The sequence below is a fragment of the Toxorhynchites rutilus genome, chromosome 3, assembly GCF_029784135.1.
Source record: "Toxorhynchites rutilus septentrionalis strain SRP chromosome 3, ASM2978413v1, whole genome shotgun sequence".
Lineage (NCBI taxonomy): Eukaryota > Metazoa > Arthropoda > Insecta > Diptera > Culicidae > Toxorhynchites > Toxorhynchites rutilus.
This window is the reverse complement of record NC_073746.1, coordinates 24380542-24495547: the sequence shown is the minus strand read 5'-3', so window position 1 is coordinate 24495547 and position 115006 is coordinate 24380542. Positions and strand designations below refer to the sequence as shown.

Sequence of the window (115006 nt, the reverse complement as noted above, 5' to 3'; positions counted from 1 at the left end):
TTTTCATTCGATAGAGAATACCTCTGTAGTAAATAGTTCTACTGAAACTCTCTATGAATCAAATGGACGCAGAATAATCATGTTGATTGGATTGCTTTTAAGCATATATTCTCAAAATCTAGAGAAACTTTGAAAACATACTATAAACGCTTTATCTTTTCTTGCAAAGTATTTTATCTACAACACATATACACATCACACACTAGAAATGTGTAGCTTGAAAATGCTGTATTTTTTATCTTAATGTCATAATGTTTATATCGAAGATACAGGCGTTCCGAAATCTCTGAAAAATTACGACCTTTTACTCCTCATCCTTTGTCAAGTGAGGATCTATAGATATCAGTACATGCTTCCTACTTTATTTTTTATTTTTTTGAAATTCTTTTTAAATAATAGAAAAAGAGTCAATGTATATAAAATCGTTCTGTTCGTTTTTGTGCGCTTCAAAAACTCGAGCTCTGATGGAGCTCATATTATAACACAACATACGAGCCACTTCAAAAATTGTTGTTGCTACTGCCAACGCCTCAAGAAGCTTCAAGATTTCCAGATGAAATGAGCACACTTCTGAAATAAATCTGTGAAAGTAAATTAACTTTCTAGTATTGAATATGTATTCTATGTGACAGCAACACAATTCTTTGCATGTGTTCAAAAATCGTGAGCTTAAATTGTGTCTGATAGTGATTTAAAATCTATTTAATTTTATTCGATTGGCTTTGCTCATAATCAGTCCTTGGAATTTTGTAATTTATATTCGGATGCGGATTGTTCAACTGGATATTGCGCGTTTCCGTGTTGACAAACCAGATAGCCTTTATATCTTCGAAGATAATAGTAAAACAAAGTATTACAAGTATTTAAATTAGAGGCGAATGAACTGCAAAGTTTAAAGCCTTTTAAAAACAAAGAACAAAGAACATACAAGTATTTCAAAGTTAAACTCATATGGAATATTTGCTTTGTTTTACTACTCATTTTTCTGTCATAAAACACCAATGAGCCACGGCAAACGTGACAGGGTTCAGCAAGTAAAATTTGAAACAACTTAAATAGAATTAAAATTTAATTCATGTGCAATTAAGTTATTTCCCAAATTATTCTAATAAAATCAAGAGAAATGTCCACGTGGACAACAGGGGGAGGGGTATGAAAATGTCCACGCTTGTCCACGGAGGGGGAGGGGGGAGTTTAAAATCGTGCTTTTTCTGTCCACGTGGTATGTGGACAGCCCCAAAGAAGCGCGGTTTGGACATTCCCTTCTCTTCTGTCAGAGAAGGACCTTCTTCGAGAACTTGATGTCCCCTGCCATTCGTTGAATTCTAGCATCAAGTACATCTCGTCTTCCATTATGAGCACGAAAAGAAGTTTTTCACTTCTTTCGCCGGAAAGAAGTTTTTCACCAGCACCTGAAGCTACTTCTTCTGGGTGATTTCCTGCTGCTCAGATACGGCCGGTCTCGTCTGACCGGCCGTATCTGACGGCTTCCGCATAAAAATGTCCATTTTGGCCAGATACTCATTCACCGTTTGGCAGGTTGCTTCGATCTCCTAGCTTAAGAAGCGACACGGAGAGGATGTTGTAAATACCAGATCGGCTATATCTGGCGGACACAAAGTGCCTCAGGATGTCCAACTCCTTTGCTGTGGGGTGGAGCTGGTAGTATGAAAAAATCATCAAGTTGCTTGACAGTGCTGCTGCTACGAATCAACAGCCTTGAATCATTTCTGTTGTAGTCTTAATAAACGTAATATTTAAGAAAAATTTGTTGCAATAAATAATTTTTTGTAGTTTTTTTTTATCGCCATCCGAAAATAGTCCATTTTTTAATGCATACGTTAACACTAAAATCGATGAAAAATGGATTGAAATTTTAGAGCATACCATTCGGTAATTTGAAGAAAATTGTTGAATTTGAATCGTGCTTGCCAGGCATAAATGCTCTGACTGAGAGAGTGATTTTCAGCCGTAAACAAAATCTAAACCACCGAAAAATCACAACTGAGTGACGATACTCAGAAAAAAATAATACAGATCAGGTTTAATTGCAAGGAAACATGTTAAGAGAAGTTTTCACAGAAAAATCGAGAGCTGCTCAACATATCCTCGAAGGCAGTTCTAAAACGTCCGCATTCATTTCTTTTCAGTGGACAGAAAAAGCACGATTTCATACACCCCCTTCCCCTCCGTGGACAAGCGTGGACATTTCTTATCCCCCTCCCCTTTTGTCCACGTGGACAATTCTATTTTCAAGAAAATAATTGAATTGCGTTTGAATATCATTTCATTTCTATTTTCTGTTTTATGTTTTTTTTGAAAAACAAAAACAAAATTAAGGATTGTTTCCGAACCATGACTGAATAGTTGACCTAGGATTACTATAAGATATTAGGCTGTCAAAAAAGTCCTGCGGTATTTTTTTTGAATTTTCATTTGTTCATAAAATTAGTTACACTCATCTGTTTTAAGTCAAATATGCGCCGTTTTGTTCGATGACTTGTTCCCAATGAGATGCCAACTTCATAATACCCCTGTTATAGAAGCTCGCTTCCTTATTGGCAAAAAACTCGGATAGCCAATTTTCACAGGCCTCATTTGTGGCTAACTTCTAACTTCTGTCCTAGCTCGTTCGCCATGGACAAAAACAGGTGGTAGTCACTTGGTGCAAGGTCCGGACTATACGGCGGATGCAAAAGAACCTCCCATCCGAGCTCCCGGAGCTTCTGGCGCGTCACCAAAGAAGTGTGTGGCCTGGCGTTGTCCTGATGGAAGACAATGCGGCCTCTGTTTATCAAAGATGGCCTCTTCTTCATGAGTGCTACCATCAAGCGGTCCAGTTGTTGGCAGTACAGGTCCGAATTGAGCGTTTGGCCATAGGGAAGCAGCTCATAATAGATTATACCTTGACAATCCCACCAAACACACAGCAGAACCTTCCTGGCCGTTAATGAGGGCTTGGCCACCGTCTGAGCCGCTTCAGCGGGCTTCGACCATGACCGTTTGCGCTTCACGTTGTCGTAAGTGACCCACTTTTCATCGCCAGTCACCATCCGCTTCAGAAACGGGTCGATTTTGTTGCGATTCAGCAGCGATTCACATGCGTCGATACGGTCAATGATGTTTTTTGCGTCAACGTGTGTGGCACCCATACATCGAGCTTCTTTGTGAATACAAGCTTCTTCAAATGGTTAATAACGGTTTGATGGCTTATCCCCAGCTCTTGGCCGATGCTACGGCTGCTACTATGCTGGTCTTTCTCTGCTAATTCAGCGATTTTGTCGCAATTTTCGACGATAGGCCTTCCGGAGCGTGGCCCATCTTCGACGATCTCTACACCAGAACGAAAACGTTGAAACCATCGTTGTGCGGTGGAAATGGAAACTGTATCGGGTCCATAAACTGCACAAATTCTATTGGCAGCTTGAGATGCATTTTTGCCTTTGTCATAGTAGTACTGTAAAATATGTCGGATTTTCTCTTTATTTTGCTCCATATTTGCGACACTATAACTCACGAACGACTTAACCAAACAAAACACTGTCAAGGACTATATTATAGCGCGCAAAAATACCTTTCCAACAAGCTATAGTATGACTCGATACAATGAATACAACTAGAACTACGCGCTTACAACGCGCAGGACTTTTTTGACAGCCTAATATAATTATATGGTTTGAATACAATTCCAACCGTTTGCATAGTAGAAAAAAATGTTTTACGATTAAGAAAAATGGGGCAACGGAGTAATGAAAAACTGGGTCATTATTGTATATTGGTGAACAAAACCTCTTGAAGATACGTCGTTCATACTTAGATATGTCAGACTAGCGTAGACAATAAATGAAGTAAGGATTGAAAAAGCCGTGGAATCAATGGATCACAATTTGTTGGATAACATAGAAGTGGTCAGTATTACAATAATTCAAGTATACTAAAAGATATAATCAATTAGAAGAGTTTTTTTTTGGTAATATTATGGATTTTTAGTTATACGAGGTATAAAAAACACTGATTTGCATCTTGAAAACATGGAACTTACATATCGTTTTAGACGTACGAATCATTTGAGTCACTCTTCTTGTCTACAGATTTTTATCCTCACAATCATCTTCGCTACAAATCGAACAGCTCACTCTGATGCATTGATTTTGCTGAATAAGTTCAACCGTCTCTTGAATATGTTCTTAACGAATAAATTCAATCCTGCTATGATTCCCTTCGCTAACATCTCGACCGTTTTGGAATCGTTTGCCGAATAACAGTTCTCGTCGGGATGTTCATACAAATCAGCATATTTGATGTAATGTAAGAGCTTAGCTTATCGTTATCGGGGTTCTTTTACTTTCGATTTTTCTGCTACCTTTACCGAGCCCACCGAAATTAGTTGACTGGTATCATGATCCACACTGAAATGTAATAATTATTATGAAATATAATTAAAAATATAAAAATTAAAATTCTTTTTGTATTCGGGAACCTTCATACAACTTGGCGTAGTTTAACCTATGCTCATAATCATAAAAGCTAGATCGTTTCCTCTCCACACCAAATCCGAACTGCTCTCGATATCGTAAATTCGCTAACGTCTCAAACATTTTTAATGTTTTTATTTGTATTTATTCCACTTGTCAACCTTCTTCCCGATGATGGAATTGATAGAAAAATGTATGGTAAAACGTAGGGTTATTCGATAACTGCTCGGTTAGCCAGCTTCGATTTTGAATCCTTTGCATCCCTTCAACAATCGAATCGTGGCTTCGAAGCACAGAATTATCACTCACTGTGCTGTCGCACGGAGTCATTGTATATCTTCACACGTCCTGTAGCAGGTAATCCAGAGTGTAGCACATCGTTTTCCATCGATTCGAATGGATATGAGCGGACTACTTGAAATCGGCTAATTTTACATTGCAATTGTCCGTCAGCAGAATATTCACCGGCTTCAGATCGCGATTAATAACGTTGTTTGCACGGAAATGCTCCAGAGGATCCGTATTTTTTATCGTGTACTTAGCCGCGTATGATTGTAGAGTAAGCTATCGTAGAACCAGGTATAGAAATGTTTTTTTTTCCAAAATATATATTTTTATCAAGGCTCCTATGGCGTTAGCCTGACGGGGCCGGAGTTCAACATTTTAACAGTTTTTCTTATTATCTATGTTAGTAATATGTAACCGATTACTCGCGGTCGGCTCGAGGTTAGTATTACAAGTGTTCTCGTAATTGGGATGTTGCTGTCTCCAATGCTCTGTACGTGTGCCCGACACGGGATACTTCATATTTGGATGCAGCTGACCATTAATCAGCAACGCCCCCCTAGTATGTACCCCATATCTAGCGTGGTGCGTCTTCTCGACTCGAGGAATCCAGGATAGAATGGCCACTAACCGGCGCAATCATCAGCTCATGTAGAGTTGTCATGAGCACAACCTTTGGCCCGTGTATCTGTAAAGAGTGTGTGTATGTATTGCCGCGACTAAGTAAAAGTTTATCGATCGGATAGGAGGGATATAAAACGGGGACACAACGAAGGAAACATCATTAAACGTTGACATCGGCGTTTCTGAGGAACAGGTATAGATGAAGCAGAAGATCAGGATCACGGCTACCTAAGATATCCCGGACGGGGATATCCGATTGTCTGCCTTTTGCTCTCAGTGCTCTAGAGAGCTGAGAGCGAGCAGCATGGAACCGGATACACGACCAGACAATATGCTCGATGTCGTGGTAGCCATCGCCACAATCACAAAGATTGTTTGCTGCGAGCCCAATGCGATAGAGATGCTCGTTTAGGTTGTAGTGATTGGACATAAGCCGAGATATCATGCGCATGAAATCACGACCTACATTCAATCCCTTAAACCAAGCTTTCGTCGAAACCTTAGGGATAATCGTGTGTAACCAACGACCGAACTCATCTCCACTCCACATGCGCTGCCAACTAACGAGTGTGTCCTGACGAGGAATGTGAAAATATTCATTATAGGCAATTTGCCTTTCAAAAAGTGTGCCTTCTGAAGCGCCCACCTTAGCTAGCGAGTCCGCTTTCTCATTCCCCGGAATCGAGCAATGAGAGGGAACCCATGCTAAGGTAATCTTGAATAATTTTTCGACCAAAACACTCAATAGATGTCTTATTCTTGTTAGGAAATAAGATGAGCGTTTATCAACTTTCATTGAGCGGATTGCCTCTATTGAGCTGAGACTGTCTGAAAAAATAAAATAATGGTCGATGGGCAGTGTTTCAATGATCCCTAGAGCATAGTATATCGCACCCATTTCTGCGACATACACGGAACAAGGATCTTTGAGTTTGAAAGAGGCACTGGAATTTTCATTGAAGATGCCGAAGCCAGTGGACCCGTTTATGTATGAACCGTCAGTAAAGAACATTTTATCAGATCCAACTTTCCCATATTTTTCCGAAAATATCGACGGAATAACATTGGAGCGTAGGTGATCTGGTATTCCATGGATTTTTTGTCGCATGGACAGATCAAAAATGACAGAGGAATTGCAAAAGTATGGGAAGCAAACTTGGTTGGCGATGCCTGGTGAAGGGTGCACGTCGTGGGTAAGGTACTCATGGTATAAAGACATAAAACTTGACTGAGGAGTCAGTTGTAGTAGATTTTCGAAGTTATCAATCACCAATGGATTCATGATCTTGCAACGGATGAGAAATCTGTAGGATAATTCTGTGAACCGAAGAGTAAGCGGGGGTACTCCTGCCAAAACTTCGAGACTCATCGTATGTGTCGAATGCAAACACCCCATGGCTATACGCAAGCAACGATATTGTATTCTCTCCAGCTTGAGAATATGAATCCTGGCAGCTGATCGGAAGCAAAAACTGCCATATTCTAACACTGATAATATCGTTGTTTTGTACAACTGAATGAGGTCTCCTGGATGGGCACCCCACCATGTTCCGGTAATTGTTTGGAGAAAATTGATTCTTTGCTGGCATTTCTGTTTCAAATACGCAATGTGTCTCCCCCAGGTACACTTAGAATCAAAATATACACCCAGGTATTTGAAAAACATGAGTGTTGGATTGTTTTGCCGGATAGGTGAAGCTGGAATTGGGCGGGTTCGTGCTTCCTAGAAAAAACGACCATTTCAGTTTTCTCCGTAGAGAATTCGATACCCAGCTTGAGGGCCCACGTGAACAGATTGTTCATGGTATCTTGCAACGACTTTTGCAGAGCGACGGGATTAGTACCCGTGATGGAAATAACTCCATCGTCTGCAAGTTGTCTCAGCGTGCAGTCTCTAGTGAGACAATCATCCATATCATTGACGTAAAAACTGTACAAGAGGGGGCTTAGGCAGGAGCCTTGCGGTAGGCCCATAAAACTGTAACGAGAAGATTTTGAGTTGACATGAGAGAAATTCATGTGCTTTTCTGACAGTAAATTGTACAGGAAATTATTCAGAATTGGTGAAAGTCCACGATTATGAAGCTTCTCTGAGAGAATTTCCATGGAAACTGAATCAAATGCCCCTTTGATATCGAGGAAAATGGAAGCCATTTGTTCTTTGCGAGCAAATGCGATTTGGATTTCAGAAGATAGCAACGCGAGACAATCATTCGTCCCTTTACCTCGGCGGAAGCCAAACTGCGTATTTGACAGCAAATTGTTCGTTTCGACCCACTTGTCCAAACGAAGTAGAATCATTTTCTCTAACAATTTGCGAATACAGGATAACATTGCAATCGGCCTATACGAGTTGTGATCGCAAGCCGGCTTGTTGGGTTTCCGTATGGCTATCACTCTCACTTGTCTCCAGTCATGCGGGACAATATTCAGCTCCAGAAACTTGTTAAACAAGTTCAGCAAACGCTGTTTTGCCAAGTCGGGAAGATTCTTCAACAAGTTGAATTTAATCTTGTCCGACCCCGGAGCTGAATTGTTACATGAGAGGAGGGAAATTGAGAATTCTACCATCGAAAAATTCTCATAATCGCATTGGAGCGGAATATCGCGTACGACGCTCTGTGCAGGAACAGAATCGGGACAAACCTTCCTTGCAAATTTGAAAATCCAACGGTCAGAGTATTCCTCACTTTCATTGGTATGGTTCCAGCCACGCATTCTCCTAGCCGTATTCCAAAGAGTACTCATAGCGGTCTCCCTTGACAAACCATTGACGAATTTCCGCCAATATCCACGCTTTTTTGCTTTAATCAGACCTTTTAGTTTGGCTTCTAGAGCTTGGTACTTTCGAAACCATTCCACTAATCCAGTTTTCCTGAATTTTTTGAAAGCGGTTGATTTTTCAAGGTAGACCTTTGAACACTCCCTGTCCCACCAAAGTGATGGAGGACGACGTCGGAAAGTGGTAGCCGGTACACGTTTCTTTTGAGCTTGAAGTGCGCTATCGTAAATCAAACTTGATATAAAGTTATACTCTTCAAGGGGAGGAAGTTCATGCATCGAAATGATTGCTTCAGATATTAATTCCGCAAATTTTCTCCAGTCAATATTCTTCGTGAGATCATACGCAACATCGACTGACTCACTAGATTTTGATTCATTGGCGATCGATAAAATTATTGGTAGGTGATCACTACCGTGGGGATCTTGGATTACCTTCCATGTGCAATCCAGGGATAATGAAGAAGAGCAGAGAGATATGTCTAGCATGCTTGCCCGTGCAGGAGGGTTGGCTATCCTAGTTGCTTCCCCAGTATTTAAAACTGTCATGTTGAAGTTGTCGCACAGATCATAAATCAACGTGGCTCGGTTGTCATCGTAGAGTAACCCCCATGCTGTTCCATGGGAGTTGAAGTCACCTAAGATTAACCGCGGCTCCGGCAATGCCTCGATAATATCAAAGAACTGATGGCGACCTACCGTAGTCCTGGGAGGAATATATATCGAAGCAATGCAGAGTTCTTTGCCATTGATTTGTATCTGGCAAGCGACAACTTCAATGCCTGTAATCGATGGGATAGTGACTCTATAGAAGGAGTGACGTTTTTTGATCCCTAATAGTACGCCACCAAACGAGTCGTTACGATCGAGGCGAATAATGTTGAAATCGTGAAAATTCAGCTCGTCGGCTGAACAGAGCCATGTTTCACAGAGATAAAATACATCACAGTTAGAACTGTGAACTAAAAATTTAAATTGGTCTAGTTTAGGGATGATGCTTCTGCAATTCCATTGTATGACAGTGATCAAATCCTTGACCTCTTGCGCTGAATTAGGCATCGAGGGAAATGAACGCTGCTAAAAAGCCACATTTTTCTTTCAAAAATGTTTTCACAACCGGAAGCAAACATAATACTATGCTTTTAAGAAGATCATTTATATTTAAAGCATTTAAAATGTTGTCCACCAGGTCAGAAAGCGCAAGCAAGCCAGATTGTGGCTGTTGCTTCGACCGCGAAAATGGAACAGACGTGTTCGTTGTTGTTCCGGGAAGTGCTGAGGACCCCTGGTTGGTAGCATGACCACGTAAACCGGGAGGTACTTGCTTCGGCCTATTCTCAGCACGTTCAGTTCGAGGCTTCATTCCAACTTGGGAAGTTTCGGTATTCTTTCTGGAGAGTGATGGAAAAGAAGTAATTTTTCTTTTCCTGATGGCACCCTGCGATGTACCGGAACATCCGGCATTGGGAGCGTCAGCAACAGGCTCGTCGTTCTGCAGAATGGAGTAGGGATTGTCCTGTGTCGTTGGCACGGAACTCTTAAGCATTTCTGCAAAAGTCCGCTTGGAACGTTCCTTTAAGGAACGCTTGAGTTTTTCCCCTCGTTGTATGTACACCGGGCATTGAATAAAATCATGAGGAGTCCCGCCGCAATGAAGACACTTGTGCTCTTTGGCGCAAGGATTGTCATCATGGCTCCACAATCTGCGCAACGTTTTTTATTGCAACAATAGGCGGCCGTGTGACCGAGTTGCATACATTTGTTGCATTTCATTACCCGGGGTACAATCAACCGAACAGGTAAACGAAGTGCCCCTATTGCAACGTAATTTGGAAGGGCGGAACCCTCAAAAGTCACACGAAAAGAGTTTGTCCGATTGAGAATTCTTTTGTCATTTTTATATGACACAGATTTCAGTCGATCGCATGCAAGAATCCTCACAGTTTTTAGTGTGGAGTTCTTGAAGCGACCGACACCATCGATTATCTCTTTTCGGGTCAAACCCTTTTCGGTTATTACGCCGTCTATTTCGACGTTGCAACAGGGTACGTATACACGATACTCAATCGCAAAGAGGTCGCAGCGCGTTATTTTGTTCGCTTGGGTCCTGCTTGAGACGACAACTCGTAGTTTGTCTGGCCCCATCCGTGTAATCTTGGTAACGTCAGAAAATTTTTTAGTTAGTTCCTTCGAGATGCGAATGACATTGAGAGGTTTGGATTTTCGTCTAAAGTACACAATGAATGGGCCTTTGGAGCCTTCAGGGTATTCTTTAGGACGAAAATCCTGTTTCTCGTCGATTTCCTCATCTTCGGAACTATCAACTTCGTAAACAGAATTTTCTACCTCAATTTCTGCTTCATCCTCCTGCTCTTCAGGAGGAGGTTCGGTATTAGAAATATTCAATTGTGTCAACGGGGGGTCCTTTCCGCCCTCAGCCATATCAGAAAAATCGGCCAACTGTTCGATATGAACAGAATATAATGATTATCAAAATGAATAAGTAAAAAAATATATTATAAGGTTATGCTGGGGATAATATTTATATCAATTTATTTTATTTATATAAATTATAAAATGAAAAAAAGTTCCAATAAATTTCAACGGTAATGAAACCAAGGAAAAATAGACACCCCTAATTCCAACGTTTGCCGATTTGGTTAACACACAGATGAACAATGGTGTAAATCGAGCACAGATGGTAGAAGGAATGATAGGAGGACAAAAGAAAAATAAACTTATACTTGCCGTTGCTGTGTGGCGTGTGTGATGAATCTGTCTGAATTGTATCCTCAGCGTCTCGGTCGCGCACCACTTTGAGCTTCGCTCTACTCGCAAGCGCAACCGATGAAAAAAAATCACAGTCTAATTCAATGTGGAAAAAAACACCTTTGTTGGATCGTTTCGAAAACTTGTCCGATCTACTTGCGAGTTGTCGAACGAATCATTAGACAAATGTTATCATTTTTAATTGAAAATGTTATTGTTATTAGCTACTCACTTCAACCAGGATTGCATTTTCTTTTCTCGCAAAATCTGCTCCTCTAACCCGTCCTTTCCCACTGCCGTATTGCACATTATCTTTATAGCGACTATGAACTTATTGGTGCTTATTCCGCACCAAATAAACTCAACAAAACGGAATACAAATTCACGAGATCAAACTAGCTTCCACCGTCTGTAATAGAGATGGGCAAACCGTTCACGAACGGTACGAAAGAACTAGTTCGCTGAAAAGAGTGAACGAGCGGTCGTTCTTTTTCAAAGAACGGTAGTTCTCCCCACGAACTGATTGCGAGCGAACGGTTTGTGAACGAACGAAACACACGCAATCCGTAAGAACGGTTTGCGTGTGAACTGTTTGAGAGTGAACTGTTGAAGAGTGCACTGTTTGTGAACGAACTGTTTGCGAGTGAACTGTATGGCAAAGAACTGATTGAGAGTGAACTGTTTGGGAACGAACTGTTTGAGAACGAAGTGTTTGCGGCCGAACTGTTTGCAAACAAACTAGTGCAGCTGAACTGATTTGCGATGGACGGAGTGGATAAATATAACGAGAACGCTTGCAAGGAAAATAAAACGATTTGTCATTTATGAGCAAAATGCATGTAACTCATGGTTTATTTTGTTAATGTATACTCAATTTTGGGTGAAAAATTAAATTAGATTTTCGTAGTTTTAAAAGCAAAACTATATATTTTCAATTTCATGTATTTTTTCATTTCCGCCTAACAATCATATACTTTATATGGGGGAAGCTGGGGCGATTCATGGATTAGGAGAACATAAAATATTAAAGTGAGGGCATGTTGAGAAAAAAGTTTTTTCGTTGCTTTCAATTCATTGTTTGGCCTCCCAGCAAACATTAAATCGTATAATTTTGCACGTGCCAAGTCTTACAAGAAATCCGAATAAATCATAATCGCATATAATATCAATCAAAGTATGTATCGTGTATATTTGAAATCGCATAAAATGTAAAAACTCGATTTTATAAACCATTATCAAATTAAGTCGCAATTCGGTATAATAAACATCAGTTTTATGATGTACATTGTCGTAAAATATATTTAATCCGCATCATATGCGTATATTACGCTGATGCAGTTTGTGTGTCGTATAAGCGTATAATTTAAATCGATTCAGTACTGTAGTAAATCGTGTTGCATGCTGAAGAAAATCATGAAACAGTAAATCATATTAGATCCTAATAAAGAACACATTACATCATATTGAAATGTCAATGATGCAATCGAAAGTTTTAACCGTTGTTGAATTAAATTTCAGATAGCCGCGCGAGATAGCTGGTGGATGATAATCCAGACGACCGGAGTTCGAACCCACATCGGAGCAGTTTCCACCAAACATCAATCTGTGGCATTTTAAACATTCATATTCCACTTCCAACACAAGTCAATCAAACAATTATTATTTCTACGAACATAAATACTCATATATAAAAATGGCGATTCGTGAGGTTGTAATAAACATTTCACGAAAATATTTTGCGCCATTTGTTTTTTTCTATGTCTGTAATAAATCGTATATAAGTATGGCAAAAGTTGTATTTGGTGCTTTGACAATTCATGAATATATTCATATTAGATCGCAATTCAATTCCAACATAATCGCTATTATAGCCGGTCAAAGTTGCATGTTCATCCAAACAAATTCGGTAAGCATTTGCCATGTATGTATATGGCCTCCACTTTTCCGCACCAAATAAACTCAACAAAACGGAATACAAATTCACGAGATCAAACTAGCTTCCACCGTCTGTTAACTTCTGCGACACTACTCCGACCCGATATGAAGCGTGTCTGGATCACATATCTACTAACAACACAGCAATCCACACAACAGTACAACATCTGCAGTACAGTTTATTCGACCATGATGCTATCTTCGTTGAAGCCGACTACAAGATAACTAGCCTGCCACAAATGCGAGAAGTTTACCCAAAAATTAACATTAACAGTTTCCGTGAGATCCTGCTACAGCACCCTATAGTGACGAGCCGTAGTGTCGGTGTGGAAACTAACTACACTTCGTTCATCTCAAGATTTCAACAAGCACAGGGAAATTCATCGAAACGCATACTAGTGTCAACAGTAACTCGCAGACATTCGAAACCGTGGATGGATTACGAAGTAGTGGTGTGTATACGGGCCAAAAATTACTGGTATGCAAAACATCGCAAAAATAGATCCGATAACTTCGTCCGAAACGTATATTATGACTGGTGTAGAAAAGTGACATACATGAAGCGAAGCAAAATGAAACAATACTATGCTAATAAGTTTGAACGAGCTAAGGGAAGTGTATCGAAAACTTGGGACACTATAAAGCAAGTTATAGGTACGATCAAAAACTGTGATGCAATTACCGGAAAGTGTGATACCTTAGAAGATAGACTATGTGTGCTTGAAAATGCGAACAACTACTTCGCCAGGGCTGGCGCGCAACTAGCGAAGAAGATACCATATGTGGATCTGGGACCATTCTGCGAACAAACCAATATTTCGCTCAACTTCACCACTGTTGGGCTATCAAATGTAAAAGAGTTTATTAATGCACTCCCAGCAACAGCATCAGCTGGCTATGATGGAATCCAGTCAACAATTCTCAAGGAACTCTGTGAAGAACTGTCGCCGAACATATGTGACATAGTTAACTCCTCAATCCTACAAGCTCGAATACCAGCTGAACTGAAAGTAGCGAAAGTGGTTGCAATTCCGAAATCGTCAACCCCTAGTAATATCTCAGAATTCAGGCCAATCTCAATTCCTTGTGTAGTCGACAAAATTCTTCAAAAAGCTATTAACAAACAGCTCATGGAACACCTTGAGAATCACAGTCTTCTCTCATCTCGGCAATACGGATTTCGGCCGAGTTCTAATACACAATCTGCTTTATTCGATGTCGTTTCAACAATCCAATCGCTATGTGATCGGAAGGAAAAGGTTGCGGCGGTGTTTCTTGATCTAAGCAAGGCTTTTGATACCTGTAATCGAAAAATTCTTCTCCGTCGTTTGAATGAGCTTGGAGTGAAAGGAAAGAGTTGTAAGTGGTTCAGAGATTTTCTCGACAATCGTAAACAATATCTTTACGATAAAGGTATCAGTAGTTCGCAGCATCCTATTGACTTTGGAGTTGTTCAAGGTAGCACATTAGGACCAACGTTGTTCAACTGTTACATCAACAACCTAAAAGACCTACCTCTTCATGGAATCTTGTTTATGTATGCTGACGACATCGTGCTAATTTACACCGGAGCAAACTGTAATGAACTCCAGCAGCTGATTAACCAGGACCAGATAGCGCTTCATAGGTGGATGAACCAGCATAAACTTACAGTAAATATTTCGAAAACGAAATACATGTTGTTCAACGTTCCTGAAACAAACAACATCGAGATTCGCTACGGAGGTAACATCATCGAAAGGGTTAATGCATTCAAATATCTAGGTGTATTACTTGATGAAAAAATCAAATGGAATGAACACATTAGTAAGCTGAGCTCTAAACTTGCTCAAGTTGCTGGTATCTTCAGGAGAATTGCGGATCTCGTACCTCTAGAAACGAAACGGTACCTGTACTTCACTTTATTCCATTGCCACCTCACGTACGGCATACTAGTATGGGGAACTGCCAGTATTACAGCACTGAAATCCTTGCAAACGATTCAGAATAAGGCGATCAAGAATTTGTTTGGTTATCATCGAAGGACTTCAACTGCGTTCATCCACTCGAAACATGATATACTGACCGTTAAAAATGTGTATATTCATGCAGCTTGTATGCATATCCATCGTATCCTACATGGCACTGTTCATACAAATATAACTCTCAGTCGGCTATCCGAACAACATCAATATAACACCAGAGGAAGAGATCGTTTGCTATCCCTCAGACGATATACGACGACATTTGGACAGAACTCTGCGGTCAATAGGGCAACTGCTCTGTACAACAATCTCCAGCAAGAACTAAAAGTGCTTCAAGAAAATAATTTCAAATCCAAATTGAAAGCTTTGTTTCTTATTGAACAGTCCTCTGCATAAGTTTGTAAGTTTGAAATGTCTTTTAATTTTTGTTATTAGTTTGTCAATCAAATTCAAATAGTAAGATACTTGTACTCCCGTAATAATACGCCTACATGTTGGCATATATATATTCAGACAGTCTCTAAGAGCCATGCGCTCAAAGACAAACAAGGTGATTTAAATAAATAAATAAATATGCCAGTTAGGCGCATTATATGCCAACCAAATTTTAGGGCATATGATGTTATATATACGCTTGTTATGCGATTTAATGTTTGCTGGGCTATTGCGTGTACGTGTTATCGTGATTGTTTGTATGATTGATTGTTAGTTAAAATCGCTGCTGATTTTTTTGCCTGAATGAAAATTATAAAATATGATCTTACATGGAACCTGTGTGTTGTCCAAAAAGAGAATATGAAAAATTGCACATATGTTGCGCGCATCAAATTATTACATAAACTTTTGTCGATCGATAAACATATTTTCACATGCAGTTTGCGACTTTTAAAGAAGCAACTTATCTTTCCCCACTAAATTTCAAAAATAAAAATCCCATACGTACACTATCCAATTCAACGATATCAATTAATAGCTGTCTATTGATGTTGGGTTCTTGCTAACATTCTATGTTGTTCTTAATAACGCTGAACGAAAGAGCGAAAGAACGGTTCAAAAGAACTGATTCACTTAGATGAACGGTTAGTGAGTGAACCGTTCATCAAAGTGAACTGTTTTGCCCATCTCCAGTCTGTAATGCAAATGGCCGTATCGTATGGCAATTTGGTTATAAAAAACGTATTGTGTTTTGTTTGTAAACAGAACACAGTAGATTTTCAAGATGGCTGCAGAGTGGTTTTAGCAGATTGGCCGACCTAGTAGTAATACTTATATACATCTTGGGTAGGGGTAGATTTCGGCAGTTCTGTAGCACTTTATGGCGTTCGGTCGACATTGAACCGACAACCGCTTGAAAATAATTTAGAGCGGGTATTTATACCGTTTCCCTCGCGCACTTATTGACGATATGTTCACACCTTTAGTATATATATACACACACCTTGATATATACTATTGTATTTATCGTGGACTCATGCTCAGCCTCGAGAAATGTCAAAAAATGTCAAAAACTTGCACCTTCTTGTCTCAGCAGCGCTGGGAGCAAACAGTTCATCCATCACGGGAGCGACTCACGAAGAAAATTCGTTCTCGCGTGTGCAGTGCGTGTGTGCGGACTTGGTCGAATTTTCTTGTAAAAGAAAATTCAATTACCCTCGTTTTTGTTTTCATTTAATCCTCTGCTCGTTGGTATCTTTTCCGTTCGCAAGCGTCGTAAATAAAGTTTTGTCCGGTCAAGATGATGTCCTTACCGGGAAGTATTGCCTTCGACGAGTATGGCAGACCGTTCATTATTCTGCGTGACCAGGAGAACCAAAGCCGACTCACCGGGAACGATGCTATCAAGGTGAGTTTAATGTGCTCTCGACGTGGACCAAAATATTGCTAGCTAGCAGATTGGTTACATTTTTGAGACGCCGAAATTGTGTTACTTCGTGTGGGAGGCATCGAAATATGATCAATGGGGCGAGAAGCTTCCAGATGTTTTGCATGAAAAAGTTCACCATGTTTCGGAAATGTGTTGTTCAAGAATACGAAATGATAATATTTATCGGGTTCCCGAGTTGTAGAGGGAAAATATCCACGAATTTTCGAATATTTTCACACAAAAATCGATTTTTTATTCGCAGCCGGATGATTCAGCATTAACATAACCTCACTTCAGAGGGTACTGTTAGTTATCGAGATATAAACTTTATTTTCTAATGTTTTCATTTGTCTGTTTTCCCCAGAGTCACATTATGGCCGCAAAGCAAATTGCTACGACCATTCGAACATCGCTCGGGCCCAAGGGATTGGACAAGATGATGGTCAGTGGCGATGGTGAGGTAACGGTGACCAATGATGGAGCCACGATTCTGAAGCTGATGGATGTTGATCACGAGATTGGCAAACTGATGGTCCAGCTGAGCCAATCGCAGGACGATGAAATCGGAGATGGAACGACGGGAGTTGTGGTGCTGGCCGGTGCTTTGCTGGAACAGGCCGAAACTCTGCTGGATCGTGGAATCCATCCGATTCGTATTGCCGATGGGTTCGAGCTTGCGGCACAATGTGCTATCAAACACCTGGATACGATTGCCGAACCATTCCCCATTTCTCGGGACAATAAGGAACCCCTGATTCGGGTGGCGATGACTACCCTGGGTAGCAAAATCGTGAACAAGTGCCACCGGCAGATGGCGGAAATTGCCGTGGATGCTGTTATGACTGTGGCCGATTTGGAGAAGAAGGATGTCAACTTCGAGTTGATTAAGCTGGAATGCAAGGTGAGTTAGCAAATATGCAAGATTCGAACAAATTGTTGTATTTTTAAAAATAATTGAAGGTTGGTGGTCGCATGGAAGACACTTGCCTGGTGAAGGGTGTGGTTGTGGACAAAACCATGTCGCACACGCAGATGCCAAAAACACTGCGTGACGTGAAGCTGGCTATTCTCACCTGCCCATTCGAGCCACCGAAGCCAAAGACCAAGCATAAGCTGGATGTCACTTCGGCTGAGGATTATCGCAAGCTGCGTGAATACGAACAGGAAAAGTTTTTGGAAATTGTGAAGCAAGTCAAGGATGCAGGCGCAACCCTGGCCATCTGCCAATGGGGCTTCGATGACGAGGCTAACCATCTATTGCTGCAGCAGGAACTGCCAGCGGTACGTTGGGTCGGAGGACCGGAAATCGAGCTGATTGCGATTGCAACTGGCGGAAGAATTGTTCCACGATTTGAAGAGCTTACCTCAGATAAGCTCGGTTACGCTGGTTTGGTGCGAGAATTGAGTACGTATTTCTAGAATTATATTTCCCATCCAGCTCTTTTTACAATTTCCGTTCAACTCAACAGGCTTTGGAACCACAAAGGACAAAATGTTGGTGATTGAGGAATGCAAAAACACCCGCGCCGTCACCATTCTGATCCGCGGTGGCAACCAGATGATCACGGCGGAAGCCAAGCGTTCGATACACGATGCGCTGTGCGTGGTACGCTCACTCATCCAGGATTCCCGCATTGTGTACGGTGGAGGTGCCGCTGAAATCAGCTGCTCCCTGGCTGTGGCACGCGAAGCCGACCAGCTTTCAACTCTGGAACAGTACGCCTTCCGCTCGTTCAGTGTTGCTTTGGAATCGGTCCCGTTGGCCTTGGCTGAGAACAGCGGCCTCCTGCCGATTGAAACGCTGTCCGAGCTGAAGTCCCGCCAGGTTGCTGAGAACGCTTCCACACTGGGTGTGGATTGCATGCTCAGTGGAAACTCGGACATGAAGGATCATCACGTGATCGAATCACTGCACTCGAAGAAACAGCAAATTATTCTGGCCACTCAGCTGGTGAAAATGATCCTCAAGATCGACGATGTTAGATCTCCGGCCGATAAGTAATATGTAATCTTTAGCGTGTACTTTTAATGGCTTCATTTTGCTTTTCGTTCGTTCTTGCATAAATTGTATCGCCGTTCCATTTTTGCGAACGGAACATTTCAATTCAATTAATTGTGTTAATCTTCTCTTTCATGCACTCATGTCTCCGCTAACAATAATAACGAAGGAATAGTATGTAAAAGGCATTTCTCCCGTTTGGTTCCATTTTTACACTCCGGTGTATAGATCTTCAGACGGAGGATGGAGTAATCAGTAATAAAACTCACAATAATACACTACATTTAAATATGATGATGTTATTTAAGAAAGAAAGTTCCAGGGATATATGTATATCGTATTATTCTGCGCCGCGAGTAACTTAGTGACCGTAGTAAAGTTCGCTAGAGCTAAGATGGCAAACCCGTTGCGGAGGAAAGCGTCCTTGACTTACTACCCTACTGTACCCGATATCAACAAACTATTATGGAAACCCCAGTAAGAAAAATGCGGACTGATTTAACGGCAACGACTTTTAGCATGAAACAATGGACACGAATTGTAAGAATGAATGTTTTGATCCTGGCGGAGCAGCGTAAGTTGCTCCAATTATCTAGCGAGACGAGGCGCACGAAGCTCTAGATCCTGGGATTCAGTGAAGTCCGTTGGCCGAATTTTGAAGAACACCGGGACCGGTACTACTGTACTCTGTACATTTTATCAACAATCACATCAATGTAAAAAAGCTACCCGGTATTGACCACATCAACGGACAGATGATCAGGGAATCACCTGAGCTAGGAATGAAACATCTCATGAGAATTTTCATCGCGATAACCCATACAGGATATTTCCACGAGTATGAAAAATTTCTACCATCATTATAATTCCTAATCCAGGGAAAGATGCACAGAAAGTGGAATCTTATAGACCTTTCAGCATCCTTCCAATCTTCTCAAAGTGTTTAAAAAAATCATTCTATTAAAATCGACGCCCGAGATTGAAAGATTGATCAATTCGAGTTCCGAGCGAAACATGGCACCATTGAACAAGTGAACCGATTGATAGAAGAAACTCATAAAGTATACGAAGACCGCAGATATTTTGCTCAGTGCTTTTTCATGATGTAGGTCAAGCATTCGATAAAGTCTGGCACGAAGAACTGCTCTATAAAATTAAATATATGCTACCATAAGTACGGTAAACATTCGCTAACTGGGCGAAAAGGGAAGACCGATTATCGACATTCGTGTTTTAACTGGTCCGGCATGTAAAACATCAAATAAAATCGAGGGAAACTTCAATGCGTTGCGCGTTGCTCATGAAATTGGATAAACAAAAGGAGTCCAATGAAAGTTTCGCATTGAGTGCGACAATTGGTATGAAATATAATTTGAGGAAATTATATTTCTGTAATTTAATCAATGTTTTTGTCATGCGAAAATAATGTCAATTTTCATAACATTTCAAATTACATTCGAATGCCCCTCACAGAAAATTTTCCATTTGAATCTAGGTAGTGCGCACCAAGGCGCCTAGAAGTATATCCAAAAGACGGGTCTATGGTACTAGGTGAGGCCGTTTCGTCACTAAGTGGGTTAGGGGAGCGGTATATGAAAACAGCACGGAAGAAAGTAGAAGGGGAATTATTTCCTTGTAGCGTGAAAGAGACAGACTGATCACCAGCGAGCTTCGGCAATAGCGTATTGTGTTTTGTTTACAAGCAAAACACAGTAGACTTCCAAGATGGCTGAAGAGTGGTTTTAGCAAGTTGGCCCACCTTAGTATATACTTCTAGGCGCCTTGGTATATCCTAAGGTGGGCCAACTTGCTAAAACCACTCTTCAGCCATCTTGGAAGTCTACTGTGTTTTGTTTGTTAACAAAACACAATACGCTAGTGCCGAAGCTCGCTCGTGATCAGTCCGTCTCTTTCACGCTTCAAGCAAATAATTCCCCTTCTACTTTCCTTCGTACTGTTTTCATATACCGCTCCCCTAACCAACTTAGTGACGAAACGGCCTCACCTTAGGATATACTCCTAGGCGCCTTGGTGCGGACCAAGGCGTTGTACTATACCGCGGTTACCGTGGACCGCAATGTCAAAATTGCTGTTCGGCCATTGCTCGCGAAAAAACAAATTTGTTTACAAAACAAATCGTATCTTTTGGTGACAAATGCATTCGTTGGCACAATAGCTGCTCGCGCTTTACTATCTAATCATAACAGTGCAGAAGGATGTTATTAGTATATCTTTTCGCTTCTAGCTGCGCAATCAATGCCTTCCTTTCCAAGCTAAATGTACTGCTGTTTGGCTCCCATCGGCGGGGAAAAGAGTACTATCAGCTTACGGCGATGATGACAAGAAATAACGCTAATCGTGGCTCCACTGATTTCGCTCAGGGAGGAGGAGGAAGCTGTGCATATACCGGGAAAGAGATTACCAGATCCAGAAGATCCGGAAAGGGCAGTTACAAGTAATTGGCTAGAGGAGGTTGTGCACTATTTTCCACGAATATATATTTGCTTATTTTTTCATTCAGTTATTTTCCTCAGCGAGTTGCTATGAAACCACAAACCCAAACAAAAAGTAAATAATTCTGAAATTTACGTCTCGCTACTCGTCTCACGTCGTGTCCTGAAAGTGTCGAGAATGAAACACCTATCGTTCAGCATCTTGGTGCGGACCAAGGCTTGTTTAAATCTGTATCCAAGTGTATATCCATTTATACAAGCACCTTGGTGCGGACAGCTTAAGGTGAAGGTGGAAGTAGTATAGGTAAACCCGAGATGGAAAATGAAAGGTGGAAAGATTTTTCAAATCTGTGACGTCACAGATTTTGTTTATGTATGTTACTTTTCTTATAATAGTCCACTACATAGGAAAAGTGTTGTTATTAAGAGTAAAATTAAGCAAATGAAATGAACGAACTAGTTTTTTTTTCCTAAATCAATGCTAGCGTTCAAAATCATAAGGGGCCAACATTTTACATAATCTGGAATTTCAGTATTTCTGAAATGTTCTAAACTTAATTTCTATTCAATTTTACTTCTCGTTACGTCGACCAAAAACGTAAACGAACAAAGTCAGAGTCACACAATCTTTTGTTCCTTTGACGGATAAACATTTAACAGTACATGGAAAAAAGGTTGCAAGTTTTTTTCATGTAAAATGAACTTGAAAAATAAATTTAATTGACTCCGTATGACTTATATTGAGACGAAAAGTTTTCCGCTTGCGTCTTAGTTTTAGACGACTGCAATTTTCAGCACCCTAATTGTGAAAAAAGTAATTACAATTGCTGACAAAAGTCAAACTTCCATGAAGTTGCCCTAGAATCCAAACATAGTAGACATGAGAATACTATTTCTGAAATCAAAGAAAAAATTTAACATTTTAGTTCGTGATATGTTCTGTTTTTTTTTTCATAATGCGAAAAATATGATTTGGAAATCTGTAGTTAGCTTCTGTATATCCTCTTTCAACGTTATTTGTTGACTTTGTTCATTTTTGTACCATTTGAGTAACTGACTTGTATGCCTGGTATGTGAACTCCCTATCTTCCTGGCTACTAACACAATCAAAGTTCAACACAACCAAAACCCGTGAATCTTCCCACCTTCTATTCTTCATCTCGAGGTAAATCCATGTGTAAAAATGGGGTAATAGTGTTTGTGAAAGAAGAGCAAAGCACATTTAAATAGATCAATTCACCTATCAGACTGTGTGGCGCTTCATTGACACGAGTCTTTGAATACATTTGAAAAAAATAACAATTCAATACTGTAGTTAAATGTATGAACGATATGTTCCTGATTATACTGATTATACTGAATACTGATTATACGCGAGCGTAATATGAGCAAATTTATAACACATGCGAATTGGGGCTCTTTTGATATTAACAAGTTCTTCCGCAAAGTAACTCGATGCTGCTAATTCATTAATATTTTCCTTTGTTGATCGTATTGTTTTCACATATTCACGTTGGAGAGCCTTAAACTTTCTCTTCGTTGGCCGAGACATTTCGATTCAATGTAATACTTTTCCGTTTACTGTTTTCGAAAGCATAGGCAGCCGTGGCTGTATTCCGAGCGCTGCAATACAATTATCTTACCCAATGTTAAAGTTGCTGTTGCTTTCGCAACGAAATGAAACGACTTCCGGAAATTTAACGCGTATATTTGAGAATCGCTCGGGGAACGGTTAAAATTCTCCTAAAATTTACAAATTTCTGTTTTTTTATTCTAAATTATCCATTGAACATTGACTTACGTTTAGTGGGTTTCATGTACTCGCTACCTGGATCTGAATTTTATAAAAACCCTTTTTTCTCGGAATCTGCTTTAGGTTTAGAATTCGATTTAAGCTATACTACAAATTGCGCTAAATAAATGAAAATACCTGCTTTCGATTCGATATTCGATGGATAGTAATTTCACTATATAATATTTTTTTTCTTCAAACTTCCAACTATTGTTATATTCACTTAAGACTTCAAAAGGCTACCTTTTTTCTCAAATTTCACGTTATATTGTGAAGTTGGTTGCGATGCGTACCATCGTACATCGTAGTCGATTTCACAACACAACGCGCTGCTGCCTCAATGTTGTTAATAAGTAGGTGCGGCGGTCGACGTATGTTGTACGCAACAGTTGCTAAAACTTACATTATAGACCCATTAAAAATAATGATTGTATTGATATCAACACAATCAGCCCTATTTTGTATTCCGACGGATTTCCATTTCGTTCGAAAGTGATATTTCGTTCGAGTTATAATTTTGCATTCCTTATTTCGAACGTTTTGCCAATTTAATGTTGGAAGAGGGGCAGAACGAACGAAATGCAAAAACAACTCAAACGGAATACAGAATGGAATTTTAGCAAGTCGTTGGAAATATTTCGAATCGATCGAAATACAGAATAGGGGTGAATTTTATTCTATTGATTTTCATGACATGAAACGCTATGACTCGGGAATAACATTTTATTGAGTGGTCTTGATAGCTGTTTCGATGATGTTGTCTGGCATCAGTGTGGAAAACATAAGGATGCTTTCACCAATACAAATAAAACCATTACCGAAGATTGAAAAATGAAAATTTAACTTTCAGAGCACTTGCTCGAGTTTTCCGACGTTTTTCACTATACAGTGCAACAGCAGATGAAAATTAAATATCTTGCGAGTAATCGATTAGAGTTTGGTTGATATTACTTGATGGGAAGTGTGCGAAAATGATAATTTCCTTCACACTGTTTCGCAAAATTATTGAGTTACGGGCGAGGGGTGAGGGAGGGAGATGAAATAAATGAGCGCCATTGTGGCAGCCATTTGTGGCTAGCTTCCACCTTCACCTTAAATATAATTGTAAGTCGGCGATTATACACTGACCCAATAAATTGGTATATATGACAATTTTTTTGGTAAATATTACGTACTTATTACTGATGTGTTCGTAATTATTGTATATATACTTTGACTGGTATAATGTGTAAATTGTAATTAGCGTGTATACTCCGTTTAACGGTCACCAACACAGTTATGGTGAAATGCCATAGACGCAGACGAAGGTCTGAACGAAGCGATAATAAAATGAGAAGTCTTTCGTATTCGAGTGCTCAGATCAAACAGTCGAATTTCTATTGCAACCCCGAAAACAGAATTCAACATTTACAAGGGTACGTTTATGACAAGGTAACCTGGACTCGAAGTGTGTAGGTCACGATTCACTTATACACTCTCAACTATGACATCTTAGCTTTGACGAAAAGCAGCGATCGCAAAGCAATTCATAAAAAGTGTTTTTGTGTTGCATATATTACGTGTTTCGCTATTTCTTTTTTTTTAAATACGTCATACATACGTGAGATAGAAAAGTTAGTGAACCATTAACGTGAAAGGATTTTCGGAATTAGTACCCTGAATGTGTTGTTTCTGTGCAGCTTTTTGAAACTGGTCTTTATACGGCGGCTCGACTGCGAAGGAATATATTTATGTAATATTTCCATTTTCAGACAACCCTGTGGCTCTATGAGTGGCACTCGGCTCGAGTCCAACTCGAATTATGAAAACATACCCCACAAATTATCATTTCATCGATTCACGATGTATATGACCATTCGGACCCCGAGGCCGAGTGGTTAGCGTCTCACATTATCATGCCGGGTGTTCGGGTTCGATTCCCGTTCTGGTCGGGGGATTTTTCGTCAAAGAAATTTTCTTCGACTTGCACTGTGGTCACGCGTATTCAAGAGCTTGCCTCTCGGAATACATTCAAGGCGTGTTATTTGGCTTAAGAAATCCCAACTAAGTATTAATATATGACGCTAGTTAATGCATACGTTGAGACGGCAAAAGTTCCGCAGGGAACGGTAACGTCATTCAAGAAGAAGAAGAAGAAGATGACCATTCGGAAGAAATGGCTTCGATTCTTCGGACAGGACCTAAACAGCAGTACTAAAAACATGTACATTTGCTCGCTTCACTTCAGTTCAGATTGTTTCTTGCATATCGATGGCTTGAAAGCACAATATCGTCGAAAACTGATACCAACAGGTAAATTTAAACAAATCAGATTTTACAATTAACACACAAAACAGTTTATTTTTAGCTGTTCCTACTTCCAGAAAGGCCAACGATTCGCATGCCTCGGGAAATCAAAACCGAACGGCTCGCTGAAAGGTCTCGATTGACATCAAGCAAGAGTTGAATCCTTGAAAAACATCTGTAACATCCGCGGAATCGGCCCAGCTTTCTAATGGGACTAAACAAGACTATCCCGAGAGGGATATTCCGTCAAAGGAAATCGGGAGCAGCATCATCAACATCACTAACGAAAAACCTAGCGATTCGGCCGGCTCTGATGACCTAATTCAAGCACTGCGGCAGGAGATATCGAAGAGCTACAGAGAGCTTCAGGAAGCTAAAATCCGAATTACCGAACCACAATTTACCCTATGTTTTGATTAGGTTTTGAAGCTAAATAGACTATTTTTACGCTGCAATGAATAAATATATACATTAAGCTAAAATACAATAGATATAAACTTATTTAGACAAATTATTATATCGCTCCATGATACTTGCAAAGCTGACACATCACAGACTCACTACTATTGATGCACTAGTCAGTCCACACTACCTTTCCATATATGTACCCTGCAGTAAAATATACCAATCGTTGGGACATTGCCGTGTATTGCATCTGACATTTATTTTACTTAAAATTTGTACTTTCTACTAATGTTTGACTTACCAAAGATTTGGTAGCCTATTTTAGTAATCTGTCTTCTGGGTGTACAAAAAATAGAGTAGTGCACCGGATTCCTATCCCTCAACACTGACATCGTCACAAGTGCCACCTGGCGGGTAAACCGTTCACCGCTGGGTGACAAACCAACAATCATTCGCTGTCATTCATCGTCATCGTCGCGGACACTTTTTTCCTCGCATTCAGAGGAAATTTTTCGCATCGACGGCAAGAGAAGAATCAACCTCTATTCCGTGTGTGTCAGTTCGCATTTGGAAGCAAATTTCGCGACGTTTTGTTCCGTTTCTCCCTTCGCCATTTACTGCAAGCTGGTTCCGGTGGGCGTGAAGTATTCTTTTCCGGTTTCAGTGTCCCATCTTCGGCGCGTGACGTGGCGGAATCTGTAGGAAACGAACTTGGAGATTTCGGAACATATTTGGACCCGAGAGGTTACTCCGCTGCTTGAGAGGTGTTGAAGTGTGTGCGAGCGAGCGAGACGGCGAAGAAGGTTCTTTTTGTGAGGAGGTGGCAAAGTGACACAGCCAGCACCAGTTCACTATCCGTTGCGAGCAAGCAAGAGTGTGGAAAACGAAAACGAAGGCTGTTGGTATCAAGGAAAAACATCAGCGGTATAGTGGCTCCGGTTGGTTTATTGTGTCAGGATAAGAAAAGTGGATCGAAACACTTCTGTTGCATTGTAGCTGGGAACATACGCGTTGTTTTTCCACGAAAGGTGAGACTCGATTTGAGCTTGTATGAAGCTAATGATTGTGAAGTGTAGAAAAGCTTTGAAGGCGAAGCAAAGTTAATAGAAGAAACGGAAGTGAAACCAGTTGTGCTCGGAAGGAAATAGGCCAAGCGTCGGGAAAATGGTCTGAACGTGAAGGCAGTAAGGGGAATGTGCATTGCATGAAAGAAAAATCGAAAGGATAACTTATTACTCTTACTCGTTTGAGTTTCTGCAGTCGTTTATTTCCCATCACTAATTAGAATTGATTGTATATAAAGGAGAATCACATCACATTGGAAAGTGACGTCAATTGGAAGGCGCATTCTCCACAAATAAAAACAAACCCGACGAAACGATTCCCTTTCTAAGCATCAATTAGCTGTCCAATTTTGGGGCGTGTAAAAGAGCGGAGCCTCAATACAGGTTTTTTGGCAGCCAAAGTGAAAGTAAACAGTGGTCTTCGAATCCAGACCGGATTTCATCCATTTCTTCACTACATATTTTTTCACATTGGGCTCGGATAGCTTTACCAACAGTTGCTCAACAGGAACGATAGTCATCTTAGCTTTGTAGGTCAAACAGAAGAGAATTGAATACTAGAGAATCTAATCGTTATTATTTGCAAATTTTATTCCGATTAGCCAATGCCAATTTATTAAAATTTATGTTTCCTTTTATTTGGCAAGCTTTTTTTTTATAAGTAGAGAAACACTAGATTCGGAATATTGGACAGAAAAAGTACAATTCTAGAGACCCCCCCCCCTCCCCCTTCGTGGACAAGTGTGGACATTTCTTATACCCCTTCCCTGTTCGTCCACGTGGACATTCCTATTTTTTTGGAAATATCTTCGAACAAGATGAGATTCTAGATTCGAACATCATCGTGAAATAATCAAGGGGCGAGATTGTGTTACTTGTTATGTTTCAGGGGTATAGCTTGCGATACGTTAAGGAGGAGGGATGTCCAAAATCCATATTTTCTGGCGTTATGCAATTTGTTAACATAATATCGATCTATCCACTATTCTTTTCTTTCTTCAATATTACCCGGTAAATTGTCTGTATCTTTTTTTTTCCAATTCGTTTATCGCATAAGCTTTGCGGAGCCGCTAACTCAAGTTTTGTTTATACAAAAATTTCATCTTAAATCTATGTTTAGTAGGTTTCGACCGATTACTCGCGGTTTACTCGAGGTTAGAGGGGCAACAATTTTTGTGGGACGGGTCAGGTTAGGGATATGGATATGAGGTATCATTGTCTCAACCGAGGGTTGCCGCACGCACTGTAGCATTGTGCATAATGACCAGGGGTAGCATCTGGTGTTCGACTAGCTGTCGAGGGTGGACGACAGTGAGATGAGGGGACAAGACAAACAAACTAATAACGAAAAAGAAAAAAAAAACACAAAAGCATTAAATTCTTATACTAGACCGTTTCACAAACATATAGATCAACTGCATATAGCAGATGTCGCGAGTTCCCAACACGTCTCTAACAGGAACATAGGGTTGTCTTCCTTGGACCTCAAGGGCATTCAAAAGGTACTCTCTGGCTGCGTAATTATCCGTACATTGCCAAACTGCGTGATCGATGTCATCGTAACCGTTTCCACACCGACAGACGTTGCTTTGAACAAGATTTATTCTGTGGAGATGCACATCTAGCGAGTAGTGGTTGGACATAAGTCTACTCATTACACGAATGAAGTCACGACTTACGTCCAAACCTTTGAACCACGCTCTCGAAGAAACCTTTGGAATAATTGAATATAACCACCGCCCAAGACTTCCAGTGTCCCAATCGGTTTGCCAACTCAAGAGGGAACTCTGACGCAGTAATTGGAAAAATTCATCGTATGAAATCTGTCTATCAAACAATTCGCCTTCCTGGGCACCCACCTTTGCGAGAGTGTCCGCCTTCTCATTGCCAGGAATTGAGCAATGAGAGGGGACCCATACAAAGGTTATCTTATAAGATCTTTCGATCAGTGCACTCATCTGCAGCCTCACTTTTGTGAGGAAATAAGATGGGTGCCTACTAGTTCTCATCGACTGGAGAGCCTCAAGCGAACTGAGACTATCCGAGAAAATGAAGTAATGGTCTGCAGGCTTGTTGGAGATCATCCCCAATGCGAAGTCGATTGCTGCCAGCTCAGCAACATAAACGGAACAAGGTTCCTGCAGTTTACGGAAGGCGCTCGAATTTTCATTGAAAACACCGAAGCCAGTGGATCCATTGAGGCGAGATCCATCAGTGAAGTATCTTTTCATGCAATTGACTTTTGAGTACTTTCGGTTAAAAATACGGGGAACGTAAGTTGATCGAAGCTGATCTGAGATTCCAAGTATTGCTTGTTTCATCGACAGATCGTATTCAATTGAGGAGCTGCTGATGGTGAAGTGAGCACGGTCTGGAGTAAACGATGGAAGACAAATATCTGACGAAATATAGTGGTGGTAAATTCTCATAAACCGAGATTGTATATTTAGATGAAGAATTTTTTCAAAATTTTCAATCAAAAGTGTGTTCGTGACTCCACATTTCACCAGTATTCTGAGAGAAAGTTCCCAGAATCGGTTCTGTAAAGGAGTTACTCCTGCCAGAAGGAAGGAAGGTATTGAATTAGAGAGACTTTAAACTCTGAGAGTTCATTCGTCTCTTCCTGCCAGAACCCGAGTCTCGAGGTGCGTTGAGTGCATACAGCCAAGAGCTATACGCAGACAATGATATTGAATTCGTTCCAGTTTTAGAAGGTGACTTTTAGCTGCTGAGAGAAAGCAGAAAGAGCCATACTCCAGAATGGATAGAATAGTTGTTTTATAAAGTGTTATGAGATCTCCCGGATTAGCTCCCCACCACGTGCCGCAAATCGAGCGGAGGAAGTTGACCCTCTTTTGACATTTTTGCTTCAAATACGTAATGTGGGTATTCCAAGTGCATTTTGAAACAAACCAGACACCAAGGTACTTGAAAGTCAATGATTGGGTAATGCTTCTGCCCAAAAGCTTAAGTTGCAATTGGGCTGGGAACCGCTTTCGAGTAAACACTACCAGTTCGGTTTTCTGCGGCGAGAATTCGATCCCTAAGTTCCTTGCCCAAGAAGACAAGTTATCTAAGGAATTTTGCAATGGTCTTTGCAAATTTTCGGCATGGAGACCTCTGACGGAAACCACACCATCTCATCTGCAAGCTGTCTAAGCGTGCATTGTTCTGCCAAACAACTGTCAATATCTTTCACATAAAAATTATAAAGAAGGGGGCTCAGACATGAGCCTTGGGGTAGACCCATATAACTATTTCTGGAAGTTGTCAGTTGTCCAAGGGTGAAGTTCATTCGCTTTTCTGACAACAAATTGTACAAAAAGTTATTCAAAATTCCAGGAAGTCCACATCTGTCCAGATTGTCTGACAGAATTTCTATGGTAACCGAATCAAAAGCTCCCTTAATATCCAAGAATACTGAAGCCAATTGCTCCTTGTGCGCAAAGGTCAGTATAATATCTGTAGAAAGCAACGCTTGTCTACGTTTGTTCCTTTGCTCTTGCGAAACCCAAATTGTGTACCTGATAGCAAATTATTTGTTTCGATCCATTGATCGAGTCTTCGAAGGATCATTTTCTCCAACAATTTTCTAATGCACGAGAGCATAGCAATCGGACGGTATGAGTTATGGTCAGACGCTGGTTTGCCAGGCTTTTGAATTGCTATTACTTTGACCTGTCTCCATTCGGGTGGCACAATGTTGTTTTCTAGTAGGGTATTGAATAAGTCTAGCAAGCGTCTTTTCGCGATATCGGGAAGATTTTTTAGAAGAACGAATTTAATCATATCGCTTCCGGGTGAAGAGTTGTTCGATGAAAGAAGAGCCATAGAAAATTCCAGCATTGAGAATGGTCCGTCCAGAGGTCCACTGCTCGGAGACGTTTCTCGAAGAATATGTTGGGCTGGAACTGAGTCTGGACAGACCTTTTTCGCGAAATCGAATATCCATCGGTTGGAGTATTCTTCACTCTCGTTGGTAGATGAGCGGTTACGCATGTTGCGAACTACCCTCCACAAGGTACGTATTGAAGTTTCACGAGAAAGACCTTCAATGAAATTGCGCCAGTTATCGCGTTTTTTTGCTTTAATTAATTGTTTCAGCTGTATTTCAAGCTTGGAATATTCCTCGAAGTGTGTGGATGTTCCATGTCTACGGAAAGCTTTGAAAGCATAAGCTTTTTTCAAATACAATTTTGTGCTTTCATCGTCCCAGCCAGGAGTGGCTGATTTTCTTTTGAACGGAGCACTTGGAACTTTTCTTTTTTGTGCTTCCAGTGAGCTTTTATAGATCAAATCGACAAAGAATCGATATTCTTCCAATGGTGGAAGTATATCTATTGATTCGACACCGATTGTTACCGCCGTTGCAAATTTTTGCCAGTCGATGTTCCTTGTTAGATCAAATGGAACTCGAGATGGTTCAGTGGATTGTGGGCTACACTTGATTGATATACTGATTGGCAAGTGATCGCTACCATGGGGATCATTGATGACCTTCCACTGACAATCTAATGATAACGAGCTTGAGCAAAAAGAAAGGTCGAGACGACTTTCTCGAGCCGGGGGTTTTGGAATTCGTGTCGCTTCACCAGTGTTCAAGATAGTCAAGTTGAAATCGTCACATAAATCGTAAAAAATAGCCGCTCTGGCGTCATCATAAGGATCACCCCACCCAGTACCATGAGAGTTCATATCACCCAGAATTAGAACTGGGGATGAGAGAATCGAGACTAGATTCCAAAGATGACTACGGCTAATGTTAGTATTTGGAGGAACGTATACTGAAGCTATGCAAAGTTCTTTATTCTTTGCAGTTATTTGACACGCGACAATTTCGACGTCTGATAGAGCTGGGAGAGGAATTTTATAGAAAGAGTAGCACTTTTTGATCCCCAAAAGTACTCCTCCATAAGAATCATTTCTATCCAGGCGAATAATGTTAAAATCGTGGAAGTTGAGTTCAGTGTCAGAAGAAAGCCATGTTTCAGAGAGGGCAAATATATCACAATCATAATTTTGAAGTAAAAATTTGAACGAATCTAGTTTTGGCACTAGACTACGGCAGTTCCATTGTAGCACATTGATCATATCTTCTACTACGCTAGGGGAATTATCCATCGAATGATATGATTGATGCACGGAGGGGCCATGAAGCAGTCAATTGCTTAAGATAAGACTTTAAAGATGGAAGCAAGGCAGAAATAAAGCTTCTGAGAGGTCTTGAATTTTTGACGTGTTTAGTATGAAGTCCACAATGTCCGAAAAAGCTATCAATCCTCGATTAGACGCGAATTTTTTACGAGAAGTTCGAGGAGCAGCGTTTTTATTTCTCTCTTCTCTGGGTAATGACGTAAAATCTTTGCTGCAACCAGGAACTGGCTGAGAAGGAGCCTTCGGATTCGTTTTTTTATTACTATTACCCTTGGAATTGGACAATCTTCCGAGGGTCACTTTAGGTTTCTTACGGTGCACCGTTGGTGAAGAGAGCTTTCTTTTTGATGATTCATCCTTTATTGAAGATTCTGGTGCAGCCGTAGTATGACCCTCATCAGAATCAGAGTCCGATTATTGAGATGACAAAACCGAAAATTGGTTTTCATCTTGAGCGGCTGATGCGGTCTTTAGCATTTCAGCATAAGTCCGCTTGGAGCGTCCAGCGATAGAACGCTTCATTTTATCGGAGTGCTGTTTGTACCTCGGGCACTCCTGTAGAGGGTGAGGATTCTCGCCACAGTGGATACATTTTTCCACTGTGTGCAAGAATCCTCACTATGTTTCTCGCCACATTTACCGCAACGAAATTTGTTGCCGCAGTGGCTAAACGAGTGTCCCAACTTTTTACAGTTGGTACAATTATAAACCCGTGGTACAAACAGGCGCACTGGGAAAAAAATATTTTCTACTTTCACAGCTACAACTGTTCCTGGTAATGCGTATACATTCAGCATCTCGAAATTGTTCAGTCATTTCATTTTGAATTTATGAAATGGTCTGCAGTTAATTACTCTACTCTCGTTTGTGCGAAACACCCGTTTTACCAACATCCCAAGATCAGAAAAGTCGCAGAGTACTCGCGTACAAAATCGTAACACGTATACTCGCGCACGGTGTCACAGACCGAAAATTGAACTTCTCTGTAATATTGCCATTGTGTATTTTTCAGGCTTTATTGGCATTTATTTGAAGAAGAGGGTATGATTGAGGGTATGAAACTCCAAAAAAATATGTTTTCTTCGTCTTTATTATGTTTTAATAGTCATCTAATTCAGCCTTCTCAAAATAGAGTAATTTTTGATACTCCAACACAAATAACGAAATTCGAATTTTTCACTGTTATTAATTAAAAGTAAGCAAATGAATATAATTCATGGAAATATAAAGAGCTATAAAATAACATAAAAAAGTATTAATCGATTGTGGTTTCATTGGAGTAAGAATCAGAACATAGCATAACTACATGCTCGAAACAAACATTTTTTTTTACATTTCATGCAATTGTTGCGTGTTTTTCGGGTCTTTTATCGAAGAGAAGAATGCATAACGACCTTTTAGGTAATTACCAGATGATAAAGGTTCTGGAATACAAAATTTGCATATTTCTTATATTCTTTGTCTCTGTTTCCTTGATAAACTAAGAATTAATGTCTTTTTTTTAGATGGGACATAAAAAGATGATATAAAAGGATTTTTAGGAACTTCCTCTTCTTTTTCTTGTTTTCTTGTCGATATTGTCCATTATAAAAAAATATCCCCGAAACTGTAACTGTTAAAAATTACTATAAGCTACCGATTAGTTTATAGTTCACTGTTTACAATTCTTCCACAAGTGAAATTCTTTCACAATTGTGTATATGTATGACCATTATATTTAGCGAATAACTATACGAAAGTCAAACATTTATATTTTGCTTTTGAACGTGAATCTAGCGACGAATATATCGTTGAATAGTTAATATATGGATCCGTTCAATCCAGCTACAAAAGGGACTGAAATCAAATAAGAAGAGTCCGGTAATGATATTATGCATTATATTTAATAAATATTCCACGCCACTAACATTAATTTAAACATTTCATTCAATAATATTCCAGAATATGAAAAAAGGCACTTGTCCAAAAAAGTTTCTCTTATACTCGCGTCGGTGTGTCAGACCGAAAGTGTTAAAAAAGTGACACACGTCCTCTTTGTACCAACACATGCGATACGCTAAACGATGACGAACGACGAATAACGAGGCTAGAGAGAATCGCAAAGTCGTAGTGTTGATATTTTCTGAAAAATGAACGAATTATTGATTTCTCGGTCTGACAGACCAATGCGCGTGTATAGGAGTGTTAAGGAGCTTATGCTTGTCGAATGTTCACAAATGCTACAGTAAGTGTGTTTGATAGTTTCGACCACATAGTTGTCGAGCTGTATATATTGGAATTTATCGACTGATTGTTTGTAAGAAGCTCATAACAGGAACGTGAGACCTCATGTCTTCTCTACAATCTGGCAAGCAATTTTGGAGTTTAACAGAGATGTGCTGTTCTTGAATTGATAACGGTAATCCCAAGAATTTTCCATTCAAATTTGTCGTAAGTTATGAGACTTTTCATCGCCCATCACGATTTTTTACAAAAACGGCGTTTTTTAACGTTTATAGAACGAGTCGCATATAAAGATGTGATTCATTGTGTTTATTTCGGTCAAATAATCTGTAAACCATACGCCGTAGCAATTTGCTAGTTGCACCAGATGCTCAGGGAGGTGGTTTTTTGGATATTTGTAGTTAATCTGTTAATTGATCTGTCGTGTACCGAATATTATTCTTAATGGATTCCTCGATTCGATTAACATCAATGGAGGCACGAACTTTCCGGTCCAACCCATAGAAGAGTATTTCACAAATTACCACATTTCAATAGAGGGCAATAAAAAGCTTCGCTGTTAGTAACCCTTCTTCAAAGGTACGAGCCGTGCACCTTTGAAAGAATTTGTTGTTCGTCTTCTAATTTTGCAAAAGCTTGGAAGTTTTGAAGAGATAGCAACGAAGTGGTTTTTGTATCATGAGCTAGCCCGCATTACAATACTAATACTAATACTAAGCCTGTGATGTTATCTTCATCCTGACGGAATAAATTATCTATTGAGAATGTTCTGGAACACGAAAGAAAGACCGAATAAACTTCTATTAACGCTTTATTAGAACGAAGGTGTTAACTGCACGAAGTGCTTACATGGAGTGAATAAAAAGTAAACGTGTCTCTTCCGTTACACTGTTTGTTTGTTTGCTTGACAACCTGCGTTGCTATCCAGTGTAACCAGAATAGCCGATTGCTACTTCGATGACACCCCCTCTCAATCCGCTATTCCGAGACGGCGTCCAAGTTGTTCTAGACGATAGTGTTCCATCGGCTTGGTGAAGAAATCAGCCAGTTGATTTTCGGTTCGCACATGTTCAATCTTCACGCTGCCATTGGAAATGTGATCCCGTATGAAATGATGCTTCACATCAATATGCTTAGAGCGTTTCGATTCACAGTTCTTGGCCATCCCGATACAACCTTGGTTGTCCTCGTAGATTGTGACTGGAACACTGGAGCTCTTCAATTTCAGATCGTCGAGAATCCCAGAGAGCCAAACTGCTTCCGATACTGACGAGCTGAGTGCGATGTATTCAGCCTCGCTTGACGACGTTGCCACCGTTGCTTGCTTTTTGCTTGACCAGCTTACGAGATTGCCAAACACGAAAAAGGCAAAGCCACTTACTGATTTACGATCATCGGCGTCTGAGGCCCAATCCGCATCGACGTAGCCTACCAACGGTTCAGCAGAGCTCTGTCGATTGAATAATAAACCTTTGGCTTTCGTCCCTTTGATGTAGCGAACTACTCTCTTCAAGCTTTGCCAATGCTGTGCGGTTGCCTTCTGCTGGAACCGTCCTAAGAAACCCACGGAATAACATATGTCCGGCCTAGTACACAGCATCACGTACATCAACGACCCGAGCAGTTCTCTGTAGGGTTGGGTTGTGGGTTCTCCGGTTCGAGTAAGCTGAATTCCTTTTTCCATGGGAGTTTTCACTGGATTGCTCTCCTCCATCTTGAAACGCACCAACAACTTGTCAACGTTAGTTTCCTGCGACAGTTTCATCTTTCCTTTCTTTAGATTGTAGTCCAATCGCATACCCAAAAAGTTTCTTACTTCTCCGCAATCGGTCATCGCAAACATTTTCGCCAATTGATTTTTCAGCTTCACGATAGTCTCCGATTTCCTTCCACATATCAACAGGTCATCCACATACAAGACAACGTAGATTTCGTCACCATCTTTAATCTGGGTATAGAGGCAATAATCATGTCGAGAACGTACGAAGTCTAATTGTAACAGCTTTTCATTGAACTTTTCATTCCAACATCTTGGTGACTGTTTCAAGCCATAAAGCGACTTGAACAGCTGGCATATGGTGTTCGGAGGTGCCTTAACTCCGTCTGGGACTGTCATATAAATGTCTTCTTTCAAATCTCCGTATAAAAAGGCTGTCTTAACGTCCATATGGTGAAATAAGAAGCCCTGATGCACACCTGCTGCTAGTACCGTTCGTATAGTGACTAGCTTCGCCACAGGAGCAAACGTCTCCTCGTAATCCAGTCCTGCTTTTTGTAGAAAAACTTTGGCCACAAGCCTCGCCTTATATCGCACAGGAATTCCGTCTTTGTTGTCCTTGACACGGAACACCCACTTAGCCTTAAGAGGTTTCACACCTTCCGGACACTTTACGAAACGCCACACGTTGTTCGCAGCCATCGATTTCAGCTCATCCTGGACAGCACTCAGCCATTCCTGCTGATCATCGCGTTGTTTGATGTCATCGTAGCACATGGGTACATCTGGGGAAATTGAGTCGCCAGAAATTGTTCTATAATTCACGAAAAAATCAAACAACTTACTTGGAAGCCTGCGCTCCCGTTCGCTACGCCTCGACATCGACTCACTAAGAGTGTCGTGTCTTTCTGTTTGCGAAGGGAGCGCGTCTGCTGGCTCATCTCCGGAATCGTCGCAGTCTTCCCCATCTTCAATCGTGTTACCAGCAGCTTTCTCACCGCCAGAACTGGTTGCATCACCGTCAGGAATGGAAACATCAGCCTCATCATCAGAACCGACAGCGACAGCTTTATCATCAGCTACTTCCCCCTCTTGGTCGTACGGGAAATTCATCACCAATGAGTCATCATCAACAGGCTTTACCTGGGCATACGGAAACGTTCCTTCGTCGAATTTCACGTCACGAGCAATGCTTATTTTACGCGCTTGCATGTTCCAGAGCCTATATCCATTCGGTGCATATCCGATCATGATCATCTCACGGCTCTTCGGATCCAACTTCTTCCTTTGTTGATTTGGAATCCATGCGAAACATCGACACCCGAACACTCGTAACTTCTCCAAACTTGGCTTGGAACCGAACCATCTCTCAGCCGGAGAAATTCCAACAGGCAGAGCAGCCGTGGGACTTCGGTTCAATAAATACACACACGCTAACGCTGCCTCGGACCATAGATCTTTCGGTGCACTTGAGTCGATTAGCACAGTCCGAATTCTTTCAACCAATGTCCTATTGAATCTCTCAGCGACTCCGTTCTGCTGTGGCGTGTAAGCAACAGTAACGTCAAGCTGTATTCCTTTTTTCTTGTAAAATTCCATTTGAGCATTAGAGCAGTATTCACGTCCCTGATCAACAGTCATTCTCGAAATCGACAGACCGAATGCTGCCGACACACTGGCTTCATATTCACGGAATTTTTCGAATACGTCGGATTTCTTCCTCAGAAGGTAGATCATCGCAAAATGGCTGTAGTCGTCGATGAATGAAACGATGTACCTAGACCCGTCCCAAGCTGGAGGGTCTATGGGACCACACACATCGGAATGAATACGTTCCAGGGGCCGACTCGCACGGCTACGATATCCACTAAACGGCTCACGACATTGCTTGCCTTTTACACAAGCTTCACAGAAACCAACCGATTCATCTTTCTTGACGTCACCCAGCATCCCTTCTCTTATCATTGTGTCCATTCCGTGCTGGCTAATATGACCGAGTCGACGGTGCCATAATTTGCTCGGCTTCGTATCACAAACTTTTGCGCACTTGGTTTCAAGCATCAGCACTATTTCATACAAACTGCCGACTAACTTACCAGTCGCCAAAAGTTCATCACCTTTCTTCAAGAGGGCCTTGTTTCCGGAAAATGCTACATCAATGCCAGCTCCTGCCAGTTTCTTCACCGACATTAAATTTTCCCTCAGATCCGGCACGAACAGGACATCCTTCATGTTAAACAGGACTCCTTTGTTACTCGTCGCGTCGATTTTTCCAATTGTCTTAGCAATCATTGCTTGACCTTCTTTCGCCACTCTAATTTCGATGGGACACACCAGCGTTTGGAAAGATGAAAATAACCATTTGTCACTCACCAAGTGATCGCTGCAGCCGGAATCCAACTTGAATGCCACTTTGTTGGTTCTACCATGAGTCGAATTTGCCGCATCTGCCATGAAGCTTACTGCGCTCTTCTTAACACAGTTTGCCTCGCCTTTGCCATGTCCGTTGCTATGACTGTTGCTACGACCATCGTTTTTGTTACCGTTGCCATGACTACGTTGTTTGCAGTCTTTTTTCATGTGCCCACGCATGCCGCATTTGTGGCACTTTCCGAAAAATTTGCTTCCAGAAAACGCAGCTGAATTAACCTCACTGTGTTCATCTTGACGGTCCGACCGTTTAGATTCCTCTGCCAGTAGCCTTTGCTTCACTAAATCAAGAGTTAAATCCTGCTCACTCACGTTCTCCAACGCTGTCACCAATGGATCAAACGAATCCGGAAGGGTCAAGAAGAGTTGTGAAACCAGATCGCCTTCCGCCAGAGTTGCACCGGCCGTTTTGAGCTTCCTCACTAGTCCATCGAATTCAACCAAATGACTTCGCATGTCACTTCCTTCTTTCATCCGGAGCCTTGCCAGTTGCTTCCTTATCAGCGTTTGACTCGCCACGGACTTTTTCGCGTACGTTGCCTCGAGACTTTCCCACATCTCCTTCGTAGTTTTCTTTTCGCGTACTACTTCCAAGCACTCATCCGAAATACAGCTCACCAGCATCGATTTTCCTTTCCGGTCCAATTCGTCAAATTTCGCACGCTCAGCTGCTACTTCCGGGGCCACCCCGGTGAGCACTTCTGATACGCCAGCGGCTTCAAGAAACAGCTTCACTCGGTAACTCCAATTCTGAAATTCGCTTCCATTTCCACGGAACTGCGGAATTCCATTCGTCAACTCTTTCTGTGATGGGACCATAACCTATTGAGAATGTTCTGGAACACGAAAGAAAGACCGAATAAACTTCTATTAACGCTTTATTAGAACGAAGGTGTTAACTGCACGAAGTGCTTACATGGAGTGAATAAAAAGTAAACGTGTCTCTTCCGTTACACTGTTTGTTTGTTTGCTTGACAACCTGCGTTGCTATCCAGTGTAACCAGAATAGCCGATTGCTACTTCGATGACATTATCCTTTACTAACAATGAAAATAAATCGATCGCTCACAATTTATGTGCATTAGTTTTAGCATATAGATTTCAATGAGAAAGATCAAGGAGAGAAAAAGAGAGATGTATGGATGCCCGACCGGCACTCTCAGAGTCTCTTTACACAGTGCCAGCAACTGCTGAATCGGTCGAATCGATTAGAAACGAGTACGAGTAGGTTTTGAAAATTACATTCTACCTACTTAAAAGTTTTTTTTTTGTTTTGACACGGGTCAGTCTCCACATACATGCATACAAATTAGACGTAATGTATTTAAAAAAAATGTGTCCACGTGGAAATTATCTATACCCCTCCCCCCTCACCGTGGACAAGCGTGGACATTTCGTGACCCCTACCCCCCCTAAAGTCCATGTGGTATGTGGACAGCCCCTAAGGCTATGGAGTCGGAGTCGGAGTTGGAAAAATTTCACCGACTCCGACTGTTACGACGTTAAATGACCTAATACAAGCAAAATATTTAGCTACTTGAACAAAATTTTATTTGATGATTTTATCAATTTCCTATTCACATCCGAACCCTTTGCTTGTATGTCGGTCAACCACAGCTATTTACTGTTCTAGTAAGCGACAAGATAGCGGTTAGCATGACTGCTGAAATTCCCAAGAAGAGCATTGTGGATATGATAGTGAAAAACAGCATTCCGCTGATGTTTTTGCTTTCATGGGGGAAAACGGGGAAATGTCAAGAATACTTGGAATTTTATGCCAATTGTGATTAAGGAAGCAAACACTAAAATAGTGGACTTGCGTAAATCCGTTAATAACCCGTTTTGAATTCGTTGAAATGATTTTAATTCCGTAATAGATGAAGTTGACGACATGTTCATGATCTTCAACATGCGTTGCGCCGTTCACACACTCCAGTTGACGATTCGTGACGGACTGAATGATCGTTCTGATTCTACCTTGATTGATAAATTCAGGAAAGTTACTATAGCTGCTAGAACCCCAAAAGCGGATGCATTTCTTAAAAGAAGAGCAGGGAAAGAAGCAATATTAGAACACGCCAAAGGAGTATATATCTCACGACTCAGCGACTGAATGAAGTTAGAAGTTTCATCAATGACAGAGGCGATGGGTGACCAAGTTAGCCAATCAACAATGGTGTATGTGTGTGTGTTTTCTATCGTTTTCATCGGATTCGTTCAGCAGAAAACTTTGAACTTAAATTTCATTTTAACGCAAGGCGACGCATTAGTAGTAGTGATCGCTTCGTACATAGCTGACTGCGTTTGTCCCGTCGCGCTTGAAGATGCAGGAAAGTGTTTGAATGACGGCGGGTTCAGATGAAAGGTTTGAACCCGGTAGTCATTACTGCTTACTTTGTAATGTTGTGTTGTGTTGCGTGCGGGTTGTGTGGTGTAGTCAAGTGCAGCCATAAGATTACATTCTTCATGTTGAAGAAGTTTCACCATTCATATTTGATATTTTTGAGTTCATATTTGGGATAATATGGAGATTAGAAATAAATCACTTTCGATAATTCCTCACGATTCCTAACGATGGGTGAAGTTAAAAGTGCCATCAAACCGCTTAAGAACAACACATCAACTGGAAAAGATGGCATCGGAATAGAACTCATCAAGATGGGCCCGAAAATGTTGGTTAATTGTGTGCATCGATTGATTGTCAGAATTTGATTAGATATTGGACATTTGATTCTCTATTCGTGCTAGAAAATGTGAATATTGACTGTTGAATTGTGAAAATGTCTATGGTGAGGTGTTTCCTACAAATTCCGTTAGCATCGTCATTGTAACATTTACCGCATGCACATTCCCTATCTTCAGCTGGACTCAGTAGCCCATTACTCCCTCATAATGAATAATAAAGTTTATGAAAATTTCATAATTCATTTTCAGTGAATAATAGCGAGTGATTAACTAGCAGCAGTAGCGCGCGGTAACAGTGTGTAAATATAATCAACCTGTAGAGGGGAAGAAAAATCCACCTGTGTAGAAGCTAAGCATGCCCACGGAGCAAGTTGTGTAAGTGCTGCTTGGAGGTGAAATTACCACAAAATCTAATCACCGGCGCGTTAGGAAGTGGCCATCCCTTCACACTGTAGTGGCAATCATTCGCGTATTCTCCTCCAATAATCCCTCTCCATCAGTGTGTGTGTGTGTTCGTGTGCGTGCGTTTGTGTACATTTTGGGCTGCTGCTGTTGTCGGATAGTACATCTCCCCGGGTAGGTGTAAGGAACCACGGCGGCCAGAAGCACGTAGCTCGAGAGACGGACGAACCGCAGGAAGGAAAAAGCGCGCAGCAACGCCGACGAAAGGTGAAGGAGCGACGGGAAGATGAATGCCTCCGATCATGGGTAAGTGTCGCCACAAACATCGTGCTGTTGTCAATTGCCATCATCGCCCTGGGGGGAGAGAGACCCATGTATATAATATACATGGAAAGAAACGAAATTTTTATATTGTTCCCCACTTTCTCAATTGATTTGTTGTTTCGTTTGTATGTCGTTATTTGTGGGTTTTATTGAATGGGGGAGCGCCTTTTCATTACTCTTAATAGGAATTTGACCTTTCTTTTCAATTGCATTACAGATTCGAGTGAGAAAAAAAAATCGAGTACGATATGCTGGAATTAATCAATATTTCTCAAAATAAGATAGACGGTTTTTCGTAAAGCGCATTAGTTGAAGCCAATTGTATTTAAATCGCCAATAATAACGAGATTGAAAGATGTTCCTTTTCTTCACTTCAGGGGCACCAGCTTTCCTAAGGACCGTCTGAAGTGTACCACTTGCATTTTAAAATCAGTACTTAGTTGAGGTGCTTTTGTCAAACTCAAAAAGTTCCTTAGTTCCTGAGCTAATAAAATCTTCAAAAAAATATGAAAAAAATCGCCAAAGTAAAGTCACTTATAATAGTTTTATCGGCAGACGGTTTTGTACCATTTCTTCAAAACTACGTATGAATTCGAAACTTATTTATAAATACAAAAACGAAGACTGCGACAAAAAAAGTTGTCGTTGGCCTAGAACTCGAAGAGGCGATAACTTCGCAGACTTCACAGCCGTCGAAATTCGGATTCGTTACGGGATAAATTTCCAAATAAATGCCATGCCGGGAGTTTTTGTAACGATTTAAACTGCCGCGGCTAGGTCACGTAGCAAGTCGTATAGCTCTCGAAGATGGTTTCGGACATCCTGGAAGTCCTCGCCGGATAGATCTCTACGGGATACGAAGCGTCCGTTGTGAGATCTACTTCTAGCTCGAGATGGACCGCTTTCCTGCACACGAAGCGCGACGATGCACGAGTTTAAAGAAGATCACAATTAGTTTACACCGGAGACAGTGTTGGGGTTTTTTCGGACGACTCTTTGCAGTACGCGGGAATTGTTGGTGAGCGAGCTCCTGGAGCTTTGGATTCGAAGTCTACGGCCGGTAGCTTCCGCAGATGATGGAAACGCTCGGCAAGCTCTTTATAGCACAGCGTCTGCGTAGGTAGTGCAAGGGACTCGACCGTCCTGACGTCTTTTAGTGGATATCGCTTGCCTCCACTGATACCCGAAATCTTCACCTCTACCTGACGGGAACCTTCTTCCTCACGGCTAACGTTGCTTGTCCAGGTTAGGCAAAGACGCTTTTCCGTGCCTTCAACCTGTAGTACGTCGGCTATTCCCTTTTCGAGGAGTGTGACGGACAATCCTTCGTCGATGAAAGCTAGCGTCTCAAAACACCGTCCTTTGTTGAAGAGTCGCACCGGCAACATGCGAAACAGTGTTGAGCTCTGGACGTTGTGAGCATTCACACCTTCCGTTGCATCACTTCGCTGGCCTGCTCCGCCTCTTTGAGGTATTGGATGAGATGGATTGGTCGACGAACTGCCCGAATCGCCGTGCAGAAGCGGATGGTGTCGCATTTGACAACCTTGAACTCCACAGCGCGATGAGGACCGGCAGGGTTTTCTTCCGTGCTTCCCGAGGCAGATACGACACAAATAATAATTATGCACCACTTTCCAGCGGTCATCCCGGTCCATCTTTTTGAAGACGTCACAATCCTTCACTCGATGGTCTGGATTCCCGCAGACCAAACAGCTAATTGGCGAAGCTGCTTTTGGTGATTCCACCTTCGGGGCCTCGTCAGCTGTTGCGTCTGATGTAGCAGCATGGGCATTCACAAAACCTTTCAGCTTCTCCTCTCTCTTCTGCTTACTTCCCCTTGGATCCAACGTAAGAGTGACTTCAGCTGCTGCCGAGACCAGATTTGCCATGTACCGACCGAATACACGGAGGTCGACCGCCGCGAATTGTCGTTTGAACGCCACCCAGTCAAGCTTCAAATTTGCTGGCAGCTTATCCACAAGTTCTTGGAGCAGCACCGGGTTAGATAGATGTTGCACTTGTCCCGCCGCCTCCATATGTTCGCTGAAGTTCTGTACCGCCATGCCGAAAGCCGCGACCGTGCACAAATTATCCGCTTTTGGTGCTGGAACATCGCGGATCTTCTGGAGCAGCGCGTATATTATTTGTTCTGGCCGCCCGTACAGCATCTGCAGCGTATGTATCACTTGTGGCACTGATGTAGGTAATAATAAACGACTACGAACTGCCTCCGATGCGGCACCCTTCAGGCACTGTTGGAGACGACCAAGGTTTTCAACGTTACTGTAGCCGCATGCTTCCGTGGAGGTGTTAAAAGCACTGAAATACATGGGCCACTCTTCGGAATTGCCACTGAACAACGGTAAATTCTTCGGCATAGCATGTCGCGCTGCGATTTGACGAGGTGTAGGGGCTAGCTCGTCGATAATCGCAGCTGGTCCCATTTGTCCACCAAGAGGTCCCATTTGCCCACCCAGAGGGATTTGCGGGAGGTATGGATTAGGTTGCGGAAGCATCGATGGAAAGGAATAGGGGATGTAAGAGGGATATGCATTTATTGAACTGGCTACAGGATTCAGTGTTCCTACGCTACCGTAAGCATATTGCGAAGAGGCTACCTGACCTACTGGTGCGAAATTGTGTAAACTATTCGGTACCTGATATGGCTGACTCACGTGTCACGGTTGCATTGGATGACTTCCAATCTGTCCCACTGAGCTGATGTATGGTGGCAGGCACTGGGTGGAACTGGTAAAGCCTGTCACTGGATTGACCCAATTGATCGTGCTGACTGGCGTCGACGCCCCTGGTCCGTTTGCTCCTCTGCCAGGTTGAAAATCGTGGGAGAGGCTCCCTTGCCCACTTGCATACCCACTCGTTGTCGGTTGGCTTAGTTGCGAGTTTGATTGCATCGACATCGTAGGAGAGATTATCCAAGAAGGGAGAACAGATGTACCTCCGAACAATGACGTGACCGCAGGTGACGATGGTGTTGTTTGTGGAATAATTTTTGTATTTCCAGCAGCGGAATGCTGCGGTCTGGTTCTGGAAGACGTTGCTGAGACCGTCACCGTTCTCGCCGGCGCAGAAGTTAGCTCATTCTGGCTGACGGCGACCTGATCCAAGCGATGTAACCAATCTCCAAGACTACCAGCCATCACATCCCTGTTGGTTGCTCCACACCTCGCATTGATGATGTCGTACTGCGCTTTCCACATCTCTTTCTCCAACAGCAGCTTACATTGTTCCAACTGGATCGTCTGTTGCAGCTCAATTTCCCTTAGCAGGAATGCCTTCCGCTCTTCCAACAGTTTGAGGTTAAGCTGGGCGAGTTCCCCAATCGGCTTTGCTCCTTCGTCGAATCCGTTCGCGTTAGTTTGCCCGTGTGCAGGTTCGAGGCCAACCGAAACATTCGAATCAACACCGACGACGCTGTTAGCAGATTCGACGACGCATTTATGGCACATCCAATGTTCGTCCTTTCGCCCTTCATCGAAACCAGCACATCCGAAGTGTGACCATTTGCCGCATCCTTCGCATTGTACCATGTCATCGGCGTTGTTGGCGAGATCGAACATTTGGCAATCGAAACGATCCGTCTCCGGCATCCTGGTTTGCTACTTGCAACACGTTGCAACAAATCTTTGAGTTTGTTGGGGTTTTTTCGGACGACTCTTTGCAGCACGCGGGAATTGTTGGTGAGCGAGCTCAAAGCTATAATATAATATATTCACATAATGAATTCAGATATGATTTACAATAATTCATCTCGACTTACATTTGGTCTCCTTGTTTTGTATACAGCGAAGCTTACTACAGGATGACTTAAATTGATTTCTAATAACACTCGGATGGAACTCTACCTTTTTGTGGTTAGCAAAGATGTGTATGAGGAAAACATATGGGATTGTTATGACAGCTGTATTTCGACGGTTATCAGACGAACTGTCATGGAGCGATGCTGATGCTACTGAAATGCGCAGGGTGATATGAAGTGAACAGTGGCATGATTTGCCTCCTCAACAGACAGCGAATGCCCAAATGGGAGTTCTATGTTGCTCAGGAAGTTGATTGCAGCTGAACACATCGGCCTAATACGTTCTTTGTTTTCTTGCAGATCCTTGAAATTGAGAATAGGGATAGCCGTGGTGAGCTGTGACATGCAATTTGAAGACATTTGGAATCAACAATTTTTTTTCGAAAACCCCGATTTCCTTCACTCTCACCTTGGGTGATAAAAACAATCGAGGGGTTGTATCCGAGACACGACCGCCTAGGACTTAGGACTATGCAACCTTTTTTTTTAAATTGTTGGTTTATCACTTCGGATATTATTTGCGAATACGTCGAAATTTCATAAATAAATCTTTAGTAAAAAGTTCCGGGGACCCTGAAAAGGTTTAATGGCAGCTCCTCCTTAGAGAGGGGGGTGGAGTGTCTAACCATCATAGAATCATTTGTTGTACCCTTAAACCTCCATACACCTAATTTGGTTTCATTTGCTTGATTAATTCTCGAGTAATGCAGAAATTTGTGTTTCATTTGTAAACCTCCACATGCCAAATTCCGTTTCATTTGCCTGATTGATTGAAATTCGCCATATTTTACGTTTTTACTACCTGCGAGGTAAAACTGCAACGAAGGCGGCCGAAAAAATTCGTGTAGTTTATGGACCAGATATAGGAAAGATTCGCAAAGCACAGCGTTGGTTTGATCGATTTCGTTCTGATGTAGTGGCTGTCGAAGATACACTCCGTACTGGTAGACAAATCGTCGTGGAAACCGATAAAATCGTTGAAATCATCCAAGTAGACCGGCATGTGAGCACTTGCTCGATTGGCCAGGAACTGGATATAGACCATAAAACTGTTTGGAACCATTTGCAGAAGACTGGATTCCAAAAAAAGCTGGATGTATGGGTGCCACACGAGTTGACGCAAAAAAATCTTTTAGACCGAATCAGTGTCTGCGATGCACTGCTGAAACGGAACGAACTCGACCCATTTTTGAAGAAGATGGTGACTGGTGATGAAAAGTGGATCACGTACGACAACCTAAAGCGAAAAAAGTCGTGGTCGAAGCGCGGTGAGCCGGCCCAAACCATCACTAAGCCCGGATTGACGGCCAGGAAGGTTTTGCTGTGTGTTTTGTAGGATTGGAAGGGAATCATCCACTATGAGCTCCTCAACTATGGCCAGACCCTCAACTCGGTTCTCTACTGTGAGCAGCTTGACCGTTTGGAGCTGGCGATTGACCAGAAGCGACCAGAAATGATCAATAGGAATGGAGTTGTTTTCCACCAGGACAACGCTCGGCCTCACACATCTTTGATTACCCGCTAGAAACTACGGGAGCTCGGATGGGATGTCCTATTGCACCCACCGTATAGTCCGGACCTGACTCCAAGTGATTATCACCTCTTCCGGTCCATGCAAAACGCTCTTGGTGATACTAAGTTGGCCGCAAAAGAGGCTTGCGAAAACTGGCTGTCTGAGTTTTTCGCAAAAAAAGGGGGGGGGGATAGAGAGTTGCCTTCTAAATGGCAACAAGTTTGCGAACAAAATGACGCATATTTGACTTAAATTGGATAATTTTAAGTATATTAAATTTCGTCAAATTTCGATCAGAAATACGACATTTCTTTTTCCCCAACCCTATATAACAATCTATGAATATTTTGAAGAATTCAAGAATAATATATCTGATGCTAACACGGAAGCGGAAAATGCAGAAACAGAGCAGCAGATGGTGAACCTCAGTCAAAAACAATGAAATCACAGCAGGAATACGGAGATGTAGACGACGAATTTAAGCAGGATAATGAAGACGAAGATGGAGAAACATAGTTAGAAGAAGAAGATGGAGAACCTCAGTCGAAAAAAAGGAAATGGAAAATGCGGGCAGAAAATCAATATTGCAAAAGTGAAAGGACGTTAAAGGACAAGAAAAGGAATTATTGTCCCAACAAGACGTGTGAAAAGACCTTGTCACTGGAAAATGCGCTGCTACGTAAAGTTTCCTGAAGGTGTCCGAAAAGGGTTACTCAATAAGGTCACCGTACATTTTAATACATCATTCTTTATGAAAATTCCTTATTTGATGGAGGTAGCAGCAACGATATTCAATTTAATCCTGCTTCGCTCTCAGTACCACTGTTTATGTACAAAAAATTTTTTAAGCATTATCGTTGTATTACACTTGAGGCACATACCAGCACTTAAATTTTACTCAAAAACTAATTGAATAATACAGTAATCATAAAAAATAAAATTATGTACACATTGTTGCAAGTGATGAGAACCCAAACAACAAAAGGTCCAATGTACAGCTATGTTTTGCTTTGATATTTTTTGACACATTGGACTATAGTTTTGGCAGTCATGGTCAAGCGTCTGACTGGAATAGTGAAACACTCATAATAAGAAATCTGAGGTATGACGTTATGTTTGGTAGGATAATGACTTCTGAATGCAAACAGAATCATGCTGAATAGTTCCGTTCCAATCGTGTAATAATAAAAGTAAAATGACCAATGTACAGCTTGATTAATCAAAATGTTCAATGTGATATTTTACGCGTTTTAACCTTTTTTTTTCAATATATATTGGCTGTATGGTTAGTATTATAAAAAGTTTATAGGCACTTCTCACCTATAAGACCACAGAACGTGAAAAAAATAATTGTATTTGAAACAAATTCAAAAAACATTTTAAAAACTTTGCCTTTGTTTTTCTCGAGATGAGTGGTTTGTTACTTAGGACCTTTTCAAATGTTACGCGAAAATTCATTTATTGGAAGATATCGACAGACGTTCTTACATTTAATTGTTTAAGCTTACTAAACGTTTTAGGAACTACAGCTAAAGTACTAGTAGAGAATCTGATAACTTGTCTATATCTGGATTTTTTTCTGAAGATGACTGGAAAATATCAATGAATTTTTTTTCTGGTTCCAGAAGTAGGGGAAGTGGGGGCATAGTGGTCACCCTAAGGAATATGCCCATATCCAGCGTCCAAATACCACTCCAACTCCCGTTTTTCAAAGAATATTATAGTTCAACTCATTATTGTTCATGATAGCATTCGGCTTTTACTATAAAAAATCAAAATAGTACATTTATTATCAGAAAAAAAGGGGAAAAATCGAACTTTTTTTTGCTTGCAGGTAAAGTGGACAACTAGTGGAGTTCTTGTGTTTTCATTGTGTTGAGCAGGAGGCAGCATGCTGAAAAATATGTGCGCGTTAGTGCTGTGTTGATTATTTTATTTTGAAGGGGCAAAAAATAGTGCATGTGATTTCGAAACCATTAGATTTTTCAATTCTTCGAAAATGTTTTTGAGATGGTTTGGTGAAGTGAAGTTTTCTGGGAAGCCATTTTTATATCGCGTTTGTGGTAGTAAAGAGATCGTTTTTGTTGCACTTTCAATTCGTCGCATGTTCGGTTCTGTATAATAGTGCTCTCTCTCTCAGACACGGACATATTTCATCATGACGAACGGTTTGTTTGCCTTCGTCTAATACATCGAGTGCGGAGTTATTATGTCGTAGTGAGTGTATCACAATTGAAGGAATCACCGACACGGATGGGCTGAACATGCAGCAATGCCAGCTAAGTTTTCTTTTACCATATACACATACAGCTTTTTTCATACTAAATTGTATACATTTCTAAAGAGTTGGAATGTTGATTTGTTTAAATACACTTCTCACATCATAGTAAACATTCCTTGAACTTGCATGTTTATAATTTGACAATCTATTGACGCTGCTCTCTCTCATGAACTCATAAACAGATCGGATGCTACAGAAGTTAACTTCTCCTTGCTCGCTGATGATGCGAGATAGTGATGGTGTTTTTCCACTCACCGATGTAGCAATCTCGGTGTCGGTGCTATTCCGGAAACGATTGTTAGAACGATCCCGGAAAGCAAAGTTCAAAGCAAATAATATGAATATAAAAATCTTAAAACCCAAAAATCTAATAATCTAAAAAATCTAAAAATCTAGAAATCTAGAGAGCAAAAATCTAAAAATTGAAAATATAGAAATCTAAAAACCCAAAAAATTTGAAAACTGAAATTCTAAAAATCTAAATATCCAAAAATCTAAAAATCTTATTATAAAAATCTAAAAATGTAGAAATCTGAAAATTTAATAAACCTTTTCTTTTTCCACAGCTATCAACGTGACGGTAATCGGAAGGCTGAAGTTCATTTATAACATTTAGTATCATATTTTTCTAGTAATAGTAATGCAGTCAACTCTGCCTAACGCGATGTTCTGTATCTCGATATTTGCCCTAACTCGACGGATTTCATGGCACATTCGATTGATTTTACAAGCATTTTTCTCTCCATAACTCGATACCTCCCTAACTCGACGGTCCCTCGGATATCGAGTTAAAGAGGGTTGACTGTAGTACTAGTAATAGTAATAGTAATAGTAATAGTAATAGTAATAGTAATAGTAATAGTAATAGTAATAGTAATAGTAATAGTAATAGTAATAGTAATAGTAATAGTAATAGTAATAGTAATAGTAATAGTAATAGTAATAGTAATAGTAATAGTAATAGTAATAGTAATAGTAATAGTAATAGTAATAGTAATAGTAATAGTAATAGTAATAGTAATAGTAATAGTAATAGTAATAGTAATAGTAATAGTAATAGTAATAGTAATAGTAATAGTAATAGTAATAGTAATAGTAATAGTAATAGTAATAGTTATAGTAATAGTAATAGTAATAGTAATAATAACTTGCGCCAGTAACACCGGCTGAGTGTATCCTATGGCTCACCTTCCCTACTAACACATTCCTAAATTCCCGAGGCATTTATGAGAGGTCGTAGAGTTCTCTGCATCTCTCTTAAGTAAATGTCGAACTAACATTCCTCCCCTTTCCTCAGCAGTTGCAAGGACGTGGCCAGCACAATTCTTAACTGTTGGAGAAAGCATGCCTTCATCTAAGAGATATTACCAATCATCAGCAACGGATGTGGGCTAGTTTTTGACTTAACAGTTCTGAATTCGTACCACCTACGATATTGTGCAACTTGCTCAATGCTGATGCTAATGCTAATGCTAATGCAGGTAAAGTGGACAACTAGTGGGTGGCAAAGTGGTCACTCGCACATATCAAGCTAAATGGGACAGATTTATGTGTTTTGTTGTTCAAATCATACTTGATATAGTAGGTACATGTATGAAATAAGCTTGGCCTATTCACCTAGAGCCTCAATTTGATCTTTCTCATGCATACAAAAATGTAGTAAGAAACACATAACGTTCCGCATAATAAGGCTTCGTTTAGTTGGAGTGGCATATTTTTCCAGGGTCAATGCCACAAAAGAAACCTCTTCAAGAGCAGAATGTGACGAGGTATATCAGCTTTAGTAAACAGAACCCTGTAAGTGAATAATACCTATGACCACTTTGCCCCCAAACATCAAAGTAATTTCTATGCTAAATAATCGCTGAGATTAAACAAAATATCTGTTCACCTCTCCTAGAATATGTGAACAGTCGTCTAAACTGATGATTTGTCCAATATTTCATATTGAATCTACTAAATTTCACGTGAAATTCCTTAAATACCATGCGCACAGAACTACGGCCCAATGGCTATCGAAAAAGCAATTTTTGTTTATATTTATATTTCGACATGCGACAGCTCTACTGAAGTACAGGGTGAGTCAAAAGTCATTAAATTCTTCAGATATAAGGTGACTATCAATACGGCATCTATAGTAAATAGTTATACTACCAAACAAGCAGGTGATCACTGTGCCCCCCCCATGACCAATTTGCCCCCACTACCCATAAGGCTGAAAAACTGGCCTCACAGTAAGCATAAAACGAGATTTTTTTTTGTTCAAACTTTAATTTGACATAACAGGAAAATCTGTTTTTGTGCGATTCCTCATTTGTGCGAACCCTTTTGTGTGATTTTATTATTAGATTGCAACTTGAATCACACAAACCAATCATACAAATAATAACAGGATCGCACAAAAACAGGTTTGCCTATACAATAAAATTATCCAATAAGAACAGGACTTCTTTGAGCAAAAGGCAAATGATTCCATGAAAGATGAACAACGATTTTAACCGAATATGCAGAATGCGTTGAATAGATGATTCACACATTCAAATATACGTTCAAAGCACCAGTGCATTTCTGACGAAATATCGCATTTGGAATTTTAGAAACATTTTAGGGGTCCAAATAACTCATAATTTAAATTCAATGTTTTTTTTTTGAGTCGTTATTATCCACTGAATTCAGTCAAAGAAAAGTGATAATGAAGTAATTTCTCTGTGTCGTAATACCAGTAAAGTAGAGATTTGAGTTCAGCGTTTTATTATGTTTCCCCTGAGTTAAATGAGAAATGTTTCTGATAGGTCGTCGTGAGTGCTGTGAACAGGCAGTCCGGGAGACCGTGCGCTCACCATTAAGATGGTACACCGTCTCACACTCCTGTCGGCTTCGTTAATAGAAATGTTATTCCGGAACGATTTTAATAGATTAAATGCTAAACACAAACGCTCCGTTCGAGCATGATATGATGCAAGGGCGAATCAGTAGCGGAAATTGAACCCGCCTCATCAAATCGTGGCAAACCAATTAGCGTCGATTATCTAGTCCCGCGCGTATACAAATTTACTGTCGCGCATAACGGTCCCCCTTCCCTTCGTTTGAACCCTGTCTCCCCGACGCGGTCCACTCGCTCATGAGTCTGGGCAGGTTCAGGCTAAATATGGGTTCCATGTTTCATGCTCGCGTGTGTGTTGTCATCGCTCGGAACCAGTTGACTTCTCAGCTGTTGTTGCTGACGACGACTGCGCTTCAACAACGCAGAAGTAAACCGTTGAACAAGAGAGCATAAAAAACTCAGCGCTCTCATATGCACTTTGTTTTCAACGACAACAAAGTTTTTCCATCGGAAAGGAGTGACTGTGTGCAGAAAAAAAAGCGACATCCGCTTTTTGTGCCACTTGACGCGGGCCACTGTTTGCGGGCCCATCGAGGAAATGTTCCACTTACTGATGTGTGCCAAGCTCAGGGAGCGCTTGCTTTTTGAGCGAGGGAAAAAGAGGACATAACACAAAATAGTCCCCGATGGCAATTTCCATAATCAAAGCTGAGTGACATTTGACATCCAACACCACGACCTAGGCTTGTGATTGCAACGAACGGCAAGGATCTGAAGGTGAAATATGGTTACGAGAGTGCTTTGTGCTGCACGTGAAATCAAGGTGTGTATATCAGGATTGTGGGTTTATCATCGCGGTTACATCTTCTGGGTGTCATCATGTCGTGCGGTCGACTAAAGGAAGCACCTGCTGACCGAGAATACAGAAATTCCTGCTCCGGTATCATCTAATCAAAAATGTATTTCAGGGGCCTGTGTTTTATCTTTCCATGTAGAGTGAAGCACTTTTACTATAAACACACTTTTGGTTGTTGGTATCTGCTCTGTTGATGTTTTAATTTTCATCCATACTTCGTACGACGAAATCCTTTCTATCGATTGGGTGGCAGCAAGCATGCAGGAGACGCTCATGCTAAATGCGAAATTCATACGATGCTATGCAAAGCTGCTAAGTTTTAGTCAATGACGACAAGCCCAGGACGAAAGTCAAAGGGTGTCAGATTAAAACCGTTATCCGTCGCTATTTCAGTTGGAGCTGGAGTGTGTGGTCTAGTCTGTGTCTGATTCAACCGCTGTCAGACATAGGCGGAGACTGAACCCTGATGCTCGGCTCGGCTCGGTTCATTTCTGAGGGGGTAACGTGTTTGGATGTGATCCTATTTCAAAAAGGCCTTAATTCCAGTGCTCAGAATGCGTTTTGTCGTGTGGGGTTTTCGGTCTGGCTTCAAGAGAGCCGACTAATGGAACACTATTCAAAGTCTTTAATGCATATTAAATGGCGGTCCAATAGTTTGTGCTATATGGATTATCAGAAGGGCTGGGAGGGAGGTCCCGGCGAAAGCGGCGTCCGACAGCAAAAAAAATGCATCTGATTCTTGGATATTGCTCTGTGCGACTATTGCCACGGGCTGCCACAGATCGAATCGGGGAAGCGGAACTTTGCATAATTAATCAAGTTTGAACTCGGTCGGGGAGGATTTATTCACGCTGCTTGGTTCGTTTTCACCAGACCGGGCTGAACTTTCTCGCACTGGAATGGTCCCAACCACTTTGTCTATAAATTTGCGCCGGATACTCGTTTTCCCAAATGGCAGTTACTCATGGTATACTTATTGGGATTCCACTACATACTTTCAGACGAAGGAAACTCGCAAAATAAGAGACCATCATTTTTCCCACACCCCCACAAATCGTGTTTTTATCTGCAAATAGTCCGAAAGCGTGCTTCTTGAGCTGCTGCTGTCCTCACGATTTTATTTGAAGAGATAATGCGATCGGGGGTCGCACTCTGTTTACAACAGAGCCCAGAGGAGTCACGATACCGGTTCGAGGCTGTTCCACACCACACAGCTTTCCACCACAAGCGTTGTAAATAAGTATCTCTCCTCTCTACATCTCTACCTCCCTGGGCTTTGGGTGTCGTAAATCTTCTTATACGGAGCTGCTATATGTAGTCTAGCATGTGGTGGCGGCTACTCCAGCAAACAAAGCAGAATTTTCTCCGATAACACTATACTATAGCGACAATCCGCCGGTCCTGATTTACGGTTTTCCTGTGAAAGCCCCATGTGGACGCACCGAATATCGGCTGAATAAATATTGATCCTAGCCCGGGTTCACTTACTTATGGTAAGCTTTCAATGTTGAGTGTGAATAAATTTTACTCTTTTGATCCTGATACATATTTTTTCGAACAGGGAAGCTCCATGTTTACACCAATTCTCTTTCTGGGAACTAATTAATTTGGAAGAGGACCCAAAACATTGAAATGATTAGTTCTTAACATTTCGCAAGGCTAGCTAAGGCTTAACTCTGTTTGCACTGTATAAGAGCACATTCTAGGCCAAACAGTTTGAATAAATTAGTTTCCAAATTACTGATTCATTGTACTAAGCTTGTTGCTGTTTCTGTGCATTGTCAAGAATATATAGCTGTATAGTATTTGTACGAGTTTTCTTTCCGAAGATTACATAGATGATTATTCCTGCTCGATTTTTGAACTATTTTCAACCGTTTTGGTCAATCCGATGCTGGCTTTGAACTAATCCACTAATCTCTGGAGAAAGGTCGCCTTGTTCTGTTGAATACTATCTACGACCATTCAGTCCGCTACTTGGTAGATTCTCAACAATAAAATCCTTATCTTACAAAGGTATCTGTTTTCGATATGGATGTACTCAGCATTTAAATGTACAATGAACGCTAGTTTGGCGTTGGCAGAAAATATTTGATCTTCGAAAAAATTCGTGTGCTGAAAGATGGAATGTAGAAATAAAAGTATTTTTTCCAAAAGCTTTAAAATATTGTATGTACGGAAGCAGACATCTCTTTCTCTCAGACCGAACGTCAGCTTGGTATTGTACCCAAAAAAAAAGTTCAAACGATGTCAACGGGGATCGAACCAGGGCCGGCTTGGAATGCAGGGCTGCCGCTGGTGCTGTCGCCAAAATGCGTGATAACATCACACCTCATTATAAAATGAAGTTGGAAAGCGTTTTCTAAGAGTAAAAAGAAGAGCATAAACGTGAATCTATTTTTTTTCGGTCTGGGTCGTGTATTTGGAAAAATATGCAAAAAGCTTTGATGCGTGCTTATTTGCAATTGTCTCTTGTTTCGCTCGCTCACATTGCTCTTGTATTGCTATTGCATATATATTATACAAATGCTATACCAGTATGGAAGAGTCTCTCACTCTGACATAGTTCGAATATCATTACGTTAAAAGTTTTCATGAATCGAACTATTTTTTGATGTCTTCATATGAGCGGAACTGTTGATCAGCCAGACCATCTGCCATAGGACGAGACAGGTAATAATCAGACGGCGCAATAACTGACCAATTTGGTAGTAATTCTTTCCATTTGATTGCTTCCAAATTGGTTTTAACGGATAAGACAAAGTGAGGCCGAGCGTTGCCATGCTGTAGAATCACTTTTTCGTGCTATTATGCTAATTTTGTGCAGTGCGCCGTCATATTCGAAGCAAAGCAAATATGAAGATTACCACACTGTAGGGGGTAGTTTTCTGAGGTTAAGTTCTCGTATTTATAAGCTGAAAACCAACTGAACAAATCGCTTACATTTTGCGTGTAAAAGACTTCGCCTCGCTATTTTTCTGAAAACCCCGAACCCCCCGAACTTGCAACCCAAAACAGAGCTTAACTGTCTCCGATTTCTTTTCCCTTCATATAATCGAATCCTGTATATAATCGAGTGAAAAACAATTATTTATTTTTCATACATATAATTATTGTTTTATGAATGTAAAAGTAGAATTTTCGATGATTTTTTTCCCTCAAAAAAAATAAAAAATATCCAAAATCTCTCAGGAGGTGATAGAAGATCATATTTGATGAAAAAAAAATCATTCTGCGCATATGGTCGAATTTCAACAATGACAAAGTTATGAAACTTCTTCATTGTTCCGGGATCTGTTAGCCTTGATCTGGCTCTACTTTAAAAAGTACGCTACGCAGGACGATTCTGTTGCTTCCGTTCGAAAAGAAGAGAAAATTTAATACAGGTTGAAGTTGTGAAACATCTGAATTGGCGGATTTGAATAACATTTTGGACGTGAAAAACTTAAAAGATGGTGGTTTTGATGGCGTTATTATTAATTTTATCCCAAAAATTCATAGGGGGTCTCCGTAGCCACATTGGTAGCGCGTTCGCTTAGTAAGCGATCGATCGTGAGTTCAAAACTCAGGGCCCTCATTGACCATCTTTGTGTTGTTACAGAATAACTACGTCCACGCAACAATCATCAGCGATGGAGATCGATCCACGGTCGAAATAAGATCGATTCATCCATACAACTGCTCTGCTCTGCAAGAAACATCGGGCTGCTATTCTATTAATATCTCAACAATGATCATATCAACTGTCTCCGCTCTCCGGTCTAACTGGACAATGGAAGAACAGAACGAATACTCTTACGCCTAAATGGCTCCTGGAAATGTAATGTACCATATACAATGGTATAGAAGGAATACTATAACGCCAAAAAAATGGCAACTGTGTAATGTGCTATTTAAAGATATGATAAACATGTGACATGTACACTATTAAAATTCGGCTCTGTTACAGCTGAAATGCTAATGAGCCTGAAATAAACGAAGGGGATGAAAAAAAATTCATAATAAATTCAATTGTTCTATTATCCAAATGAAAGCTTTCGAATCGCTCTACATCGCTCGTTCTTTGACACTTCTATCATTTTTAATTTTGCTGCAATCTATATATATAAAAAATGGAGTGATGTCTGTCCGTCTGTTTCTCTGTCGTCTGATTCTTATGGACTTGGAAACTACTGAACCGATCGCCGTGAAAACTTGTATGTAGTGGTTTTAGGGGTCGGGGAAGTTCTTATGATGGTTCGAAACCCCCTCCCCCTCTCTAAGGGGCTGCCGAACAAATGAAACACAATTTTCTGCATAATTCGAGATTCATTCAAGCAAACGAAACCAAATTTGGCATGTGGAGGTTTAAGAGTGCAATAAATGCTTCTATGGTGGTTAGACACTCCTCCTCCCTTTCTAAGGAGGGCTGCCATACAAACGAAACATAAATTTCTGCAAAATTCGAAAACTAATCAAGCAAATGGAACCAAATTTGGCATGTGAAGGTTTTAAGGAGCACGAAACGTTTCTATGGTGAATAGACACACCTCACCCCTCTCTAAGGGAGGGTTGCCATAAAAATGAAGCATAAATTGCTGCATAACTCAAGAACTAATCAAGCGAACGGAACCAAATTTCGTATATGGAGGTTCAGTGGGCAATAAATGTTTCTATGGTGGTTTGACACTCTTCCCACCCCTCCATAAGGCAGCATAATTCGAGAATCAATCATGCAAACGGAACCAAATTCAGCATGTGGAAGTTTCAGAGGGCACGAAATGTTTCTATCGTGGTTCGACGCTTCTCCACCCTCTCTAAGGGAGTTGGAGGAGGTTTGTATAACTCGAGAGCTAATCAAGCAAATTGAATAATGAAGAGTTTTGGTAGAAGTACTAGGAATTTCATAGTAAAAGGCAATTTTAAAGGGTCGATTAGAAGATCAATCAATGAACAGTGATTGAACCCATGAACATGCGCTTAGTAAGAAAATGTGAATATTTGAAGGCATTAATAACAAAAAATTGATTTTGGGCAGAACAAAGTTTGCCGGGTCAGCTAGTATCGTTATGAACAATTTCCTGTTAAGAGTATAATTAAAATCTTCAAAAAATCTTGGTTTTAGTATACTGTACTTATAATAGACAAATAAATTTAACCTTAACGTTGAAATGTTACATTTTTTCTTGAAATGTCGTTTTTTAATAATTTTTTTTTGTTTCAAACTGTATACAATCGAGTCCAATATTGCATATAATTGAGTCTGTTTATAATCGAGTCCGACCTGTACATATAATCTCATTGCTCGAGAAACGCGTATCCTATATATACAACAAAGATATTCCCACGTACGCATAAAGACGCGTCCATATCACCCCAATCTGGTAAAGCCGAATAAGTTTGGACGTGCCGCCCGGGCTTGTCGACGTGCCGAAACCCGATTCGAATCATGCCGAATCTACCCGCAACAAGTCGGTCAGAGAAAGTAGAACCAAAACAAAACGAAGTAAATTCGCGTTGATGGCATTGTGCTTCGTGTGTTCGTGACGGCTTCGTGCACCCGATGGAACTTCGGCTTCGTGCATCCGACGGGGCGTCCACATTACATAACAAACCGAATATGCCGCCTGGTACAGCCCGATCGGCATCATTCGGCATAATGTGGACGCGCCTTAACTCATCATCATCATCATTGGCTGATCAGATTTGAGTCGTCTATATATCGTTGTGTTTGTCTCCACCCAAATTAAAATGGTAGAATACTTTGGAGAATATCTAAAGATGAATAGAAAAATTCGAAAAATCGACTACGAGTCATATATTCTGTAATGAAAAGTGAGATCGAAAAAAACGATTCCGCATTTGTTCTGCAAATTAATAGTTTAACCAATTGGAGTAATTTCTTTCAGTTGGAATCGACTTTGGCGATATTGAGATTCATGTGCTGCTATTGGGAAAACTATAATGGATTCTCAGTTGAAACATGCACATCGAAAAGCGTTTCATTTATTTAGTAATTGGGATTCGAAAGCGTCTTCTGTTCTCGATCGCGAATGTACGAAAAACAAAATATTGGAAGAAACCTCAAAACACAACTGTTTGGTGAGACAAAATTCGCCGGGTCAGCTAGTAATTTATAAAAATGGCTTATTTTCTAAAATAATTCAACTGTACTTAAATTAAAATTGAAGTGCCTTTAAGAAGTTAATTATTCTACGACTTGAAATGACGTCTAGAATCAAATCACATTGTTAGAATACATTTAACTCTTGCAGATACTGGATATGAGAGATGGTAGTTTCTTTCTTGCAAAATTGTTTGTGTTAACAAATTCACTAAAAGTTGGCCTTTGAGAAACTTTCAACTACTGCGGAGATACTGTCCAGACGTCTGTATTGTGATGTTTTCAGACGTATAACAGTGTGATTAGAAGAAAGCCTCGGATGTTCTACAACAAGGTTCATACGAAAATCCGCGAAGGTTCACTAATTTGGCTAAAAAAAATTGTGATTTTGATGTGAAAAACGAAGAGTGTGGAAAATAGCAAGAAAACCGAAAATTTTGTCAGGAAGTCATTATTCCATCGGATTGTGACCGCTAGGAAAATCGTAGGTAATTCCAAGGAAACTATCAACATCGGTTGCACGGCCAAATCGCTATGGATGGAAAACAGTTCTCTGTGTTTGATCGGTTCAGAAAAGTTTGTTCCACTTGGATTTGCGGATTTAACCCAAGGCAGACCACTATTTCACGAATGTACATAGCCGCAGAAGCAATTTTCGCGACGACCTTTTCGTTTGTTGAAACACTGCAGGACGTGATTCATCATGCCATCGTGCCTCTATGTCGGATTGTGCGATTTTTTTTGCGATCAAATTTGCACCGTGGTGTGTGGTACTTTTGATCTAGAACAGGGATTCTCGAAGCAAAATACTTCTTTTCTAAAATGAATCGACACCATCGAACCCTGTATCCGAATTACTTAAAAAAAATTGTTCTTATCTTATTTATACAAAATGCTTACCAATTCAAAAACTTTGCGGCTGGTTAAGTGAGTAAACTTGACATCATCAAAAAATACACATAAAATTTAGTAAACATCAAGTGTAGTTAATAATTATTAATACAAATTACAACAAGAATACTTCCTACTAAAATATTAGTCATACTTATAACAAATTGGCTCATGTAACAATACTTATACAGTACCTTGAAAATTTCGAGCAAGAAATGGTGTTAACCCATATTATGCCAAGCGGTCGGAAACTCGAACAGCAAATTTGATAGTTTTTCATGGCTTTGAAAAGCAACCATATGGTATGGTTTTGGCATCAAATGTTAGCTTAGTTTTTTAGCTACCACTTACTGTCAATTTAATATTCAATTTTGTAGAACTTTATTGGGCGAAAAATCGATTTAAAGCAACTATGTGCTAATAAAAGCAAAAATATGTAAACTTTTCGACAGTATTACTTTGATAAAAGAACACACATTGGGATGTAGGAACAAAAAAATGGATTGAACCTCCTACAGGATGAAAAATGTAGGTTTTGGTCTATGTTTCGTTTGGAGATTTCTCGATTTTTTGTCATTTTCCGGAAAACTGAAAAACGGAAAAAAATCTTTAAAATTACGCCAATGGCTTTCGTTAAAAAAATAATTTTTATAGCTTGTTCGTTAATGGGTTAATTAATCGATTTTGAGACTTTGTCAACCCCCAATATCAGTTTTCGTTTATGTCAACCCCTGGAAACCGACAACGACCCCAAGGGGTCGATATCGACCACTTGTGAATTCCTGATCTAGAACACATTATCAACCTTTCGACGTGATTTCGAACTTCGCGCCGGGAAAAATAAGGGTAAGCCTTGAAAAGGCAATTTGAAAATTTTAAAGTTAATACAGTCTTAAGAATGGCTGTTAACTGCTCGCTTGCTGGAGCGCTACTCTTATAGGAATTGAAAATGACGACTTTTTATACTCTCGTTCGGTACAATTTTTTTTGTCGTTGAGAAATGTGGTTAACACGTTGGGTGCCACGGTTTTATAGCTACTCTATGGGAATTTTTAAACGTATTGAGCCATCGTTTCTTATTGTAGTGGAAGGTATTTTTTCGAAAAGGAATGCTTATATTAGTTACCTTTATTATCTTATGTTATTCTGTCAGTCACCGGTGACTGACGCAGCCTGAGTAAAAACTCGGTGTCAATCATCGGTGACTGACGTGGCAGTCAAAAATTAATCAACAAAACATAATGGTTTCTGAGCATTTTTGAATAAGTGTGCATGGGTGCGATTGATATGTCCAATCCGAAGAAGGATTAGGTCTCTTCATCGGTTTTACCACGAAAGGGTAAAGGATTTATGGAATCAGCCAACTGTTCTGAGATCAGAGGAATCTAAATTTCCTAGATTGGCAGTCTTCATTGACTTATTGACTTCAATAGGCTAAGCCCCTATTACAAGAAATCTTGACGCTTGGTAATCTTTCTTAATGTAGAATTGGAAAAAATCCAATATAATGATTTCCTCCAAAACTACAAGACGTTCTTCGGTATATTTTCCGAAAAGCTGATCGTCTAGAGTCGAGCATCTTGTTGGACTCTAACAAGGTCATTGACCAGCGATTATTGTGCTACAAGAGGCTCAGTTATGACCTTGGGGCAATTGGTGGGTTGTTTTGATCTTTAATCAGGAGATTATGTTCGTTTTTTAATTTTTTACTACTTAGTATGTTAGCATGAGAATGATTTCTTCGACAAATTTGATCCAGTTGTTGTGTTTGGTACTACGTTATGTGCTCTTTTTTGCTAGCTTTGTTTGGGGAGTACTGATTACTCATGTCAATTGACCAATCAGAACGTGCAATTTTTTATCAGACAATATTTGACATTTTTCCTAATGGCCAATAGTATCAACAAATTTCATTTTCTTCATTTGAATTGGTTCGTAGGAATATTTCCAATCGATTGATGCAAACATCTCTGGTACCGTAAAATGAGGGCAAATTGATCACGATTTTCAGAAAAATGTGAATACAGTAGAACCCCGATTATCCGCGGTGAGGATTATTCGCGACAGCGAGTTACGTAGTAAATCAATCAGCCTTCCCGGAATTCGTCAGTGAGTGGTAAGTCCATTTTTTTTTTGGCCACTGGTGTACACGATCTTATAGATGGGTAGTTTGATGATTTCTGTATTGATGAAACATAGTTTTCATGCTGAAACATCTTTTTTCGTGTTTTTAGGCCCTTATTGCATTATCCGCGATTTTCGTTATTCGCGATGAGCTTGTTCGACTATAATCGGATAATCGGGGTTCTACTGTATCTTCTGCTGTATTTTTTGGGTAAAATTTATACACAATTATTTTTAAAAGTAGTACTGATGCTAAGGTCATAAAACGTTATGGAAAGTTTTGTTTAAAACAATCCTTAAGCATTAATTTGGCGAAATTTTAGCGAAAAACTCTAAAACGTAGCTTCGGGGAAGATTTGAATCTATGTTTTTCATGGTTTTTTAGTGTGATGTGCACAAAAATGTATAGAAAAACATTGATTTCTTCACCTACGGTCATTTGATCGATAATTCAGGGGTTTAGGGATACAAAAAGCTTATTTAATCCACCTCAAAGTGTGGTCATACCTTTCGTTCTTCTTGGATGGCACTAACGTTCCAGTGGAACTTTTGCCTTCTCAACGTAGCATTACTTGCGTCATTTTTATTGGCAGTACTTGATTGAGATTTATATGCCGAAAAACACGCCTTGAATGTACTTGTACGTGACCATAGTGCACAGTGCAATTTTCTTTGAAGAAAAATCCCCTGGCTAGAACGGGAATCGAACCCGAAACCCCGGCATGCACTGTAATACCTGTTTCCCTAATACCTTTCCATAACTTGATTTAAAAACTGAACTGCAGGTAATTCGGAGACCATTCAGGCTATCCTAACATGGCCAAAACCCCTTGGAATGGTCACTTATGAGCTAGTTTTAACGAACCAAGATTTCCACCATTTAGATTCCTATTCTACGCGTCATACCTAAAACCCAGTGATCCAACACCTCAACCCCTGCGTTAAAAAGAATTTTGTAAACCTGTTATGGAGAAGTAGATGAGGACAATTCTTTCGAAGATGTTAAAACAAATATTGATAATTAAAAATTTATAAAAATAAAAATAAAAAAAATTATAAAAATAGTTCTTGTTGCTAATTGTTTTTCAAGATTACGGCTTAACAGAACGCACATGTTCAAAATGTTTTGGAGTTTTTTCTAAGTTGTACAACTAGCGAGAAAATGGCTGATTGAAATTTCGAACCTTCTACCCTTAATCATCCCTTGAATAATGTGGCTAAAGTTTTAAGTCTATTGTGAAAAAATACGTACGTTTTTTCCCATTTTATTTAGGCTCATTAGCATTTTAGCTGTAACAGAGCCGGGTTTTAATCATGTACATATTTCATGTTTATGGTTTCTATAAATTGTAAATTACACAGTAGCCATTTTAGACGGGTATATTCATGGATATATTCATATTCAACATCGGGCTATTGTGATATTAATAACTCAATCAATATTACAACAGCCCGTTTTTTTTTTCTTGTTGTAAGCAGAGTTGCGTGGACGTAATTATTCTATAACAACACAAAGATGGTCAGAAGGATGACCATGACCTTGAGGACCTTGAGGGCCTTGTAAAAAAAACGCACTGGAACTGATAACTTATTTGGTAAAAACCGAAATTACATTCCGAATGACCTAATCTAAATCAAATGTATAATACTGATATTTCTCATTCCTATTTCCAAGACGCATTCATTGAATATCCTCCCAAAGCCATTAGTGGCAAGAAACGTATCATCATCCTCGTTCATGAGTATCTCATTTATTATTCTCAATATAATTATGAGTTCCTGGAAAAGGCTTTTGGATAATAAATCATCTTGAATTTTTAAATCGGGTTTGTTTGATTGTTTTCTTGGCATATAAAGCTGCCTTCGTGTCTTAATGATTTATATCGGTTGCGTATCAGATGAACAAGAAATGTGTGAACAAGTAGCAAATGTCGACGAATCAGTTTATCAATTCATTAAGTGCATCAGCTGTATGGGAATGGATAATCATTTTGCGTTATTCTTTTAACATACTTTATTAATAATTGTTCAATTATTTTGAGAATCGAGTAACTTTGATGAACCATCAATTCATCGTTCTCGTGGTAGCGCTCGCTGAATGAAGTTTCGTTTTGGAAGCCAAATTGCCCAATCGTCAATTTTGTCGCTCGATTGCATCACAATTGATTAAATTGAGCCTCCACTCTCGAGCTGGGGGAACGCGCCTAGCGCGCATTAAATTCACTGGGAAAAGAATGGCAGCAAAATATTGACAAAAATCAATCACGCGAAAAGAAATGACAATGTAAGCTCTCGCCATTTTTCCTCCCATTGGCAGCTGCTTCGCTGAATGACACCAAATTGGAACGAAACGGTGTTTTTTTATTGTGCCTTCATTGCTGCCACTGTGTTGCAGCGGGTATTCGAATGAGTATCATGTCGTGTTTATTTTTTGTTTTTGTTCGTTAATGTTTTAGTTTGCCAGCGGAATAGAGACCGGATCAATGACGACGGGACAACGACAGTAGCAAAAATGCCTCCAGAAGAACAAAGTCGGCCACACTGACCTAGCCTAGATGTCGTTCTTTATAGACTTGAGTGATTTATTGTCCCCAAAGTGGACGGAGAGTGTCTTTTGTCTTTGGATCGATTTTTCAAATGACCTAGAATATAAGCTCGGAAAATCCCTAAAGACGTGGTGAATGATTACCGAATCATAATGATGTTCATTTGACAAAATATCAAACAAAGCAGATCCCGTCGAAAGCTACTTTTTAATTTTCGTTGCCTTCTCCTTGCTAACATTCTTTTATTTCTGTTCAACTCAACCGTCAACTGTGTTGACAGAAGCACTCGGGATGATGTTTCTCCACTAAACTCTTGTTGAAGTTGCTAATTGGTGATGTTTACCAGCACTTTTGCATTTGCATATCATCAAATATACGTATAGCAGCTCGGCCTTAGTGGTAATGGTACCAGAGACCCATGGACATCACAAACTAGCTCTTATTACTGTGTGAAGAGAAGCACTCATTGGCTTTTTTTTTCACATATATTATAGCTTCATTAAAGCTTGTGCCTCCCTCTGGAACTCAAGACGACAAACTTGTCCACCACCATTTGCCTCGACGTACTTTCCCTACTTTATTGAATTTTAATTGTAGGATATCGAATATACGAAAAAGTGGTACTCTGTAATTTATTTCATCACACTCAGAAAGGGTTCCGCATACTCGGGTTAAAGACTTGCCAGTGAGACAGGAATTAATTACTGGTTGATAAAATTCGTCACCCTCGATGCAATATAATGCAACTTGCTTCCAGTGGCAGAAAAGTGGAGTGTACTTTAAGGAACAGATGGTACGGCAAATGGAACAGCCTCGTGCTCTGAACTGTACTTTGATATATAGCTGTCTGACATGTCATTTGCGAAAATAACCGATGAGGCTTATGAAACGATCCAAAATTAATTACTGACCGCTTATGGGGAAATCACCTGGAATTAATCCGATTTTTTTTTGTTGCCTTTACAGATTCAATCCAGCATTTAATATGGCCACCATAAGACAGGCGATCAACGAGACCATAGAACGAGGTAAGCATACTATCGAGTGTTGGGATTATTTTCTAATATTCAACACAAATAAAACCAGCTTTAGTTGGAATCTATACGCAAGATATCAGCTCTATTATTGTTAACAGTTGTTGTGGGCTCAAAATAAAGGTTTTTAATTAAAATTTCAGAGAAAATATTGTTAAAAGATATTCCTATTTGTTTCTGAAGAAATCGCTAATTTTTCTTCGAATACCTTACATCAGCTTCTGGACACTTCGGTGGTCAACCGGTCATTTTATATTAAACCCGTTGTCACGGTTGTCCAAATCTTCAGAGAGCCCTGATATTTTTTCTTTGTATAGTAGCACGTTTTTTTCCTCATATATCTTCGAGATCATTGTCTAATTTGTAATTCCTAACATCTCCTTGGCAGATCAGGAAGTTTTTCTAGAAAATTCGTCCATCTTTACGTATGATTCGTCATCCATAAGTATGCGCCCACAGTACCTCTCAGGATGGAAAACAAGGGAGCATGATGAGATTTACGATTAATCGCAAACTGCACAGATCGTAATCTGTGCAAACTGCGACTAACTATTAATCCGCTCCCATCATAACCAAATGATTTTCTCTTGGTAACTCTGAGTTGACCAAAGCATTGCTAGACTGAAACGAGTTCGAATAATTGAGTTACTCTCCTTCCTCGTTCTGTTTACAACTCCTAACAAGAATTTGCTCCATGGGAATGAGGATCTCTATGACGTACGCTTTACGATTCTCGCTCTCTCCTCCGAGAGTTCAATTTTCCTCTCCGAGCGCGTTTACTTCGATGAAACTATGTGAGGAAAAAATGCGCTACAGCAGATAGGACGACATTAATGTTTAATGTTCCACAGAGGATTTCTCAGATGGTGTTTCAATTCATCTACCAGAGACTACAAACAATAATCCCCCTCAAATCACTAATTATGAGTTAATGTAAATGCGTTATTGGCCAAGGTATTACGATATCCAACACGAGGTCTTGCGAGATATATTTTTCCGCCAGCACAAATACAGAACACTCCTTTCGGGCCCGAGTAAACTTGTGGCTAGAAAAGACCTTAATTACCTTGAATTAATCAAAAACATAAATTAGCGCAAATATGTCAACATGTGTTTTTTGTGTAAGCACGTAAATATTTACTCATTAAATTTTAGGACTGTGGAACTCTACATAATTTGTATGCAGATAGACTATCCACAATTTGTGGGGGGAATACTCATACAACTCAAATGGGTAATGATTATCTGCTATCACAAAGCTGAGAAACGTTTTGACGTTTTGTTTTACTACTGATTCATTTAAAAAAAAAAGCTTTATTTTAAAATGTTTTCTTATCCTGAGACTGTCTCACCATACCGTAGGCTAACCTCAAGGATATTTTTTATCCATTTTCGGCGAATAATCAATAGAGTGCCGTGTTATGAAACATCAGAACAGTAGCAAAAACAACATCGCGAACATAAGGTGTTGGTTCGGTTATTCCAGACGACATTGGAATATATTACATCTGATCACCTAAAGGAAGGTTAACGACCTTCAAAGGATAAATTTATCTTGGGAACATTAAATTGATGTTCATGACTTCCAGTCGGACGTTTATTCGCTCTGATAATAATTGTGTGGTCCTCACAAAGCATATATTCTAATGCCGTCAGTTCACTTAAAATCTTCGCATACCGTTTGATGATTAGGTAGGATGTTGATAATCATTTTCTGCGATACCGATTGTTCCAACAGTATTTATTCGACAATATGGAGATTGAATACCTGAAATTAACCAGATTCAACCAAACAAATCTGCGGACAAAGCAGTATGTACACTCAAGAGATGCAACAAGTTTGAAGGGATATGAAAAAAAAACATTGGTCGTTCAATCAATCTACTGCCACATAAGTCCACGATATATGAATAACATATGTCCATACTAATTCATTACATTTATTTGCAACGAAAAACGTAACCACACAGAATTGAATTAATCAAATATGTGATCCGTTTTATCTACAAAATAAAAAAAGGGTTTTAAATTCCATCGAATTCGAAAAGTGTTTCGTGAAATCACTAATTGAATTATTATTAGAAAAAATATTTGAAGAGAAATGTGAATGTTTAGAATTATTGGAATCTAAAAACGATTTTGGGCGGGATGAGATTCGCCCAAATCTGCTGGTAATAAAATTAATCAATTGCATCCATTTCCCGTCTGCTGTGTTTATCGAGCGGGAGACGACAGCATAATAAAATCGACACGAGACTGAGTCAGCCACTCACTGCGGTCAGTGCAATAGAGAATTAAAAATCCCTCGACGAGTGTCGTACGATTTCAGTTGATCGTCTCTTGTTACACTTTCCGATCAAGAACTCATCATCCGCTCTATGGGATGGGATTAATCGTTTGTGGCTTGCACTCACGACAAACCTTGAGTAGTAGAAGTAAAGGGTGTGTCACATCAATTTGCATCACGGAAAAAACGCTGTAGAAATTCGTCCAGTAGACCGATCCTTTTGAAAATTTTAGACAGTAAAATAAAAACTATTAAACAACTTTTGGCATTTTCTTTTTATTCGTATTTCGAGCCCAAGTCCGTATGCTCCCACCTTCCTCTTTACCCCGTCCATAAGGTTCTGTACAACGTCAGGTTGTAGTTTTTTTTTAACAGAAATCCATTTTCTCTTGAAGTCCGCCTCCGATTTGACAACTTTTGGGTTCTTCCGGAGGGCCTGCTTCATAATCGCCCAATATTTCTCTATTGGGCGAAGCTCCGGCGTGTTGGGCGGGTTCTTTTTCTTTGGCACGAAGGTGACCCCGTTGGCTTCGTACCACTCCAACACGTCCTTTGAATAGTGGCACGAAGCGAGATCCGCCCAGAAGATGGTCGGGCCCTCGTGCTGCTTCAATAGTGGTAGTAAGCGCTTCTGTAGGCACTCCTTAAGGTAAACCTGCCCGTTTACCGTGCCGGTCATCACGAAGGGGGCGCTCCGCTTTCCGCAAGAGCAGATCGCTTGCCACACCATGTACTTTTTGGCAAACTTGGATAGTTTCTGCTTGCGAATCTCCTCCGGAACGCTGAATTTGTCCTCTGCGGAGAAGAACAACAGGCCCGGCAGCTGACGAAAGTCCGCTTTGACGTAGGTTTCGTCGTCCATTACCAGGCAATGCGGCTTCGTCAGCATTTCGGTGTACAGCTACCGGGCTCGCGCCTTCCCCACCATGTTTTGCCTTTCGTCGCGGTTAGGAGCCTTCTGAACCTTGTATGTACGCAAGCCCTCCCGCTGCTTGGTCCGCTGGACGAATGAACTTGACAAATTCAGCTTATTGGCGACATCCCGAACTTCTCGGATCACGTCTAAACTGCTTAACTACGCGCTTGTGATATTTTTCACTGACGGAGCATCCATTTTTGCCGTTCTTCACCTTCCGGTCGATGGTTAGGTTCTCGAAGTATCGTTTTAGAACTCTGCTGACCGTGGATTGGACGATTCCCAGCATCTTACCGATGTCCCGATGTGACAACTCCGGATTCTCGAAATGAGTGCACAGGATTAATTCACGACGCTCTTTTTCGTAAATTTGGACGACATTTTTCCAAATTTACGAAAAATTGACAGTGAAGCATGGCCAACGTGATCTATACACTCTTATCTGATTATAAGCGAAAGCTGAAGATATAATTCCTAAAAATTAAATTTCTGCAGCGTTTTTTCCGTGATGCAATTTGATGTGACACACCCTTTAATGCTCCGAGAGTGCTTGCAGTGGGGATTCCTCTTTCATATTGCTTTTTTGAGATCTTGGTAGCTCACCGTTCCAAGTATTCTCTCTGTGTACATATGAAGAATAAAAGAGCATCGCCTGCTAGGGGTGATTTAAAAACATCCGACTAGAGGGATATACCTATTCATTGATCGTTGAATGTGATTTTTTAACATCACTGGTACCTCTTTAGAAACTTGTTGTGCAATTTCCGGGTACGTTTGACCACTAAAATCTGCTTCAGCGCATAGGTTAGTTTGTTTTCGGGCGCGTAAAAATCGATAACCTTAGCGCAGACAAATTCATGGTATTGATATTTGAATTGTATTTCAAAGTATTTGTATATTTATTTCTAATCAGTGTATTATGAAGATCATATTTGTCTCGTACGTTCATTTCCATTCAAAAAGTATTTTTCGTAGATAGCGTATAGAGAAATAGTGGCGTTGCATAAAATCCTTTTCAAAATAATGAAAAGTGGAAGAATGCAGTTTTATAACGTATTATAAGTTTATCCATTCATATGGATGACGCAGCCCGTTTACTCAAAAGAAAAGTGACAATTTTGGTACATATGTATTATGGCACTGAAGTGCAATTTTGATTATGAATTTATTTTTTTGCAATAAAATTTATACATGGCATGCATAATTAACGGGAAAACGTAATGTACCAGATAAACGTATACCGTCCTGACTAAATGATCGTCTCCTATGTTTCAAACAAACCGGGCAATCGGTGGAACACAGGTTTGCTTGCGACCGCCGCTTCCGACATTTCATCTTCAACATCAGTCTTCAACATTTTTTTGAATTTAATCATTACAATTTATCATTTTAATTCGTAACTTCGTAACAGAAGATTCGATAAAAATCATAATCTGATTTGGCGAAATTTTTCCTTCTTTCAGGTAAACATACCATTCGGGTAAATGTTGCATTCGGGTAAATGTCGTATTCGGATATTTGTTACTTTCGGGTAAAAGTTCTATTCGGGTAAATATCCATTCGGGTATTTGTTACATTCGGGTGAATGGTATTCTGGTGATTGGGACTCAACCAGGTAACACATGTGTAATAGGGAAGTTATGATCGAAAAAAATACCAGTTATGTGAAACAAAAAAACTAGTAAAAAAGGCGGGTTCGAAAATATAAAAAAGTGCTATTATATAATATTTCCATATTTTGGATAAACTTTTTTTTACAAATTTTCTTTAAAAGGAAAACATATGAACATGAATCGAATAATTTCCTTTCGTCATCATAATTTTTTTTTGGTCATCGGTTTTCAGTTCCTTTCATCATTACTTCTGTTGACTGAGGGCATTTTCTTTTTGGCAAGATATTCTCATGATCCGTTTCTTCCGTACCTACCACGTTCAATTCTCACTCCTGACATTCCTCCGAAATGGGAGTAAAAAAACAAACCAGCCAAAAAGCGTTGTCACTATAAGGCCAGGCGTAAGTTGAGACGCGTATAGCGCGAGTAACTTGCCGCGTTATAGCACCTGTTTTTGTGGCTAATGAAAACAGATAGAACGGCGCAAATTGTGGAGCGCTCGTGAGTGTCGACTCGCGTGACGCTGTGGCTGAACCACAGTTTCTCGTGCTGGTCGTACCGGTCGGGTGATTGTGTTAGTAAATAAATATATCGCGCCAAACTGTGTGAATCAGACATTGTATGCGAGTGGCACGTTATTTACACCAAACTGCGACTGAATATGCGCTCCACCACGCTACGTTTGTGGCACGTATGAGTCGTGTTGGTCTCGTGTTCGTTTACGAGCGCTATACGCTTCTCAATTTGCGCCTTGCCTAATACAGAAAGAAAAAAAAAATCATCCGTTTCTGCATTTTTCTATATTATCCTTTGGTTCATGCTCTACATGCTCTACATGCTCCACTGTTATTTTTATTTTTATTTTTAGATGAAACATTTTTATAATTTCTTTATATGGTGCAACTATGAACGTCTTTTTCAAACTTTTTGACTTTTTTAGAAAATTATTAAGAAAATAAGACTATAACTGTTCGGCTAAAGCCAGGCCATTCTTTATGTTTTCGAAGTATAAGAAAGGATTGTTATCATATAAGTATAAAAAACATAAATATTTTAATTTTTAAAACACATTTCAACTATATGTAATTCTAAAACTCTTAGTGAAACGCTTCAACTGATTCCTTTTAACGTTAGATCTTGGCGTTTTTCTCAAAACAGTTCGCATCCCGACGCCCACCCGTCTGCGGGATCTCATCCGACAGATCCGTGCGGCCCGGACGGCCGCCGAGGAGCGGGCGGTGGTGAACCGGGAGTGCGCCTACATCCGCAGCACATTCCGCGAGGAGGACTCGGTGTGGCGATGTCGGAACATCGCCAAGCTGCTGTACATTCACATGCTCGGCTATCCGGCACACTTTGGCCAGCTGGAATGCCTCAAGTTGACCGCCAGCCCTCGCTTCACAGACAAACGGATCGGCTATCTGGGGGCGATGCTGCTGCTGGACGAACGGCAGGATGTGCATCTTCTGATTACCAACTGTTTGAAGAAGTAAGTATCTCGAGGATGGGGGTGGGTTTTGCTTCCGCCCACGAAACTGATTATTTTTTTTCTTCTTTCTGTTCATTTCTTCTCCCACCAGCGACCTCAACAATCCGACACAGTTTGTGGTGGGGCTGGCCTTGTGCACCCTGGGGGCGATCGCTTCTCCCGAGATGGCTCGCGATTTAGCTGGAGAGGTCGAGAAGCTGATGCGCTCGCCAAATGCGTACATTAGGAAAAAAGCTGCACTTTGTGCGTTCCGAATCATTAAGCGCGTACCCGAGCTGATGGAAATCTTCCTTCCAGCCACGAGGTCGTTGCTGAATGAGAAAAATCACGGTGAGTAATTAGTCACGGCACTGAAGGATTAGTAATTAGTGAACTATCTGCGCGAGATAATTATGCCCAGCTCTTGTTAGCAAATTATGTGAGGATTATATTATGGGGAAAATAGATTCTCATACTAATATCACGATGGGAGAAAAATGATGCTGCATCAATAATTCATTATCCGCTGCCGAGTGAGTCGACCTTGGGGGTGTCTTCCCTCCATTGCTATCAGATTCTGCAATACTCGCTTTATCGCTGAGGGCAGTGATGAAGTGAACACGTTTCCCCTTGTGATGTTCTTTGCAGTAAACTGCGATCCGCATAATATAATAACCATTACAGCCACATCCTCGCACACGTGTGGCGATGGAGGAAGTTATCATGTTTTTCTTCTCGCTGCATGTGAACTTAGACGATGAAGACATTGACAACCAGCGGAAGGGTTTGTTTTTCGAACACTCATTGCAAATAGAATCTAATTAATTCATACGCGGACAGGAATCGGGGGCAGATTCCAGAAGTTGTGTTCGTGAATTAATTCGCAATCGATGCAATTAAATTGCTCCAACACACATGATGACCGCAGCCAGTCGTCGTTACTGTGTCGGTTAAAACCCGCCTTTTATTTGTTCCGAACTCGCAGCTGACGACGCGAAAGCAGAATTTTATCACCAGACGATGATGACAAATGCTGCTGCAGGGCTGACTGGTTGAGGGGATCCACCGCAATTCCACATGTGTCCAACCGCACTCATCGGTATACCGTCAATTTGTTTTTTCGCTTCAGACGGTTGAGCGAGCGGACCGGTCTACGGACAGCAGCAGCTGCTGGTACGGTACATTCTCGACCCAGTCGTGCGAAATTGTGTGTATGACTGACTGATGGCACGCGTAACAATTTTACGGTATGCCATTATCCGTCTATCACGGACCAACAGTTTGCGCAGTTTCCACGTAATAATTACAAATCGACTGCGATGCATGATTCATCATCACCATCTACGGGTTTTTCGTGGGGTTCCTAACCGATGAAATGCCCATTCATCAAACAATTTGCCGATCAGAATCATAGTATCTAAGTTGGATATGCGCAAAGCATCAACACCGATTCGGTAAATACATCTAGAATTATTGCAATATGTCCCAAAGATTCACGAATTTAATAACTCCTATGCGGTTTAACATAGGATCTATAGTGAAAAACGTACTTTTTCGTTTGATTCACGCCATCCTCAAAAGCTTGGAGATAAAAATTTGAAAAAAATACCGAAATCTTACTACGGTGTATCGAGAAAAATTATCAAAAAAAAAGTTTCACTAAAAATTTAAGTACTAAAAAAATACTGAAATTTTGATTTTTTTTTGGGATTTAGAGATTCAGTACTACTCTAATTCATATTTAAATGTGTTCCTACGGCTTTTCTAGATATGCGTGATTTTTTTCAGTGTTGCGCGGTACAAAAACATATTTTTTTTTTATATTTACGAAGGGTCTGGCTGGGTAAGGGAGTAAAAAGTCCCCCGAAATCAATCACCAGCTATGTGGAAAATATTGTACAAGGTACTAAATAAAACATTTTGGCAGTAGTACCACATATTTGAGTCCTTATGTGGTACACCTTATGATCTATGGTGAAAAATGCACATTTTCATCTTTTTTCACGCCATTCTCAATAGCTTTGAGACAAAAATATGGAAAAAATACTGAAAGTACATATTACTAAGGTGTATCGATCAATATTTTCAAACAAGCTTTGCAACAAAAAATGAAATACTAAAAAAAATTTAATTAATTTTTATTTTTATTTTAAATTAAATTTTTATTTTTGTTGATTTTGAGATTCAGTACTACCCTAGTTTGTACTCAAATTTCTTCCTAAGTCTATTTTAGGTATATGTGATTCTTTTCAGAATTTTTAGACTGTTTTTCGCGATACAAAAAAAATTATATACATTTTCTGGCATTTCGAAATTTTGAAAAAAAATATTACTTTGAGACCCAATTTCACTCTAATTTTTATTTATATGCGTTCGTATGTGTTGTTTTTTCCCAGATGTAGCGTAATTCTTTCTTGAATTTTCAAGAGGATTGCGCGAAAAAAAAAATCTGTTTGGCCTTTGGGCATTGCGCTGTAAAAAGATTTTTTTTCTCGTATCTTAAAATATATGAGATTATGTTTACATTGGATTTAGATGGTTTACCAAATTCATAGGAGTCAGCAGTACGATAGAGCTCTGTGAGAAAAAAAAGTCCTTGTGGAAAGATCATTCGGATTAAGGGGGTATTCTAGTGTAGAGACACGAATTTCGGACGTTTTTTCGAACTCCGTAAAAATAAAACAAAGAATATTTTTACTATCCATTATATCATTATTCGTTTATCTATCTTTCAACAATAAAACAAAAATAGGACGGAAAAAAATATTCATAATTAGAATAGTTACATGCTGGTGAAGTGAGGGTGTTCAGAAAAAAGTTGTGCCATGGCGTACACGACTCCAGTCCTTCTGGTTATCTGAAACAAAAAAGTCGAACAGATTCTGAATCAGTAAAGATGTCGCTATGGCATGAACCTCGGACAAGTCAAAAACATGGGTTTTAACAAAATGGCGGCCGTTTGAAAACAAAAATGCTGTTTAAAACGTTTTTTTTGCGTTTACCGATTTTTTAAAAATAGTAAAATTAAAAAGTTATAATTTTTTATTGGTTCATGCGATAGAGAGATGTATGCAGATTATTTTCATATAAATTTGACATAAATCGGTTCAGTAGAACTTGAGATATCGTGTACGCCAGTTAGAAAAAAACTAGTTCCGAGAGAAACGCGTTTGAAGTTCATTGTGATGGCCGTAACAGGTTAGATACCACATCACTAAGATGGCTCTAACTAGGTAAATAATAGGATTTTCTATAAGTCCTTTCTAGAGTATATTCTTGAATGCCTAAACTACAGAAATATGGTAAAAAAAAATTTCGATTTTTTCAGATTTCTAGACTAGAATACCCCCTTAATGAGAAGAACACTTAAAAAAATCCAAATTATTATATTTTTTAATTTCAATCTCACAATAGAAAATTACGAATACAATAAAATATTCGATTTCAAGAAAATAAAAATAATAATGCAGTCGATGAAGAAAATTATTTTTGTGTCTCGCAATGCTCTTAAAAATTCAGGAAAAATTACGCCACATGTAGAAAAAAGACACATACAAACGCATTTAAATAAAAGTAAGAGCATTTTTAATATTTTTTTTTAAATCTCCAAATGCCAGAAAATATATAAATTTTGTTTGTACCGTGTATTTATATTTTTTTTTGTTATTTGATTTTTTGATGAAAAAATTGTTTGAAGATATTTATCGCTACACCTTATATACTTTCAGTATTTTTTTTCCATATTTTTGTCTCAAAGCTATTGAGAATGGCGTGAAAAAAGATGAAAAGGTGCATTTTTCACCATAGATCATATGGTGTACCATATAAGGACTCAAATATATGGTACTACTGCCAAAATGTTTTATTTAGTACATTGTACAATATTTTCCATACAGCTGGTGATTTGATTTGGGGGACTTTTTACTCCCTTACCCACCCAGACCCTTTGGAAAAATAAAAAAATATAAATAAAAATATGTATCGCGATACTGAAAAAAATCTGAAAAAAATCACACATATCTAGAAAAGCCGTAGGAACACATTTAAATATGAATTAGAGCAATACTGAATCTCTAAATCCCAAAAAAAAAAGAAATTCAAAATTTCAATGTTTTTTTAGTACTTAAATTTTTGATGATTTTTTTTTTATAATTTTTCTTGATACTCAATAGTAAAATGCACATTCAGTATTTTTTTCAAACTTTTATCTCGAAGCTCTCGAGGATGACGTGAAATGAACGAAAAAGTACGTTTTCCACCATAGACCCTATGTTCAACCACATAGGGATTCAAAAAAATCGCCAAATTTTCTTATTTAATATCCTATACAATATTTGCCATATAGCTGGTGATTTGGTCTGGGGGCACTTTTTACTCCCTTACCAGGCCAGGCCCTTTGTGTTGAACAATGTACCATTTCGAAAAAAATGTCACGTTATGCCATGTCGCATCCCAAAAGTTGGCTCATAATTTTTTTTTTTGCATTTTTCTTGACATAGCAACATAAACTCAATATTTTGCCCGTTTTTCTGATTCCCCGAACATTTTCAAAGCTTTATCGCCGCAAAGGATCATCGGTCTCTCGACCGATGATGTCTGACTCTTCCTAAGCATTTTTACGGATATTTCCTATCATTAACCGAGAATATTCCGTCAAATACATTCGGGGAATTTGTAATTTTAAATATTCCCGCTGAACATTTTTCATTTTCTTAATTTTTTTTTAATTGGCACTACTGTCGTTTTCTTAATGTCAATTTTGATCGCGATCTCTTATGTAGTTTGTTTACAGCAGGGATTCTCGAACTATTTTGACCCCTTTTTCATATTGAAGTGATACCATCGACCCCTATAGCCATTTGATGTAATCTTCTTATCAATAAATAGACCTAAAATTCAGTAAATATCAGGTGTTATTAATAATTATTAATACACATTACAAAAATAATACTCTCTACTATTATATTAGTCATTCATATAGCAAGTTGGTTTACCTAACACAACTTATGCAGTATCTTTAAGTTTCAAATATGAGCTTGTGTTAATCAATAGGTGTCGATCTCTAGATCTCGTCGACTCCTGGGAAACCGATATTGACCCCAAGGGGTCAATATTCGCGATCCCAAGAAGGTCGCGAGTAAAGGGTGTGTCACATCAAATTGCATCACGGAAAAAACGCTGTAGAAATTTAATTTTTAGGAATTATATCTTCAGCTTTCGCTTATAATCAGATAAGAGTGTATAGATCACGTTGGCCATGCTTCACTGTCAATTTTTCGTAAATTTGGAAAAATGTCGTCGAACGAAAAAGAGCGTCGTGAATTAATCCTGTACACTCATTTCGAGAAACCGGAGTTGTCACATCGGGACATGGGTAAGATGCTGGGAATCGTCCAGTCCAATCGTCCAATCGTCAGCAGAGTACTAAAACGATACTTCGGGAACCTAACCATCGACCGGAAGGTGAAGAACGGCAAAAATGGATGCTCCGTCAGTGAAAAAGATCACAAGCGCGTAGTTAAGCAGTTTAGACGTGATCCGAGAAGTTCGGTCCGGGATGTCGCCAATAAGCTGAATTTGTCAAGTTCATTCGTCCAGCGGACCAAGCAGCGGGAGGGCCTGCGTACATACAAGGTTCAGAAGGCTCCTAACCGCGACGAAAGGCAAAACATGGTGGGGAAGACGCGAGCCCGGAAGCTGTACACCGAAATGCTGACGAAGCCGCATTGCCTGGTAATGGACGACGAAACCTACGTCAAAGCGGACTTTCGTCAACTGTCGGGCCTGTTGTTCTTCTCCGCAGAGGACAAATTCAGCGTTCCGGAGGAGATTCGCAAGCCGAAACTATCCAAGTTTGCCAAAAAGTACATGGTGTGGCAAGCGATCTGCTCTTGCGGAAAGCGGAGCGCCCCCTTCGTGATGACCGGCACGGTAAACGGGCAGGTTTACCTTAAGGAGTGCCTACAGAAGCGCTTACTACCACTATTGAAGCAGCACGAGGGCCCGACCATCTTCTGGCCGGATCTCGCTTCGTGCCACTATTCAAAGGACGTGTTGGAGTGGTACGAAGCCAACGGGGTCACCTTCGTGCCAAAGGAAATGAACCCGCCCAACTCGCCGGAGCATCGCCCAATAGAGAAATATTGGGCGATTATGAAGCAGGCCCTCCGGAAGAACCCAAAAGTTGTCAAATCGGAGGCGGACTTCAAGAGAAAATGGATTTCTGTTCAAAAAAAAACTACAACCTGACGTTGTACAGAACCTTTTAGAAGGGGTAAAGAGGAAGGTGCGAGCATACGGGCTTGGGCTCGAAGTATGAATAAAAAGAAAATGCCAAAAGTTGTTTAATAGTTTTTATTTTACTGTCTAAAATTTTCAAAAGGATCGGTCTACTGGACGAATTTCTACAGCGTTTTCTCCGTGATGCAATTTGATGTGACACACCCTTTAGCTAAGATATCGCGAACTGGCATGCGTGAGTGTACTCCTCGAGCCTCCAAATCGGCAACCAGTTTGATTATTTCATTGCCAAATTCATTACATGACCAAACAACGTGCTCGATGTCATGATATCCTTGATCACGATTGCATAAATTGTTAGTAGCAAGACCTATACGGTAGAGATGCGCATTTAGTGCAGAATGATTGGACATCAATCTGGACATAGTTCTCATTAAATCTCTGTTAAGATCTAACTCTTTACACCAGGCCTTCGTTGAAACTTTGAGGATAATAGAGTATAGCCATCTACCAAGATCATCTCTGTTCCGTTGGTTTTGCCGACTGGTGAGTGACTGCTGTCGGGAAATGGATAAGATTTCCCGATACGCTATTTGTCTTTCAAAAACTGTGCCTTGAATACTACCCATCTTTGCGAGTGTATCCACTTTCTACTGAATTGGACGCTTGTTCAGATCAATCACGGTGCGAATCGGGGAATCGTCATACAAAGATTCATAAGTTTTAGTGCCAACTAGTAAATGATCAAACGATCGTGGGTCATTCATTCGTTAATAATATGTATTTTCACCTCACAGGTATCCTGATTGCTGGCGTCACCCTAATCACGGAGATGTGCGAGAAAAGCCAGGACACATTGAACCACTTCAAAAAGGTAACTTTTCGATGAACTATCTTGCCCTCCCAGCTGTTTTTTTAGAAGCTCCCTCATTTTCATTCGTTATTTGATAGAGAGCGATTCCTTTATAGTTTAAACATATGAGTTTGGTACATTTCCCTACCATAATAGGATCATGATGATCATAACTGAAAGTGGATGATTGGAAGCTTTGCTACGCTCTCACCGAAGGGAAGATGTCCTTTCGATATTTTGAGTTGTAACATACTTTCGCTGTGACACACCTCTGTATAATCCTATTTTTGTTGTAGTTTGATTTAGAATCCGAAAAATTAACCGAAAAAAATAGATCTTAGCTCGAGCTGTATAGGATAATGTTGGATGAACTAGATTTTTGAACTCCATATTCTACCTTCTAATTGTTTTTTTTTATCAAGGGTGTTTAGAGCGTTCTAGAAAACTAAACTCAGTCTCATGTTAAGTGAATGAATCGCTTCCTGCAGTCACAATGAATGTTCTACAATAGCAATTAGTCTAGCGTGTTACGAAGATTAGCCTAATGGCTTTTCTGCAGTAGTTTCACACGAAAAATCCTAGCAACTCGAACCACTCCATACACACTTTAGTTTGTTCTGTAATTTTTTTAGGTCCCCTGTTATTTGACAAACTAGAACAAGAATTTTGTAGAAACAAGTATCTCTTCCAGAGGAATAATGTTAGATATGGTCCTTATCACCCATGCTCGTCCACTTGAACTAAAACATAAAAAAACGCAAACTAGCAGTAAAGTCTAAATATTTAACGTTTTTCTTGGTGTACCACCTTCGTATATTTTATTGCTTGCCAGGATAGTGGAAATCAAGAGGTAATGCAGCTCCCTGACCCCTGTCCCCCTCTCGAACAAATGTAAAGTTTCATTCTTTGAGCCAGTAGTCCTCTCCATAAACGAACCCCGCGAGCAGTCTTTTGTGTGAAACGAGGAAGAAGCATTGAAAATTTGAACCCCATTCCATCCCTCATTTAAATGCTACCACCAGCAGACTGCGCTTGTGTACGTTGTGTTGTATGTATGTGTGGAACAAAGCAAACGGAAAAAAAGCGCGAAAGACCCGTGTGTTACTTCCAAAACACCTGCAATGCTCTGTCTGTCTGTTTTGCGTTCCATTGCCTTCCTTGTAGTGACCCTGTTCGAAAACTCTTTCTAACGGATGTATTCGTCTTCCGGAAAAGAATCGAAACACTAGAATGACCATTTTTTATCTAGAAAATTCTCGCTACTTTCATTCTGCCTTCGCGTTTCGATGTAGCTGATAGTTTTTGCTACCCTTGTAATACATAATGTGTTCTCTTCCTCTTGCATCCTTTTTGTTACCCTATTGTGATTGTTGCCTTATATGATGATTTGAAAGTTTGTTTGAAAGGAATTCGGTGCTTATTCAAATTGTACTGTTTGATGTTTGCTCGTCCTTTTCTCTGGTGATCCAACCGCGTTCACTTGAGAAGAGAGCTAGCATTTTTTTATTGGCATGCAAATTGCATTTCTATGTTTTGGTCTAGTTTAAAATCCTATAGAATATATTTTTCATTAATTATGTTTGATAGATTCTGGCACATTCTAGTTTGCTTAATTATATTCCGCACTCTGTTCTTCATTTAATTTGTCGTTTGTTTCATTTTGTTGGATCCATATATGTAAATTTGTTGTGTTACTAATGAATAAATCTGACGAAAGAGCTCATGATTCTGTCTTCAAAAATATTTCTATAAAAAAGGCATTTGGGAATCCCATCCGAGTGAGACACAATTGGGATTTTTTTTAGAAAAATTATTTCAATTGGTTTTAACAGATTTTAATGTAAATCGATATACTGCCTGTCATTTGTCATAGAATTATCCAAACTGCTGTCTTAGTTTTTATCAGGTTGTTCCTTACGTTTGCATTGACTATGGCCTTCTTACCAAAACGATTTAGTTTTGCGGTACCATTATCTCATTTGTTTGAAATTATTTTGAAATTATGTTTGATTCATAATTTTTCGCAACTATTCTTGCGTTTTCTATTTGTTTCTTTTAGATTTTTTCTTCGAATTATGTTGGAAAGATGACACTATAAAGTGGCACTGATCAAAGAAGACAGCAGATGGATAAGAATTCTAGAATCTCATGATATATAAAATAAATTTAACACAGCGTGAAAAAATAACAAACATACTATCAGAAACAAGAAAGTGTAATAACGAAACATAAAAATAATCGTTCTTGTGATAGGTTTCACTGTTGGATTTATAGAATTCAGTGTAGGCGAAACCAGTATTCCTCCTTCTTTCCACTCCATCTCCGCAAACATTAAACCATCTTTTTTTCTTCAATGGTACCAACGTTTCTAAAGGAACTTTGCCGTCACATTACATTACATTACATGCGTCAATTTAGAAGTACTCTATGCTAAGTAACAAACCTTGAATTATATTTTGAATGGCAATCTCTAGAACACAGTGGCGGAGGAAATATATTTGACGAAAAATCCCCTGATATTTCCAGATATTTCCGAAACCTCCAGTGTTTCGTCGACTTCAAATAGAACTTCTCTTCAACTATTAATGAACCATTCTACAGTATATGATGATCATTTTTTGAGTAGAACTCGAATTTTTATTGTATACAAAAATTGATGTTTTCAGGTGAAATAAATGGGAGTGCGAGTGAGATCGACACCCTATCGAATTTCAAAAACCGATCGAGTACATTTTGTTTATTGGCCCAAAAAAATAACCTGTTTCAGCCCAATCGGACATGATTTAGGGGTGCCTCTACGCGCCTAAAGTTTTGATTTTTTGATCCTCGAAAATCTCCCAAAACGTCGGTTTTCAGTCAAAGATTTTTTTTAAAACAGCTCCAGATCTCGACGTTTCATGTAATTCGAAGACATTTGGCATCATTTTTGTTCAAACCCCTTGGGAGATTTTTGAGGGTCAAAAAATTAAAACTTTGAGTGTTTTGAGGCATCCTTGAATCATGTCCGATTAAGCCGAAATTTTGCACAGGTCATTTTTTGGGACCAATAAACAAAATGAACATGGTCGGTTCTTTCAATTCGGTGATTAATTTTTTTTCCATACCTTCATTGCCACTCCCAGAAGGTTGATTTTCGGACAAAATTTCTAGATCTCGGCGTTTTATGCATTTTTGAGTCATTTGGCATAAAAAAAAGGAGGCGATCTGGCATAGTGGTAACATCCATGCCTCTCACGCTAAAGGTCACGAATTCAATTCTCACTCCCGACATTCTTCCAAAAATGGAAGTAAAAAGTGACGAACCAGCCAAATGAGTTGAAAATCACTATAATACAGATAAAAAAAATAAAAATAAAAAAAAAGTTCGATTTTTCAAATTTTATGACTATAAACGGATGATTGCCATACCGACATACGACTTAATCCATCAGTGATATAGAAAATGGTGTTTCTGCATTTTATACGATTTCAGATATACATGATGCATCCTTGGATTGATATTTTATACGATTGTAATTTGATACGAATTTATATGCGACCTAGCGTTGTGTTGTTTGTGTAATTTGTAGCTGTTGAGAATATTGAATTAAATTTTATAAGAAGATGATTTGATGGCCAATATTTCGTGTACCAGAATTTATGACTATACTAAGTAGAAAATCGTGTTGTTGCATTTTATACGATCTCAGATACACATGATGCATGATGCAATTGACATTTTATACGATTGTAATTTGATACGAATTAATGTGTGACCTAGCATGTGCAAAAGTTATACGATTTAATGTTTGCTGGGTATCTAAAATAGTATAACATGCGAAAACCCCGATTTTATTTATTACTAGTTGATCCGGCAAACTTCATCCCGCTCAGAATGGATTTTTTTGTTATGAATACTGTCAAACATTCACGTTTTCTTAATAAGCGAATGTTCGTGAATTCAATCGCAGAACTCTCCATTGCTTGATCTTCTAGTTGGCCCTTCACAATTTCCTTTTACTATTAATTTCCTATTACTTCTACCAAATCTCGCCATTATAATATAAATTCATTTTCAGGCACAACTTTCGGTCAAGATTCTCAAGATTCATTTGCAAATAACATGTTTCTCCGTTACATGGAATACATGTTTGATACACAAAAGTAAATGTTCATACATAATTTTTATTTTCCGCCTGAGAATAATTTTTGCTTCACACTTACGGAATACGAAGCTTAATTCTGCAAACGTTTAGCAACACGTTCGGCCTTCCATTTTTATTTATATAGATAGAAGATATAGAAGTGCGTTATTACGCCTGAAAATCCATTTCCACTTTCGAACAAAGATCAATTTCGTTAGCGCAAATATCGAATGGACTAGCAACGTTTATCATTATGTAATTGTAAAACACATGGGAATTAAATTTTCTGAATTTTCCGACTTTCCTCCAGAGTTTTACGAAAATTTTCCGATTTTTCTCTCCACTATATTGATCTAGGGGCCGAGACAAATACAACAAAATAAAGACGGCTCAAATCGGACCATTCCTTCTGCAGGTTTTGCGCTAAGCAACACATTTGGCATTTTTATTTATATAGATGTCGTATTTCATTATAAAAAGCATCGGTTTTATGATATTAACTATCGTAAAATCAGTCTGATCGACATCATATATGTATATCAGGCACCCGAATTTCGTGAGTTGTATGAATATATATTTCAAATTTATGTAGTACTGCAAAAGATCGTGTTACCGTGTTAAGGAAGGTTTAGAGTTTCCGTGAACGTGAATGCGAGGAAAACATCTTGAAACAATAGGAAGAAACATTTTCTAGTTGAAAAACATATTTAAACACAATGTCATACTGCCATACAAATTAAACACAAATTTCTACATTACTCGGGAATTAATCAAGCAAATGAAACCAAATTACGCAATTGAGATTTTAGGGTGCAATAAATGTTTCCATGGTGGTTAGACTTTCCACCCTCCTCTCTAAGGGGCGGCTGCCATACAAATGAAACACAAATTTCTGCATTACTCGAGAATTATTCAAGCAAATGAAACCAAATTGGGCATATTGAGGTTGGTTCCCGGAATAAATCGCCACAGAAAACGACTGCAACAGAAACCACCGCTTATAAAATGTGTAGTAGGCTATAAATATTGTGGCGCGGTATTGTATTTCAAAACAAGAATTAACCGGGCAAACGTATCGCCCCAGGCAAACGTAACGCCCCGGGCAGACGTATACCGTCCGACGCTCGCTAGAGCTCGGTCGGACATTGCTAAAGGATCGTATCCTATGTTTCAAACTAACCGGGCAATCAGTGGATCCCAGGTTTGCGTGCGAGACACCGCCGCTTCCGACGGCGGGTCGGCGGTGGACTCGGATTGCGTCATCTTGGCGGCATGGGCCGCCTCGATTCCTTATCCTCGCCAAATGGGGACTTCGTCCCCATTACATTGTCCTCAGAATAAATTTCGAAAAACGAGAACAAGAGAATAAATTTATAATAGAAATGTGAGGCACATGATGTTTTTCCCGCGCCAAATATTTCTAGCCTACTACACTTTTTCTAAGCGGTTGTTTCTGTTGCAGTTGTTTACTGTGGCGATTTATTCCGGTCACCATTGAGGTTTTAGGGTGTGCTCGCGACGAACGCGACCAGAGCCAGCTGCAGGCGAACAGGGGGAGAACGATGGCTGCGCTCGCCTATGCAGTGGCATACAAACATAGCGAGAAGAAAGTGTAGTTTCTAAGTTTTTATTCATTCTGTTTGTGACAATTAAAGGTATAAGTTCGTAAATTGAAATTGCCTTATTTTGAAGAAGTGTCCCAGTGAAGCAGCAGCAGTGGAATCCAATCTGGTCAACAGGGCGACCAACGTATTTTTCATCCTCCGTTGTCTTGTGAGTCACTGAGCGACAAACAAGCAACGAATGTGTTTGATCCTGTCGTCCTTTTGTGAGCATCGTGTTGTGCAGCGGTTAATGGCGTGTTTTAGCCACTGAAATTTCTCTGCTGGTTCTGCTGTGTGCCGCTAAAAATTAGAGAGAAAATTTAATTTATTTCGAGTGGTGTTTTACGGCGAATGTGCGCCGAGGTCCTTCGAAGAGTCAGAGCAAGCTGCGATCTGAGTGTGCGATCGTCAGCGACTTTGTGTTGTGTTGAGACAAAACAGGGTGCAACAAATGTTTCTATGGTGGTTAGACTCTCCACCCCCCTCTCTAAGAGGGGGCTGCCATACAAATGAAACACAAATTCCTGCATTACTCGAGAATTATTCAACCAAATGAAACCAAATTAGGCATATTGAGGTTTTAGGGTGTCATAAATGTTTCTATGGTAGTTAGACTCTCCAAAAAAAAATTGAGCTAAATTTGGCATGACAAACGGAGCTAAATTTTGCATGTGAAGGTTTCACGGGGCACGAAATGTTTCTATGGTGAATACACTCCACCCCCCTTCTCTAAGGGGGGCTGCCAGACAAACGAAACACAAACTTCTGCATAACTCGAGGTTTTTGGGTATGAAACTTTTCTCTATAATGGTATGAAACCCCTCCCTCCTCAGGAATGGAGAAGGGGTTCCATAAAAATATTACACATATTTCAACCAAAAATATTCCAACCAAACATGTTAATTGAAAATTTTCGGAAAACTCTGAAGGAAAAAGGGATAATTCGGAAAATTAAATTCCCATATGTTCTACAATTACATAGTGACAAGTGCTGTTAGTCCATTTGATGTTTGCGATATCGAAATTTATCTTTGTTCGAAACTGGAAATGGATTTTAATGTGATGGAACGCACTCCTAAATCTTCTTCTATCTAAACCAAAAAAAAAAGGATCGCCGGATGTGTTGATAAGAGCAGAAGTCGAGGAAGGAATTGTCCGATTTAGGGCTGTCTTTATTCCATCATATTTTCTGTATAAAACATTTATTCCATGTAACGGAGAAACATGTTATTTGCAAGTGGTTGAAAAATCTTGAACGAGAATTGTGTCTGAAAATAATCTGATAATGATGAGTTTTGTTAGAAATACTAGGAATTTTATAGTAAAAGGTAAATTCAACGGGGCCGATTAGATGATCAATTGATGAACAGTTCTGCGATTGGACCCATGAACTTGCTCATAGTAAGAAAACGTGAATGTTTGTAGGTATTGATAACAAAAAACAAATGTTGGGCGGGACGAAGTTTGCCGGATCAGCTAGCATATTATACAAATGCTTACCAGTATTTGTGAGTCATGGCATTTTCTGTTGTTTTTACGCTCATTTAATATCTTAAATCGGGATGACAAAACATGAGCTAAAAATCAATTTTGGGTGTAGGCTGCCAAATCTTACAAATAGTATCAAATTATGTAAAACAACAATCATAATTACTTGAAAGAACAAATAATTCTCAGTAAATTGAACATAAAATCATTTAGAATTGAGATCGTTCCTATGATTTTTTTTGCAGTGATTATTTTAAATAAACTACAGTAAGTATTTTGTTAATTTGATTGGGAAGACTTCCTTTTCCTTAGAACACAGTTAAAAGGTTAAATTGGCAACCAGGAATGATGTATCCGAATACATTTCTTTCGTGTGTAGCACTAGTTTCTGGATCCCACCGCTGTCACCACTTGTAGCACTGGTTTCTGGATCCCACCGCTGTCACCACTTGTAGCACTAGTTTTGTCACCTGTCATTAAAAAGACAAACGCGGTATCTAATTATCCAGCATACTGCGCATACTACCCCTGGCCCGACTGGCTCAGTACTTTTTATTTCATCTTATGTTTACAAATACATTTTCTTATTTACTAACTTAATTTTTCGGGTCGCGCTAGAATCGTACGCACACGTTTCCGTGGTGCTGACTCTGCGCGAACCCCTGTTGTATAACCAAACCGCTATGTTGAACAATCACAATTTCTTATTTACTAACATAAAATTCTTCCGGTCGCGCTAGAATCGTTCGCACACGTTTCCGTGGTGCTGACTCTGCGCGACCCCTGTTGTACAATCAAAACCGCTATGTTGAACTTGCCCCTGGAAATTTGACGAATAAACAAAACTAAAGTGGGGCCGGTTCGACATAAGCGGGACTTATAAATTAAATAAGGGCGCTACACGTGTCATATTTACGAGTTTTAACTGCTCTAGAATTGTATCACAGATAGCCGTGCGAAGTATCGAAGCAATTTTCTTAACCACCGACATCATCCATTCTAAACATTTATATTCCACTTCCACTAAAATCCAATTAAATAAATTCTATTTCTACAAACATAAATATTCTTATATATAAAATGGCGATTCGATTGTTTTTGACGTAGAATTACGTCTTTCATTAAGGGTGTCAAATCAGAAAACAGGTCACGTTTTTATGTAATAAAGTTAACGTTAATAAATATTTTTGCCACGAACGGATTTTGGCGATTTACATACCAAACGAATCAGAAAGATATATTAAGATTTGTTTGATATGCTATACATTACAATCCCATAATCTGTATATGGTTTGAATTGATGAAAATTGGAAGCATTCCCATTTACTCATACATTTGTTCGGTCCATTTTTGTGCTTTCCCGAACAGAGCTGTCAATAACGAACAACTTATCGACGAGCAACGAAGGGAAAATCGTAAGATGCAAAGTCTCCGTGAACAAAGGAATCTTCTTCTTTTCCTTTGTTCACGGAGACGAAGGGAAATATTTGCCTAGAGTATAAACAGTGGATCTCGCTGAGACAAACTTTCATTCTTCGTGAGGAATTCGACTGAACAACATCGTTGCTGGGCGAGCTGGACGGCGAGGGATCGAATGCCTTTCTCAAGGCAATGGGGGTGGAGGAGTAATATGATGGATAAAGTAAAGTTTTCCAAGGGCCTTTTTGAAGGTTAGAGACGAAGGAACTAGAGAAGTTTATTGTCACAAGTAAGCAAGGAAGGCAAACTTTCAGTATCGTTCTGTATCATTGCTTTGAATACAGAACGATACTGAAATATATCGCTTGTTCTTCCTTGTTTTACGTCATCACATGTCTTCGTTTCGGATTGAGTTGTGGGCGCGACCAAATTACTCGCTGATGTCTCTGGCATTACAATCATTGTACCAAACTGACGCCATTGCATTAAGGTTCTGAGCTACCCAATTGCGTGGAGAATCATCAAGCTAGGCTATTGTCAGCTCACCAAGAAAATAAATCTTCTGGAATTTTGTATGTGATTTGGTTTCGCTTGCTAGTAGCAAAACTTTCTCAACTAAGGATGACAGCTGCGCTTATCTCGAGCATCTATTATTTCGCGAGCGCAAGAATGAATCATCAAACAATTATCGTCAAATGATTCTACAATAAAAACATTTCAGGGCGATCAAACTAGTAGAATGGTAATTTCAAATTTTTCGTAGCATTATAAAATTATATCCGCAGTTATCAACAAGCGACTTGAATTTAACCACTGTTCTATGTCAACAAGGCGGTCGCGCACTGAACACAACTTCTTATAATTTTTGTGAACTGCAGTAAATCGTATATTCGAATGACAATAGTTGTGTAAGGTGCAACGTGAATCGTTTATTTATTCAACCTAACTCACAAGCATATGTCGTGTATGTATATCGCCTCAACTTTTATATGTATAAACCAGTTAGGCGCATCATATACCACTCAAAATTAAGGATATATGCTGCTGTATATACGCTGGTTATACGATTGATTGTTTGCTGAGAATGCGTTTTGTCAATATCATTTTTTTTAATTCATTCATTCGCATAAGCTTAGCGGAGTCGCTAATTTTTTAGTAGGATTCGACCGATTACTCGCGGTTTACTCGAGGATCAATATCAATCTCAATGTTATATTTTGAAATACCTGTTCAATTTGAATCGGAATATAATGCAGACCACCCATAGTTATGCTTCTGCTCAAACTGCATTTTACATTGAATGAACCTAATTTATTTATCGACTACTCTTCTCGAGATGCCATCTGTTAAATCTCATCCGCATTCTGTACAATTATTTATAGACTCGACGCAGTATATACATGTATGTGTATAGATTGCATTGCAATGCATATTGCATCTATTTGTCTTGTTGTTTGTGGGAATGTGTCCTGCATCCGTTTATGTGGCCGGCTTTCAGGAAATACGCGGAATGTGCATTCCACCGAACTCTCGCTCTCGCTCTATCCAGTTTCACTTAACAGCCAATAAAAATTATTCATTTATCATCTCTACTGACAGTTTGTATCATCAACTTCGTTACCGTATATTTGCTGTAGCTTGGTTATATTATGCATGAACCACCATTCGTCCGGAGTTTGCTCGGCAATGTTTGGAATGTGTTACCGATATCCCACCGAGGAGCTCCATATGGTTGCTTGGCGCTGCTGACACCGCAATGTAAACTCATGGTCATGATCCAGCTCACTGTCCCATCCATCGAGCCGCTGTAGCTGTCAGCTTCCAGTTCTGTTGTTTGTTATCATGGCTTTTTTTCTCGTCTGCTGCCCGCATTAATTATTCAAATTTTCTCTAGTTATGTGCGCCCTCGCTTTCCATTGGCTCAATCATTTTGGGTCCCTCTTCCTGGCCGCACGAAACCATAAACATTGACGGAATAAGTGCAATAACTCTATTGTGCATTATAAACGAGAGGACACCTTTTCTGCGGTCCGTGTTCTCGCCCATTTCCTTTTCTTTTTCTGCTCAACACTGTTATGCTCTGCACTCTCAATGCCCATCCCCCATCTCTGTCATGGTAACATTATCCGCGTACGTGCAATCTATGTGCTACAAAAGAATGGATTTGGTGTGTGCTTCTTACCACCCATGCCATAAGAGCCAAACAAAAACGTCGAGGATTGCATTCTCGGCACTCAACACAGATTGATTGCAAACGACGATTGTCTGATTGTTTCAGTAACGTTGGTTTCATTTTCGTTTGTTTCCGGTTTTTTCCATCATCCGATAGATTGTTCCGAATCTGGTACGAATACTGAAGAATCTGATACTGGCTGGGTACTCGCCCGAGCATGACGTGAGCGGTGTGAGCGATCCATTCCTACAGGTAAGTGTGGTGCTTCGAAAGATTTCCAAATAAGCAATGAGTAACAATGGCATTGATTTGTTTTAGGTTAAAATTCTGCGACTGTTGAGAATACTGGGACACAATGACCCGGACGCTTCCGAGGCTATGAACGATATTTTGGCCCAGGTTGCTACCAATACCGAGACGAGTAAAAACGTGGGCAACACGATACTGTACGAAACAGTGCTCTCCATAATGGACATTAAGTAGGCTTTCACGGTCCATGATTCTGAGCACATGCAAAAAAAAAGTTTGAAATGTATTTTTCAGATCCGAGGGCGGTTTACGTGTCCTGGCGGTGAACATTCTCGGTCGGTTCCTGCTGAACAGCGACAAGAACATTCGCTACGTTGCGTTGAATACGCTGCTACGAACGGTCCACGCCGATATAAGTGCTGTCCAGCGCCATCGTAGCACGATTCTGGAGTGTCTCAAAGATCCGGATGTCTCGATACGGCGTCGTGCGATGGAGCTTTCCTTTGCGCTCATCAATTCACAAAACATTCGGGCGATGTCGAAGGAGCTGCTGATCTTCCTGGAGAAAGCGGATGCTGACTTTAAGGCACAATGCAGCAGCCGGATGGTGCACGTGGCTGAGCGATATGCTACCTCGATCCGTTGGCGGTTGGATACACTGCTCAGTGTGCTGATTGCGGTAGGTTTGATACGCGCGCAGGTTGTCCTCCGATGAGGCTGACTACAGTGTTTTTTTTATTTTTTATAGGCCGGAAATTACGTTCGTGATGACGTTATATCTTCCACAATTCATCTGATTCTGAACAGCCCTGCGGAGGAACAGGCATACATTGGTCTTCGATTGTGGGACTCTCTCCACAATATCACAAATTCTTTCGAAGACAAGCAACCATTGCTGCAGGTTGCAGTGTGGACGATCGGAGAGTACGGAGATTTGCTGCTGAGCAGTGAGCGTATCGAAGGTAATCAATCCGTTTATTTTTGCAGCCATTCCATGTCATACTGATACAGTGATTCCCAGATTTTCGTGAAAATTTTTAGTTTTGTTCCTTATCGCAAAATTATAGACCCGTATTTTTTTTATAATTTTTCCATTGGGGATCTCATTCCCATTTAAGGGTGTTCCGAAATATTAAATTTTCCCCCTTTTTTCCAAAAATAATCCATTTCAAAAATCATAACTTTTGATCTACTGGACTGATTCAAATAATCGACACATCAAAATTGAAAAAAAAGAGTTCTGTCTTCGTAATTATTGATTGTATTTGTATGTTAACACCAGCTGATCCGGCAAACGTTCTGTCATATGTTTTATTTTCATCTAGTCTAGATATGTTCTAAGATTTAAATATCTATAAAATTATCAAATGTGATAGATAAAATACAACGAATGAAATGATTTGACCGAAACGATGTTTATGATGCCGGAGATGGCGGTGTACATTGTCATTGGACGGTTATGTTCATAACTCTGGTTAATGCATGGTAAACCAAAGATACACTAGAAAACTTCATTGGAGTTGATGTACCGACCAATATGGTAGCTCATTATTTCGCCGTTGTCATTTAATCAATGAGTACTCACATCGGTATTCTGAATTTGAAACACAGTCACATTACTTCCCAGCCATTATCAGTATTTCTTCGTTGATATATTGGATATCCGCCTACATTTGTGATCGTATCGTAGATGAAATTTTTAGGAAAATGTTTTGAACATTTTCTATCTGCCATGCAAGACGATAAATACGTCAGATCCCCGCATTGACCATGAGCCATGTTTGTGATAACAATATCGAACTGTCATCCATATTCCGAAAACCGATTGGTTTGAAATTCGATCGAAATTACCTTTTGCATGCTGAAATCCCTTCGGTTAGAATTCGATCATGCTATGCAAACTCTCTATCAGATTGGCAGACCCAAAAGCAATTTCAAATTGTTTGAACTTGAATGAAATTTATCACCTGACGTTATTTGAATAATTAGTAGACATTTTTCTGATCCTAATTTAAATATTTTTCTATAAATTACCTTGAATTTCCGCCAAAACTTAATCCATAATATAAAATCATTATCAGACACAACTTTGATTCAAATTTTTACCCACTTGCAGAGAATGTGTTACCCTGTTACATGGAACACATAATTGAAACGGTTGAACAAATTTTGTTTTATAATTTTTGTTTCTAGAGCGTGTTTATTCCACCCAAAAATCCATTACCTATTCCGCTTCACAGAACTGGAACATGAAGCTCAATGTCGCCTTAGACGATTTGGATGTTTGGATTACGAACGGATTACAGAATGTAAAATAGCGATCCATTCGAACAATTCTGACTCGATCGGACTTCAGAATAAGGGTGATTAGTTGATATGTGGACGAATTTGGAATTTCCAAGGAAGTAACACTGTCGATTTCCTCGGGCCATATTTTGACGATTAACCAAATTAAAATGTTTATATGATGTAAATGTTCATATCTGTTCATTAAAAAAAAGCCATTCTAGGCAATGAAGCTCATTAAAGGTTTTATTTATTGTTTGAACACACGCACTGTCAAAACGATTGTATTTTAGCCTGGCAAAAGCAGGGGCTGTGTCTGAGTTGATCATGATAGCATTTCGCAAGTGAATGTATTTTTCCTTATGCTCGTCGACGAGCGCATGGCTTTAGGTGAATTGAGGTCATGTGGCGCATGTGTGCATGAAAGCTCTGTTTGAACAACGAATGAAATTTTAACGGAAATCTGAGAACCATCAAATCGGGTTGGCATGGAATGGCTGTTTGTGTCTACTGTCGTCAAATAGTGGTAGCGATATTGAACACGTAGGATTTTGTGGAGCAAAAGTAGAAAGTAGTGTTTTTGTGTTTTTATCTTTTTTTCTTTTCCGTGTTACCAACTCTAAACCAAAGATGTTGAAATTCCTGCAGAAAGTGAGCTGGTTGACCTGTATCAGAAGTTGCTGTGGTCCACTTCGGTATCGATCACCAGTAAACAGTATGCGCTTGTTTCGTTGGCCAAGCTGAGCACCAGAATCCACAGCAAGGATGAGTATGGGCTTCTGAATGGCGATTTTGAGAAGGGAGCCTAATGAATGTCTATGATTATTTTACAGGGAAGCTCGAGCGAAGCAGGTTATAGAAGCATTTGGCACCCATCTGCACATTGACCTGCAGCAGCGAGGTGTGGAGTTTTCCCAGCTCTTCCGGGAGTATAGTCATCTCCGTCCGGCGTTATTGGAGAAAATGCCAAAAATTCAGAAGTCTCTCCCGAATGGAACTGACAACGGTGGCATTTACGAGGAACATTCGAACGATCTGATTGAGAGTGGTGGGGACGAGTCGGAGGGCAATGGAATTATTTCCAGCAGCGTAACCAAAATTGGCACGGACGCTCTTCTAGATTTACTCGGGGGTGGAGATGACCCAGCGGAAAGTATAGACCTAGTCCCTTCTGTCACCGTGAAGCCATCCACTACCAGTAGTTCGAACAACCAAGACCTGCTGGACCTACTTGGAGGGCTAGATATGCCATCAAGTACACCACCTGCAGCGATTCATCCCCTCGGTGGAGGAGGAATTGGTTTGGATTTAAACAGCTTGAATGACAATAGCATTAAGGTGACAAATACGATACCCGGCACTGTCACGTCTTCGTCCTCGTTCGGTGGGCTGGAGAATTTACTGAATTCTAACACGACGCCTGTGACAATTCCTGTGGGTGTTGTTTCACCCACCAGCACTATTAACGCGACGAGTGGCTTGTTCAACAACACTGGTAACAACACCTCGAATAGCCTCTTCAATAACGTCTCGGCAGTTAACAATAATGAGGTTTGAATTCGATGATGCTATGTAATTACTCGATCTGAGATTTACTAGAGATTTTTTTCAGGAACACTCCAAGACATTGACAGCCTTAGATAAGAACGGTCTATTCGTGCAGCTTATGGCAAAGTATAGTGGCGGATGTTTGCATATCGTCATGACGGCTATAAATAATTCGTTAAGCACATTAGAACAATATTTATTCCAGGTAAATTAATTGTTTATGATTTTTCAAACATTACCTAAAAATTTCTTGTTCGTATTTATCATGTTCCAGGCTGCCGTTCCACGTAGCTTCACGCTGCAAATGCTGTCCCCCTCTGGGTCGATGCTGCCTCCCGGTGGAACTATAACGCAGGAAATGCGCGTTTCCAGCACTGCTAAGGTATTCTCCCCTCAATCACTCAGATTGTTTTCTTTTTTGCTAATCAGTTTCCGAATTTATTAGTCCACTCTCCGGATGCGACTGCGGATATCGTACCAATGCGATGGTAACCCGGTGCTAGAGCAAACCGAGGTATCCGGATTCCCCGAAGAGCAAACGCCGCTCGAATGAGGTCCGAACTGGAACGTGAACATTACGGTTAAGTTTTAGTTTGCGCAGGAGCGCGATAGTTTAGCGCGGGAGCTGTGTCGTCGGGCTCATTCTTAATACGGACCACCAGCAGATTCGTCGTGCGCTTTGTCTCTTGGTTTTTGTACTTCTCCGTGAGTTAATATTTTTTTTAATTTCTAGGAACAATTTTTAATAAGCTAATCTAACACAAATGGCAAAAATCGTGAGTCCTTCCCCCCTCCGAACACATGTGCATACTATATTGGCTGTTTTTTTTTTTCTTTCGAAAGCGTTTCCCGAAACTGGTTAACTAATATTTACCGTTACGGAACATGTACAACTAAGAGAAACGGGTGAAATGTGAATAAACGTAACGTGAGTGTGTGCAGTCATGTATGTGTGTGATGTAATTGAGTGACCGAGAATTGTTGTAAATATTCCTAATACTGAATGAGATGCGATATTAAACTACAACCGAACCTTCGTAAGGGAACCCCCAGGGTGGCCAGAACTGATTGTGAGGAGAATGGTAATCCAGAGAAAAGAATTCAGCTCAAAAAACGTAAAAGCTTGAAAGGAAAATGCGAGACAAATAACATTGTGACAGCCTCTCTTCTACCGCATAAGGATACATTGAGCGCAACCATTGTTTTTGATTTGCTGCTGCGCTATTATGTTTAGAAACCAACAAAATACTAAGCAAGTTTTCCGTCCAAGAAACCCATTTAAGCGTGTAAGATGTAAGATGGTAGAAGAATGTTCAAACAGTTATATTTCTGTTTTGTGCTCACCCCAAGTTTGAAGGACAAATGCTCTGCTTCGGCTTTATATGAAATTCTAGGTTCTGTATATTCCTTGAAAAAAAATCCTATTCATCCCTCTGTTCGCAAAACATAAAATACGATTAGCAACTTTCGTTGCTGTGAAAATTATTCCCCTATCCTGAATTGCTGCGAGCGCCTTAACATTTCTGACTTACACATACAAACAACAGTATTTTTATACCATGAGAAACACTTGCTAAAGAGATGTTGAAAAGATACAGTAGTAGAACTCCGCGGCGAGTGTAAGTAGAAAGACAAATGCTATTTGGGGATAAAACGGTAACTACTAATTAATTACAAAAAACAACACTAAGGCTTAAGCTGTAAGTAACATTAAGTAGGCGAAGTTTAGAGCGAGAAAGAGTTGGACACAATAACAGAAAAAATATACCACATAACAAAGACATAAGACATGATGACATGCAGAAACATAAGATGGAGGGAAAATTGTTATTGTTCGCATTCAGAGCAAGAGGTTAACTGAGAAAAGGATAGAAGGAACAACATCTGAAAAATCTATAAATATATGTATAATACATACTCAATTATATATGAAAGATTTTGGATGTAATGTTCGTTTCCATGATTGAAACAGCCGAAAGTCCATATTCGTCTGGACAACCCTAACCTCGTTGCGATCCGGTTTGCGGTGTCCCTGCTATCACGAACAGGGAAATGAGGAGTTTGATGGTTCCATCACGCATCACGTACATTATAATAATAACAGATTGAAGCAATCATTCACGTTTATATCCGGATATTGTAATCTCGCGTTTTCTCTGATTATATATTTTGATGAACAATTCTTGAGGTGAATTATAGAAAAAAGGCATTCGGTAACTCACTGTAAACTTACACTGGACAAAAAAGAATAATTTAGAACTTCTTAAGACGCTATGACAAAGTAATGCTAATCTTTTATCTCATTGGGTTGTCCGGAAAGTTCGTGTCACCACTGATGATATACAGATCAAGGCGCTAATCAAGAATCATACAGCAGATGGAATACGGATATCAAACAGCACTCTTTACGAGCAGATGGGAAGCTCGTGAGTAGCGATTCACTATTTGTAGGCACCACACAATTTGACAATCCATTTATAATAATTTATTTGCATTGTTCGAAGAAATGTATGGCATCTGTAGTCATTCATTAAAAAATGTGTTTTAAGCATACTTAACAACTAAAATGACACCACAAAAGTTAAGACCGGTTTTAAAATTCATGTTTTTTTTTATCTCTTGTTTATTTTAGGCTGGAGTTTTTTAGCTGTAACAGAGCCGAATTTTATGTGTAACAGAGCCGAATTTAAATCGTGTACATGCCACATGTTTATCATATCTATAATTAACACATTACTTAGTACTTGGTCGTGTAACCTTTCTTAACCGGGATGGATTCCACCAGCTTCTGGCACCTGGTGACCGGGATGGCATACCAACAAGCTTGGATCCTATCCCACAGTGTGCTTCTTTTTTTGACGTAGGACTACGTCTTACATCAAGGGTGCCAAATCTGAAAACAGGTCACGTTTTTATGAAATAAAGTTAACGTTAATAACTATTTTTGCTGCGAATGGATTTTAACGGTTTGCATACCAATCGAATCGGAAATTTAAGATTTGTTTGATATGCTATACATTACAATACCATAGTCTGTATATGGTTTAAATTGATGAAAATCGGAAGCATTCCCAATTCCCCATACATTTGTTCTGTCCATTTGTGTGCTATCCCGAACAGCGCTGTCAATAACGGGCAACTTATGCAGCCACTAGAATAGAAACAACGAAGGGTGTTGCGAAAAGAGAATATTTGCGAAGTAAACTCCACCCTTGCATAGTTAGTAAGCTTTAGCTAGCGTATGAGTATTGCATCTGCTCTGAGGAAAATTCTCAGAATCTATCTGTGCCTGTTGGCGTGTTCCTCAGCGCCAAGGCAGTGGACTGTAAAGCGGAAAGAACGTTTCAACTGTGTGGAAATTAACTCTTTCTTCCGCCTTGAGAAAGGCAGGTATTGGTTTCCACAGCAGTCTACTAGCCAGATATCGATGGTGCGAAGGTTTATTCGGAAGGCAAGAGTGCACTTGGAAGTCAAACACTTTTCTTCTAACTAGTGGTTTATTTGACGATGTTACAATATAACGTGTGAAAACAGATTGAATAAACTCTCGACCGCCACCTCTTTTTATGTAGTTGTGAACGGGTAGCGTTAGCGATGAATATTGGTTCGTCGGTGCATGGTGATGTCGGTGATGCATGTCCCGCGCATGCGCTCAATGCGTGCAACGATGACGTCATTCCGGAGCGGTCGAGTCGGGCGCGAACATACTCCCGCCAGGCTGCAAAGAACTCACTGAATCTGCTGCATTGTCGTCAATGGGAAGGACAGATAATTTCGATACTGCTCTTCTATACACCGAATCTCCTATCTTGACATCTACTGCTCTTACTAGTTCATCGGGACCCGGATAGGTTTGTACTATTCTCCCCAATTTCCAACATTGCGGTGGTATATCTCTTTGTTCAAGCAACACGATCATACCAGGACGAATATTTGGCTGCTTCGTACGGTTTTTACCTCTCGGCTGCAAACTCAACAAATAATCATGGCTCCATTGTCTCCAAAACTGTTCACGTAAGTGCTGAAGAAATTGCCATCTCGATAATCGATTCGTTGGTAGTTCGTTGTAACTAGGCTCCGGTGTCGCAATCAGGGGACGACCTATTAAGAAATGACCTGGCGTAAGAATATCAGCATCGGGTACTGCAGATGTTGTGCATAAAGGACGGGAATTCATAACTGCCTCTACTTGGGTGAGAACGGTGGTATACTCTTCAAATGTCAGATTTGCAGTTTTCAATATCCTTTTAAGATGGTATTTGGCAATCTTGACAGCACTTTCCCAGAGCCCGCCAAAATTTGGCGCTTCTGGAGGAATGAAATTCCAGGAGATTTCCTTTGGTAGACAGAAACATTCAATTTCGTGTACAACTTCTCGGTTTCTGAACCGATGATACAATTCATTTAGCTCGGATTTGGCCCCTCTAAAGTTGGCTCCGTTGTCTGAAAATATTTCTCGGCAAAGGCCCCGTCGGCTCACAAATCGCTGCAATGTTGCTAAAAAAGCAGCTGTTGACATATCAGACACTAATTCTAGATGAACCGCCTTAGTTGACATGCATATAAAGACAGCTATAAATGCTTTGACAATCTTTGGTTTATGTCGGCCTTCTTTGACAAACACAGGCCCGGCATAATCGATTCCAACTCTTTCAAACGGATAAGCGGGTGTAACTCGGCAAGACGGCAAATTTCCCATCAACTGACTGGAACCTTTAGGTTTTGATCTAAAACAGGTGACGCAATTTCGTGTAATCTTCCGAACGCTGGATCTTCCATCTATTAGCCAGAACTGCATACGAAGAGCTGCTAGTAATGCTGTTGGTCCGATATGTAGGTGTTCTTCATGATACATGCGGATAATTTGATCGGTAATTGAATGTTTAGGGAGCAAATACGGATGCTTGCTGTTAAAAGATAACTGGGAGTTTTGAAGCCTTCCTCCAACGCGCAACACACCATCTATGTAAATAGGATTAAGAGCGGATAATTTCCTACTGGGTTCTCCAGCTCGTACTCGTTGAATTTCATCAGCAAAAACGTCTTGTTGTATGATCTGCACTATCAAGTGAGAGGCTGAACGGAGTTCTTGAATGGTGGGATGATTTTTCAGAACTCGTTCCGTACATGATTTAAGCTGGCAATTGCGGATGAATCGCTGCACAAATGCGAGTACCCGCTGCAGTTTCCTGAAGGAGCTAAACTTTGAAAATATCGGCAACTTCTCGTTGTTGATTACTGGCACGGCTATGACAGTTGTCTGCTTGATATCCGGAATTTCATTTTCAGGAATGTCTTCAGGGGTTTCTGATTGATACTCGAGGATGCTAAGGTATTTTGGGCCAGTCCACCAAAGTTCGTTAGTACTGAGAGCCTTTGGAAACTGTCCTCTGGAGATCAAATCGGCGGGGTTTTGTTTGGATTTCACATACTTCCATGCATAAGTTTCGGTATTTTTCACTATTTCTGCCACGCGATTACGTACAAACACTTCTAAAACTGATAGTGGCTTCTGAAGCCAAGCTAACACCACTTGGCTGTCACACCATAGAACCACTTGTTTGACCTCCAACTGTAGAGATTTCAGCACTTTCACTATTAAACGCGAGAGAAGGCGAGCGCCAAGCAATTCCTTGCGGGGAATACTCATTTCACCCATTGGACATACCTTGGATTTACTGCACAACATATTAAGGCGGATTGTACCATCTGCTAGGATGCATCGAATGTATATTACTGCTCCATATGCAGCATTTGAAGCGTCGGAAAACCCATGAATTTCCACGACAGCAGCACTTACAATCATGGTATATCTGGGAATTTTTATTTCGCTCACTGATGCTAAAGCCTCACGAAAATGTAACCAGGATTCCAGTAGCTCGTTCTCCAAAGGTGCGTCCCATGGGAGACCAGATTTCCAAATTTTCTGCATAATCATCTTGGCGATAACGGTGACTGGTGTTAGAAGTCCCAGAGGATCGAAAAGTTTACCAATGTCGGACAATACCGAGCGCTTGGTCGGGTTACGATTGTCACTGTTTACACTAAAAACAAACACGTCTTGTTCTGGACTCCATATCATCCCTAAAGTCTTTATAACAACTGATGTATTGTCCAAATGCACTAACTTTTCTCGGTCCGGTTCCGGTATGTCATTTAAAATTTCAGCACTATTCGAACTCCATTTATGAACTGGAAATCCACCTTTCATCAGCAGTCCTCGAATTTGGTTGCGGGTGACAAGCGCTTCGTTAATTGAATTCGCACCCGAAATAACGTCATCAACATAGCAATCTTGGCGGACGATTTGTGCGCCGAGTGGAAATGAATCATTTTCGTCCTCGCAAAGCTGCATCAAACATCTGGTCGCTAAGAATGGTGCGGCAGCCGTGCCGTACGTCACTGTAGTAAGTTCCAGTATACGAAGAGGGTCATCTTGATGAGAACGCCAGAATATTCTTTGGAGGCGTGTCTGGTTTGGATTGATTCGGATCTGACGATACATTTTTGAAATGTCGGCTGTGAAAACGAAACGATGTTTCCTGAATCGTAGCAGGATACTGAAAATATCGCTTTGAAGTATTCCTCCTACTTGAAGGACGTCATTTAGTGATTTGTCACTCGGTGATGCTTTAGACGATGCATCAAACACTACTCGCAGTTTTGTTGTTGAACTCGATGGGCGCAGAATAGCTTGATGCGGAATATAATACGTGCCCTTGTCGAGTGAACAATTGGATTCCTTTATTTCTCGACAGTGTCCCATAGATTCATATTCTTCGATAAATTGCTGATACTGTTGCTTCAGTTCCGGATTTCTCGCAAGTCTTCTTTCCAGCGAAAGGAAGCGTCGCATGGCCAGTGTTCGATTGTTACCTAGGTCTTGAATTGATTCTCGCAAAGGTAAACTTACCACATATCTTCCTGTAATATCTCGATAATGGGTTGTTTGGAATATTTTCTCGCACTCTTCTTGTTCAGTAGATTGTGAAGCTTCATGAATTTCTTCCAACTCCCAAAACTGGCGTAGAACTTCGGAAATTGAATCATTTGCAACGGCTAAACAATGTTGAGAGTCGCCATCGTCGATGCTACCAGCAACTACCCATCCAAGATGTGTTTCTATCAATTCAGGCAAGTTGTTTCCTAGCTGAACACGGCCCGTCTTCAACAATTGTAAAAATTGTGAGACGCCAATTAGCATATCGATGGGAGCCGGGTTGTTGAAGTTCGGATCTGCGATGGGTATACTGTTATCAATTGGCCATGATGATACTTGTATATGCGTTGCTGGAATTGATCCCGTTATGTTAGGAACCACTAAACATTCAAAATTGGTGGAATAGTCGGAGTGCATCGATTCTACTTCCACCATCACTATTTCTTTGGCGTACGTTTTGGTCCCACCAATTCCGGCTATGGGCTTGTACACTGGCCGTCGTGTGACGGACAAACGATCGATTAACGACTTGGATATGAAATTCACTTGTGATCCGCTATCCAGCAACACTCTGCAAGGCGTTGTGTATCCACAATTATCTCTGACCCGCACCATAGCAGTCATTAACATCACAGTTGTAGTAGCTCTGTGGCAATTACAAGATACAACCGTATTGGTGACTGGCTCGCAAACGGTAAACTTCTCTGGGGTGCTGGAACATGGTTGTTCTTCCATTTTGTGGCTGAAAGAATGGTCTTCTGTAGTAGACGATTCCTGATGCAAAAGTGTGTGATGTTTACGGTGACATCGAGCGCATGTTTTCTTCGATGAACATTCTAGGGATCTATGCCCAGGACGGAGACAATTAAAACAGATTTTCAATTCCTTCACCTTTGCGTTACGCTGGATCGGTGATAGCTTATGAAACTCCGGACACTCAAAATGGCGGTGGCTCTCGTTACATATTTCACAGGAACCTACGGAAGTTGCAGCTGTTGCTGTGTATGATTTCTGGTTCGACGGCCTGAAGCTCGTATACTGCTTAGACTGCGCCTTCTTTGATGTAACCTGGAATCGATTCTGGAACCTTTCCAAAACTTGACATTCGCTGCGAAGGAAGGATACGGTGTCTTGAATATTTGGTAATTTAGCATGCTGTTGGTTCCTCTCCCAAAGTTGAAGTGTTTGGCTATCTAATCTCGACGTAAGAATTTTCACCAAAATGAGGCCTGAAAGCTCATCCACTTTCAGCCCCTGATACTCGAGCCCGCCAACATGGCGATTGAAAGATTTAACTAATTCGAGTAAATCCTTAAAATTTCGCTTAGTTATTGGCTTTAAATCAAGCAATCCGTCGAGATGTGTGTCGACGATCACTCTTGGATTCTCATATTGATCGATGAGTTGCTGCCATGTTTGTTGAAAATTGTTGTCTGTAATTATCTTTGCTGTAATCCAGCCCGCTGCATCGTCTATTAGAGCCTTGTCGAGATGGTGCAGTTTAACTGCATCGGAATCTCCACTGCGAGCGAAAATATCCTCAAACATCGTGCGGAACTTCGGCCAGTTCTCCACTCTGCCGTCGAAAGTTGGCACAGGTGCTCTTATTGGCTGTTGAACAATCACAGTTTGATTTGAATTTTCTGTTCTGGAATTCATGGCAGGCGAAAATATATCGGTGAGTTGCTCCAACAAAGCGAGTGTGTTCGTGTGAAGCGCGTCAAATTGATCTAATTTTTCTTCCTCCTCCTCGATGTCAGATGAAACGGTCAATGTTTGTATTTCGCGATGAATGTCTGTGAACTCCTTATAATGGAGCTCCAGTTTCTTCGCAAACACTTTCAGTAATGATGGGTTTATCTTCTGTGGCTCATCTTCGGCTTCCTCAAGATGACGGTTAATCACATTCACTTTTCTGCTGATCTGTTGACGCTGGTAGCATAAATTTTCTCTGGTGTTCACTGTTTCCTTCTTCTTTGGTGTGGCAGCTTCCATCTGCTGGAGCTGATTGCACAAGGATTCTCTGGGATCTTCCTTCTTCGATGGTGTGGCGGCTTCTTTATCCGAAACTTGGTCGGATTTCGGTGTGTGTCGTACTCTCGGCATTCTCAACGTTTTCTTTTCACACTTCCCACTCGATACGCGTTTCCGGACTACTTTTCCCTAGCAGACTTCCGTTCACAACACTCTCACCGGATAACCAATTCGCATAAGCACTCTGATTCGATATCCGGTTCGAAGGACCATATGTTGGCGCGTTCCTCAGCGCCAAGGCAGTGGACTGTAAAGCGGAAAGAACGTTTCAACTGTGTGGAAATTAACTCTTTCTTCCGCCTTGAGAAAGGCAGGTATTGGTTTCCACAGCAGTCTACTAGCCAGATATCGATGGTGCGAAGGTTTATTCGGAAGGCAAGAGTGCACTTGGAAGTCAAACACTTTTCTTCTAACTAGTGGTTTATTTGACGATGTTACAATATAACGTGTGAAAACAGATTGAATAAACTCTCGACCGCCACCTCTTTTTATGTAGTTGTGAACGGGTAGCGTTAGCGATGAATATTGGTTCGTCGGTGCATGGTGATGTCGGTGATGCATGTCCCGCGCATGCGCTCAATGCGTGCAACGATGACGTCATTCCGGAGCGGTCGAGTCGGGCGCGAACAGTGCCCGAAACAACAAAGGTCGCTTATTCTGCTCGTTTTGTGTTTTATGTTTCTCCTTGAGCTGTGAACGCTAGTTAGTATTTCACTTGAAGTTTATCACTGCAACCACGCAAGCAATTGTAACTTTTCAGGGTCCCCGGAACTTTTTACTAAAGGGTTATTTATCGAATTTCGACGTATTCATAAATACTATCAGAAATGGTAAACCAGCAAATTAAAAAAAAAATGTTTGCGTGGTCCTACATCCTAAGCGGTCGTGTCACGGATACAACCTCAACCGATTTTTTCGACTTATCCGTGTGCACCGATCTTTTCACGGTCCTCCATAGGTTCTCTATAGGGTTCAGATCCGGTGACAGCGCAGGCCACTCCACGACGTCGATTTTGTTATCCTGGAACCACTTTTTGACGGTCTTGGCGGTGTACTTCGGATCGTTATCCAACACGAACTGCCATTTCAGGGCATCTCCCACTCGGCGTGTGGCAGCATGATATTTCTTAGGATTTGGACATAGAGGTACTGATCCATGATCTTATCCACCCAGCCAACCCCGTACCAGGAGAAGCATACCATAATGCTCCCTCCTCCATGCTTAAATGCTTTCGTGGTATACTGTGGCATGTAAGCGTAGCCTATTGGGCGATGGATCCAAGTTTTTCCGTCCGAGTCGACGAGGTTTACTTTCGTCTCATCCGACCACAGTATATTTCGCCATCGCTTTCGCGTCTTCGGACCGATCCAATCGAAGTGTTCTTTCGCGAACTTCAGCCGCGCCCTCAGATGCTTCGGTGTCAGCATCGGGAAAAATGATCCTTCGGAGCCCTTTTTTTTCTCCAAAAACGTTTATTAATCAGGCTCAATTACTTATTATCTAACGTTTACAGAGTCAAATTTCACCTTAAAATATAACTTTATTTCTATATAATTAAGACTAACAATGCAGTAATAACTAAATCTAACACTAGATTAATTGGACAGGATTAGGATTTAGAACTAGGATGGAGCGAGTGGGGTAGTTTGGTTTGATGAGGAAGGAAGGAATCAAACAGAGATATCATTTCTTTTGAGAAATTGGTAAAGGGAAAACAAAAGGTTGAGGTCGCGACTAGCTAAGATGTCTCTAACCGGTAAGTCAGATTGCCTTCCTAGTGCCCTGAGTGAATCCGATAGATGAGCCCTGGTAGAATGAAAGTTTATACAGGACCAGACCACGTGCTCGATGTCATGATAACCATCACCACAAACTCAAATATTACTATCAACGATCCCAATGCGATACAGATGTGCATCTAACAAGTAATGATTTGACATGAGGCGGGACATCACGCGAATGAAGTCCCGACCTACATTCAATCCCTTGAACCATGCGTTTGTCGATACCTTGGTAATAATTGTATGTAACCAGCGACCCATACTATCTTCACTCCAATTGTGTTGCCAATTGGAGAGTACATAACTACGAGGAGTACAAAAAAAATCATGATAGGTTTTTTGTCGCTCAAAAATGGTGCCTTCCAAGGCCCCGAGTTTAGTTAACGAGTCCGCTTTCTCGTTACCTGTAAAGGAGCAATGGGCTGGGACCCAGGCTAATGTAGTCCTACTTCGGAGTCCCTGTAATGTAATGTAAGGCACCTTTCGGTGGGAACAACTTCATTATTCCCCCCTTATAAACCCCCCCCCTCCTTATTTACAAAAACTCAGACAGCCAGTATTCGCAAGCCTCTTTTGCGGCCAACTTAGTATCACCAAGAGCGTTTTGCATGGACCGGAAGAGATGATAATCACTTGGAGCCAGGTCCGGACTATACGGTGGGTGCAATAGGACATCCCATCCGAGCTCCCGTAGCTTCTGGCGGGTCATCAAAGATGTGTGAGGCCGAGCGTTGTCCTGGTGGAAAACAACTCCATTCCTATTGATCATTTCAGGCCGCTTCTGGTCAATTGCCTGCTTCAAACGTAAAGCTGCTCACAGTAGAGAACCGAGTTGAGGGTTTGGCCATAATTGAGCAGCTCATAGTGGAAGATTCCCTTCCAATCCCACCAAACACACAGCAAAACCTTCCTGGCCGTCAATCCGGGCTTGGCGATGGTTTGGGCCGGCTCACCGCGCTTCGACCACGACTTTTTTCGCTTTAGGTTGTCGTACGTGATCCACTTTTGCATCACTAGTCATCATATTATTAAAAAATGGGTCGAGTTCGTTCCGTTTCAGCAGTGCATCGCAGGCGTTGATTCGCTCTAAAAGATTTTTTTGAGTCAACTCGTGTGGCACCCATACATCTAGCTTTTTAGGAATCCAATCTTCTACAAAACGGTTCGAAGGTTCGCTCGCTTCGTAGTGCATGAATTCTTTGTGGTGATCATACGTGGGCGACCGGTAGTTTTGCAAAACATCTGGACTTGATAGGATTTCATAACCTCATTCCGAAAGTTCGGTAAATGAATACAGTAGAACACCGATTATCCGCGGAATAGTCTGGCTAGGTCACCGCGGACCACGAAAATCGCGGGTAACGCAATAAACGTCTAAAAAAGAGATGCAAGATGCAGATGCAGATGTGAAAGCCATGACCAAAACAAAAAAAGCAAAATCCTACCACTCACTGATAAATTCCGGGAAAGTTCATAGCATTACTATGGCACTCGCTTTCGCGGATAAACCGCACCGCGGATCATCCGCTCACGGATAATCGAGGTTCCACTGTATTTAATTGAGGATTCCAAAAAAATCTGATTTTATGTTTTTAAATTCAGTAGACTTAGGATCAGTTTTGTCTGCGGATCCAGTGAACTTTTCTACAAGTAGGCCTGCCCATTTGATTGCTCTTTATCTATCGTTTTTTTTCCTCAATTCCCTGGTCATTGTAGTATTCACCATCGCTCCCGAAACCGTCTTCAGTATCTACTTCGTCATGTCCCCATACCGTACTGGAAAACAAACCTATAAAAAACACAACAATGGACTCAATTTCTGCAAAACAGATGTATCTGATGTTAATTTTCAGTAGAGTACACTTCAGCAGGAGCCTGATTTTTGACGTGGGACTACGTCTAACCGGAGAAATTGGGGGTAAAATGGAAACCTCAACACAGAACATGCAGGAAAAAATGAAAGATTCCGAATGCTTATAACTCGAACATTTCTTACTGGATCGGAAAGATGATTGCATCAATTGATAGGGAATATTTCTACGCTTCTGTCGCAATTAATAAAATGTAATTTTTCATTAGATAAACAATGGAACAACTGTATAATGTTAAGCGTTATCTAAACGCCCTAACTGCCTCATTTTGATTGGCCCGATCTACGGTTTCCCTAACACAGCCATCAAAACCAAGCAGCCTTGGGGAAATCGGCATTGTAAATACATGAAAGTATGGGAACTTTTGTTCTCACCGAAATGTGTTCCCTAACACAGACTTCAAAACCAAGCAGCGTTGGAGAGATCGGCATTGCAAATACATGAAAGTCGGGGGTATTTTTGTTTCGACTGAAATGTGTTTCCCTAACACAGACTTCTAATCCATGGAGCGTGGGGAAATCTGCATTGCAAATACATGAAAGTCGGGGGTATTTTTGTTCCGACTGAAATGTGTTTCCCAACACAGACTTTAGAACCAAGGTGTCTGAGGAAATTGGCATTGCGAATTCGTGTAAGTCGGCGGCATTTTTGTTCCGACTGAAATGTGTTTGCCTCTAACACAGACTTCAAAACCAAGATGTCTGGGGAAATCGGCTCAGCAAATAAATGCAAACTGCGAGTACTTTTGTACTCGCTTGCCTTTGTGCAAGTGCCTGAAGTTCATCAAATCAAGCAAATTCGCGGTTCGAGAAAAACGTACACTTGAGAGATGCAAACTTCAGAAGGAAACGTAAAATAAAATAATCGTTTGATAATTATTCCGTTCACATATTTTGTCCTAGGCATCATAAGAAACGTAAAAGGACATTAAATTTACTTGTAACGAAGAACATAGGGCCCTATTATAGAAATCGAATCGAGGATTCGATACAATCACTATCACTATCACACCGAGTAAAATCTGGAATTATAGAAATCGAGGAAAACTGCTCGATTGATTAGTAAGCTCGAATGTCAGCGGTTGTGATGAAATATTTTGAAACAAGTTTGAAATGTTTCATGAAGCACTATATAAAGGATGCCAAATCTATTTTTGAGGCATCTGCTATGAAAATGTATTTCCAAAAGTGTTGATATGGTTATGTTTTGGAGTAAATTGATATTCCCTCAAAGAATAAAGCTTAATAGGGGTAAGGCACGCATGCATGTGTAATAAAAACGACAGCGTGGAACAATTTGCTGTAATATAATTATTAGGAAATCTATGGAATTCCGTAAAGAGTAATGCACGAATATCACTTTTTTTTAGCAAAATAATTTTTGTTATTCATGTGATTCTGTTTTAGCGTCGATTTCTTGTTGTAGCGGCGTCGATAGCTTTATTGTATTGGGGCAACCACCTGTTGCTCTAAATTCTCGCTTGTTGCGTGCTAGTGTTTTCTTCACTTTTCCCCTCATGTCAATCCAAACCTGTAATTTAAATAAAATCATTATTGTTTTGCAGGATAGCTTTAGCATATGGTATAGAGCATTATAACACTCCGACTATTAGTTTGATCTATTGTAGTGAAAGCGGTATAGTTTGGCATAGTATAGCAATAAATAAGAAAATTGCTGCCAAAAATAACGTACTAATGTATGCTAGTAGAAGTAAGCCATTTTTAGGTAGGAAATTCGGTTGAAAGAAATTCAAAGAGTATGATAAAATTTACTTATGAAAGTTATGTGTATCGTAAAAGAAATACTTACTTTCTGCCATTCTGAACCTAGATGCATTGGTGGTCTCAGTGCATTAAGCTCCTCTCTGAATTCCTCCAACTTTTCCTACACCGGGAATATATTAGGACTACCTCCACAAGAAACTCGAGCGATCTCGCTTCCATTGTTTAAGGAGCCGTTCAAACTGGCGGTGATTTGGTTTTTTTATTCCGCCACTCATTTTCAGCCACTGAAATATGCGCTGGAATTAGATTCTGCATTGTAAGTTATAACATGATTAATATAAATAATGCTGGATTGAACACTTACCTTTTATAGACTATTCTGGCAGCACCGTAAAACAAATGCTGATGAAAACAAACGAACATGTGTTGCAAATTGCATATATTGAAGCGTTTCTGAAATGTTTCCCAAAGGAATTCAAGCCAAAACAAAATAATTCTCTGAAGTGATATGCACAAGTGAACCATACAACTCGAAAAGTTCTGACACTTGCATCGATAGTTATCACTCGCTCGGTGCTAACGAATTGCTCGATTTCTGTAATAGTAAAATAGAGTTAACGAGCAAAATTCTTATCGCCTCGATTTCTATAATAGGGCCCATAATCTATCACAATGCATGAATTGACCTTATATGGAATTATTGAATTATTTCATTCTAGCAAAAATTTAATCAATACAAACGAATGATTGCTACGCTAAGGCAGTCCCACGTCAACCTTGCGGTTATATCATAGATATTACCCACCCTTTTTTTTCGCTCAACTGCCCAACACCGCCTCAAGGCGGGTTTTGGTTTTTACCAAAAAACTGTAATTTTTTGTTGCCATAATAACAAAACTTGATGTCGAGCGTAAAATACTAATGAAAATAAACTTTCCGACTAATTTTTTCACCAATGAAATGTTCAAAAAGTGTGTTTGTTTTTCGTTTGGAGTGCACAACCGAAATCGAATAATTTTTTTTATTTTTTTCTCCTCTCGAATTTCCGACGTTCGCCATAAAATCCTCCTAGCAGAAACCAACCAACATAAAACCAATTTTCGAAATCGAGTTCCACTGAATAGTTGAGAGTTCACGTTTTCAGAATCACTCACCATAGTGAATCCTGATTTACTTAACCATTCCCTCTAATATTTTTTCTTTCCATAATAATCGCAAGGGAACCACGCTATAGATGCAACCCTTTTGGCTAGGAATATCATATCAACATGCCTCCATTCTCCCGGTGACTAAGGACGTGGCCGGCGTCGTTATTGACCATTTGAAGCTCGAATCACTGATACTTGCACAAAGAGAATGGTCTGCCACTCCCAAGCGCCATTCAGTGGGTCTTTGTGTAATTTCGCTGGTTCAGGTCAATCAGGAAAGCAACTAAAGGGTGTGTCACATCAAATTGCATCACGGAAAAAACGCTGTAGAAATTCGCCCAGTAGACCGATCCTTTTGAAAATTTTAGACAGTAAAATAAAAACTATTAAACAACTTTTGACATTTTCTTTTTATTCATACTTCGAGCCCAAGCCCGTCCATAAGGTTCTGTACAACGTCAGGTTGTAGTTTTTTTTTGAACAGAAATCCATTTTCTCTTGAAGTCCGCCTCCGATTTGACAACTTTTGGGTTCTTCCGGAGGGCCTGCTTCTTAATCGCCCAATATGTCTCTATTGGGCGAAGCTCCGGCGCGTTGGGCGGGTTCATTTCCTTTGGCACGAAGGTGACCCCGTTGGCTTCGTACCACTCCAACACGTCCTTTGAATAGTGGCACGAAGCGAGATCCGGCCAGAAGATGGTCGGGCCCTCGTGCTGCTTCAATAGTGGTAGTAAGCGCTTCTGTAGGCACTCCTTAAGGTAAACTTGCCCGTTTACCGTGTCGGTCATCACGAAGGGGGCGCTCCGCTTTCCGCAAGAGCAGATCGCTTGCCACATCATGTACTTTTTGGCAAACTTGGATAGTTTCTGCTTGCGAATCTCCTCCCGAACGCTGAATTTGTCCTCTGCGGAGAAGAACAACAGGCCCGGCAGCAGACGAAAGTCCGCTTTGACGTAGGTTTCGTCGTCCATTACCAGGCAATGCGGCTTCGTCAGCATTTCGGTGTACAGCTTCCGGGCTCGCGTCTTCCCCACCATGTTTTGCCTTTCGTCGCGGTTAGGAGCCTTCTGAACCTTGTACGTACGCAGGCCCTCCCGCTGCTTGGTCCGCTGGACGAATGAACTTGACAAATTTAGCTTATTGGCGACATCCCGGACCGAACTTCTCGGATCACGTCTAAACTGCTTAACTACGCGCTTGTGATCTTTTTCACTGTCGAAGCATCCATTTTTGCCGTTCTTCACCTTCCGGTCGATGGTTAGGTTCTCGAAGTATCGTTTTAGTACTCTGCTGACCGTGGATTGGACGATTCCCAGCATCTTACCGATGTCCCGATGTGACAACTCCGGATTCTCGAAATGAGTGCACAGGATTAATTCACGACGCTCTTTTTCGTTCGACGACATTTTTCCAAATTTACGAAAAATTTACAGTGAACCATGGCCAACGTGATCTATACACTCTTATCTGATTATAAGCGAAGGCTGAAGATATAATTCCTAAAAATTAAATTTCTACAGCGTTTTTTCCGTGATGCAATTTGATGTGACACACCCTTTACGAAGTGTACAGTCTACCCAAGCTTGAGAATCTGGTTGCCATATGTAAAATGGGCTTTGAATATATCCCGGGTCAAAGATACTACCTTACCGTACAAAACACAGTATACTTTCAAGATGGCTTCAGAATTATTATGATTTATTAACCTAACTGATAGTACACTCTTAAGCGAACGTCTCTGTAATAAAGAAAAAGAAAACTTCGAAGTTGTGCAAACCTCAAAGAGGTGAAAGTAAAGATGAAGAGTATTTCAGAAATTATAGAGAAAGTCCCCTTATTATTTACATGATTTACATCCATTAACAAGTCCGTCAGAATCAAGCGTTTTTCATTTTGGCGATTCACATGTTTCCGTTAGTAGTTAAGTAGTAGGATCTGATCTCCCGCCATTAGATTCGCTGTTCTTGTCATCTTTGCCGAAATATGCTGTATTGATCACACTTGTTCAAGGGCTGCTCCAGTGCGGGCTCTCACTTATTCTAAATATTTCGTATACTTATTCTGAGTACAAAGTGGTTGAAAACGCCAAGGGATTAAAAGTCCATTTGAAGTATTGCCCATGCCTGCCTGTAAAGGACAATGTGAATTTGTACGCAGTGTGCTTCGTACAGGGTCCGAATTTATTCGATTGTCGGAGTTATTTCGATTTTCTTCCGAAGCGGGATCTCAACTATTTGCAGACTCCATATCTAAGACACTGTGGATTTAGTTCTAATTCAAGAGCCTTGGGTCCGTAAAGGTGGAGTAATAGCTATTCAAACAGGTTCATGTAAGTTATTCTACAATGACAAGCATGACTCCCCAAGAGCTGCTGTATTAAATACTGTAAAAAATATTAAATGCTTTCCTATTGCAGAGTTCATTCAACGGAAGACCGCCGGGATCAGGGCTGATGTACCAACCGTCCAGGCAAAATCCGACATCACGCTTGCGTCAGCTTATTTTCCTGACGGCGATCTTGAGGTTGCAGCGTTCATGAAATACTGCAGAGAAGTCAACAAGAACTTGATCATCGAATGTCATGCCAACACTGATCACACTATGTGGGGAAGTAGCGACATCAACAATCGAGGTAAGTGTCTTAGAATTTCTCCCGTTAAACAACATAGACATTGCTAGTGTAGGGAATGAATCAACGTTCACAAACGCTATCAGACAAGAAGTCTGGAGCTCAACACTGTCCGGTGATTTTTGAGAAAATACATAACTGGTACGTTTCGGACGAAGCATTCTTGTCTGATCACATTATTTTTGAATAGAATGGTGGCTAGACAGCACAAAAAAAAATCTAGAAATCGTAAAGGAAAACCAACAAAATGCCACCACAAAAAATATATATATTTGTTCAAAACCCCATCAATATGGGCATCAAATGAAAGGGCTTGATTAGAAGAACACAGTTATTTATGGAAAATGCAAATCCAAGATGGCGGCCGCTAAAAAATGGCGGATCACATATTTCCTCAGAACTCCATCAATATGGGTATCAAATAAAAGGACTTGATAAGTAGAACACATTTATTTATGTAAAATGCAAATCCAAAATGACCGCCACCACAATTTTTTGTTATCCCTTTTGTTTATTTTAGGCTCATTAGCATTTTAGCTGTAACAGAGCCGAATTTTAATCGTGTACATGTCACATGTTTATCATATCTATAATTAACACATTACACATTTGCCATTTTTCGGCGTTAGAGTATTCCGTTCTATACTAGAGATGTGCCATCCGCTCATGAGCTGTTCCGAAGAATCGACTCTTTGAAGTGAGTTGACGCGGAACAGCTCGCAAAAAAAATCAAACAGCTCTTCAGCTCACTTTGATGATGATGAAGGAGAGAAAAGAGCTGTAGAATTGAAGAGAGTGTGTGAGCTGTAAGATTCAAAAGAACTGACCGTCTCTCGCTCTTCGTGTTAAGACATCAGTTTAGTTTCATTTGTCCCTCGTCTTTTCAACTGTTATATTCGCGTTGACGGCATTGAGCTTTGTTTACCAGTTTAGGGGGCGCCAAAAATAATAATTGGCTCTCAGGCAGAATGAACACGTTTTTAAAATTCAAATTATTAATGAAAATTAACTTCTGTGTATCAAATGAGTATTCTATTTCAATGAAAAACACTTTGTTTGCAGGCGGTGCAAAAATCTCATAAGATTTTTTTTTTTTTGAAGAAAACTTTCTATTGTAATGTAAAGCCTCAGTAAAAATGTCGGAAATGTTGTACTCGCCGAGTCTGTTGTAAATAAATTCTGGAATACGTGTTTCAAGTAATTAATAATATGGTGTGAAAAATTTCATTTGAATTTTAACATTTTCAAACTGGCTTCGTGGCTATCGAGTTTGGGACCCAAATTGAAAGTCGGCACTGACAACTGAGCTGAAGAGCTGTTCATAAAGAACAGCTCATTTAGATGAGCTGATATGATCAGAGCTGTTCATCATGATGAGCTGATTTGCACACCTCTATTCTATACCATTGCATATGGTACACATTTACACAGTAGCCATTCAGGCGTAAGAGTTTCCTATCTGTTCTTCTATTATCCAGTTAGACCAGACAGCGGAGACAGTTGATTGATCATTGTTGAGTTATTTATAGAACAGCAGCCCGATGTGTCTTGCAGAGCAGAGCAGTTGCATGGATGAATCGGTCTTATTCGGACCGTGGATCGATCTCCATCGCTGATGATTGTTGCGTGGACGTAGTTATTCTGTAACAACACAAAGATGGTAAATGAGAGCCCTAAGTTTTGAACTCACGATCGATCGCTTACTAAGCGAACTCGCAACCAATGTGGCTACGAAGACTCCCTCCACCACAAAATGGCGCCATATATATATTTTTTCAAAATCCCATCAATATGGTTATCGAATGCAAGGGTTTGATTAGTAGAACACAGTTGTTTTAACGTAAATCCAAGAAATCTAAGGCGGCCGCTACAAAATTGGATCACATATTTCCTCAGAACTCCTTTAATATGGGTATCAAATAAAAAGACTTGATTAGTAGAACACAATTATTTATGTAAAATGCAAATCCAAAATGGCCGCCACCATAAAATGGCGTCATATATTTATTTTTTAAAAATCCCATCAATATGGGTATTAAATGAAAGGGCTTGACTAGTAGAACAAAGTTATTTATAAAAAAAATTCAAATCCAAAATGACCACCCCTACAAAACGGTGAAATGGTGAATATTTTTTTTGTCAATACCCATCAATATGGGTAACAAATGTGAGTGCTATTAGGACGTAGTAGATCATGAAAAATCCTAAAATAAAATCGCGGGGTATATTATGAAACCATGCGAATAATGGAAATCCAGCGTGCCCCACGATTTTATTTTAGTCTTATCAATCTCCTTTATTAATGAAGGGAAGGGTATGATACCTGCTAACTGCTACTTGCCTAATTATTTTCTAGCTTTTAGTACATTATCTGTATTATTATTATGTTTAATCACAAAGAAACCGTTTAACTTGGAAAGTTTTTTTACTTATTTTATTTCTAATGAAGACTCTCTTGCCGGTATCTCTTCTGTTCATTCTGATACAAGCTAAAATCGAGACATAATAAGCTCTCGGACGTGTCTCACAGTGCGAAAGAAGTTGCAAACACATTTGTTGGATTGGTTTTCACGAGAGCCAAAGTAAATTGTGAGAAACAAACATTAGAGAAAATCAGGAATGAAATTATTTGGTACAAACATATGATAGCACTGGCAAGTAGAGATGCCAACCTTCCTGATTTTTCAGGATTTCCCAGACTGGAAATGAGAACTGTCAGAATAGCCTACATAAAAAGCTCTCCGGTTCTCCCTTGTATAGTGATTGCGTTTTTTTTTCGTTTATTATTTATTATTATGTATTGATATTTATTTGAATGCTTAAAACACGTAGTGCGTATATTCCACCTGAAAATCTATTATTAAACGGTTTTAGGTTTTTCGCTTCACAATGACAGAAAATGAAACCGTCAACGCCATTTGAATGAATGACCATTGAGGATAATTTTGCGAGATCTTTATTCTCTCTCTCTCTCTCTCTCTCTCTCT

The 115006-nt window shown here is 40.2% G+C and overlaps 3 protein-coding genes across 12 annotated transcripts; 2 read left to right on the top strand and 1 right to left on the bottom strand.

The window, feature by feature from the left end:
- Positions 1-16346: 16346 nt before the first annotated feature.
- On the top strand, positions 16347-18985 carry LOC129776010 (T-complex protein 1 subunit epsilon). The gene is made up of 4 exons (XM_055781368.1): positions 16347-16676; positions 17062-17598; positions 17658-18102; positions 18167-18985. The coding sequence occupies exons 1-4, from the start codon at positions 16569-16571 to the stop codon at positions 18697-18699; spliced, it is 1623 nt and encodes a 540-aa protein (XP_055637343.1). The 5' UTR covers positions 16347-16568; the 3' UTR covers positions 18700-18985.
- Positions 18986-26087: 7102 nt separating this feature from the next.
- Positions 26088-95825, top strand: LOC129774253 (AP-1 complex subunit gamma-1-like). 10 transcript variants are annotated; one of them, XM_055777963.1, is made up of 16 exons: positions 26088-26265; positions 41155-41613; positions 65556-65617; positions 71574-71928; positions 72020-72258; positions 78945-79021; positions 79833-79850; positions 89965-90060; positions 90127-90287; positions 90352-90736; positions 90806-91019; positions 92974-93112; positions 93177-93894; positions 93956-94096; positions 94166-94273; positions 94337-95825. In XM_055777963.1, exons 2-16 carry the CDS (start codon positions 41594-41596, stop codon positions 94442-94444), a joined length of 2841 nt encoding a protein of 946 aa, XP_055633938.1. In that variant the 5' UTR covers positions 26088-26265; positions 41155-41593; the 3' UTR covers positions 94445-95825. The 10 variants fall into 10 exon arrangements, with proteins under 10 accessions (XP_055633938.1, XP_055633942.1, XP_055633941.1 ...); XM_055777967.1 differs by having other exon boundaries at positions 26088-26660; positions 71598-71928; XM_055777966.1 differs by having other exon boundaries at positions 26088-26660; positions 92992-93112.
- A 2875-nt stretch (positions 95826-98700) lies between these two features.
- On the bottom strand, positions 98701-102937 carry LOC129772959 (uncharacterized). Its single transcript, XM_055776493.1, has 2 exons — positions 98909-102937; positions 98701-98853 (listed from the first exon to the last, which is right to left on the bottom strand). Exons 1-2 carry the CDS (start codon positions 102935-102937, stop codon positions 98701-98703), a joined length of 4182 nt encoding a protein of 1393 aa, XP_055632468.1.
- Between the last annotated feature and the right edge of the window lie 12069 nt (positions 102938-115006).

What these genes read in the sequence shown, in the direction of transcription:
- LOC129774253 (XM_055777963.1), top strand. Translation starts at nt 41,594, where the DNA reads ATGAATGCCTCCGATCATGG. An exon ending in CAACGAGACCATAGAACGAG is followed by an intron (nt 65,618 to 71,573) that starts GTAAGCATACTA and finishes TTTTAACGTTAG; the next exon opens with ATCTTGGCGTTTTTCTCAAA. An exon ending in GAGCAGTGAGCGTATCGAAG is followed by an intron (nt 91,020 to 92,973) that starts GTAATCAATCCG and finishes TCTAAACCAAAG; the next exon opens with ATGTTGAAATTCCTGCAGAA.
- LOC129772959 (XM_055776493.1), bottom strand. Translation starts at nt 102,937, where the DNA reads ATGCCGAGAGTACGACACACACCGAAATCCGACCAAGTTTCGGATAAA. An exon ending in TTGCTGATGAAATTCAACGA is followed by an intron (nt 98,854 to 98,908) that starts GTACGAGCTGGA and finishes CTATTTACATAG; the next exon opens with ATGGTGTGTTGCGCGTTGGA.
- LOC129776010 (XM_055781368.1), top strand. Translation starts at nt 16,569, where the DNA reads ATGATGTCCTTACCGGGAAGTATTGCCTTCGACGAGTATGGCAGACCG. An exon ending in CCGGGAACGATGCTATCAAG is followed by an intron (nt 16,677 to 17,061) that starts GTGAGTTTAATG and finishes TGTTTTCCCCAG; the next exon opens with AGTCACATTATGGCCGCAAA. An exon ending in TGATTAAGCTGGAATGCAAG is followed by an intron (nt 17,599 to 17,657) that starts GTGAGTTAGCAA and finishes AAATAATTGAAG; the next exon opens with GTTGGTGGTCGCATGGAAGA.